Below are 108,252 nucleotides of genomic sequence, written 5' to 3' on the forward strand. Positions count from 1 at the left end.
AAGTAAAACCTTCCCTTAAACTTGAATCCTACTTTTTTTTATTTTTTTCATAAATATCATATTAAATTCTTGTTTGAATTTAAGTAGAAATATACAAATTAATTTTATTGAATATTGTGTCATCTATTTCCAACTCATCATATTATTGAGTTTTAATTTTACATTTTATAAAAGAAATTCTTTGGCTTTTATCTCTCAAAAACATGAAATTTTGTTCATGATCTCTGATATCATTAACAACATTTTATACTTAAAAAAATTCTAAAGATTGATAGTTGTAATTTTATATTTTAGAGGATTAAAATTAAAGAAAAAATATTTTACCAGAACTAGAATTATTATTAGTTTTAAAATTTTGAGAGACAAAGTATAAATGGAATGTTTTACACTAACTAAACCAAAACATTTTCATTTTATAAAGACTTGATATTCAAGTCACGGGTTAAGAATGATTTAATTTTAAATACGAACATGGTTTGCTTGGTTAAATTTCTGTTCGTATATTAATTTAAAGGGTCAAAAGCTAAGATTGATTAAATTGAAATTAAATTTTAGAATAGATTATTCAATTTAATTGCATTAGTTTTTTTTCCCATTTTATTATCCATTGAACTCGCTTTTCAATTCAACTTTTAAAATTGATTTGGTAATTTTTTTTTTTTTTCTAAAAGTGAAATTAAGTTCTTTTTATAACCTGATAAAAACGTTGAAATATGAGATTCTTATGATTAAAATCTAGTGCAGTTAGACATTTAAAATTGGGGAAGAATGTTTTTTGGGCACTTGTCTTTTCTAGCTTTTAAATAGAAACAAAGGGGTAACTCAAAATATATTCTAGAATACTTTCTAGATTTGAGTTTTCAAAACATTTTCTAGATTTTAGATATTTAAAAAATATATTTTTAGATTTTGTTTTTCATAATGTATTTTTTTATTCTAGAATTGCTTTGCCACAATAGAATTTTGGTTTTTCAATTGAATTTTCATTTTCCAAAACACAACAATCTATTTCAAATTTGCTTTTCTAAATTACATTTTTTAATTTAAGATTTTTAATTCTCAAATGAAGAGAAATTTTGGAATTTTAAAAATTGAGTGGAGGACCTCCTCCTTGTCAATACAATTTTAAAAGTAAAATTTACTGACAATTTATAATTTAAGAACCTTTTGGTTATTTTATTTATTCAAAAAACCAATTTAATCATTTTTTATATTTAATTGAATATATCTCAGTAATTGTTTTATAGTTATATTAATCTTAAAAACTAATTTCGTTCAACACTTTTAAGGACTATTTTAGTAGTTTTTCTTCTTCTTTCATTTCTCTATTTTTTTATTTACCCATATATATGTACTGTGTGTTGTTATATTTAATATTAATCAGACGCTAAATGTTGAACATAATTTTATTTTAGTTTATTAAATTTTACTGTATTTACAAATTTTGATTAAATATTTTATAATTATGAATATTCAAATATTATTTTTTTTATTAAAATTTATTTTCAATAATTTTGCATTGTGGTCTCTTTGACAATTTGTATTTTTTCGAATTGAGTTTTTGAACTCTAACCAGAATAATATTTTAATCACACACATTTCATGAAAAAAATAATAATTTATTTTTCAATTCATTTAATCATAGGACAAATATTGTAATTTTATAATCTTATAAATTAAATTCTTTTATTAATCACAATTATCATATCACATTTCATAAACTTTCTGCTTATTTTTCATTACTTTTTTTTCTTAATTCAAACAATTTCAATGTCTCTATTTCTCGTTAAATCTATCATTTCCTCAACTCAAAAATCACATACTCAAATTAAGCATAGTTGTTTATTTTCTTTTGAAATAAAATCTCGATCGTTGCACTTTGCATACCGATGGATGATGATCACACGCATAATCCACATCATATCACATCACATAACATCACCATCACATACATGATGATGATGGTGATGGCGGTGATGGTGCTGCGTTCATCCTCGTCACTCTTCCCACTTTCTTTGGTTTCTAAAATTCTCAACAAAACAAACATCCCAAAAACAACCATTAAACTCCCTACTACATTTCTTTTCCACTCCACTCTCTAAGCCCAATTTCGAATTAAAGTTTCTTTCTTCCACTGTTACAAACTCGCTGTTTGATCTTACTCCAACCACGAGATGCTTCAAACTTTCGCTTTTTAAGTCTGTCACTTTCGTTCAATTTCTGAAGGTATTTGAGGTCAGCGGTCAATTTCAACTTGTGGGCATTTCTGCAAATTTAATTATCATTTGTGGGTCGTCGACAAAAAACTTTTTTTTTTCTCCATCACTTGTGGAGTTTGTGGACTCTCGCGTTTTGTATTTGTGAGGATTCTGAGGTTTATGCTGTGTCTTGGGGTTTAAATGATTGTCAATTCAAATGGGTTCTTTCTAAATAAGGGGCTGAGGAAGTTTTGAGGGAGTTTGTTAAATGCTGCATGATTACTAGAAATGATGTTCATATTTGGGATTTTTGAGTTAATTGTGGTTTTGGAGAACTGAAGACTGGTCCAGACAGTGCCACTGTTTTGATTTCTTCGCGTTGTAGGTTAGTTTTATGTCGTGTCGTGTGTCTAATCCAACTCAATTGTGCAATGCAATCTAGCATATGTTTGTCCTGTAAATGAGTTTGGGTTGTTTGTTCCATTAACTCTTGATTAGGTCAATTGGTAATTTGGTGTATTTGTTTTGGCAGAAAGCAATCATTTTCAGTTAGTGTAGAGGGCTGTCATGCTGAATGTTGTTACCAATAAGTGGAGTAATAGGGATGAATTCTTCAATGGAGGATATGACTTTGATTCAGCAAAGCCAGCGACAACATCACTTGGTTGTGAGAGAGCTTGGTGAGGAGATTGATTTGGAAATTGGACCTGGGGAGGATGACCCTTCATTTGGTAATGCTGCTCTAATTAGTGCACCAATGCGGGAATCCTCTGCAGAAGAACATGGTGAGAGCAAGCAGATGGTCATGGTTTCTCAAATTCGTAATGATTCTCAAGATATGTCCAAGAACCAACAGGTGAAAAGGAAGAAAAAGGTTGTCAAAAGATGGAGAGAAGAATGGGCAGACACCTATAAATGGGCTTATGTTGATGTGAAGGAAGGGACACCTAGGATTTTCTGCTCTGTCTGCAGGGAGTATGGCCGGAAGCATAGAAGAAATCCTTATGGGAATGAGGGTAGCCGAAACATGCAGATGAGTGCCCTGGAAGAACACAATAATAGTTTGCTTCACAAAGAGGCTCTTCGTCTTCAAATGGCCTCCAAAGATAAAATTGTGGTTGACAAGCCTATTTATGTAAAAGGTTGGCCATCTCAGCATGCTGCAATAACTGTCATGTACAGATAATATATTTTTTTAAAATGTTAATGGTTGTATATTCTGTTTTGTAATAGTTGAGTTGAACCATCTGTTGTGCCCTGCCCCTGTTCATTTTATTTTCTGGTCATAGGTTTATAAAAAATATGTTTGTTGTGTTTAAAAATAGATGCATTTAATCAATTACATAGGATAATAAGAATATGCTTCACTTCTGCATTCAACGTTTCAAATGATCTTTAGTTTATGAAGTGCACGCATTGTGTTGTTTGTTAGATAGATCTGAATGTTCTTGTGAACTATACTGCTTCCTTTAGTGGTTAAACTACTGACTGATTTGAAAGTATCCTATGGCAGACAACCATTTTATTAATTTAATTTTGTTCCATCACTGGTTTAATGGTTGCTTTGCAAAACTTAGTTTCCCAGCACACTTTTACTTTCAAATGCTTGCTTTCTCCTTTTTTTTTTACTGAATAATATAATACTAATTTTACATTTTTGTTTACAACTGTATCTGTATGCTGACTGTATCCTGGAGTTGTATATTTTTAGCTTAAAAACATGGTATGTGTACACTCATTCTGTTAGCTAAGAGAATTAACCAGCAGATCAGTTTAACTGTTTAGTTTGTGGCTCAACTGTGCTGCTACAACTGAACTACTTCAGTTGCAACAGTATACCATACACAGTTTCCTTATATATTCTGAGCTGTACTCAGACAGCAGGGTTAATTCATTTTGTACTAGAAACCAAATAGACCATGAATAGACCATTTTCAGACTCGGTCTCAACTTTTCTCTCGGGTTCATTTCCTTTTCTCTTACTGTTTTCCTCCTTTCATATAGTGCTATATCAGAGGACCTGGTTCTTAATCCCTGACCTTAGTGTAAATAATACAGATAATTTTAGTTCTTTTTTTCTATCCTTACCTGATATCTAACAATCAAGATTTGTATTCTCATTATTATGGTAAATTTCTTCTCATTTATGTTCTTCTGAGTGATATAATTTTTATTTTACAGTTGACATAATCAATTTTTTGAAACGAGTATATGTAATTGATTAGAAGTAATCTTGATATCTGAGAATCAAGATGTGTATTATCTAATATCTAACAATCGATGTTTGTATTATCATTACTATGGTCAATTTCACTCATTTCTGTTGTTCTGAGTGATAGAATTTATATTTTACAGTTGACACAAGCTTGAAATGAGTATATATTGGTTATCTACGCACTGAATAATATGTGGAATTGACTACAAGTAATCTTGATATCTGACAATCAAGATTTGTATTATCATTACTTTGGTAAATTTCAGCTTATTTCTGTTGTGATGAGTGATAGAATTTTTATTTTACTGCTGACAATCAATTTCTTGAAATGAGTATATGTTCGTTATCCACACTGAATAATATGTGGAATTGATTAGAAGTAATCTTGATATCTGACAATCAAGATTTGTGTTATCACTACTACGGTAAATCTCAGCTCATTTCTGTTGTTCTGTGTTATAGAATTTCTATTTACAGTTGACATAATCAATTTCTTGAAAAATATTGGTTATCTACATGTGAAATAATATGTGGAATTGTCTAACAATTCTTATAAACATGCTTATGTTCTTGAGTATTGTCTAACAATTCTTATAAACATGCTTATGTTCTTGAGTCTTGTCTAACAATTCTTATAAACATGCTTATGTTCTTGAGTATTGTCTAACAATTCTATAATTGAAGTTGCCATGTCAAAAACGGCTGGATCAATTCTTGAAGCTACTCTGAAAAGGGACCCTCATGAGGTTGAATTTATTCAGGCAGTCCAGGAGGCAGTTCAAGCCCTTGAAAGAGTCATAGCAAAGAACTCTCGGTGTGTTTTATTCAAAATGGCTATAATTTTATATTTGTTTATACTCAAATAATAAAGCCAATGCTTTAATATTAGATTCATCTCACCAATATTCTCATGTTTCAGTTATGTTAACATCATGGAGCGCTTGTTGGAACCTGAACGAATGATTATTTTTAGGGTTTCGTGGGTGGATGATAGGGGTGTGACACATGTAAATCGGGGCTTTAGGGTACAATATAACCAGTCAATGGGTCCATGTAGGGGTGGTATTCGTTTTCACCCATCAATGAATTTAAGTGTTGCTAAGTTCCTTGGTTTTGAACAGGTATTGTGAGTAATTTGGTATTTATATAATACATTATTTCTCACAACTAATAACTTAACTTCTGTAGAATTTATTCTATTTTAATAAACCTTAAACCCTAAACCTGTATTCACTCAAAATACTAACTATACAATGTCTGAGTTTGGTTGAGCATGGATGTATATCTAGGCCTTTATTTGTTTATATTTGACAAATATACTTAGAGTCACATATCAGGAAAAGTTAAGAACCCAGATTCTGAGCTGGATTTCTGTGTTGGACCACTTTATAGTTTATATGACACATCCTTCTCTACAGACTTTAAAGAATGCCTTATCACCATACAAATTGGGAGGAGCAGCTGGTGGGAGTGATTTTGATCCAAAAGGAAAAAGTGATAATGAGGTGAATTTCCAACTTATTCAATTCAATCTCTACTTAATTAGTTTTCTAATTACTAATTGTTACTTTGCTAGATTATGCGATTTTGCCAAAGTTTCATGAGTGAGATGTATCGCTACCTGGGGCCTGACAAGGTAACTAAAAGCATACTTTTCTTCACTATCGATTTAACCTTTTCAGATTCAAGGCCTATTTAATGAATTATTCTTGAGATGGATGGATGTCTACTAGGACCTTCCATCCGAAGAAATGGGTGTTGGTACTCGAGAAATGGGGTATCTTTTTGGACAGTATAGACGTCTAGCTGGTCATTTTCAGGTAATTCATGCATTCTCAAATCCTAACAATTTGGTAGAAATACTAGTAATTTACCTTTTTTCTTATATATTACCCCCCTGTATGTTTATCCCTCACACTGAGTTCCTTGATGCACTTTATGTAAAAACATCATTATAATAAATCTTAATGACCTAGAAAAAATTGAATAGATAGAGCAAACTATGCATCTTACATTTGCAAACCTAGAGTAAGCATTATTTTCTGCATATTTTGTAATTCCATAATCTCTTTAGTTGTTAGCTTATTTCCTTTGAAGTACAATGACGTACAATACAAGTCCAAACAACAAAACATATCATTTACGAAAATAGAGAAATATTATAAGTAATCCTTGTAAATAACCTTCTCCCTTTGGATCCCAAAGTCAAGCTACTCACACAGATAATTCTCTTGTTCTCTCTAAGGCTTTGTTTGGTTGGGGGTGGGAGTGGAAAGGAAAGGAAAGGAGGAGAAAGAGAGGCTGTTTGGATGTAGGGAAAATGAGTGGATTTGAGTGGAAAGTGATATGGAGATTTTTAGTGGATTGGATTGATGTGACAAAAAAACAAATGTAAAACTTTAAATATAACGGAGATGACTAATATGTCCTTGAGATATTTTTTTATAATGTGTGTAAATCTTATTTGAATGGTGAATAATTTTTATATTTAAACTTTAGAATGAATTAAAAAAATATTGAGTAGGGAAAGAAATTTAATTTTTTTTAACAATTATAATATTCATTTGAAAATATGTTATGTATAAATATATTGACTTATATATATTAATGTTTTTAAATAGATTTGCTTTACATTTTATTTCCTTATTTCTATTGTTGTTTCTGACATTTTGGAGAATTGAGGCCCGTTCTACCCTTTTGTTCTGTTCTCTCTCCAACTTAGCTTTCTCTATTCTCCATCTATCAGATTGACATTGGCCTTTTATTTTTCTCTGTAACCTTTTTCTTCTGTCTTCTAAGTTCTAACTTGAGTCTTTACCTCTTTACATATTTCTTTTATTCTTCAACTTGTGTAGTTATTGTCTTGTGTAGACTATTTGTTTCGACTATTAATTATAATTCTTTAATTTTTGGTTTTTCCCTCTTTTTGATTTATTGTCTTGTGTCTGCTTAGCTTAAGACTATTTGTTTCGACTATTAATTAAAATTCTTTAATTTTTTGGTTTTTCCCTCTTTTTGATCATTTAATTATAAGTATTTAAATCTTTAAAATAGCATTTGTCCTGCTATGTGCATCCCATATTGTGATTTTGGGAATCGGTTCTCTTGCTGCTTCTATCCGAGATTGACAACTATGGACTTAATTGCCAAATCTAACAGTAAAAGAATTGGTTGTTTGTGGTTGTTTTTTGCCTTTATGGGCTTGGGATCATTGCTTTACTTTGCCGAAAAGAATGTTACATATCTTGAATGTTACTATCATGTAATATGTCTAATCAGTTTACAAACATGTTAGCATTTGTGGCAGAAAAGAAAACTATGCTTCTTTTTTCTGGGTATTTTTCATATGTATGCCTTACTTATGCAGGGAAGTTTTACAGGGCCAAGAATATTTTGGTCTGGTTCCAGTCTTCGACCTGAAGCTACTGGCTATGGGCTGGTAATTTCAATATTTAATTCTTACTCCGTGGATGTATGGTTAGATATGAAAATTTGAATGATTAAGTATGAAACGTGTTCCATGTAGCCTTTCATTTTCTGTCCCTTTATTTTTTGGTATTTCTGTATGAGATAACCTTTTATGGAGGTCCTGTCAATTTCTTGTGCATTTATTAAATAAAAAGAAGACCAATCTCTAACCATTATTGCCTAAAATCTCATATACACCAACTCATCACTTCAGAATAAAGGGCATGTATAACATACAATCCCATTCTTTCCTATAAGATTATCATAAAGGGTTCTACTGTTTCAAGTTATTACATTATTAACAAATTTGTCATATGCTTCTGCAGGTTTTCTTTGCCCAGCTCATGCTTGCTGACATGAATAAAGAACTCAAAGGATTAAGGTTTCTATTTTAATTCAGACCATATCCTAAACACTGTTGCTACTGACTTGTTCAATGTTGGAGCTTCTAACCTTCTGATCATCATTATGTTTTATAATTAAGTATCCGTAATCTTTTCTTTTCAAGTTGATATATTCTTGAATTCAAAATTCCAATATTATTAGAGACTTGGAAACTCCCATTTTCAGTAATTTCTTTTGCTAACTTGTTAGTTTTTTTTTAATACATTTATCTAGCGTGGAATTTGTTACTTTCTTTGATTTCACACATTCATGAGACTGGAATACTTTTATAAACTATAATTTTGTAATTTCCTGTAGATGTGTTGTGAGTGGTTCTGGAAAGATCGCAATGCATGTTTTAGAAAAGCTAATTGCTTATGGTGCTCTTCCTATTTCAGTATCAGGTAATATTGTTTTTTTATGAATATAGGGGGGTTACTGCATGTATTAAAATGCTGAAAAAATAAAAATTTGTGCTTGGTAAAATAAATCTAGGATTATAATTGCCTTATATTTTGAGTACCTTTGTGTATCCTGTCTCTTCAAGGAGTATTTATTTAAAAAAAAAAACATTTGTCAGATTCCAGAGGATATTTGGTTGATGAGGATGGATTTGACTACATGAAAATATCATTTTTGAGAGACATCAAAGCTCAGCAAAGAAGCTTGCGGTTTGTATTATTTCTGTTGTTTGTTTATGCTTTCTGCTTACTATTTTGTATAATTTTACTGTCCTTGTTCATAAATTGACAATATGTAGAGACTATTCAAAAACCTATGCTCGGTCCAAATATTATGATGAAGCAAAGCCGTGGAATGAAAGGTGTGATGTTGCATTTGCTTGTGCTTCACAGAATGAAATTAATCAATCTGATGCCATTAATTTGGTCAATTCAGGTTGTCGAATACTAGTTGAAGGTAGTTGTTCTCTTAAGATGCAAATGCAATGTTGCCCCCCTCCACTTCCTTCTTTCTCATTTCAACTGATAGAATTGACTTGTTGAATTTGAATCCTAGGTTCAAACATGCCTTGTACCCCTGAGGCAGTTCAGATTTTGAGGAAGGCTAGTATTCTCGTTGCTCCTGCAATGGCTGCTGGTGCTGGAGGGGTGGGTTTTTTACTTTAGTTTTCCTATGTATATTGCATACATATTCCCACTGTAATTACAGTGACATTAATGATTGTGGTAGTAATGGTGGTGGTTACAGCCACTACCATTCCTAATACTGCCATGAGTGAAATGCTATTACATCCACCTCAACTGAAAATGTAAATTTATATCCACCTTAACTGAAAATGTTGATGCAAAGTTACTTATGTATTATATTTTGTTTATTAGGCAACAGTTGGGTTGAAGATGAATAGAATCAGGAAAGGAGATGGAGTAATCTTCGAATGTTAGGTCTTTGTGTGATGAATTAACACCTTTTCCCTTCACTTTGATTGCTCCCCAAATTCAGGCATATTAATTGTTTAATAAATACTTGCCCCTATTAAACATTCATTAGATGCAAATATTTAGTGGTTACTTGTTAAATTGACGAGCACAACTAGGCTCAATGATAAGTTTATTGTCTTACGACCTATGGTCATTGGTTAGTCATGGAAACAGCCTCTCTCCATCCACCAGAGTTTGTGTTTATTTGACTTTCTTAAGACCCTACAATGGTGAGGTGCACTTCTGGTCTTGTTAAACTAATAATCATTAACCTGAAGGTTTCATTTGATTATGATTTAGCACCACAAAGCAGTAAATTGACGTGATCCCATCGTGGACTACTATTAGAATCTTTTGCTAAGCCATGTCTGAATAGGTTCATTTCAAGCGTTTATCATTTCACCATATAAAACATCAAATTAAAACCGTGATCATAAGTGTATCAGGATTGGTTAACATCATTTAATTGGTTTTATTTCCAATTGATGACAGATTCAATTTCAACATCAATATTAGGCATGACACTTGTTTGGGCCTTTCTTAAATCTTCTGTTCTCCATGCTAACTTGCTTGCAGGTTGTGGCTGGAGAACTTGAACTGAATCATGAATGCAGTTTGATGCACTGGTCACCAGAGGACTTTGAATCTAAATTGCAGGTAGTTTGGTGAAATAATTGCTCTTACAAATCATAGTTTTCTTAACATTTGTGTTTTGGGGCTAACTCACCCCAAAAAAATCAGCTTTTAAGGTAAGGGTTGCCTCTTATATATTATAATTTAATTATATATTTAGTCAATGTAGAATCTCCAATATATCCACTCGTGTTGAGAATTGACATCTCAAGCATGAGACTAGATATTTACATCTTTTATGAATTGTAAATGGTTGCTAGATTTGGTGTTGTTTAGTTGTATGTTGTTCTTATTGACCCTTCCTATTCAATTGAATTTAGCTCATTCTTAAGTTATTTGAAAAGAGTCATTCAATGTCCCTAAACTAAGCTATGTTTCTTTTGTGCAGAGGAATGCATTATAATGTGTTTTTTTAGTTACTCATGTTTAGTTAACAATTTTTCTTTCACCCTTTAGTAAGCATTTTTAGGAAAACCCACATCGTGTGCCTCAATTCTTAGAGTGTGACTTATGTATTTGTTGGACAACTTCACTTAATATAAATTAGTTTAAATTGAATTCTGACATGATACCAAAGCTTATAGCTTATCTTGGTATATCGCTTATTCTTATTCTAACTGGTTCTTCTTATGTTATGCTCTTATCATAAACATGTCTCAATTTTTTTGAGTGTGGCCTTTTATTATTAGGCAACTTCACTAAATGCTAATTGATTTTAAGTTGAAATCTTACATTCATAAACTGCATACAACTTTATATCAACTTCTGCATTCAAATTTGCTTGTTTCTTGGGGCAGGAAGCAATGAAGCAGACTTATCAGAGAGCTATCAAAGCTGCAACTGATTTTGGTTATCAAAAGGAAAGTCCTGAGTAAGTGCTTTCTTCCTTATCGTTACAACAATGATGAAGGCTACTACATAAACTTTAATTCCCAAAATTAACGCTCCTCGGTATAAGCAGAGTAGATATGTGAATTCTGAGATGCAATGTTTTTCTATTATAAAAAAGAGGAGTGATATATTGACAACTTGCACCAGTGTACAACCTCATTTGTCTGCCTAAGATTTCAATTTTTACATGAAATGATGAAAATACAATTTCTTCATATCATCAATCACAAGTTGTATACTGGAGCAAGCTGTCAATGTATCATTATTGTATAAAAAAATAAAACACCTATTAGCCATCCTTGTATTACACTTTTATCCAAAAAAGTAAAATGAAACTTTTAGGGGCAACTGTAGATTCTTGTGGGTGTAGTTTCCTTGCAATGGATTTGTTTGAATGAACAAACATCTTGAAATGTCTTCTAAATTTGCAGCCCCAATTTAATATTTGTATGCTTGTTATGTCAGGGCTCTGGTGCATGGAGCAGTCATATCTGCCTTTCTAACCATTGCTCAAGCCATGACTGATCAAGGCTCTGTATAGAAGTTCATATTGCAAAGTTTTGAATGCATCCAAATTCTGATCTTAACCAGTTAGCACCGTGGTTGGAAATCTGCATTCACTGAATAATCCAAATCATTGCTGATGTTAGTGTCAAATTGTCAATGATAGGATGACACTATTGCCAAAGAATATTTCCTTGAAAAATATATAAGAAAGATTAAACTTAGAAAAGAAAGATATTTAGAGGATAATTAACGACAGAAGAGACATCATTATTGTTGCCAAGAAAAAGGAGAAATTTTCCTTGTCTTATTGAGCTCATCTTGATGCTTGTCTCAAACATGAGATTATAAATAAAAGGGTTAGCATTGAAATTTAATATGCTTTCTTGTTCAGTAGTCTTCCTGCCAATGTGAGAAAATCAGTCAACTGAGATTGATCGAAATGAGAAGGATGAACATATATCTACTGTTTGTTTATACACATTATATAATGTAAGAGATATTTAATTTTTAACTAGTTCCTTACTAATTATAATTTTAAAGTTAAATTAACAATTTGGTCTTGAATTTGTTTGGTTAGATTCATTCAGAACACTTGGTCGTGGACATTGCAAGACAGTGGGAAGTTAAATTATCACTTTTTTTGTCCATTGTATTTTTCTTTCCGGTTCTGTTAACAACACTGCATGTTAAAGGTTAACACAATTTTAGTTTAAAGAAGTTATAGATACACAGATAGAGGGAGGGTACCAGAGATAAAAGAAATTAGAGGACTAAAATGAAAGAAAAAATCAAATAAACTAAAATAAGTGATATTTATTGAAAAAAATCGGAGTCCTAATGTATAAGTTTAATTAAAAATTCATATATAATAAAAAAATCATATTCTAAATAATCACGCATTTTTAAATATATTTTACTTTTTTATTCAACCTTAAAAATTCACTTATGTTAGAACAGGTAGGATGATCTGGTTTTGTGGTTGGTTAGGAGTGGACAAAGAATTAGGTTGATTTTCTATATTGTAGGCTTTTGGTAATAGAATAGGTATGTTGGAGAGTTAGGTATGTTGAAGATTTCAGAAAAATGACAATGTATGTCATCACTCAGAACTTGCTTAACATTTATTATATTTGTACATTTGGTTTCCTTTGGACAAGTTTATGATAGGAGCATAACATAACATAGGTTGAATTAGACTATAAGACAACTCCATCTAAATAGTTGGATATTGTGGCAAGCTTTCCAAATTTTGTGTATGGCTTTGCACCTGAAGCGAATGTCCCAATTATTTATTTATTTTTGTAAATTATGTTGTCTAGTTGATTGTCGAAAGGGTTTATCTTAGAAAGAAATGTGTTTTTTGGTATTAAGAATAGGGTGAAAGTTGCACCTACTTATATATTATGAAATGTCTTTATTTCTAGTCAATATGAGATCTTTAATACTTGGTGGAGGGGAATGAAAAGAAGTTAAAGCTTGACTAAGAAGATCATTTCTCATCATGTGAAACAAGGAAGGAGGGAGAAAGTGAAAGAGAAGAATACATCCTTGATCAACTATGGCAAACTCATTTTGACATGGACTTCCACACTGAAAAACTAGAATAACTCATTCTAGTAGAGGATGTCACAAATGAGGAAGAAGAATTAGATAGGACTTTGAAGTCGTTGGATGGAGGTAAAGATGAGACAAATTTTAACAGCGACCCTGTGGTTAATTTAAAATAGTTCGTGTTTGACAATTACATTTTTTTGAGCTATGTAGTACACAACAATCTAACTTGGCCAATAGTGTTCCTCATTTTGATAAAAAAATATGATTGGACATAACTTTTTTTTCCTATTATGACTTGTTGTATGTAACTTTAAAAAAGATTTTTTTTTAACCATGCTTATAATTGTCTCTTTAGAAATTTTGTCGCGATGTATGTTGTTTATAACTTAAATATGGGAGGGGTCATCTAGATCGATATTCTTTTGTAGTGAAGCATCATAGGTCAAGACGTAGTTGCTCTTGTTGAGATTTTAGATGATCTAACTCTTGTAGTCCATCTAGACAGTCCAACCCCTAGTGGTTCCTCTATGAGTTTTGATGATAACACACTAAACATGATTTACTTGTATAAATCTACATGAGTATTCCAATGTTTGTTATATGCTAGCCAAAGGATATCTAAATCATGAAGTGATATCATTGGACTATGCAAAAGACACTCTAATGATCTTCGATATTCATACTAAGTCTTAACAATAAATTATTTATACATGTAAAAACAACAATAAAAATAAATATATAGAATCATAAATATCTTTAATAATATTGTTTATTTTTTTTAAATGAAATATTAAAATAAAAATCAAATTAACCATATGGAAATAAAAGGATAATTAAAGTTCTTGAGATTATAAAATCAAATTGTCATGTCCCTCTAGTTTATGTTAGAGACTCAATTGAAAAAATATAAAGATTTTGAATACTTAATAAAAACAAAATTTTAATAGAAAGTCAATTAAAAAATATAAACATTTTGAACTTTCAATAAAACATAAATTTACTTAAAAATCAATTAAAATTATCAGATTGATCATGGAGTTAAAACTTAATTATGTTAATACACGAAAGGAAAATATAAGATAATAACAGTTAACAACAAAATCAAATAACAGATACTCAATTAATAAATATAAAATAAAACAATTTTCTTAATAACAGGTTAATTAAAAATATTCAAAGTTAACTAAAATATGATAAATAAAATCTACATTTCTTAAATTTAATTATCTTAAAGCAATATATCATCTCAAGATAAATTTTTAAACTTAATAAAAATCATAATTTATTTTATAGATGTCACACTTTATTTAATTAATGGTTTTCAATAAATTTTAATTAATGAAAGAGAGCAAAATAAAAATAACATGCTGGATATCATGTGCAACTAATTAATTAATTTTTTTTAAAACGGGATATTAAGAAACTTTCTATTTAATTATCATGTTTTGAGTCATTATGAGTCATAATAACTTGAAATCATTTTAGATAATTATTTCATTAAAATTAAAATAGGAATCTTGCATTTTTTGGAATACAATTATTAGTTCAAAGCTGTCTAGTTATTCTCACATTTTAAAACGCAAAAAATTATTTTTATAAAAATAATATTTTTAACTAAAAGAAATTAACCTACAATTGTTTTTAGAAACTACGCAATTTTGTTTTTCTTCATTACACTATAAAATACTCAGTTTGAGGAGAAAATATTTCTTATTTTGAAGATAAATTAATTTATTTTAAATAATAAATATTGACTATAGTAAATAAAAACATTGAAAATTTAATAATCTGAAAAAATATATGTGAAAATTATTTCTGTAAAAAAACCATTTCTGAAAAAATATTCATCCTCGTCACTCTTGAGTGCCCCCACTTTCTTCGATTTCTGAAATACCTAACAAAACAAACAGTTCCAGAAACAATCATTAAACTCCCCAACTATGTTTTTGTTCCACAAACCATCACACTCCACTCTTTAACCTCAATTTCGAATTAAAGTTTCCTCCTTTTACTGCTCCAATCTCCCCTCTCTGATCTTACTCCGACCACGAGATGCTCAAAACCTCGGTTTTTCTAGTTTATTACTTTGGTTCAATTTCTTAAGGTATTCGAGCTCAGCGGTCAAATTCAACTTCTGGGTATTTCTGCAAATTTAATTATCATTTGTTGGTTGTTGGAAAAAAAACATTTTTACTCCATCAAGTGTGGAGTTTGTGGACACTGGTGTTTTGTGCTTGTGAGGATTCTGAGGTTTATTCTGTGCCTTGGGGTCTAAATGATTGTTAGTTCAGATGGGTGCTAGCTAGAATTGGGTTGAGGGAGTTTATTCAATGTAAATGTTGTATGAGTACTAGAAATGATGTTCATGTTTGAGATTTTGGGAATTGTTGTTTTGAAGAACTCAAGACTGGCCTAGATAGTGCCACTGTTTTGATGTCTATTCGAGTGGTAGGTTAGTTTATGTATTCTGTGTCTAGTCCAACTTAATTGAGCCAACCAATTCAGACATGTGTTTATCTTGTAGAGTTTTGTTTGTTTGTTTGTTCCATTAATTCTAAAATAGGTAAGTTGGTGATTTGATGTATATGTTTTGCAGAAAGCAAATCATTTAAAATTCGGTTTGAGGGCTGTCATGCTGAATGTTGTTGCCAACCAGTGGAGTAGTAGGGATGAATTCTGTAATGGATGATATGACTTTGATTCAGCAGAGCCAGAGGCATAGTTTGGTTGTGAGAGAGCTTGGTGAGGAGATTGATTTAGAAATTGGACCTGGGGATGATGACCCTTCATTTGGTAACGCTACTCTAATTGGTGCACCAATGCGGGAATCTTCCGCTGAAGAACATGGTGAGAGCAAGCAAATGGGGATGGTTTCTCAGCTTTCTAATGATGCTCAAGATATGTCCAAAAACCAACAGGTGAAAAGGAAGAAAAAGGTTGTTAAAAGATGGAGAGAAGAATGGGCAGACACCTATAAATGGGCTTTTGTAGATATGAAGGATGGGACACCTAGGATTTTCTGCTCTGTCTGCAGGGAGTATGGACGGAAGCATAGAAGAAATCCTTATGGGAATGAGGGCAGTCGTAATATGCAAATGAGTGCTCTTGAAGAACACAATAATAGTTTGCTTCACAAAGAGGCTCTTCGTCTTCAAATGGCCTCCAAAGATAAAATTGTGGTTGACAAGCCTGTTTATGTAAAAGGTTGGCCATCTCAGCATCCTATATTATCTGGCATGAGCAGATAATTTTTTGAGCACTATCTATGAAAACGTTGATGGTTGTATACTGTGTTTTATAATAGTTGAATTATATCATTTGCTTTTCTTTTACCAATTCATCTTACGAAAGATGCAATTGATCAATTTTATAAGATGATAGGAATCTGCCTCACTGATCAATTTTGTAAGTTCCTCATTTATACTTAAACAGTGCTACATTCTCTGGATCTGGTCCTTATTCTCAGATCTGAATACGTAAATAATAAAGATTCTTCCGGTTCTTATTTGAGTTTTTTCTATACTTTCTTGATACTGAAGAGTCAAGCTTCAGATTGTCATTACTCTGGCAAATTTTAGTTCGTTTCTGTTGTTCTGTATGATAGAATTTCTATTTTACAATTGATATATTCAATTTATTGAAATTGATACATGTTGAGTTGATAAGAAGTTGTCTTCTTTCTTATAATGGTGCTTATGTTTTTGGATATGGCCTGACGATTCTATAATTGAACTTGCCATGTCAAAAACAGCAGGATCAATACTTGAAGCTACACTAAAAAGGGATCCTCATGAGGTAGAATTCATTCAGGCAGTCCAGGAGGCAGTTCAAGCCCTTGAAAGAGTCATAGCAAAAAATTCTCGGTGTGCTTTTATTCCAGGCCATAATTATGTATTTATCTATAAACAAATGACAAAGTCATTCCTTTAGTTTTTGATGCATCTCATGAATATTCTCATGTTTCAGTTATGTTAACATCATGGAGCGCTTGTTGGAACCTGAACGAATGATTGTTTTTCGAGTTTCGTGGGTGGATGATAGGGGTGAGACACATGTAAATCGGGGCTTTAGGGTACAATTTAACCAGTCAATGGGTCCATGTAGGGGTGGTATTCGTTTTCATCCATCAATGAATTTAAGTATTGCCAAGTTCCTTGGTTTTGAACAGGTATTATGAGTATTTTTGGTATTCATATATAACATTATTTCTTATAAGTATGACTTAAATCTTGCAGAATTAAGCCTTTTTTAATGCCGTCACATTTTTTTCCATGAATTGGAAGCTTATATACTTCTTTTTTAATCCTTTAAGCTATTTGTCAACAAGAATGCACATCGTGTGTAAAAGATTTTCTTCCATTTTTTTGGGTGGACAAGGTGGGGGGAATCTATGTAAGCCTTAATCTGCTACATTTGGGATGTATTTTAAATGCATACTTTTTACATTTCATCACCATGGTAGAACCCACATTTTTCTTTAGTTATTATTCTTTTAACATTATGTAGTGTCAATTTTAGGGTGTAGTACTAGTCTGTTTTTCTGATTTTAAGAGAAAAAACACATAAAAAATAGAGAATAAATAAGCAAATACGAGTGCTTTCATATGCACATGTCCATATAGAATTGAAGGGCATAAGAGAAAAACAATAAGAGAGAGAAAGAGAGAGCGACAGAGAGAATAAATGCAAGAATGATAGTAAAAAGAAGATAGTGAGAGTATACAAAAGAATACCGAGGGGGCAGGGTCAGTGTTGGAGTTCTTTTAGATCCTCTGTAAGGGTGGCTTTTGGGACGAGGATATCTTAGATGCCTAAGATTTGTTGGTACTTATTATACTAACATAGGATGCATGTGTTTGATTTATTTTATGTATGTGGTTTGATTTCTTCTACCAATGTGTTATGCTGTTTATGTGCAATTGATAAGCAAAACTTCCAATTTCATATCTGCCTAATATAATTGGAGGCAGTAAATTAAAAATGTGAAAATCAGTACTATAAGCCATACCTCTAAAATATTTCCTAATATAAAGGTTGGCAAGATCTTCGAAATATTTCTAACATGAATAGATCCTGTGTGGTCTATGTACTTTATGTAAGGAGATATAATGATTGAGACAGAAAACCTGCATTCATTCAAAATATTAATTTTTTCTCGTAATAAGGTGCAGAGTTTAGTTGAGTAATTATGTATATCTCTAAGCCTTTGTTTTTTAAATTTGACAAATATACTGTGATTCACACACATATCAGCCGAAGTTAAGTATCTAGATTCTGAGCTGCATTTTTTATTTGGTCCACTTTTAGTTTATACAATACAACCTTCTCTGCAGACTTTAAAAAATGCCTTATCGCCATACAAATTAGGAGGAGCAGCTGGTGGAAGTGATTTTGATCCAAAAGGAAAAAGTGATAATGAGGTGAATTTATCAAATAATTCAATTTGATTTCTAGTAGTTTTATAATTACTGAATGTCACTTTGATAAGTTAGCAGATTATGAGATTTTGCCAAAGTTTCATGAGTGAGATGTATCGCTACCTAGGGCCTGACAAGGTAACTGAAAGCATATTATTTTTCTACATCTTTTAATTGTTTCGTGTCCAAGGCCCATTTCATGTATATATTCTTGTGATGAATGTCTATTAGGACCTTCCATCAGAGGAAATGGGCGTTGGTACTCGAGAAATGGGGTATCTTTTTGGACAGTATAGACGTCTAGCTGGTCATTTTCAGGTAATGCATACAATCTCAAACCCTAACAAACTATTTGCTGTAAATATAAATATTTCCCCTTTTTTCTTATATATTTTCCCCTGCATGTTTATCCCTCACATCTGAATTGCGTGATGCATGTAAAATGTCAATCGAATAAATCCCATTGACCAAGGGAAAAGTGAATAGGTAGACAAACTCAAAGACATGCATTTTACATTTGCAAACCTAGAGTAAGTATTATTGTCTACATATTTTGTAATTCTGGTAGTCTTTTACTTTAGCTTATCTCTTTTGAAGTACAATGATGTAGATCTGCTTTATTTTATTTTTCCCTTAATTTTTCCCATCCTTTAGAGAATCTGTTGATGTCCTTATGGTTAGGGTTGGGCATGTGTGGAGAAGGTCTACAGAAGCCCTAGTTAGGAGAGTAAATATGATGGAGAATGGCCTAATCTCTAGTGGCAGAGGGAGATTATGAAACAATTATGGTCAAAAGCATCTAGAAGAATTATTTATACCCATGATTTATGATACAAAATTAGGACATTGTTTGATTCATGTAACTACCACACCGTAGTTGTTAATAGCTCCCTATGGTGGCACAATAGTCATGTAGAATGCTATCCAAACATATAGTGGAGCATTTTTATGTAGCAGCAGCCTAGCAGGAGTCACAGCTATGAATTGCGGTCTTCATCCTTGAAATTTGTGGCCACTGTGCCTGCTACTGTTGACATAAAGAAAATTCCCTCACTGCCCTTGTCTTTGTGGGACATTAGTTCTATTTTTGTTTTTCTTTTTTGGTATTTTAGAGTCTGAGAGATAGGGTTTGCTTTAATAAGAATGGCTATTTTTAACAGCATTGTGGGCAAAGAGCTCCTTGATTTTGGAAAATACGTTCATATGGAAACTCAGCCCTGATAGCAGTTCTGGTGCTGTTTCTGTCTTTCTGGTGAATTGACACCTTGTTCTACCTTTTTGTTATGTTTTTTTCTCTCCGATGTAGCTTTCTCTTTTCTCCATCCGTCACATGGACATGTGCCCTTCATTTTATTGTAGTATTTTTTTTTTCTTCTTGTAAGTTCTAACTTGAATCTTGACCGACCACATGGCTGTTTTTTTTATTTCTTAACTTTTGTTGTTATAAGCTTGTGTGCTTAGCTTAAGACTGTTACAAATATTGACATAGAAGAATTTTTTTTATTGGGTAATTTTCATATGTATCCTTCACTTGTGCAGGGAAGTTTTACAGGGCCCAGGATATTTTGGTCTGGCTCCAGTCTTCGACCTGAAGCTACTGGCTATGGACTGGTAATTCAATTTGTAATTCTTGATCTCTGTGGGCATATGGTGGGATATGAAATTTGGAGTGATTATGTATGAAATGAGCTCTATGGTAACCTTCCATTTTATCTCCCTTTTTTTGGTATCTCTTTATGAGATAAACTCTGCAGCAAGTCCTGTCATATTCTTATGCATATCCTTGTTCAATTAAAATAAGAGAACCTCTAATCTAACCACTATTGCTTCCAATCTCATATAAGGCAACTCCACATATCTGATCAAAGAGCATGTAACATGGAAGTCCATTCTAGCCTAAAAGATCATCATAAAAAAGTTCTGCATCTATAGTTTCAAATTATTAAATTTTTCACAAGTTTGTCATTCTTCTGCAGGTTTTCTTTGCCCAGCTCATGCTTGCTGACATGAATAAAGAACTTAAAGGATTAAGGTTTATATTTCAATTAAGACCATTTCATAAATGTTGTTGCTGTTTATGTTGGAGATTTCACATCGACTAAGAATATGGCCGAATTATAATATATAAGTGAGGTGCAATCCTCACCTTACAATTCAGTTTTGTGAGATTGAGTTAGGCATAAACTCACTTACTAAGATGTCATTGTTATCGAACTTCTATTAGATTATCCATAAATATCTAATCTCACGTTCAAGATATTCATTTCTCGACGTGAGAGTCTGTGTTGGAAATCTTACATCGACTAGAAATAAGACCTAATTATAATATATATGTGCGATGCAATCCTCACCTACGTTAGAAACTTGAAAACTCTCATTTTCTATAATTTAATTTTTTAACTTATTAGATTCTTTTTAAGACAATTATCTGTTGTGAAATTTGTTGCTTCCTGATTGGTTTCCACTCATTTGTGATCCTGTAATACTCTTCTAATTTATAATTTCCTGTAGATGTGTTGTGAGCGGCTCTGGAAAGATTGCAATGCATGTTTTGGAGAAGCTAATTGCTTATGGTGCTCTCCCCATTTCAGTATCAGGTAATTTTGTATTTTTGTGATTTTGAATATAATGGGGCTACTACATCTTCTAAGATGCTGTGTCTGTATTCTTTTATTCTGGCAAGAATGAAAATCTGTGCTTTGTTATTACATAAGTTTCATCTTTATATATAGATCATCATTAAGAATTGTAGTAATTGAATCTATAGTTCTCATACATTTTGGTTACCTTTGTGTATCATCCTGGTCAAGGAGTATGTTTTTTAACAAAGGCATTTGTCAGATTCCAGAGGATATTTGGTTGATGAGGATGGATTTGACTACATAAAAATATCATTTCTGAGAGACATCAAAGCTCAGCAAAGAAGTTTGCGGTTTGTATCATTTCTGTTGTCTGTTTATGCTTGCTACAATATATAATTTTACCTGTTCATAAATTGACAATATGTAGAGACTATTCAAAAACCTATGCTCGGTCCAAGTATTATGATGAAGCAAAACCGTGGAATGAAAGGTGTGATGTTGCATTTGCTTGTGCTTCACATAATGAAATTGATCAATCTGATGCCATTAATTTGGTCAATTCAGGTTGTCGTATACTAGTAGAAGGTAGTTGTTCTAAGTTCCGACATATATGGCTCCCCCCCAACACTCTCCCTCTTCTTTCTCGTATATATACTAATGGAAGCTACTTGTTCAATTTGAATCCCAGGTTCAAACATGCCTTGTACCCCCGAGGCAGTTCAGATTTTCAGAAAAGCTAGTGTTCTCATTGCTCCTGCAATGGCTGCTGGTGCTGGAGGGGTGAGATTAAAATTATTGCATACATATTCTCCCCTAAACCCTAAACAAAAGCAATTACATGAACAACTCAATCGAATTATTAAAATCTCTAGTTAAGCTGTTCCTGTATAGGCTTATTTTAACTATTAACATTAATCATTTAACCACCATATAAAATATCAAATTGGAACTGATAGAAAGCTTATGTTGGATTGGTTAACATCATTTAATTGGTCTTCTGTTCAACTTATTGAAGATTCAATTTCAACATCAACATTAGACAGGACATTTGGATGGACCTTTCTTTAATCATCTGTTTTCCTTGTCTTCAGGTTGTAGCTGGAGAACTTGAACTGAATCATGAATGCAGTTTGATGCACTGGTCACCAGAGGACTTTGAATCTAAATTGCAGGTAGTATTGTGAAATTGCTTTTACAAATTATATTGTTTTCCTTTTAAGAATAGTAAATGGTTGCTAGTTTGATATCATCTTTGTTGCATGCAATACTCATATTTACTCTTCCTATTCAAACTGAATTGAGCTCATTCTTCCACTCTTTTTGAAAAGATTTATACAATTTACATGAACTCGGTTACGTTTATTATGTGCAAAGGAATACATTATGATGTGTGTTGCATATATGTGTGGATGTATTTGTGGTTTTTTTTTTTTTTTGAGCTGGGAGTTTGACAATTATTGTGTACATGGGTGGGGCACATCAAGTATGTTATGACTGATGCCAGATTAAATTTGACATATAGCTTAAGTGGAAATTGAGTTATCAATGTTTAATATTTTTTCTTTCACACTTCAGCTTTAGCCACATGCTGTTTTCATACCAACTCGTCAAATTTCTTGTTTCTTTGGGCAGGAAGCAATGAAACAGACTTATCAGAGAGCTATCAAAGCTGCAACTGATTTTGGCTATCAAAAAGAAAGCCCTGAGTAAGTTTTTCTTTCAGTAAAATTACAACAATGATGAAATCTGCTACCTTTCTTCTACCCTCTTTCAATTTCCCATCTTCCTGTATTATAAAAAAAAATATTCGATTTTCCTATATGAAGCTCTGTCTTGTGTTCTTTGTATTGAGCAATATGAGCAATGGCAAAGAAAATCACACTTTTATATTCTTGCAAGACACGTTCTTGACCAAGTTTATTCTTCAATGAACAGGATAGCATGTGTGAGATTCAATGTTTTTCAATTATAAAAGAAAAGGGATAAAAAACATAACAGGACTATATTAACCATCCTTGTATTGACCTTTTATACAAAAAAAAAAAAAAGTAAAATGCATTTGTATATACCATAAAATTGTAATGGTAACTGTAGATTCTAGCAATGAATTTGTTTGAATGATCATTCATCTTGAAATGTCTTTCTTCCAAATATGGTGCTGCAGTTAATGTTTATTATATGCTTGTTGTTATGCCAGGGCTCTGGTGCATGGAGCAGTCATTTCTGCCTTTCTAACCATTGCCCAAGCCATGACTGATCAAGGTTCTATATAGGAGTTTATATTGCAAAATTTTGAATGCATCCAAATATTGATGTTTGAAATTGGCACCATGGTTGGAAATCTGCATTCACAGAATAGTCCAAAGAATAGTCCAAATCATTGCTGATGCTAGTGTAAGTTGTCAATGATAGGTGACACACTATTGCCAAAGCATGTTTCCTTGTAAAATATGTAATCAAATGTAAGAAAAATTAGACTTAGAAAAGAATTTAGAGGATAAACTTTAGTTTAACAACAGAAAATGCATCTTTATTATTGCCAAGGGAAAGGAGAAATTGTCCTTGGCTATTTAATTCCGGCTTGAGAAATATTTGGATATTGAGATTTGAAATAAAAGCTTAGCTTTGAAAATTGACATTGAAGTGAGAAAATCAGTCAAATGAGAAGGATGGTTACATCAGTTTTGTTTATAATATGTATTTCAAAGTTTTTTTCCAGACATTTTTCTATATTGAACTTTACCAATCAAATACCTTAGTATAGATTCAATATGGGTGGTTAGTTTTTAAGGTCATTTGTTGTATTCTTGTTATTAGCAATTGATTTTGGATGCTAACTTTTAAGTATTTCCTTTTCATTGAAAAAAGAACATTTCACCGTTTTCAATTAACTTTACGAACATTTTTGTTTATACTTTCATGTTCTATACTTTGTTAGCCCATTTAATATTCTTATAAAAAATAAAGAAAAATACTATCCATACACTATGTAACACTTTCTTGATTTTGTAGTTTAAATAAATTTTAACTGATGATATGCGTACTTAAAAGTGTTTTTTTTATTTTGTAGTTTTTAATAAATTTTAACCAATGATACAAATGTGTTTAAAAAATGTATTAGATAATTGGTTGCTACCAATTCTGTTAAGTATAAAAAAATGAAAGATTTTTTTGAAACAAATTAGTTAAAACAATAAGGAAGAATAAATGTCAAAATTATGGAACAATTGATCACTCATAGTAAAATAATTCATTGCGTTTAGTTTTATTACCATCAACAATTGAAGAAACTTCAAAGCACATAAAGTGTGCAAAAAAGGAGCTCTAAAACATAGGTAATGAATATTTACACATCTGAAACATAAAATATAAATGAACTACCAATTTATATAACAGTTTATTCCTTGATAAGACCTAATTTATAGAATAAAAAAAAGTATGAGTAGAGTGGAAAGTGAAGAATGCAAAATATTGAAGGTCGTCGATTTTGAAGTCTGATAATCGAAGCAACCCACGTAAAATTTCTAAGAAAAATTGTCTTTCTTCCTTTTCTGAATTCTGATCCAGTATCTCTCATACTGTGCAGTAATATTTATACTAAAAGGCAAATATTTCAAAATGCACTCAAACTAATCCTGGTTTTTGGTAAAGTTTGGTGTAATTTGGTTTTTTGCTTTTAAACTTTTTTATACTACACCTTTGCCAATAAAAAAAATCATAATCAGTAGAATAATATTTTTAACTTTCTGCTATTTGAAAAAAGATTTCTTTCTATTTGTTTTCGAGAACTTTATTTCTTGCTCTGTTCCATGTACATATGCTTCGGGGAAGGTACCAAGTTACAATTATGACAATAAGTTTAAGCCTAAAGTTCCTTTTATACAAAGTTACATAACTTTCATTTAAATCATGTTTTTGAGAAATATGATGAGAAAAATGATAAAACAAAATTCCACACATTCACGTTCAAACAAATTTATCTTATTTCTTCTACTTCAAACTGAGTTATAAAGATTTCATACAATTTAAGGATGATGATACAAACAAAAAGCATTTCTTTTATATGAAACGGTGCTCAAGAGAAATAGAACATCATACATCAAACACTTCTGCATTGTACCTGATAATATCATAAACCAAATCACCCACTCCTAGAAAGATGGCAGAAAGTCCCTCTCCCTCAGAATGAGAGCAACCTGTAAAACTCTGCCAGATATGCAAACTATAAAACTCTGCCGGGTATGCAACATATTCAATTTAACTAGCTCTGCTGGAAGAATCAGTTTTTTCAGCCAGATAATGCTCAAGCATATCCTCCTCTTCGTCATCTGCCGAGACAAACACAGAACACTTACAGAATTAGAGGATTTGTTTCAAAGAGACAGAAAGAACAAGAAGTGTACCTTCAAAATCATCTTCATCAAAGTCAATGTCTTCCTCATCCTCCACATCAGATTCCTCGTTGACAGCAGCAGCCACTCCTTTCTGTGAATGAACAAAAATAGCAGGTATATTTATGTGTTCATAAAATTTAAGAGAATTATAATACAAATTAGATTTTAAGAAACATGATCCATTAACCAAGTGCAATGGTTGATGGAATTTTAAGAGAATTATTTATGTTATCAATTACTCTTGGTCAAGATTCATTAATAAGGAACCTTGGATGATTATCTTCAACAACCAGGATGTATTAACCACTACTGTGGTTGAATTTTGAATGAAGTGAACTAGAGGTAACCAGGCCACCAGTGATCAATTTTACAACTTAAACTTTGTAATAATTATCTCAATTCTACCATTTTCTAACGAATTTTAGGAATATATATTTTATAGCCCATGGACCTTTTTTCAGACATTATCAATTCCAAGTTACGGTTTCTTTTTAATTAAATATAAAACAATCTCAGGTTAATGGTTTAGTTTAGTAGCAAGTACCAAATTCACTTGAGCTGTAGAAAGTTTAACACAAAAAATATTAATTTAGGACACCAAGGTAGGAATAAGAATAGTTAGGAAAAGAAGGTACCGCTCTTCCACTTTCAAACCATTGTCTACCACCAAGCTTCTTTTCCTTAGGAGCTGTTAGCACAGATTCGGGCATTAGCCTGAAATTGAAACAAATTGGCATTTCAAATTTATAATACACCCACCTCCATTATCTTTCCCTTGTCTTCTTCCGGCTATAAACATGATACATAAATTTAAAACCTCTACCCCCACAGATAATCATGAATTAGGTATCGTTACATGGACTTGTGAAGAAGATTGATTAGTCAACAGAAAACCTGTCTTTCAAAAAATTTGGATATTAAGAGATTTAAAAAACTAAAAGGAGCTTACTTGGCTCGTTCCAATGCTAGTTCTGCTTCAAACCTTTCTCTCCATGCCAAAAATGTTTCAACAGTAACTGGTTCTCCGTGAGGTATCACTATCTAAAATGTTGGATAGATAAAATTATCAGGGAGCTTTTAAAACACAATTTCATAGGCAAATGCATAAAATTATAAAAAAAATATATTGCAGAGGAAATGCGTCATCTTAAAATGAATCCAGAGCTACTGCAATAACTAATATGATAATTAAGAACTACAGGACAATCCTTTAGAAAACATTAATGGACAAGTAATTATAATAAAAAAAATGAATGTCTAGTCTATAATTCTACGTGATCATTTACTAAGGGCAAACTAGTGGGAAAACTTTTGTGACAATCCCAAAGGAGGAAATGAACACTAGTGGTTATTGAACCCAAATTATTATAGAGAAAATTATTATTTTCCTTCATAGTAAAAAACATACGAAGCTACTAGGCATCTAAGCTCAAATAATGGCTTTCACTGATCAAATCAATATGATTAAAAAATTAAACATCAAAACAGGTGCAGTAAGGTACAAGTATTATTGGAGATAGCATAACCTTCAGTAACAGTGATCTTGTTAGCATTACTCATTAATTAATGAACCATGAATTGTAAGTTTAATAACTGGGATAGAGCAAATTCTCAAGTATAGGATACAATGCATGAAGCATACATTAGCCTAAGTAATTAAAAATATAGTCAGCGTGTAACAATAATAATAATAATTTTAAAACGTTTTAGGGACAATAAGAATTATACCTCGATAACTTTCTTATTTTATTTTATTTCGTCTGTGGAAGTTCATTTTTATGTTTTTAAAATTTATCTTCAAATTGTAGGTTTGTAGCAATCTCATTTATAGTCTTTATTAATATTCAGTGTATATAGCTCTAATCTTGGGTTAAGATGCTATGCAGCGCCCATGCTCAGAGCCCAAGGACTTTCTGCAAGAGGATATGCCAGAGATGTAAAAAATAAAAAAATTCAAGAGCCTCCACCTAACCCAATAGCTTATGTTTTCAGGAGACATGGTATTCAAAGAAAGCATATTCCATGCAGCTGATCTTAGGTATTTAGGAACTATAATATTTACATACAACTAAAGCTTTTAGCAATTATATTTCCTGAAAGTACAAGTCAGCTCATGAGCCCATACATCTATCTTAAGGGGTTATATTCCCTTCCAATACTAAATGGGTAAATTCTGTATGTCGTGGGCGACAGAAGAATTAGGGTGGACCCCCAATATGTCTAAGAGAGGCCCATTCCCGAATGTCAGGTTGCTAGGAGGGAAAAGACTCTATCATGCATGGGAGTTGTGTGTCTCATAATTGACTGCCTGCATAAGTCCTATATGGTTGAAAAGAGAGTCCACCCACACTCGTGCGCAGAAAAACTGAGCTTTGATACCATACCAACTTAATGTAAAGGAAAACTCATTCCTTAAAGCCAGGCAATTAAGAGAGGCAGGGCAGACTCCACTTTAAAAGGGTGTTCAATGTCTCGGCTAGTCATTACAAGACTCAAGCTCCTTGCATCACCACACCAGCTAGTCATTCCCCTTTCATTTTTCACATTAAAGGATCCAAATCCATTTGAAGGATAGAATCCCCCTCTCCATCATTAGTGTTTAAAGGGATAAAATTACCATTCTCTCACATTGATATCCTGTCAAGAATCTTCACCACTCTACACGTATTAGCTTAAGTGTCATTCCATATAATGTTAACATACACCATCCAAATAAGTTTTGTTATTTAATGTTTTCCCATTTAACACCAACAATCGAATTGATGCAGAGCCAACTCATACAAATCACTTCCTAGTTCATACCAAATTTTTCGTAATTTTACTTTAAAAAAACAATCCAAATGAAATAGATTATCTTAAAACTACCTTTCACCCAACATATCCAACGATCCAAAACTAAAACTCATTTCCTAAAATTGATTATAATAATAATAGAATATATCTATAATTGATAATTGAAATAGTCTCTAAAAATAATTCAATTTAAGTACACTAACTAAAATTTTGAAAGAAATTTACAAAATAGACTACAGTCTTACATCATCTTTGGCTGCCTCTTCTGCTTCATTACTGTCATCAACAGAGTCTTGACAAAACCGGTCAGACAGCCATTCTTTTGCTGAGGTAACAAGTGTGTATATCATAGCCATACCAAGATTTTCAGAAGCCTGTGGAACACAAGTTTTGCATCAAAATATACATAACCTAGCCAGAATCCACCGAAAATCTAGAGTTTCATAACCATCAGTTCTTGTGCAACATGAAAATGCACAAATGACTGCAAACATATTAAATTTAGAGTGGCTATTAAGATGTCTTCCAATCTGAATAACAATCAATGCAAGAATAGCACACAGACCATATCTGACCAAACATTAAATAACAAAACTGCATTGCAAAAGACTACCTCTTGTAGAAGTTTTTCTTTCAAAATCCTTAGATCTTCAGTATGTATTCCTTGCAAACTGTTAGTATAGATGAAATAAAACCATGTCACAATGTTAGTGTTTAAAAAAATGAAACAAAAACATTATAATGCGCATGAAATTAACTGGACAGACAAACAAAAAATACAATAAATATTACACAATTATAATAGCAATACTAACCTTTTCAAATTTAAAAGGGGAGGTTCATCGGGATATCTTTCTGTGTGTGAAAAGATCAAAGCCAGTTGAGCTGAAACAAAAATATCAAATGCGTCCTTCATACATTATGCAGTAAATAATCTCCAAAACTAAAGCAATATCTTGGGAAGAAAAACAAGATATTCCAAAATCTAAAGTACGTGTTCAGTCAAACTGAACACCAACATGGAAAAGAAAAGATACTAAAGAGAAAGAAAAAGTAAACCTGGATTAGTTATTGGCCCATCAGTATCATCATCCTGTACAAAAGAATAATATTGAGATAAATATAAGGGTAATTTTTGCTAAGTTATTTGATTGGGAAGACGTCTCAGTTCCCTACGTACATTGCATCAGTCGGGGAGAAGTGGAAATAAACCCAACTTCTAAATCTCCTAAGGCTAAAACTACAGCAAACTTTGCACAACAAGCTACATTTAACCAAAAGAGGACATTCATATTATTCCAACTAATTTCAGTGAGTGTTATCAGTGTGCACATCTTCTCCTCTCTTCTCAACAACAAAAGAATTTCAAAAAAATAGAAAAAGAAAAGTAAACTACTATTCCAATTATATGGATTAGAGTAACATAAAACACCAAATGTCTCCATCATAAATAAGCTGCATAAGAGGAACTATCATGATTATCATGCCATAGATTTCAACAACATAGGCACTTTCCAATAGGGTAAGAATGAGGCCAGCTATATGGAGTATGAATCAAACAAAACCACAGTGTTCTGTTACAAACCAATCCTTCAGACTTACAAAAAGTACATAAAAAGGCAAACCATGATAAACCACACTAAAAGAAGGAGGAACATTACCTGCGCAACAACCTTTATTTGGAAGCACCGATTGGAAGTACTTAAGCCACTTTCACCAGAGTGTATTTCTACCATGGAATGTCAAACAAAAAATAAAGCCCTTTTTCTCAGTGGAAAAACCGAATGACAAGTAAATTGGCATATACAAAATGCCATTCATATAAAAACAAACCTTTGAATTCATCCATAAGTATGGCTTCTAATGCTTCAATCTCCATATCTTGTTCTTGTTTGAAGTCTGCGTAACAAAGCACAACAACATATAAGTCTTGATTAACGCTATTGGGAAATTACCCAGAGTCCAAACATAATAGAATAATCAATTTGCAACCAAACCCATATAATAAAGTTAAAAAATATCATGAAATTGCAAATGAAAAACTAGAAAGAGGGAAAAAAGTAGAAAGATTAAGATTCAAGAAATACCCGTCATGGTTGGAAATTGATGCGTGTGGAAGTGAAGAGGGATAATGGGAATAGCAAAGCGACTTCAGAGTAGCATTACAATTAGAAATTGCAGTGTGTGAAGGTTGCAGAAGACCTAACCACTGAAACACTGCTTCTCTTGAAACGTTCCGTTTTAATCTCTGCCTTTGTTCAGCTTCTTGTGTTCACGGAGACACTTTAATATTTTAACTTATAATAAGTGTTTTTAAAATAATTATTTATTTTAAAATATATAGGATGAATTTTTTTTGTTTTCATTTTTACTAAATAATTATTCATTCGATCAAAAGTAAAATTAAATTTTTTATGTATATATTTAATTTTTTTATTTTAAAAATAAGTAAGATGGATATAAAAAAAAGTATTTGCTTTTTTCATGTAAATATATAAAAAAAAAATTAGCAAGATGGATATCAAATTGAGACACATTGGTCCTATTAAAAACCCTAAAACCTAAATATTTGTGCTTGGTTAAAGTAGGTATTTTTTCCTCCTTACTTTTTATTGTTAGTATTCATTGTTTAAGTAGGTTTTTAATGATAAAGATTAAAAAAACTAAAGGTAGATTAATAATATTAAAAAAATTATATCGTTTATATATATAACTAAAATGTAGTGTATGTAAGTGATGTTCAAAATTATGATAAATGATTACAAACTTTATCTTATGTAATATTTTTTTTAAAAATTAAACGATACTTAAATCTACTTTTTAATAGTAAATTTTATCATAAAAAATTGTTCAAAGTATCGTATTAATTTATATTAAATAACCTATAAATATTTAATTTTGCTTTTTATTTTTTCTTGTTGATATTATATATTAAAACAAAAAAATAGATTATTTAGTATAACAAGTTGAGTTAAGTTGAGTTGAGTTGGTCCACCTTAAGCCGAGTTGAGTTATATGCATGTCAAGTTGAGTTGAGTTAGATCCGCATCAAGTCAAGTTGAGTCAGGTCCATGTTGGGCCCTTGTTTATTTGTGTCAAGTTGGGCCCACCTCAGGTTAAGTTATTTCAAATCCACCTCAGGTCGAATTGAGTAGGGGCCATCTTAGGAAAAGTTAAATCAAGCCCACCACATACAAGGTTGATTGAGTCATACACACCTCAAGTTAAGTCTAGTTGGGCCCATATTGAGTTGAGTTAATTTGGGTCCATCTCGAGTAAAGTTATGTTAGACCCACGTTAAACTAAGTTGAGTGGGGTCCACCTCGAGCAAAGTCGAGTCAGACCTAAATTAGGATGAGTCAAGTCAGATTGAGTTGAGTGAGATGTAACACCTCAACTATTGTATAAATAATTGTTATTTAATTAGAAAATTAGAGTAGGTTTTTTTCATGCAATAAGATTTTATTATAAATAACATTAATCATAACATAACCTCATATATATTTATATATGTGTGTGAATATTTTACATCTTTATAATTACTTTAGTATATTACAATAACATATTAAGTTTTGTAAAATGACGATAGTTCTACATCAAAATAAATGATTATTTACATATTTAATATCTTTTAAGGATATTAAAATTAAGTTTTTTCATGAGTCAATATTTTAAATAATATATCTAGATTTATTTTCAAACAACTCTTGTTGAGCATGTTTTGCTTATACTTGTACCATGATAAATATGAAATAAAAACACAAAATAATAGTGATGTCTTAATAAGTCTTAAATATCATTCATAATAAATTTAACATACAATTCAAACAATGTGGGCTTAGGATTTGACATATAACTATAACACTCAATCTCATTTATCAATCACATGGATCCATATTTCACTCATGATGATTCATTATGAACATCAAAAGTTATTTCAGAAATAATTAATTAGTTTAATATTTTTTGTTAAAAATATTAGTACAATCATAATTATTTTTCTCGAGAATACTGGTCACTTATCAGTCCACACTAGATATTTATACTCACAACCTAACCTTAATTTAGTTAAGCAAATATCAAATATGTTCAAAGTTTGGCTAATGAATAGTCCATAGACTATTTTAAACGATCTAGATATACACATACTTAGTAAATACATTCTTAGACCTCACCATTGTCCTTGTTTTTCATCTCGCATTGTACAAAATTGTGACGTCCTATACATATATACTAATACATTAGCTTGTTCTCAACTCATTGCAACAAAACCTATGACTATTTCTCTGTTGACATCAAGAATCACATAACGTGATGATTATTAAGATACATCATATTTATTTTGATCAATAATGTATATATATATATATCAATAATGTATATATATCATTCAAATATATAAAAAAACATATAAGTAATAATAAGATATGTAACTTTCTTTTATCCAAGTTGATTGAATAAAAAGTTTTATTTTTATTTTATTTTATTATTACTTTAGGTGTATTTATTTGAATTTTGAAAATGATGGAGTGTGAAATAAAACAAAACAAAATAAGAATCAACCGAATAACTTTAAATAAATAATTAGATATGAGTCACTAGGTTACATGCAAATAAATTAATGAAAACAAAAAACAATGTAAGGACCAGTGCATAAATGGACATTAAATAAAAAAATTATAAATTTAATAAATGTGTGTAACTATAGACAAATTAAATAACATAATTATAAATTTAGTAAATACAATCGTAATTAGAATAAATTAAATGACGTCAACATAAATTTAATAAAGATGATCAATGCAAAGTTGAAGATCGATTAAATGACATAATTATATATTAATAAACAAGACAAGTACATCATTAGAGATTAAATGACATAATTATAATTTAGTAAATAAGATCATTTTATAACTAAAAATAAATTAAATGAAATATTTATAAATTAATAATAAAAGAAATAGAGTGTAATGGAAGATGAATTAAATAATAAAAATTGACCCCATTCCCTCTTACCTTAAAATTAGAGCTAGAAGTATTTCTATAATGTTAAATTTTTGTAAATTCTCTTGTTTCAAATTCTCCCTCTCTCCCTTTCCCTCTCTTTCTCTCTATATATATATATGTTGTGTTCTACCTCTCCTTATTTTTTTTCATCTTTCATTTTATTTCATATATTTATAAGCCAAAATTTCCAAGTTATTATTACATGCATTAAATGTAATCTTATTTTTTCTCTTACACATTTAGGATCAAATTATAAGACTCATTTCAATAATTTTCCTTTTACTTAATCAATATATTTAAAGTGACGATGTTATTATTACAAAATGGACTTTAAGCCTAACTCAATCCCATAAAACCAGCTCATAAGGTTGAGGTTTGCACCCACTTATATACAATGAGCCGAGACTGCCAACTCGTGCATGAGACTATATATTATGGGTGGTCCGATAGCGGCCCGATAGCGGGTGGCACGATATGCCCAACAAATACTCGCTAGGATAGGCTCGAAATGGCTCTGATACCATATTACGAAAGTGGACTTTAAGCCTAACTCAACCCCATAAAACTGACTCATAAGGTTGAGGTTTGCACCCACTTATATACAATGAAAGGCTCTAATCTCTAGTCGATGTGGGATCTCCAACAGTTATATCACTTCCTTTTTTTAGAAATTTTGTCCCCAAAATTCACTTGGTTGTAAAGTGATATGGAGATACCCTTCTCTCATATTAAATTTTAATTCCCAATTTATATCGTTCTCTTCTTGATAACTTTATAATTCTTTTACTAGAGGTGTGTAATTTTCTTGAGGTTGTGTAGTCCTTCGATCTCCAATCTTCGTTAAAAAAAATATCCTAAGTAAGATTTTATTGTAGTTGTACTATATCAAGTTCTACCGCATGAAGATGATCATGATTATATTTATGAAGTTAGGACACACTAAAGAAATTAGGAAGCTTTGAAATGTTCAAAGTCAAAACAATTTGGTAGGTGATAAAACCAATATGTTTAAGGATATGATAATGACCAATGAATTTGGGTGAATTTTTTCTAGATTCGAGTCACCAACCCTTGTTACGAGTGTAATTTTCAAGAAAACATGATCCCCTTCTTCAAACTCAAGAGGTTTCATTTGTTTGTCATAAAAAAAAAATTATGTTTATCTTTAGAAGTTTTCATTTTTTTTCATGATCATTTTAATTTCATCAGTTGCTTGTTGAATTATCTTTGGACCTAAAATTAAGGATTTTCCATTATCATACCAACACAGCAATGTTCTACATATTTTTTCATATAGAGTCTCATATAAGATCATTTATATGCTTGAGAGGAAATTGTTGTTATAAATAAACTCTATTAGTGGTATAAATTGATCCCAACTTCTAAGTTGTTATAAGACACATGCTCTCAATAAGTTCTTTAAAGATTGGATAGTCATTTCATATTGTCCATTAGTTTGAGCATGATAAGCTGAACTAAGCCTAATTTTTGTTCTTAAGGATATTTGTAAATTATCCCAAAATCTATAGGTTAAACGAGAGTCTTTATATGAAATTATACTCTAAGGTACACATTTAACTTCATAATTTATTTTATATATAAATGTGTTAGTTTGTATAAGGAAAATCTAACCACTAGTGCAGATAAGTTAAACAAATGCGGCTATTTTAAATTTACAAATGCGGTCATAGAACCGCATTTGATCAACACGCATTTGTAAATCTGGAATTTACAAATGCGGTCCTATGACCGCATTCATAAATCACATTTACAAATGCGGTCATTTTAGGTAACCGCATTTGTATATTATTCTGAATTAGGGAGTGGGTTTGGGGTTTAGGATTTCTGAATGCGGTCTTGGTAAAAACCGCATTCATAAATCACTATTTACAAATGCGGTCATTTACTAAGACCGCATTTGTAAATGCGAATTCACTATTTACAAATGCGGTCTTGGTAAATGACCGCATTTGTAAATAGTGCTTTTTTTTTTTGTACATCCTGTTTTGTGCAGAAACCATATATTTAAATAACCTGCATAATGATTAAACCCAGCCAGACAAATACAAAAATGTAGTAACCAATTGAAATCATCAAAATGTACATTTACAAGTGATCAAATTACATATAATAAAACCACTAATATTGTTTACTTATGCTAGAGTTATAAAAATTAATGAAGTATGTGGACCAAGAATCTCTAACATATGAAATGCCTTCCTCACTCATTGGTGTTTCTTCTGTGAATAACTGCATTGCAAAGTTGACATAAATTAGTTTCTAGATATATATATGTTCAAGAATTATAAAAATGATTTAACATATACCTCCTTCCAACCAATTTTAACACCTAGTCTTATAATGGTAATCATCCATTGCATAATGTAATAGCCACACTCATAGCTTCCTGGTTGTTTATTACACTATATAATTCAATAAAAAGTAATATGTTAGTATATTGATAAACAATGATAATAGAGAAAGAAAAAAATTACAAACCTTTACTCTTATGTAGTTCAAATTATTTGAACTGGATCGACCTTTTAGGATGTTATATCCACGCCATGAACTGGTTAATACAAAAAACCTCGTTAGTAGATGGTTAATTACTAACATATATAAAGTTAAGTTTATACTATACTTACGTATCAATGATATCCTTAAATTTTGTGGGCATCTTCTTGTGTAGGGAACAGAACCACACAGCAGTCTTATCAACCATTGATAAGACAAGTAACTGCCAATGATGCCTATATGATCATTGAAAAGAGTTAGTAAATATTTAAAACATGAAATAATAATAATTGATGACATATAATTAAACTTACTCATTAATGTAAGGGCATAAATAAATTTGTTTTCCCTCTTTTTCCAGGATGTTAGTGATGTATGCTTGAGTCTCAGTTGAGTTTGGTCCAACGAGATTAGTATATGCAGGATCTACGAATCCATACATATTTTCCTTCCCCTCAGTGATACAGACTCTATGCAAAAACCTACAAGTTTTTAGTTAAAGCATAATCAATAATAATTTAACATAAAGTAAATTGAATAATAGGTAAAGATACTTACATCATAAAAAATTGAATTATACTTATATTGAGCTCCTGGCTCCCAGATATAAATTCTGATAAATCTGTGTTGTAAATCATCAGTGGCAGTTCAGTGTTGATTTGAAAAAATGTATTATCCCACGGAACTGGAAAAGGATCATTGCCAATCTGACTAGCAATGAGACGTAGGGAAGCCATAAGATCGTCAATTGGAACCTCACGCTTCTTTTTCGGACTTGGTGGCTGAAAAGGTTCCTACAAGATAAACAACATTTGTATTAAATTATATGTAATATATAAATATAAATAAAAAATAATATAATGAAACGAAATTATTACATGAGGTTCGGGCATAGATCGAATGAGCTCTCTGGGCCAGGCAACGAATGTCTGAAATGCATCGGCCATAGTGGTTACCTCATCTTAAGGTAGTGGAACACGAGCATCAGGAAATCGTACTTTTTCAACTGTTACCTTCGCCACATCAGGGGAGAGAGGAACGTTATGTAAGGTGGTGGCGTTTTTATAGACTTTTCCAAGTGCCACCACCCGAGGAAGTTTGTCGCCCACTACCAGTAGCTCACAATCCTCTGTCTGCCCATTGATATCATCCCCTGATGTTGGAGGAGCCGCACAACTCCCCTTTGTGCTCTTGGGAGTGGGACTAACAAGGGGTTCAATCGGCTCAGCACAAACTTGTTGCGATAGAAACTCTTGTCGCATTCGATCATTCTCCTTTTTCATCTCCAGCCACATCAAATCAGTCTCCTTTCTCATCTCCTCCATTATTTCTTCACGTAACTTAGTCTTCATTTGAGTTTCCTTCTTGGAGGAGGAGGAGGAGGATGGCTGTCGTTCTGAAACTCCAAAATAAAGTTTAATTCCGACCCCTTGTCCAGCGGCACGAACACGACCAGAGTGTTCAGGTCGTCCAATTGCTTCAACCAGGATATCGTGACGACCTTCAGCAACAAATGTACCGTCGGATTCCAAGGAATCCTGCAAGAGTACACAAAAATCATATTTTCAATCATTAATATAATTAATGCTTTAAAAAAATTGAAAATAACAAAAATAACTTACAATTTTTTCGATTATAACCCCGGATTGCTCGGAACTTGGTGCACCCGACTTTTTAATTCGGGCCCTCTTCCATTTTTCATGGCGAAAAGGTGGTGGAGGAGAAGTGACCCCTGTTTCCACATTCTTAGAATACGTCCCCTGTTGAGATTTCTCTGATGCCGTTGAATCCTTGAACACCTCATCTTTAAACCAAGGCATGAAAGTTCTATTATGTTCCATCAAGACCCATTTCTCTGTTTGTCTTGGGTTATTTGCCTTCACAATGGCTTTATGAGCTTCTATGTAAGGTACAACTTCATCTGTGTTATTCAATATGTACAAATGTGCTTGCAAGACTTCTGATCGAGATTTGCTTACAATATTCACACCACGTAAACATTTACTTGTAGAACGCCTGTGGTGCCATGAATTAGCTGGAACACCTATTGGATTTGCTTTTGTCATGTACTCTGAACAAAATTCAATACTTTCTTCAGCTATGTACCTTTCAATCATTGAAGCCTCTGGACGATAATGATTTTTCACATAACCTTTCAAAATTTTCATATACCGCTCAACAGGATACATCCATCTTAAGTACACTGGTCCACACAATCTAACCTCTCTTACCAGATGCACCACTAGATGAACCATGATGTCAAAAAAAGACGGAGGAAAAAACATTTCCAATTCACACAAGATAACAACAATTTCATTTTGAAGTTCATCTAGTTTTGAGGGATCAATGACTTTACAACAGATGGAAGAGAAGAATGAGCACAAACGGGTTATGGTGTGTCTAACATCTTTTGGTAAGATCCCACGGATAGCTACCGGCAACAACTGTTGTATCAAGATGTGACAATCATGAGACTTCAACCCAATTAACTTCAAATCTTGCATTGACACTAGACTCTTCACATTTGAGGAATGTCCTTGTGGCACTTTCACACCCTTTAAACATTGACAAAAACTAATTTTTTCATCTTTTGACATTGTGTAACAGGCTGGGGGCAAATATGTACGCTTACCCATTTGTATGGGTGCCAACTCGCCGCGTATGTTCATCTCAATCAAATCTAAACGAGCATTTAGACCATCCTTCGTCTTCCCGTTAATGTTAAGAAGTGTACCAATTAAGCTATCACACACATTCTTCTCAACATGCATTACATCTATACAATGTCTGACTTCTAACCTCGACCAGTACGGAAGATCAAAGAAGATTGATTTCTTCTTCCAAATATTTGTCACAGATGACTTTTTTTTTGGACTTGTCGAAGGTGTGGTCTATGTTATTTACCTTTTCGTAAACCTCAACACCGGTTAATGGAGTTGGTGGACCACTACCCTCTTGGTGTCCATTAAAGGCTTTTTTCAACCTTCGGTAAGGATGATGACTTCTAAGAAACCTCCGATGCCGAAGATATACTGTTTTCCTTCCATGTTTCAATTGTTGAGAAGCAGTGTCTTCTTCGCATATTGGACACGCTTTGTGACCCTTAACACTATAACCTGATAAGTTACCATATGCCGGAAAGTCATTGATGGTGCAAAATAACATGGCATGAAGCTTGAAAGTTTCATTAGCAAATCCGTCAAATACTTCAACACCCTGGTCCCACATTAACTTCAAATCTTCAATTAGGGGACTTAGATAAACATCAATATCATTCCCTGGTTGTTTCGGACCGGATATCATCATAGACAACATCATGTATTTTCGCTTCATGCACAATCCAGGAGGTAAGTTGTAAATAATTAGCAATACAGGCCATGAACTGTGATTTGTACTCATATTACCAAACAGATTCATTCCGTCTGTAGCTAAACCAAGTCGGATATTTCTTGATTCTTTACCAAATTCTGGAAAGTCATCATCAAATTTCTTCCATTGAATAGAATCAGCTGGATGTCGGTACATGCCATCGCATTTCCTCTCATCTGCATGCCATCTAAGATTCTTAGCATCGTCTGGGTTTGCAAACAAACGCTTCATCCTTGGAATGATGGGAAGATACCACATAACCTTCATTGGGGGTCCATGCTTTTCCATGTCATCAATAGAATCATCATCTTTTTGTTTCAACTTATAACGTGATAACCCACACCTCGGACAACTTTTCAACAATTCAAAATCTTTCCGGTATAATATACAATCATTAGGACATGCATGTATCTTTTTGTACTCCATACCCATTGGACAAAGAATCTTTTTTGCCTCGTAATTACGATTAGGTAGACTATTTCCCTCTGGAAGCATATCCTTCAACAGCTGGAGCAATTCCGTGAAGCTTTTATCAGTCCATCCGTTTATTGCCTTCAAATTCATCAATCTTAACACCGCCGACAACCGTGTGAAGTTAGTTGATCCAGGATACAAAGGAGTCTCTGCATCTTTTGACATACTTTCATATCCATGCGCTTTTGCAAAACACTCAGCTCCCACATCACGAATCATGTCCTCCAATCGATCATCATCTCCATCATCGTGTACTGCTTCATCCATGGTAGAACCCACATATTCTTCAGTTACGGAAACACGTGGTAAATTTAATAATTCACCATGCCATGTCCAAGTTGTATAAGATCGAAGAAACCCATCACATAGCAGGTGTTCCCTCATGATATTCACATCCAGTATCCTTCCATTCAAACAGTTAACGCACGGACACCTGATCTTTGCTCCATCATGACCACTAATAATCGCGTTACGCTGCGCAAATTGTATAAATTCCTCTACTCCCCTTTCGTACTCATCACTTATACGAACAGCATTAATCCAACTTCGATCCATTATATATTCTGGAATATAGTTAGGATTTTCTAATAATTAGTATTCTCTTCAATCTCACACATTTGCCGAGGGTCGAACACCCCCGGACTCAATCCAAACACGATATTTCTATTCTAAAAGTAACAATAACTAACATAACATAAAACTTTTATTAAAATGTAATTAACAACTAACTAAATATGTCACTTCTAAAATTAAAATTCTAGAACAAAGTTTAATACACTATAGAATTATAATTCCATAAAGATTAATATCATATTCATTTTTATTTAAGTAAAAGTAGTTTAAAGTGACAATTATAAAAAATAAATGATGCCAGGGAAAAAAAGAAAGATATGCAAAGAGAAAGTGCAAAAAATAAAAATAATTACAAAAATAGAATTTATATATAATATAAATTTAAGAAAATAGAAATTATATAATACAAAAAATTCAAAATACACACAAATATATAAATTATTAGTTATTAGTTATACATTGTTGTATTAGTTATTAATTAAATATATATTATAATACAGAAAAATAAAAATTCAAAATATTAAATATGAATTCAAAATTTTAAATATAAATTCAAAATATTAAATAAATACAACACCAACCTTTAGGTTGATGGTGATCGGAGACGAAGACGAAGGCGTAGGCGAAGGCGGTGGCGGAAGCAGTGGCGGTGGCGGAGCAGAAAAAACCAGCGAACCAATAGAACAGTAACCACCTATATGCAGAAAACGAGTAAGGAAACGAAATGACAATGCCAAGGAAGTGAATAATGACAATGACAAAAACGAAAACGAAAACAAACGTTGAAGCAGAGAGAGCTGAAACTTACAATGCAAAGCGGAGAGAGCTGAGAACGTTGAAACGAAGAGCGGAGAAGACGAAAGTGAAAGTGAAAACCAGTGGCGCGCTTCTATTTTTAGGGTAAAATTGATTTACAAATACGGTCTTACCCTAGAACCGCATTTGTAAATCAATTTAATTACAAAAATGCCACCGCGTTTTTTACAAATGCGTTTAAACGCAAAGCCGCACTAAATAAATGGTCGTTGTTTTCAAATTTTGTACTAGTGAACGTTAATAGGTAGAAAATGAACAAATTTTGTTAGTCTATTCACAAAATTACATCATGACCATACATAGTTTTTGGAAAACGTCACAAAATCAATATATATATATATATATATTCTTATTTCCATTTTTGGAACATTTAAGGATTGTAGTTTCCCATAAGGGTTTTTTTATGTTCTTCTTTTGCTTTCTAACACATTAAACAACATGCAACAAACTCCACCACTACCTTTTTATTCCAAATTACCATAACATTTTCTTTAAGTTTTGATACATCTTTATTGCATCAGGATGAATACTTAAGTTACTTTTATGAACTTCCTCCCTTATTAGTTTTCTCATAATGTATTCAAATTCTATCTCTAAATATGATGATTTCACTTGAAACCTTGGAGAATTCATATTCATTTCCTTTTATCTCTCGTTGTCAACTTTTCTTGCAAAAACTGATCACTTTCTTAAGTTCTTTTTGTTTCTTCCAAGAATCCACTTTAGATTTTTAACATTCCTAAGCATATACTATTGAATCTTAGTTTTACAACTAAGTTCAAGTCTTTGAATGATTCTATTAAATTCAAGTCATTCACCATCATCATATATGCATGTATAGATTTTCGACTCAGCATCTGACACAATGTTTGCTTTCTCAAGGTGACTGCAACTCAAATTCAGAATCCTAATTTTTTTTATACATCTACGATGTCTCGTGTTTAGTTATTTCTTATCATAAAGGTACTTCAAGTTTTTATGGTCATTGAAAGCTTCAAGCCTTGCCCCGTACAAGTAATGTTTTCATAATTTTGATGCAAACACAACTGCAACTAATTATAAATTGTGTGTAGGATAATTAACCACATGTTCTCTGTGTATGTAAATTATAACTTTCTTTTTGGGAATAATGTAGGAATATCTTTTGGGAAAACTCCATAATATTTACAAACAAGGGGGCCAATAAAAAAAAGACTTATTTTAGAAGTGAGTTGGGGTTGGTCCATGAACCATGGGTCAAATTGAAAGCTAGTAAAACCTCACTCAAATATGAAAGGCAATAAATGTGCAACTTTCATATTAACACACCATTATTCATATGGGTAAACATGGGATAAATTAATACACTTAAGAGTCTTTGTCCTTAAAGAGAGATATGTAGTGGAGATTGATTTTTAAAATAGGAGTTAGTTTTTGAAAGTTAATACTTTGAGAAAATGTGTCATTGAGTTGAGATGGACCATGGATCATATCTCAAGATTTTGTAATTTGATACTTATAGAAGTTTAATTACAATATATCTGAGCTTGTTTCATAACATAAACATTAGTGAAAGTGTTTGAAAGGACATACTTAAAATAACTTATAATGGTATCTCTCAAAATCTAACTCATATTTTTGAATGTTTTCGTTTTACTTGTCAACTTAGCTTGAAACTCGAGAACTCCATACAAATACTTTTTGGTGACATTTGAAAATCCTAATATAGTGGTTGTATGAATTTTCAAATTATTAAGCATTAAATCAAAGATGAGTCAAGTCACTAACTAACAACATGAATATTTCTTTTAATATATCACATAGTTTGAAACATTATGTGCTACCGTGTAAATAATATTTCTAATAGAAACATATAATTCTATCTCATTGAAGTTCTGTAATATGTTTGCAATTTTAGGAGCATTAGGGCCATGCACAAATAAAAAAAAAGATAATAAAAACAACAAATTTGTAAAGTTCATATATAAAATTTATCAATGATTTATCAATTTTACGTTTGTTTTCTTTAATCTAATTTATCAATGATTTGTTTCATTTGAAAACAAATATTTGTTTATAATTTTGTTTTGTTCAACTTGTCCATTATCTCCACCTAAGTGAGTTTTAAACTTATTAATTTCATCTTCATTATTATTTTTATCACAACAAAGACATAGAAAAGGATTTTTCTATTTTTCTTAAATAATATTTTTTATCATGATATTGGATGAATTCATTATGAGTTTATGTTTCTTGTGATAATGGTTGTTCTTGGCCGAAGTAGTAAATATCACATCTCAAAAAAACACACACAATTTAGAGTAAGTAAAAAATTACAGGCATGAAATATCCAAATGAAACATTTAAAATTTAAAACACAAAATCTTACACACAATTGTAATTAACATCTTTATAAAGCCAATGTATAACAACACAAAACATTACAAAAAAATACAAGAGCACAAATTTCAATTATTACACAACATTACTAATTAATAAATAATTTACTATCACTACTTATCTAACAACGACCATTCATCCTTATTGTATGATACAATGTTAAAGGAAATCACTCTTAAGATAATTTTTAAATTGTAATAATATGCTTATTTTTTTATTTGATTTTGTGAAAAGTATAGTTACTTTTATAAGATTTGGAAAAGGCTAAAGATGTACATTAAGAAAATATTAATTTATTATTATGTTAAGATTGTATAATACATTTTAGACACTTTATATATATATATATATATATATATATATATATATATATGATTTGAAAATTAGGTTGTGGGAGGAAGAAATGTTTTATTTATTAAAGTAAAATATTATATAATTTTATTTCCCTATTTATTTACTCCCTTATCATTTTACAAAGCAATTCCATTCTTTAAAAATAAAAATATAAGATCAACACAACTCACTGTGTATTTTTTTAATCTCAAGTCAACCAATTCAACTTAAGTTATCTCACATTAAACACAAATATGATATAACTACTTACTTATAGTTGGAACTTAACAAAATCAATTGATTAAATTAGTTTTTATTTTTAACATACTTAAAATGAAGAAAAACAATATTTAACTAACAATAATAAATTCCAACACATATAATACAATATAAGAAATATAATAAATTAAATAATTTGTATAAGATTTTACAATTTTTTTAACGATTAATTTAAAAAAAATCATTATTTAATTAGAAATTGTTATGGAATAAATTTACCAGTCAAGAGCTTGTCTTTTGGTAAGTGTAGAATTTGGAAGAATGATGAATGAACATAATTTGGAGAACTGAAAAAATAAAATAAAATGAAAATAGTTTTAAAAGTTCTTATCCAATTCTTTATCTCTTCTTTTTCTGTATTTTCAAATCTATTACTTTTAACTTTAATTTCTAATATGTTTTTTTAATTATTTTCGTCTATTATATTTTTCTCTTTTCAAGCAAGGATATGCTGTTTTTTTAGTTGTAACTTCACTGAACAAAGGTTTTTCACTTTCAGAAAAACAAGCAGAAGAAAGAAGAAGATGAATTGAGATTTAAATGTGGTGAACTGAAAAAACAAAACAGAGAAAGATTAGAAACCTAAGTATCTTAGAAATCACAGCACAGAAGTGTGAAAAATTGTGAAGAGGAAAACGATAATAAATACATGTACGCTGACAACATAGGTGAAACCTGACAAACCGTGTACTACGAAACACTTTTTTTTTTTTTCATTTTCTTAAGGAAAAAAAAACCCAAAACACCAAAAACGAACACATCGCCTCATTGCCTCCTTCCCTGTTTCTGTATTGTAATGTTTAATGGGCCATCGCGTAAAGATACCAAATGTCACGTTTTGATCCAAACAACACCTCCAACTCTCAACCCTCTTTCTCTCTCTTTCTATCGCAGACAGAAAGAAACCGCTTCTCTCTTTTCTTCTCTCTCTTCCTCACTCAGTGCCACTCACTCTATGGTGTCCGTACTCTCTGTGTTTGCCACGGATGACCACCACCACCATCTCATAACCCTTCACACAAAACCCGTTTTCACGCTAGATCCCTCCTCCAACTTTCCCCTTAACCTCTCATAGATCTTTCGCCCTTTTATCCCTGCATGCACCATTACCAATTCTAATGGGGTTTTAGCCTCTTACTCTTTGTGGGGTTCTTCTGTTTTGAGCAAAAGCGAGGCCTTTCGGCTCTTTCTCCACTTGGGTACCTCTGCAATGATGGCGTGTTGGGATTGATATCTTCTTTCTAAGAAAAGAAGAAAAAAGGGTTTAAGGGTTTTTTTCCTTTTCAAATGGGTAGCTCGGGGAAGTCGAACGTGAACGGAATCGATGCGTCGGTGGGTGGGTTGGTTTGGGTTCGACGAAGAAACGGGTCGTGGTGGCCGGGTCGGATATTGGGTCTTCACGAATTGTCGGAGAGTTGCTTGGTTTCTCCGAGATCGGGTACTCCCGTCAAGCTCTTAGGTCGTGAGGATGCAAGCGTGTCAGTCCCTTCTTCTTTATTTTTTTTTGTCTCAGTTTTTTTTTTTTTAATGTTTTGCTTATATTCATGTCTGAACTTTTTTCCCATCCATTTTCATCCTTAATTAGATGGTGTTGGAGTTGTAGCTGCATGATGTGAATCATACAATATTGGTTTGATCATTGAATTTTTTTATGGTTTTTTTTGGGTGGTGCGAGGGGGGACAGTTCTTGATTGAAGTGCCGTTTTCATTGCAGATAAGGGAATTGGGAATTCGAGATACATAGGACAAGGTTTTCTGTAACCTTAATGAGTTGTGGTTTTTTTCCAATGATGTGGACCATTGTTTTAAAGTGATTTTCTAGGTAGTTCTGGTTTGTATTATTATAGGATAAAATTGTTTTTCTTTCAGCTTCTTAATTATGTTACCTCATCTTCTTTATTGAGGGGGTGTTTTTTTCCCCGGGACTTAGTTGGGGAAATTTTCAGCCATTTGAGCTTTGGAGCTTTTTAAACCTTAAAATGAATATTATTGGTTTCTACTTAAAATTGTACAGGGCATTAAAGGCAGAAGAGGTATCAAAATTATGATGCCTACTTCCTATATACCCATATAAACTACAAACAGATTTTCAGAATAACTAGACCTGTTTAAGAACATTGTTGTTGTCACAACTATTTTGGATGTGGCTTTCCTTTCCAGCAGAACTGTAACCTGTTTGTTAGTAGGGAACTTAATCAATTTTCCATTGCAACTTCGAATTTGATTTGTTGTCATTATGAAAAAAAACTGTAGCTTGTGTAGTACAGTACAGTTGCCTTTCTCAAATTTGTTTGAGTTATTAAGGTGTATTTAAATTTTCATAAGGTCTGATTTGAAAAAAACGTCTGTGATATAGGGATTGGTATAATCTTGAAAAATCAAAGCGGGTAAAAGCTTTTCGCTGTGGAGAGTATGATGAATGCATTGAGAAGGCAAAGGCATCAGCTGCTAATTCAAACAAGAAGGCAGTGAAGTATGCTCGCAGGGAAGATGCCATTCTTCATGCTCTTGAGCTAGAGAGTGCTCACCTGGACAAAGAATCGTTAAGCTTATGCTCTGGATTAGATAAACCTGGTAGTGAACATGGAGGATCAGCTGGGGAATTACCACTCATGTCTAATTCTGAAGATGTGACTGGTGATCTGAGTGACTCTGATGACAATTCTAATTCAGCCCCAGAATTGTCACAATCTGTTATATCTTTTGAAGTGCCTAATCACAATGGTTCTTTAAAGTTGCATTCTGTGCAAGGAAGGAGGAGAAGAACACCTAATGATTCAGAAGATGATGGATCTGAAGGAGTCAAACGAATGAGAGGACTTGAGGACTTGGGCATTGGTGTAGTGTCAAAGAAAAAGGTCCAAGGTACTGGTGCAACTGAAATTGGTCTGCACATTAGTGCTTCACTCAACAATTCTACCACGGGGAACTGCCTGGCAAATGGAACATCTGTAAATGGTGGTAAAGGTTATTCTTCAACATTGAAAAGGAAGAGATCACAAGTGGCAAATGTTCATGAGTTATTGAAAAGGAAAAATCGACGCAGGCCCTTGACTAAAGTTTTGAAGAGTACAGCCATGGTGTCAGTTCCTGTCATTTGTGATCATCTTCCCATTTCAAACAGTTCTCCACTATGCGGGGTAACTGATGGAAGAAGTTCTGGACTAGATTCTAATGATTCAAAGAAAACTTTTCCAATGTCTACACATAATTCAGATAGTACTGAAGCTGGTTGTTGTGAGAATGGGACTTCATTAATTGTTCATGACCATGGTAGTGGAGATGATGGCTCACAAATCAATCATGGGGTCAAGGAGAATGAAGCTTCTGGCCAAGCAGGGCTAGTTGGCAAAGGTTCTCCTGATAAACTATTTGATGTGCCGTTTGTTGGGGTTCTTGGGGAGGTGAAACACACTCCTGGTATGCCACAGCATCTGAATTTCTATAGCATATTCTCTCCGTGCAATGTGTTTGCACCTATAATGTTTACAATTTTCATCCAAATGCCTTGCAGTTTGTGATCTCCCCACCCTTGCATGCTAATATTATTTTTCTTTCCTTTTTCTCCTGTACCTAATTTTTCCTTTTAGTTTCATGATAGGTTTAGGTCTTTACATGGGTATGTGGGTATGTTGCGTAAGCATCCCTAATAGTTTGCGTTGTGAGGCCCTACTCACAACATATAACTTAGAATTAGAAAAGAGATGGAAATGAATGTGGTTCCTGGAAGAGGCGCAGCGATCAAACATAATGATTAGAGCAGTTTAGGTTGAAGCATGGTTTTATTGTTGGCTTACTTGGAAGGAGAATATTGAGATTCATCAATCTTTTGAGCAAGTGGCACTTGTGTTACTCATTTTGCAGAAACTGTTTTATCTGATGTGTATAATTTCCCCCCTTCCCTACTGTCAGTTACTTTTCTTTACTTTTTCATGGTTGTTGATTATGTCCCAATATTATGTGTGCAAACTGATTGTTCAAAGTTGCATTGCTGAGCTGTAGTGAAAGTTAAATATGTTAGTTTTATATGTGACTGTGTTCCTTTCCCGAGGTTTCCATATCTATCCATTTTGCTCCTCTATTCCTATCAGTTTATATTTAATCAATAAAACCCTTGTCGAGACTTGAAAGCTATAAACTATTCAAGTTATATTTTGTCCCTATTGCTTTAATTTAGCCATACTGCAACTTCACCTTTTTTGTGTGTAGTGGTTTGAAAAGATGTGTGCTATAATTGACATTCACTGTTGTGTTTTCTTTTGCCAGATTTGTCACCCATTTTGGTTTCTTGTTCACCTGACAAACCTCAAGTTAGTGCATTGGGACAACAATCTTGTAATCTTAGTCCATGTGAAGCTGTGTCATTGAGAGATGAGATCAAGAACGAACCTGGTTGTACCAGTTCTGCTACTGGTCACAATATTGTGGGCCATAGACAAGACAAAGGTAGTTCAAAGTGGCAGTCAAAAGGAAAGAGGAATTCAAGACATACAAGTAAAAATATAAAACATGTCTCAAGAAAATATGTGGACACAGGCCACCAATCCAGTGCTTCTTTGCCAGTAATAGGAAGTTCAGATGGAACCTACCAGGGTGCTGGCTCGAAAGTTGATTGGAATGGCATGGGTGCACCGCACACTTCGTACAACTGTAATTCTCAAGTTAAAAGCAAACCTGTTGCGGAAGGCCAACTAGAAGGATTTCGGGACTTGAACAAGCATATCAAGGGCACAACAACGGAGGCAAAGGCATTACCTGATGGATCTCTCATACCTCAAAGATTACTTCCTTATCGCCATTCGCGCTTCACTGTCAACTCCAGATATCAAATGGCAGATTTCCCTGGAAGAAACTATTGTTCTGAGGCTTCATTATATGATGTTAAGCTAGAAGTTAAATCCAGCTACCGGCCGCAACACGTGCCTTTGGTTTCTCTTGTGAGTAAACTGAATGGCAAAGCTTTTATAGGGCACCCTTTGACAGTTGAGGTTTTGGAAGAGGGTCATTGTGATAAAATGTTGAGTGGCAGTGGATGTGACATGGAAGCTGGTGATGTCTTTTGCATGGCCAAGCCAAACTTGGTACCCAGAAGAATACATTCCAAAAGTTCAAAACGTTTGAAATCTTCCAAGATGAAAAAAACAGGGCTGATGAATAAAAAGATTCGGAAATTGTCTTCATTGACAGGTCACAGACAGTCAGAAGAGGAGAGAAAACCAGTGGTAGATAAGCTGAAGGGTCCTGTCATAGCTTGCATTCCCCTTAAAGTAGTGTTCAGTAGGATAAATGAAGCAGTGAGTGGTCAAGCTCGGTCAACACACCGGGCAGTACCAACATCATCCACCAATCCATGACTTGTGTTGTTGGGAAGGAGTTACAAGGAATGGTGGTGGTGATTGTTGCTTCTTTGTTGGTAATTTAAGAGATTTTGGTTTAGTTCTGCAGACCATAATATTATCCACTTCTTTTTAACTATATGCACAGTTTGCAGCCCCACAAATTCTGGCATGAAGCTTGAATCTTCTGTACAATTTGAAGAGCATTTTCATGTAGAACTGTAGGTGTTAAATCATCTGAGGCTTCTCTTTGGCTCTGTAAATAATGTAACATTGGATGAGGTGTAAAGAGGGATGGTCTAGTATTAGGTGTTTTACCTGATATTAGGTTCTTAAAAAGTAATGAATTAGGATGTTACGGAGGTTCAATAACTACATTTTATACTCATCTTGGATTTTGACTCCATTCTTTATATCCAAGTCACCTCTATGAATCCTACAAGGCTAAAAACAAAGAAAAAAAAATGCAATTATCAGAACATTTGGATCAATCCCCATTCCAATTTATTGTGTTTGTGTGCAAACTTGTTATGATTATGACATCAAACATATGGAGGTTCCCCACATGATATTATCATCTTTCTCTATGTTTGTTCTTTATTTTGTTTGTTTTTCATTGGGATAATTTTTTAAGTAAGTTATAATTACGCAACACGATTTTAGTGTATTGGAACTGAAATTATGTAACACGATTTTAGTGTATTTGAAGACTTCAATAATATAATTTTATCTAAAGTTATTTGAAGGAAAATAACTTATCTATTTTGATGATTTTTAAAAATGTTATTTATTTCTTTAATTAAGAAATAAAATTATATCAAGACTAATAAAAAATCATCTTTCATCAGCCTAAATATTTAACTACTTCTTAAGTAACATCTAAAAAGAAACAAGAGAATAAATATTCTACAATGATGTTTGAATTTCTTCACTCCTCATGTGAAAAGTAAAAATAAAAAATCATGTTTATTAAAAACCCTATAAGATTTTCCTCTCGTATTTAAAGTTCAAATAAAATAAATAGTTACTTAACATGTGTTTGAATTTGCTTAAATTTCAAGATGAAAAATTATCGACAATTTTTTAATACGAAATCAATTAATTAAAAATATGTTCAATGAGAACTATGGTTATTATTGTTTTCGTAACTAAAATAAATAAGGAAAATTAATGTTTTTTTAATCTGTCTTCGTAAAGTAAATTAATATTTTTTTAAAGTACATATTAATGGGCTATGTGATCCAACTAGTAATCGGGTCCAAACCCAACACTTCACGGATCTTGTTTACGGATTAATGGGTCGAACTTCCCGAACCCGGTTTATTTTGATAAACTTAGGGTTTCTTCACTTTCCTGTATAAATATAGAACCTAACGCAAAACCCTAGTGTGAGTTGCAGGTAGAAGAAGAAAATGGCGACAGTTCCAGGGCAGCTCGTGTGGGAGATTGTGAAGAAGAACAACTCCTTTTTAGTGAAACAGTTCGGAAGAGGCACTCAGAGTGTCGAATTCAGCAGAGAGTCCAACAATCTCTACAACCTCAATTCCTACAAATTCTCTGGTATGTTTCTCTTTCTCCAATTTTATTTTCTTTTATCTTTTTTTGATAAAAAAATGGATTTTTTTAATCGTTGAAACTGGGTGCGTGAAAAACTAATCCTTTGGGTGTCATAACATTTGGGATTTTAATTGAAATTCTTAAACTTGTGAAATGGTGTTTATGTCTATTGATCACTGAATTTGGCTTGTCTAAGAAACCTATTATGGATTGGATCACACTGTTTCAAATGTTTAGAGTTGAATTTGTTCTTTCGCTGGCATGTTAGGTTTGGCAAACAAGAAAACTGTTACTGTTCAGCCTGTTGGTAAGGATCTGTCTGTGTTGTTGGCTACGACAAAGACGAAGAAGCAGAACAAGCCTGCTGCGTTGCTCCACAAATCTGTGATGAAGAAGGAGTTCCGTAGGATGGCAAAGGCTGTTGAAAATCAGGTAAATGAAAACAATGTCCCTTAAAGGTTAGCTTTGTGATTTATGTGTTTTGTTTATGATCTTCTCGTTCTAACTCCTTAGTGTTTGATTATATTGCCATTTCAAGTAAACTGTTTTGCTTTTTTTTTTTTGTTTTATTCCTCGCCGATGACTTATCTTCCATAGAAATTGTTGTTTGCTTTAACTTAATGTGAAACATAGCTTGTTCTTGAATGTCATTACGTATTGTATTATTAGACTACACTATTATGTTAATTACTGTACAGTCCCAATGTAGGAACATTGATGTCATTTTTATAAATGGAAAGAATATTTATGTTATTGTTGCCCATGGATTTGTTAGAGTTAATGCTTATGCGTCTTTAATTTGGTGATTGTTGTGTCTTGGGGCATATTCTGCTAATCAAATGCCTTTTGGGTCTTTTGCCTCTAAGACACAGTGGTGGTGATGAGCCTCTAACATATAAGAGGAATCCTTTTTCAGGGTTTCTTCAATGAAATATGCATGTTACGCTTGGCTTCTGAGCTTCAATCATTCGTGAATTCATCCTTGAATTTATTCTTCTGAGAATTTGATTCTGTTGCCACTCCAAATATGTTTCTTCTTGTCTGCTTTATTTTCAATTAATTGTTATTCGTTAAGTACCAACCCTGGTGTCATTTTCATAAATGAAAACTTGAGTTATATTATTGTTGTTCGTTGATTTGTAGAAGATACCTTGTGCATGTGGTGATTGTTGTGTATTTGTTTGGGCATTTTGTTCCAAACAAATGCCTTTTGGGACTTTTGTCTCCAAGACACAGTGGTGGTGATGAGCCTCTAACATATAAGAAGAATCCTTTTTCAGGGTTTCTTCAATGAAATATACATGTTACGCTTGGCTTCTGAGCCTCAATCATTCATGTGTACCATGAGTTTATTCTTCTGATAATTTGATTCTGTTGTTACTTCAAATATATGTTTCTTCTTGTCTGCTTTATTTTCAATTAATTGTTATTCGTTAAGTTCCAACCCTGGTGTCATTTTCATAAATGAAAACTAGAGGTATGTTATTGTTCTTTGATTTGTAGAAGATACCTTGTGCATGTGGTGATTGTTGTGTATTGGTTTGGGCATACTGTGCTAAGCAAATGCCTTTTGGGTCTTTTGCCTCCAAGACACAGTGGTGGTGATGAGCCTCTAACATATAAGAAGAATCCTTTTTCAGGGTTTCTTCAATGAAATATGCATGTTACGCTTGGCTTCTGAACTTCAATCATTCAGGAATTCTTCCAAGAATTTATTCTTTTGAGAAATTTGATTCCATTGCTACTTCAAATATATGTTTCTTCTTTTTTGCTTTATTTTCAATTAATTGTTATTTGTTCTTTGATGTCCTTATATTAATAGATGCTTTCCCTATCCCAGTCGTAGCACTGTCACAAAGTGCCAATCCTGGTGTCCTTTTTGTAAATGAAAATTAGAGTTATGTTATTGTTCTTTGATTTGTAGCAGATACCTTGTGCATTTATTGGTGATTGTGTTGTATTGTTTGTGAAATATACTTTTCTGGACTCTTGCCAGCAAGACTCAGCAGCGGTGATGAGCCTCTAACATATAAGAAGAATCCTTATTTTGGGATTCTTTAATGAAATATACATGTTACGCTTGGCTTCTGAGCTTTTATCATTCGTTAATGAATTTATTAGATTACAGAGGAAATCTTAACCCTTTTTTGTACTGGCTATTCGTTCTATAATGTTAGCATCCAAGATTTCTTCAATATGTTTGGACTTCGTGTTTAGTGAACTGTTGCTGCCAATACTTTTTATGCTATATATGTAGTTACATTATCAGATTTATTTTTCCTAACAATGCAACGAATTTCAGGTTGCGAATAATTACTACAGACCTGACTTGAAGAAGGCTGCCCTTGCAAGGTTGAGTGTTGTTCACAGAAGCCTCAAAGTTGCCAAGTCTGGTGTCAAGAAGAGGAATAGACAGGCCTTGAAGATCTCTGGTAGGAAGTGAAAGGGAATTGAGACCGAGTTAACCTGCATTCAACCCTCGTTTTTGCCCCTTTTTTTGTGATTTTAGAACTCACTCTATATTTCCCGAGTTGTTTTGGAATATGCAATTATTTATGAAGTATTCAATATGAACTTGAACTAGTATTTCATAGCTTTCACCTTCTCTGATTTGTTTCTTGGTATAATCTCCTAATGGTTGTTGCTTGAAAGCAGCCGACAAAGTGGCTCACTTTTATTGCATCAAAGATCATTAGTGGCATTAGCATTGAAAGCCTTATTTGAAAAGTTAATTATACTTTTGCTTTTTATTTTTCACTATCTAGCATAATGAACGCAAATTTTGTACGGTGAAACATGATAAACAAAATAGCACTAATGGTTGTTCCTTATTGTGAATCATTTTGTTTTAATAATAAGTGGTTTATGTTTAGTTTAATGAATAAACAAATGATTTTCTAACATTACTCATTTGAAGTCGAAAAAGGGTCAAACAAGTAAATCTTTCGTAATAAAAAGGTCGCATTTTTATACGGTATTTGATTTGATTAATCATGGTCTGATTTTGGCTGTTGGTTTAAAAACAAATGTCTTCAATTTGTATTTTATTTGTGTCTAAAACTGCTGAGTCCACTGTTGTTCGTTGAGCCTGAATTAGTGAGTTGTTAACTATGTAGCAGAGACACTGCATCATTTTACTGAAACGTGTAATATTCATATTTCACATAATAACAAAAGTAATGTAGAAATTTTTGTATCAAGAAACTTGAAACCTGCTATCACTTTCGTTACATTTATTTATATGGCTAATGATTATATGTTGATGTCTGTAGTTCCTAACATTTCGTTGACTGGATTCTCCATGCGTGGCCATCACGCTAGTCTTAAACCTTATGCTTCTTTTTGTTAATTAAAAAAACATTTTTTATTACAAATTAATTATTTGCTTCCAACCTCTTTCCTGTTTTTAATGAAGTTTGGCATGTAAAAAAATGTTTGTTTTGAATTTTCTCAAATAAACTATGTTTCGTTCTTCTAATAATTCTTCTTAGTTTAGTGGACGCGGTTATGCTAAATCGCACAGAAATTTTGAAAGGTAAACACTTTTCTATTCCTGTGGATGCCAACCTTTATATATCATATTCAACACCACAATGTTCCTTTTATATACAAAATAAAAAGATTTGTTTTCGTTTAATAATTAAATAATTACTTTTATGATAAAAGGATAGAAAACTATGAAGGTTTAGACACGTTTTTTAAATGATGTGTCTATGTCGGACACCGACATTCGTATGACATTTATAAGACACATTTATAAGACACATATCAGCGAAGTGTTTAATTCAAACAATATTTGTTGAATTTTTGATAATTTTATATAATTCTAACACAATTTAAAAAAAAAATGCATTAGTTTTTAAAAAAATAAAATTTACTGTAAATTTTTTTTATTATGATTAAAAAATAAAGAACAATTATTTTTGAACCAGTTATAAGAAACATTTTTCTACAACAAAAAAAATATTAAAACATACTTGTGCACATAAATTTTTGTTGTTAATTTATATAATCTGTAATTATATAATATATAGATATGTGTTCTTATGTCCTATATTTTAAAGATTATACATATCTCCGTGTTTGTATCGTATCTGTGCTATAGTAAACGAAGAAAATTAGAAGATTTGTTTTTGAATATTACAAGGTACTAATTAATCTTGCTAAGGAATCCATGGAAAAAAGTGTTGACAAAGTCTAAAGTCAATGAAAGCATATGATTTACACGCATTGGAAAAGCATGTTACTTGTCCTAGTGTAATTGGTAGGCTTATAAATGATGTTAGATGCAAAACAAAGTTTCATAATTCGTTTGGTACTCACTCTATCATCACATCATCTTTCACACACTATTCTGGCTGCTCATCACACAGCAGCCATGTCTGTGAAGAAATCTGTGTCTCTGAATGGTGGCATTGCCATTGCCAACCTCAAGGGCCAGAAGTCTTCAAAACGTAGGCGTTTTGATCGCCTTTTTTCATCAGTTGAATTGTCTATGGAGCCAGGGAAGCAGCTGAAGGACATGGATTCCAACAAGTTGAAGGCTGATATCAAGAGGTGGGCTAAGGCTGTTGTTGCTTATGCACGCCAAATCAGTGGCCGTTTTGGAAAGTCTCGTGGCTAAGTCACAAATTCAACATGATGGAATGACACTGTTATACAAGGGCCAGATCACAGACATTGGTATCGGATTTTGTTAATGGAAGAATTGTTGGTAAAGTATGAAAATGAGCTTTACATTAAATGGTTGTAGCCTTGAAATTTGTGCATTTATGTTGAAGTGGTGAATGTAAATTGTTCCAGAAGCACATTGGATCAAATGCTTGTGTTTGGGAGGGTCTTGCATCCATTTGTGTTATAAACTATATTACCTTTCATACCACTGTAAATATAATCTGGAATCAAGCAGTTATTTTCTGTCCATTTTAGTACCAAGTGCCAAAAATTTCCTTTGTCAGGTTCGAACACGTCTCTTAAACGTCGAACACACATATCAGACACCAATACATACATGTAGGACACGTATCCGTGAAGTGTTCAATTCAAAAAATATTTGTGGAATTTCTGACAATTGTAGTATAGTTCTAATATAATTTTAAAAAGAAAAAGTATATTAATTTTTTAAAAACTCAAACTTATATTGTATAAATTTTTATTATGATTATAAAAATAAGAAACAAATTCTTTTGAACCAGTTAAGAAAAACATCTTTCTACTATAAAAAAAACTGAAACATACTTGTTTACATAAATCTTTATTGTCAATTTATATAATTCATAATTATATAATATATAGATTCGTGTCTCCATGTTCTACATTTTAAAAATTATACATATCTTTGTGTCTCCGTGTCTGTATCAATGTCGGTGTTGTATACAACTAATTTGTTCTTAATTTGAATGCCTCAAAAACACAATCTTTGTTTCACTCACATTTTGATAAAACTTGAAGTAATTTGTAATTTGAATATTTACAATTCAAAAAGGAAGACAAAACAGGTCAATGAAAGCAAAATCCCTTCTTAATATACAATTCAGCCATGGGAAAGAAACTAAGATAACAAAAATACAATCCAGCATAAGGATTTTCTGTCTCTGTGTAAGTGGTAATGAAGTAAATAATAATAAGCTGGAAAGGCATCACTTCAATTTCTTCTCTGCAAAATTCTTGTCTACTCCAGAAATAGTCCTTAAAAGCTTCTTAGAACACATATCCTGTGCCTGAGTAGTGCGTTTTGCACGGTTGGCTCTTACCCAAGCAGGTTCCTGCAAAGAAAACAGTACTATAATCTGTTATCTTTCATAAAGCAGCTTTGAAATGAAGGAATGACAGTGGATGGAAGTGAAGAAGCACCTCAGGAACGAATCTAGAGAAACCAAACTTAATCAACAAGAGAACATGCTCCATGATTAAAATTGCTGCAAGTCCAGGTTCTATTTTCCATTTCCCCTCCTCATCATATAGCCATGCTAAAAGAGCACAGTTTGTGCATATAGACATCAATATGAGAAACTGCAATGTTAAGAATTCCCTCAAATCAGTGTGACATGAAAATTGAGTACAAATCAGTGACAATGACTAGTGAAAAAGTAGAGTTTACAGATGAAGGACTCATTCATATTTAAGGACATGGCAATTGATAGTTCAGACTAAAATTCTTTTTCATGACCCTTCATGAAAAAAGGTTGCATGCTGAGAATATCAGTAAAAGGACCTTCCATATGGTGGGTTATTTGGTACACACGAATTCTAATTTATAATTCATATCAAGTGGATTGTTCAAAATAATTGACAAGTTCCTTCCAAATTCCAGTGTAAATAAACAAATACCTGAAATATGTTAAGCCAGGCTCCTACTGTTGCAGCAGCTCTAGGAACAGGGCGCCTCAAAATGGCTAGCAGTTTCAATGCATCTGTCCTGATTTCCATAATATTGTTCTGAACAGCAAGGTAATAAGTTGTCAACGATGTAGTATTCTATAGAAGCCAAAATGATTAAAGAGCATTTATAGAAATGGAGAAGGCAAGCAAAAGCAAGTGCAAAAAAGGGAGGTGGATCACAGAATTTATACCACGGCAGCAAAAACAAAGGCAGGAGGAAATGCACAAGCAAACATCAAAATCATGCCAAACTGCAATGCCAATTCTAAGAAATCTGCAAAGAGTACAGGTAAATGTCAATCTTGGATACTTCTCAAATATGATAAGAAATTAAGCTTTTTTAGTTTTGGCTTCTACATACACATTTATATCTAAATGAAATAGTTACATTCCATATGATAAAAAATTAATTAAAATAGCATATACAAATCAAGAGTGTAATGAGTTTACAAGTACCATCAAATAATCCATCTTCAAGCTCCTCACCAATGCTAGCAGAGTAACGGGGCTTAAGGTACTCTTTCTCTACTCTAGAAGTAAACTGGATTTTTTCTCCTGCTGCTCCTTTCTCACTCTTCTTATGTCTTGAGAAATAAAGATAGTTTAGCAATTGTATAGTGCCAACATTTTAAACAAAGTAAACCTAGCATAGTCCTTGTCCAGAAGAATGAAAAGGCTTACCGAACCCTGTACTTTTTATAGCTATACTTGAGATAAGGCAATGAATTTTCCAATAAGTTTTCCAACACCTGGAAGATGTTTCCTTTTACATCATTATGAGGAAAAACCCCAAACTAAGCAGAAGGAAAATAAAGGGAAATGGAAGAAGGAACAGACAAAGATAATGAATAAAATTTCTTAGCAACCTCTGACAGAAGAAGCCGCTGAATCAACACTCGACGAAGAGTAGAAAAATTGCGATGCAACAGGGCATGATAAAAGATTCCAATGTATGTCTGCATAAAGTACAGACCAAAGACCTGTAGGAGAATATAAACGACGTAAGTTCCATTTTCAGAACAAGGGGGTAAAACGCAGATTAATTACCTTGTAGACTAAGCTATCAGCCTGTTTTTCTGTGTTTTCATTGTTTTCTTTCATGATAAGTTTGACAGACACCCTGCCACCAATCTTGGTAATATACTGAATGGCGAAAAGGTAAACAGCAGTGAGCCCAAACCTGAAAAAACCCAGCATTTAAATAAGAGTCACATTAATGAAATGTTTACTCAACAATATTAGAATTAATATGACTAACAAAAGATACTTTTTAGCATCAGATTACAGATTATTTGGTGAGACAAGCTGGTCCCCTACTAATGGGATGCAAAGCCCCAACTTCAAAGTCATTTTAAAACCAACAAGAAAATGCATTCATGTTTTATTAAATAGATGACTGAGAAGTTTTAAATGAGGAACAAAACATAACTCAATTTTATGTCCTTATGGTAATGTACAACTACAACAACAAAAAAATCCACATTGGCATGAATGAATCATGCGATGGACTGCATCCTGAAAAAAACACACTCAACAGAAAGATGACCGCTATTCAAAGAAGAATGATATTCAAGAGCAAATTGGATCAGTCAGTTAATGATTCTTGTGGCATTATGCATTACTTTACTACATGGACATGAACTTTTAAGTTTGACAGAAGCAACAGGGCTAAAGGTGATTATTATAAGTAAAGAGTCAAGGAGGACAAATGAAGTTAGAAACAGTCCCATCAATGCTCAAAGGAATTGACATATAAAATAAAATATCCTTCTGCAAGGTTGAGGACACCATCTCAGTTACGTGGGAAAATAGATGTTGCAGGAACTAATAATTATATGAACACAACAGAAGATACTTTAATTGAGACTCAAACAAAATAGAATTATTGGAATAAGAGAGAACTACGCAGAAAGAAATTCCTAAACAGAAATAGCATAATATTCAATTAACGACAAAGTTGAAGTACAGAAAAAAAAATTATATGTATTCTTACTTAATTATATCAGAACCAATAATTTCATAAAGATGGGCATATGCCAACTCAAATGGTAACTGGAGGCATATGATGCTGAAGATAATGATAGCATCATTTCTGAACCGCATGAAACGCCCAAGCCACTCAGATTTTTGGAATGCTTCCTTCTCTTTAATTCTATCATACTCAAGTACTTTCATGAGTTCCATCGGGGGCTGCCAGGAGCTTGCCTTTCCGTCAGTAATCTTGGGTCCTTCGTCAGTTGCATCTACATAACTAATAGGCCATCTGCAACACAACACCAAAACACGAGAGAGAAAAGGTGTGAAGGCAGAAGTAAGAATCAAAGAAAGCAAATTAGTAAAGTGATGGCATTGATCTCAAATGAAGTAAAAAGTAAAACATTACCTAGCTAAAAGTGCAGAGTTTTTACGCTTCCAGAACTGAGAAAACATTATAGCCCAAAGTATCACCATGACAAAGAAAACAGGGAGCATCACCAATTTCAATGACCTAAAATGGATAAGAATTCCTAAAACTGCTTAACCAGATGAAAAACTAAAGAAGAAGTGGTAGTATAAACAGAAACTAACAGACAGATTGGCCCACCCAAAATCTATCAATTGCAAAGTAAGCCCAAATGCAGCAGGAAAGAGCAGCCACCGTGTGTACATTCCAAGAAAAGCAAAATAGATTGCAATCTGCAGATTATTCATTCCTTCATTGGATAAGGAGAATGGACAACCACAATTTCATATAATACTATATATAAAGCTCATGGAGTCAAGGTCACATTTACCTTTGCCCCATAATATGAATAAATCTCATCTATTGGCTGATTTGTGAAGTGCCACCAATGAAGTGCCCAACTCTTGAGAAGCTTCTTTCTCTTTTTTTCATCTATCAACCAAAAGAAATATTAGTTCAGGCTTCAAGTGATCCTAATCTAGAGAAAAAGTGATGGCACATGTGAGTAAAAACACCATGCAAAGGAAAGACTTGCTTAACAATGTTCTCTGATTCCAATTTCAAAATCAGATTCTCCCCAATTTCCCATTTGATTTCTTTTCCATCAAATTTAAGGTCTTTGGCGGACTTGCTGTTGTTTACCTGCAAGTTCAATTTACAAGATAACCAAAATGTTACGAGATGTCAATATGAGAGTCCATACAAGACTGCATGGTCTTAATCTGAGAATGCATTTTGCTCATATTTTCTTGAATTAGAAAAAGCTAAGGCTCCTATAATCTGAGAATCAGATGAAACAACAAGCTGTATGAGTGGAGCTGGCTAAAAAACATAATAGAAAAAAAGGAATTTTGACTTTTAGAGACAATGGATAGCTACGGAAAAAACTCACCATTCCATATATTAAGTGGCAGTAGCACTGGAAACGCTCACACCAACTGAAAACAGAACCATCAGGTTGTTTCACAAAAGCTTCGACCTCCTCCACCTCAAATTGCAAATCCATACCTGCCATTTATCACAAGACACATTAACACCAACATAGGAATTGCACAACCAGTCACATGCTAGTTAGCACCATTTGACATAGTGAACTTAAATAGTAATAGGCATAACAGATGCCCCCCTTTGGGGATTTGCAATATACCAATATGAGTCCGTTTCTTGATTTGCAGTTCAGCTGCAGCCCTCCCCAATGTTTCCAGAGGTGCAGCCAACTAAACAAATGACAAATAAGTTTTAGCCACTCACCAAAAAACTTAAATTAGACACAGAGAACTGATTAAACTACAACAATGATGAAAAAAACAAACAAAAGGGATTCCCTTAGGCATGCCAAATAGGAAAAAACCAACACACGAACTGTAAAGTATAGCATTGAATGAAAGTGACTGGCATGAATGAAACATAGAGTGGAATTGAGAAAACCTAACCTTGATGAACTCATCTGCAATGCCAATAACTCTCTCAACTTCAAACCCCACCTTCTCAAACTCCTTTACAAGGACGTGTGCACAGTCACATGATTCGTCTTCCTCCTGAATCACTCTCTTAGGAATCACCACCCCCATCTCAAAAACACGTTCTTCATTTCCATGCTCGTTCATCTTTAGCCTCACTGACCCAATGCAAGTGAGAAGAGCCAAATAGAAACAAATCAACCACCCCTTACCTCCTTCACAAATTCCGGACTTTGTTTCAAAAACAAAACAAAGCTTCAAATGGGCACGAGAAAGATTGAGTCTTGGCCAAAAAGATTTGAAAAAAATGGCATAAAATGAAGAATTCGGAGGAGAAACGGGTAAATAGCGTTGGAAAAAGGTGTCACCGTCCAGGGCATGGAAAATTAAGACAATGTGTTGTATGTGTGGAATTGCGAGAATCCCAAAGGAAAGGATTGAATTGAATACTATAAACACAAAGTAAAAAGTTGAGGAAAATGACAGAAAGAAGAAAAATAGGATGATGGAGGATTTGAACAAATTTGAGGAAGATGTCTCAAAAACCTCTCATGTCATGAGGGAAAGAGAAACACACAAACAAGCCTGTTTTCCACGTACATACTTGCTACTTTTGTGCTTTTTTTATTTTCTTTTACTTTTAAAAACCTTTCCCAAGTTATTACATACTCTCTCTTTCTTCCCATACAATTTTAATTATTTTTAATCTTCTTACAATTTTTTTTTAGTTCTTGAATTATGTATTAGTTTAATTATGTCCTTGAAATTTGAAATATCTTTTTTTGGGTATCTCAAATTTAAGAAAAAAATTATTTTAGTCCCTCAAATTTAATATAATATAACTGTAGTTTCTCACCACTAAATTTAAAAATCTTGAAACCCAGATTTTAAATCTTAAATCTTAAATCCTACATTTTAACCAATTCATTTTAATTTCTGAAAAAAATTAGTTTTGAAGTTCTAATTAAAACTTATTTAAAATTGGGATTCAAGCTATATTTACTCTAATTTGTAAGGATTAAAAAGCATAATTAAAGGCTAATTATAAGTGATTCTATGTATAAGTGCCCAAATTGCATTGCATCAAATCTCATGTCAGAAGAAGTTGAGTGCACTAAAACGAAAACATTCAATTCAACATTTAGGTTTTTCTTCATGCACCCCATAATTTTTTTTTCCTAATTATCCCAAATCCTATCAATGGAGTGAAATGACCAAAATGTTTTATTTAATTCGTGGAAAGCTTTTTCTAAAATATATTCTAGAAAACTTATTAAAAAACATATTTTATATATATATATATAAAATACGTTCCAAAAAGTTTATTATGAAGATTCTGTTCCAGAAAACGTTTTTCGAAAATATATTTTATGAATTCATATTCTAAAAAATATTTCAAAAAAATAATGCAGAAGTTATTTAAAAAAATTAAGCACCCTCAACATTTTGACAGGGTACTTGATGTTGTATCACCTTACGTGCACCTTATTTAGCACTAATATAGACCTGATTCAATACAATTTCAACATAAAGATACGTATAAATTTTAAATACGAATCTATTAATATTATATAATTAATAATTATATATATTAACAATAAATATTTATGTGCATAAATATGTTTTAGTTTTTCATTTTAGCAAAAAGATATTTTTCATGACTGATTCAAAATAATTTATTTTTTATTTTTATAATTATAATAAATTTATCCAATAAGTTTGATTTTTTATAAAAAAAAATAGTGTATTTCTTTTTTTTAAAAATTGTGTTAACACCATGTTAGAATTTTCAAAAATTTAACAAATATTTTTTTTAAAATTAGACACAGATATGTGTCGTACAAGTGTCGGTGTTCGATACGTGTGTTATACACGGACACACCATTTAAGATACGTGTCTGAACCTCACCCAACAAATTTCTCCTGCATCCATCATTTTTTGAAAAAGACTGTTTTAACAAATGATTTCCAGATTACTCTTTCTATAATATTTTCGGAACATACTTTTCATAACACATTTTATAAATTCTTGATTTACTATTTCAGAAATAAAAACAATGTGTTTCAAAAAAGGATATTTTAGAATAATTTTTGTCTTTTGAAATTGTTATTCAGAAAATATCTTTTACTTACGAAATCTCTATTCCAAAATTATCCAAAACTATTAAAAATAATTTTGATATTTTGAATACAAAGAAAAATGTAGAAGTACAAGCAGAAACATCCTGTGTCGTGTCCTTTTTTCTGTTGGCACCTTTAGGAACCATGTAATTTCAAATAAATCTAAAAATAATAGAATAATCAGACATTTTCTTGTTGGGTGTTTTTTGTTTAGGCAAAAGAAAAAAAAAATAAAGAAACAAAATGAGAGTAAAAAGTGTTTTTTTTAAGATGGTTTGATAAAGAGAGGAAGGAAAACTTTCTATAAAATGATATAAATAAATAAATAAAATAATAAACTAGAAATCCTAAATGTTTTTGATGCATGTAAAAAGGGTTCACATGTGATTGTAGATTATTTATTGGTCTTGATGGTTTTTTTTAGGTGGATTGTGATATTTTGATACTCTAATAACTTTATATAAATAGTTTACTTGATACTTATAATTTTTTTTCTTTTTTATAATATAATACTTTATATTTTAATTATCATAATATTTTAAAAAGAGTTTATCATGTGATTGTATAGTTATTTTTTAGGTTCAAAGTTTAAATGTCTTTAAATTAGTTTCTTTGGTTATAATATTTTAGTGGTATGTTATTTTTTTGAACTTTAATTAATATTATTTAATATTTGAAATTCTATCTTCTTGATTTTAAGTTTCACGAATATATTTTTACTTATTTTTTATAAAATTTTAGGTAGTTTATCGAATCTATTTGTTAATGATTAATAGGTTTATGATAACTTTAAATAAGTTACATTTTCTTTAATAGAATATCATATTAACTTTCAGTATACATCTCCCCAATCTCAAGTTGAGCAGGGGAAGAGACTTATCTAGCAAAAAATTAAAAAATTAATTAAAACCTAAGTTGTGTCTAATTGATTTATGGTCGTGTATGAAGACATTAGATCATCCAATATGATATAAGTTACTTAAATAATGGTCGTGTTTGCTGTCAACATTTTATCGATTGTCAATATTTAAATTACCATATAGACTAAGACTCAACAATTGTCTAAGTTAAGAAAAAACGAATTTACTTGTGTCACATATGGGTAGACTTTAAATAAATGTCATTGAGCTAGGTTGATACTGCTTGAAAAGGTTAAATCTTTGTAGATATCACCTGATAAGGTCAATTTTTGTAGATATTGTACGATAACATTGGTTTTTGGTAGATACCGCTTAGTAATGACGATTTTTGTAGATGTCGTCGGATAAAGTTAACTTTTATAAATACTGTATGATTATATCAATATTTCTAGATATCGTCTGATAAGAACAATTTTTTTAATGTTTCGATCTAGTTGTGGTTGAGGAAGTTAAGTTGAATATAGTCAATGATCTAATCAATCCAGTTGGGTTGAAAATCGAGCTAAGCATAGTCAATGATTTTATCAATCCAACCGAGTTGGAAGTTGAGTTGAACATAGTTACTATTATCAATCCATTGAGTTGGAAATCGAGCTAAGCATAATCAACAATTTTATCAATCTAACTAAGCTAGAACATAGTCAACATAATCAAACCCAACTCCACACTTTAATTGTTATTTTGATAAAAAAGAAACATATAAACTCAAACTACAAATCATTTAAAAATTTAGTCTAATTCAACATTCATGCATGTAATATATATATATATCAATTTCAATCTATTCTTAACATGACCAAATTTAAAAAATAAACAAAAACGTCTCTTACTTATAAAGCATTGAAATTTCAAGAATTTCAATATCCTAGATATTTAAAACTATATAATCAATTGGAACTAAATTTCAAGGATAAACCAGTTACAAATGTCATTTTTTTCCAAATTGTCTAAACCAAAATTAATATCAAAATAAAAAAAAAGAAGAATTAAAATATTTTCAGAATAGAGAGACATTTACTCTGATTTAATTTCTGTTTGATTAAAAAGATCATAAGTTCATTATCTATTAAAGGTTGAAGTCTAATTAAAAAAGATAAGAAAAAAATTAGAATTTTAGAATGAGAAATGAAAAAAAGAGAGAATGATGAAGAGTTGAACAATTTGAATTAAAATAAGATGAAAAATTAAATAATCAAAATTACATCAAACAAATATTAATCGATTATGGATAATCAAAAGTTTATAAACTAAAATTATAAACAATTATATACCAAACATTTATACTTAATAACATTGAAACAAGAAACATTTCCTTTTTTATTTGCATGGGTTTCAACAAACAAGTCCAATAATGTAGCTTTCCAAAAATATTCTATAGATTGAGGTACATTTAATTTTTCCCCATGAAAGGGACTTATGAGCTAACAAATGTAGGGAACCCTAATTAAACCTAATTTAATTTGTCACACAAATTTTGGTATGTGTTTATTCATTGGATTCCTAGGAAAGTTGAACCACAAATTTTGATGAGTTCCTTCACTTTCATACTCAATTTGTGTACTCTTATGGTGAAATTGTCTGTTTCATAATTTTATATCTAAAATATGAATTTTGTATTATGAATTTTACCATAAAGAATATAGTTTATATTATGAACTATAAAATTTGAAAAGTATTTTCAAAATAAGTAAATATTTTTTTGAATTTTATGATTTAAGATATAATTTATATTTTGAATTATATAATTAAGATATTACTAAATTTAGAAAATATTTTTTCGAATTCTAAAAAATATATGAAAGTGTAATTAGAATATATGAAGTACCTACGTTTATAGAATGCATCAGTTCATATATTTAGTTTAACAAATTGTCTTTATTTAGTTTATGAAGGAAAAAAAAAAAAACAAATAGAAATTAAGATTATTGTTTGATTATTTAGAAAGAGAGAAGGAGGGAAAAGGAAAAAGAATAAGAAAAATAAATAAGTAGATGTATTAAAATAACATAAATATTCCCAAATAAAAACATACTACATGCAATAAAACATATTTTAAAAAATAAAATTATTTTTATTTACTTATACTGAGAGTGTACTTTATATAATAAAATAAAGGAAAATAAGTTGTTAACGGAAAAATTATTAAAAGAATAAAATCTCAAGATAATTGATAAATAATACTAAATTTTAAATTGTTTGTTTTATTATATTTATATTAATTTTATCAACTTTAAATCCTTGTTTTCTTCTTAAATTGGAGAAAGTAACATGAGATTCCCAATGGTTTTTCTTTCTCCTATTTTTTATTTATGAAAAGAGATAAAATTTCTTTCAAATATTTTTATTTTGCCTCTGTTTCCATTTTTTTCCTTTTCTATTTCCTTTAAATTAAAGGGAAAAAGAGAAAATAACAAAGAAATGTAAGTATAATAATAAGTATTGTTCAACATTTATTAAATTTCAATATATTTACACTATGTGATCTACAATATCCAATAATTTGTATAGTTAGTGTAGTAATCCTTGATATAAGCACCTTATACTTTATTAATGAATACAATTTAAAGACACTGAGTTTTTACATTGGTTATTTCTTAATTTTTTTTATATTACTGTGTTTAGTTTAATTATTATAACAATTTTATTGTTTATCAGTATAATATTTATGAGGCTGAGACACGTCTTTTAAATGCTTTTAAATGGTATATTTGTGTCAGACATACATATCAAATATCGATACACGGATACTCGTAAGACACGTATCAGTCAATTGTCCAATTCAAAAAATATTTGTTAAATTTTTTACAATTTTATCATGATTCTAACACAATTAAAAAAAAATACATTATTTTTCTAAAGATTATAGAAGATAAATTTTTACTGTCAATTTATATCATTTATAATTATATAATATATAAATTTATATTTCATGTATTATAAATTTTTAAGATTATACATATCTCCGTGTCGCTCCGTGTCTCTCTACATTAATGACAATTATAATTAAAAATATAATTGAAATAATTTTTTTATAAACTAAAAATTAGAAGAATTTGAAATGAATTAAACTAAAATTACAAAACGAAAGAATAGTGGTCGTTTTATCTCATAAATATCTGTGTCCAAAAAGTTCCAAACTTTAATAAAAACGTTTTGATCATACTGTTTTTGTCACCTACTCTGGTTCATTGTTGTTATTGCTCACCCACTTCCCATGAATTTCTTCAACTGGGTTCGTTTGTTCATCGTTTTTCATGCCTTTGCTGCAGCACCCAGCTTCTTCTTGTTAACAGATTCGTCCACAGAACTCCCCACCAACTTTCTAGATGCTGCCAAGAAGCCTGAGGTATTTGACTGGATGGTCAGAATCAGAAGGAAGATTCACCAGAATCCAGAATTGGGTTATGAGGAATTTGAGACCAGTAAAGTCATTAGAGAGAAATTGGATCAACTGGGTATACCCTATAAACACCCTGTTGCAATCACTGGTGTAATTGGCTTCATTGGGACTGGAAGATCGCCTTTTGTTGCTATAAGAGCTGATATGGATGCTCTTCCCATGCAGGTCACATTACTTCTGCATTTTCTTTCTATGTATGCTTACACAGTGTGGTGACTGTTCTTTTTCATGTAGTGAGAAATTGACGGAAATCCTTGTCTTTTCTTAAAAACTTGCATATGAATGTTTTGTCAAGCTTTCTTTTATTAGATGATCCAAATAACTTCTGTTCTGAGTAAGTTGTGATTATATTTTTGTGTGTGATGTAAACACCACTTTCTCTGTACAGTATGTGTGTCTGTACATGGTCAATACAAACCACTTCTTTCTGTAATCTTCTTCTCCTATTTGTGTTATTCCTTTCCCAACAAATTTGTGTATGAATTGCCCACTAAAGTGTGAGAGTTCTGCTGCGTGATAAAAGTGTGGTTTATCCCTGCCTTGGACATTTGTCTGCTGTAAAAAATTGCAGAGTTCAAGTGGTGAATCCTAGTGGGTTCAAGTGGTGTTGTTTCAGGAGTCTTACCGTTGTTTGGCAAGAAGAACTTTGAAGACTGCTGTCTGAAGATGAATTCTATCTTTGGCTTGTGAAGATTGAATTTCAAGAATTAGGAAAAAATGCTATAGAGTAGCATATGGCAGCACATAAAGAATTCAAAAAGCTTGACTGTAAACCTCGCTTTCTAATTCATTAGTGTGTCGATGCTGCAATCTTTCAGAAAATCTCCAAAGCTACAACAGTGAAACAAGCTTGGGATATTCTAAGAAAAGCGTATGGAGAGGTTGACAAAAGAAAAAAGGTGAAGCTCCAAACTCTTTGAAGGCAATGTGAATTACTTTCTATGTCTGATCACGAGTCTATTGTTGATTACTTCAAGCAAATTCAAATATTGATTAATGGGATGGAGGCCCGCAACGAAGAGTTAGCAGATCAGCAAATTGTTGGCAAGGTGTATTAAAAGTTTAGTAGAAAAACAGAGTGGCAGGTATGTAAAAGTGTTGAGAACCCGTGTAGGTGGTGGTATCTGTCAGACGAGTTACAAAAATTTGGGAGACAGAAGATATTGTGCCTGAAGTAACTTCACCTTACACTTCACAACATAATGCTACTTCTGAGAGGAAGAACATGGCGAGGAACATGCTCAAGAGTAAGAAAGTTCCTACTTATTTGTGGAGCGAAACAGCCTCCCCTGCTGCTCACGTTCTAAACAGAAGTCCAACTAAAAGATTGAGTGATAAGACGCCAAAAGAGACATGAACTGGTATCAAACTGGATGCGACTCACTTTAGAGTTTTCGGCTCTATATGTCTCAGACATGAGCCTGGTCAATTGAGATGAAAGCTAGATGATAAGGGAGGGCGGATGTCTCTTGTAGGATATTGTTCTACTGGTGGTTACAAACTGTATAACCCAAGAAATGAGCAAGTTTTAATCAATAGAGATTTTGTGATTGTGGAATTTACGCTGGGATTGGAACACGGAAGCTGAGAAGGATCATAGGATGCTAATAGATCTTAACAGTGCTGTTGAACATCAAACTGACACAGCTACTGGATTGAGGAGATTGAGCAGGTCCAGCAGCCCTACATGACTATGAAATGATGCAAGATTCTGCAGTTGATTCAGAAGGAGAATTGGTGCACTAAGCTGCATTTTTTTGAATCTGATTCAATCAGTTTTGAGAAAGTAATGCTAGAGCCTAAATGGGTGAATACAATGGAAGTATAATTGAGTTCTATTGAAAAAAAATGAAAGATGGGAATTTGTCAGTTTGCATATTAAAATTAGTTTCTATTTAATGATTTTCTTGTAGTGTATGAAGTGATTATACTTTTTTGTATGTTTTATATAAACCCACTTGTTTCTTTGTGCAGTTTGTGTGTATAGGTGTTCATATGTGTTTGTACATAATCAATACAAACACTTCTTTCTGTAATATTCCTCTTCTCTCTGTGTGTGATTCCTTTACGAACACTTTTGAATTATGATGGTTTTACTTCTATGGGTTGGTTATGGGATAAGACAACAAAAAGAGTTTTGCTTGCCTTTCCTCAAAATTTTGTGATGTTTTGTAGATTTTTTATTGATTTATTACTGTACCTAACTTTAGGAAATGGTGGAGTGGGAGCACAAGAGTAAAGTACCTGGAAAGATGCATGCTTGTGGTCATGATGCTCATGTGGCTATGCTTCTTGGTGCTGCGAAGATTCTTAAACAGCATGAAAAAGAGATACAAGTTTGAATTTTTATATTGGCTTCTTTATTTCCGATTCCTGAATCTTCTGCTTTATGGTTTAGCTTACTTTTACAGATACTGAACTTCTTATCTCCGTTTAAAACATGTGATCACCACTCATTGGTGTCCAGTTTGTCAAACTCAAGAAATTTGGCCCTCTTAATGATTTTATACATTTCTTTTATGTAAACTTTTTGGTTATGATTCCAATCATGTTAGTATCAAGCATATAATCCGTTTATAAGGTATTTGTGTCTGAAAAGTGAAAGAGAGTTGCCCACCATATCATACTACTTGACCAAGACAGTCTCCTATATCTGTTACTTTATTATGAAATATCAGTTGTCACGTTCTCTTGTTTCCACCCTGTCATGGATCTATGATAATTTCATTATTTTGATGTCTGAATAGGGAACTGTAGTTCTTGTTTTCCAACCAGCAGAGGAAGGAGGTGGGGGAGCCAAGAAAATTTTAGATGCTGGAGCCTTAGAAAAGGTTTCAGCTATTTTTGGGTTGCATGTGTCACGCGACTTTCCATTAGGTGAAGTGGGCTCTAGGTCTGGTCCAATGTTAGCAGGAAATGGTTTTTTTGAAGCTATAATAAAGGGAAAAGGAGGCCATGCAGCTATTCCTCAACAATCTATAGACCCTATATTGGCAACTTCTAATGTTATAATTAGCTTACAGAATCTTGTTTCTCGTGAGGCTGATCCTCTGGATTCCCAGGCAAGTTCGCTTTAACTTTATTTCTTCCTTTTCCCTTGCCACCAACTACTCATTTATGCTTTCTGTTTTGGTACAATTGGGATTTAAAAGGCAAAGCACCGACTTAACTAGTGGGCGACAACCAGGCCAACTGATGTTCTTATTTGATTGCTAAATAAAAGTATTTATAACATTTTCTGAACCCAAGGCTATGCAAAACTTGTGATTGGGCTAGAAACTTATTTCTTACACTTCAATTAAACTTTCTTATCATTTAGTAAACTTTTCCTTGTGTTATCCACATAAACTTTGGAAGTACCAAATCCATCACTTTTTTGAGACCTTAGATACGTATTAAGTACTAGAAGAGTTACTCATGACATTGATGCAGGTGCAAAAGAAGAGAAAATTTATCCTGGTAGTTTTTTCTCTTTTCAAATCTTAAAATTGAATTGCAGCTGATTTTAAACCTGGCTCTGGATTGTAGCGAGTAAGGGCTGTGCTGTAGAAAGTAACTTTTGATGAGAGCGGGTTTAGGGGTTTGTAAAACACAAACATATGGGTAACTTTAACGTATCATGCATATACACTATTCCACTCCTTTGATCTTCTTGTGTCTAGAAGTATGTTGTCAAGAATAGAGATTGTAATTCTGTACAAAAGAATTGATTAGTTACATTTAGTTTACATACCTTCGGTGAACTTTGGCCACAAAAAGGTTTCTAGTGAAAAGGATGAGATGTCAAGTGTGATTATTACTTATTAAATGTGACGAAATACTGTTTGAAGAAGGAATTTGAATCCTCTGTGAACTAGAAAGCATCTCCACACAGGTTGTGACTGTAGGAAAATTCCAAGGAGGCAGTGCATTCAATATCATTCCAGATTCTGTCACGATCGGTGGCACCTTCCGAGCTTTTTCAAAAGAAAGTTTCCAGCAATTAAAACAGCGCATTGAGGAGGTATGTGATGGAGAAGAATAACTTTTTTTGTGTATGCATAAACTAAAACAACGAAAATGGCCAGAACTTGTTTTTATTTGTAGTCTTGTTTGTACTCTCAGAAGGTAATTATAGGATCAGAAAATAAAATGAATTAAGTTTCTCCTTTTAAATTTAAATCAACTTATGCACTTGAATGTTTACAAAAACTCTCATTCATCTTCTCCAAAAACTGAGGTGCATCAGTTGATTTTATTTTACAAAAAATGTTTGATTTATTTTTGTCTTTTATTTTCATCTTTTCTAAGCCTACTCAGAAAACATGTTCTATATCATCAAACACTAATCTGATGTTGTCCCACCTGTTCATTGAGTCTATAAACCCAACCTTTACTTTAGTTTAAAAGCATGACACAAAATGAAATGAAGATATATTGTTGTAATTATCAATAAAAACATGTTACAATAAAACTAAGCAGCACCCTTACATGATAATTTCAACTAAAAAATGGATTCACTCATATTATACACAGTTTTCATTACACGTGATTCTGGCAGGGGCTAAGGCTGACTGGTTTATGCAGGTTGTGATTGCACAAGCTTCTGTGCAGAGGTGCAATGCAACAGTCAACTTCCTTCAGGATCAGAATCCTTTCTTTCCCGTAACCATAAACAATGGTGACTTGCATGAACATTTTCAGAGTGTTGCTGGGAATTTGCTTGGCGTGAATAAAGTAAATGAGATGCAACCTTTGATGGGAGCTGAAGACTTTTCATTCTATCAAGAGGTTATACCTGGCTACTTTTTCATGGTTGGAATGCAGAATGCCTCACATGAAAAACTTGAGCAAGTGCACTCACCCCATTTCAAGATCAATGAAGATGTACTTCCTTATGGGGCTGCACTTCATGCCTCATTAGCTGTTAGTTATCTTCTGAAACATCCACAGGACATAGCCTCTGCAGAGGGGAAATATCACGATGAATTGTAACAGAACTTTATTTTTTGTTGGAAAATCACTAAAATAATAGCCAATTTATATTGTTTCTTGTAGCAATGACATGATGAACTCGTTTGTATTTAAATTTTAACTAAAACTAGTGTTGAGCTTATGCATGAGCAAAGCAAAAATAAAGCTGTTTTACATTTTGAATAAACTACCATTTTTTTTCTTATGAACTTTTACCCTTCTTCTTGATTCCATTATTGGAAAATTATATCTGTTTAAAGTTGTCACATTTTTCATCTGGGTCTCAACCATTAGAGGATCTTTTAAAGACACTGTAGACCTGGTTAAATGATCAATTAGGGCCTGAACTTCTGAGTGTTAATTTAGTTCTTCAAAATATGAAAATTTTAATTAAGTCCTTGAATGTGTGCAAAGTGGAGTAATTGTGTCTTGATAATAAGTTTTGCAAAACTATTTTACTGTTAATATTTCTAGATGAAAGGTGGAAGGGGATGAACTTTTTGGGAAAAAATGAATAGATGTCGCTATAAAATACTTTACAATAAATAAAGAATAAAAAATAATTAACACATTTTAAAGTGAGTTTATATTTTTAATAATTAGGAAAAAGAAAATGTTACTATTTGTTTCATATACTTTACTTTAAAACATGATTAATCATGAAAAAAAATCAGGTTAATATCCAATAAATGAATAATAAAAGATAATTAAGGCATTTTAAAGGGGTTTGTATTTTTTATAATTAGGAAAAAGAAAATGTTACTACTCATATAAAATAATTTCATTTGTATAATATACTCCCTTTTAATCTTAGATTTTTCTAAAGTTAACTAATAGGTATACATTACCTAAATATTGATTTTCTTATATTTTTTATATATAGATTTTGGTTCTAATCTTCTAAATTTTGTTTGTATTTTTTTAATAATAATTTTATTTTTATGTGGTCACACATTATTGTTGATACTTGATTGTCAGATATCAATTTTGATAGTGATATCAACTTTTAATAAAGAAAAAGTTATTATTTGTTTCATATTTCATATAAAAAAAATTGAGGCAATAATTTATAACATAGATATTTTTTAATTTGTGTATTGTATCAAATAAACATTTATTTAATATAATTTAATGACACTTTTCCTAGAATGTCTAAATTTTAATTAGTGTCTTTTGGTTCTACATTTTAATTATACCTTTTTAATATCTTTGCTTGTATATGGAATTGGTATTTCCCTATTTTTACTTGTTTAATTTAAAGTTTTATATGTTTTAAGAAAATAATATATCAATAATAATAGTTAAATGAAAAATAATTATATTAATATGTGAGTTATTAATAATATATTTAACAATTTAGTTATTTTTAACATTTAGATAGTTTAATTTTATTTTTTAATTAGTAATTATGAATATAAAACAAATATATTAAATGGAAAAAGTCGTTTTATATATTATATATTACATTACAAAGTATAATATAACGTTCAAATGGTTGATTTAATTATGAAATTATTATTTTTCATTTTACTGCTCCAAAAGCGTCCAATAAATGATGACCGGTCTTTGTTATCTGTTCTGTATTTTTTTTAAATTATCTTTTTTGACAATTAACTTTTAATAAATAATAACAACTTCATTTCAATAAAAAAAAAACACTATATTTAAGTTAATTAACAAATAAATTGATAAAAAAATATTTAGAATTTAAATGGTTTTGTTTGTTTCGGTTTGCTTTCACTGGATATATAAAACAAAATCGTAAAGACACTCTTCTTTTTATAATAGTAAAAAAATCCATCTCACAACTCTTTATAATAATCAAATAATATTTTAAATTAAAAAATAAACTAAATATAATTAAATTATTATTTTATTAAAATATTAAATGGATGGATGTTTTTACTGTCAATGTATCTAAAATTGAAAAAGATATGCTTTGGTACTCTTAAACAATCACTCATTTTAATAATACAATAATATATATATTATTTTAAATAAAAAATTAAAATATGAATATATTAATGGCAGAGTAATTATTTTTCTATTGGTGGGTCTTAAATTTTGTTGAACATTTATTGCGGCAGAAGTACTTTTGTGAACTTTTAACATATCACTTGAAAGTTTTTTATTGAATGAGAAGTACTAATTATTTCTTATTTTTAAAATATGAAAGTCAAAATGTTTTTTTATATTAAAACAAACTTATTTTATGAAAGCTGATTTTATTATAAACACAATTTTGTTCTTCTACATTTCCTTCATTTGATTCATTCTGTATCATAATAAACATTTTGAAAGGTTGGTGCATCAAAGATTCTCAAACACATTCTTTCTGTATAATCTTCTCTTCTGCATTATTTTTTCCATTAAACACTGTTCTTCTGATACAAATTGAAAACATGCACATGCTCACTAGTCATCTATATTTTAGAACTCTCATCCTATTCAAGAATTCAAAACAATGTCAACTTTGGTTTATTGAACTTTGTGAATTTCAACCATTTCACCTCTCTACACATTACTTCTTAATATATTTGAATTATTATATTTTCTATTAAAAAAATACACTTTAAGCTTAATTTAACATCATAAAATTAGTTTATAAGAAGAGGTTTGCATTCATTTATTTATGTCATAATCTTTAGTTGACGTGGAATCTCCAACACACATCCCCTCACATGGAGACTACTCATTCGTGCGTAAGATTATATATTATGGATGGTCTAATAAAGGTCCTATAGCGGTGACCTGATAAGTCCAACCAATAATTGCTAGGATATACTCAAAATAGCTCTGATACTATATTAAGAAGTGAATTTTAATCTAACTCAATATCATAAAACCGACTTATAAGATGAGGTTTGCACCGATTTATATATGTCGTAATTTCTAGTCTTGCATATATTTAGCATTTTTTTATATTTTTATTAGTGCATAAAACATGGGATTTGGTTTAATTTGATAAAGCTTGAGCCAAATGTTACAATAAAGATGAGTGCCTAATTAATTGGAGTGGGTCCTCAAATCCTACAAAACTATGTGTGGTGATTGTTTTTCGTTTCACTCTCAACTCAACTACCAAAGAAACCATGGTTGTCAAAATGTGGTTCCATTTGTTCATCCTTTTCCATGTCTTCTCTGCAGCTCCAATCTCCTCATTAACAGATTCCTCGAACATAATCTCTACTAACTTTCTTGACGATGCCAAGAAGCCTGAAGTTTTTGATTGGATGGTGAAACTCAGAAGGAAGATTCATGAGAACCCAGAATTGCTTTATGAGGAATTTGAGACCAGTAAACTGATCAGAGAGGAATTGGATAAACTGGGTATCCCATATAAACACCCAGTTGCTGTCACTGGTGTAATTGGTTTCATTGGAACAGGAAGCTCACCTTTTGTTGCATTAAGAGCTGACATGGATGCACTTCCCATCCAGGTTTCGTGAATTCTATATCTTGAACCATAATTTTGACTTTTTTTTATGATACTTTTGTGTGTTGATTCTATTTGGTTTGGGGGTTAGGATAAGACATTGCCTTTCCTCAAGTTTCATACACACTGTGTTTATTTTATCCATATTTCGTTGATCTAAGGGTACATCTTAACCTCAGGAAATGGTGGAGTGGGAGCACAAGAGTAAAGTACCAGGAAAGATGCATGCTTGCGGTCATGATGCTCATGTCAGTATACTTCTTGGAGCAGCAAAGATTCTCAAACAGCATGAAAAAGAGATACAGGTTTTACTTTTTTCATTTTTTTAATGTACGATGTTGTGTTCTGCTTTGTTTTTTCCTCAACCAATGCTCTTCTGATGTAAATTGAAAACGTGGGGTCAATAGTTACTCCCACAACAACTTGCCATCTGTTAAGAAATCTGATCTTTTGATGATTTATATAACTTCTATTATTAAAAAATGTATTTTAAGCTTAACTTAAAAAAGACTATATCTTTAGGGTGGTCAGCAGGTGACTTAATAAGTTAAACAAATTCTCATTAGAATAGATTATAAATGATTCTGATATCATATATTAAGAATGGAACTTTGACTAATTCAACCTTATAAAAATCAACTTATAAGATGAGATTTGTACTTGCTTTTATACTATGAAAAAGTCTTTATCTCTAGTCGAGTTCATTATTTTGTTGTCTAAATAGGGAACTGTAGTTCTTGTTTTCCAACCAGCAGAGGAGGGAGGTGCAGGGGCAAAGAAAATTGTAGATGCTGGAGTCTTGGAAAATGTTACTGCTATCTTTGGACTACATGTGATACCCAGTACTTCAGTAGGGGAAGTGGTCACAGGGTCTGGTCCAATGATGGCTGGAAGTGGTGTTTTTGAAGCAATTATTAGTGGAAAGGGTGGTCATGCAGCTATTCCCCAACATTCTAGAGACCCTGTATTGGCTGCTTCTAATGTGGTTATCAGCTTACAGCACCTTGTTTCTCGCGAGGCTGATCCTCTGGAACCCCAGGTAAATTTGGTTAACTCTTCTACTCAGCCTCTCATTTATCCTTATTTTACTGATCATGTGAAGAAGTTTTTATGATGTTTGAATCTTTGACTACAGCATTGCTAAGAACTTTGTATGTTTACTTAAATTGCATGTGGAAATGGAAAGGAAGAAAATAAAGTAAAGGAAAAACTCTGGCCTGCTTTATCTGCTTCAAATGTAGAAGTTGTTAGAACTTTTCAATAGTGGAGAGAATTGGACATAACTATAGTTCCAAGGATCATTATCAATAGTATTCAAAGTTAGAACACTACTATATTTTATGCAACAAACTGAGTGAATGGCTTGGCTGGAAAATTGAGCTTGGATGAGCACTATATAGAATTGTAAACCACAAGATAAAGTGTCTTGATTACAAGGGATGGGCAAAATTTAATGACTTGAATACCAAGTAATCAAATACATGTCAATGAATTACAGGAACACAACTGCACCACAGTCCACAACTTTTTTTTATCAACGATAAACAATAAATTAATGAACCACTTCAGGAGTGATCTAACTCTTATACAGAGAACCTGACAAACCAACTCTACAGTGCACAACCTTGAATGACTGCTGCTTACTTAAATAGGTGAAAAGTTTGATTCCTTGAGGACTTTACTTGCTTATGGTAACAATCCTGTGTCTTTCTTATCTTCCCACTCAGGTGTTGACAGTTACAATGTTCCAAGGAGGTGGTGCATTCAATGTTATTCCAGATAAAGTCACAATTGGTGGCACTTTCCGAGCTTTTTCTAAAGAAAGATTGGAGCAACTTGCACAGCGCATTGAGCAGGTTTGTTATGGAGAAGTTTTATTACATAACTTTTCTAAATAAGCTTTTGAGTTTGTGTTGCAACAAAATAAGTTTGCACTTGTATAGTATTTGTCACTTCATTTGGGTTATTGGCTAAGGCTGATTCATTTATACAGGTTGCCATTGGTCAAGCTGCTGTGCAGAGGTGTAACGCAACTGTGAGGTTCGGTGATGAAACGAGAGGTTTCTACCCTCCAGTTGTAAATAATGGTGACTTGCACAAGCTTTTTGTTGATGTTGCTGGGAATCTGCTTGGCATCAATAAAGTTAATACTGATGCCAGACCAATCATGGCCTCTGAAGACTTTGCTTTTTATCAAGAGGTCATACCTGGCTACTTCACTGGGCTTGGAGTGAAGAGTGCATCACCTGAACCGCTTCAGGAATTACACTCACCCTATGCCACAATCAATGAAGATGCACTTCCTTATGGGGCTGCACTTCAGGCATCACTAGCTACTACTTATCTTATAAATATCAGCAGAATGTAGCCAACGTAGTTGGGAATATCATGAGGAATTATAATTGCTAATAAAATTACTAGAAAGTAATAACCTCATATGTGGCATTATAATTTTTATCTGTCGCCTGGTGTAGATTCTTAAGTACTTTACCTTTAAAATCACTAGATGTGCATTTAGCTGTTGGGCAAATGAGACTAACAAGCACAGTTCTGGGCAAAAAAGATGAAAAAGGAATGGAAAAGGAAACAAAAAGTACACTTTTCTTATAAATTATAACTTTATACTTCACTTTCTGAAAAAAGTTAAATGAGATATTTTAATTTATAGAAAAGTAACCATTTGTTTACTTTTTATTTTATTTTTCTACAACTAGTTATTAAGAAGTTTATCCAACGTTAAGCCTTTTCTTTTTTCATGCAATAGCTAGCCACCCTAAAAATATTGCAAGGCAATTTTTTTAATGTAAAATGCATACACAACTTATATTCTCCTTTAACACAACTTAGTTTACTATTAAAACATGTCTTCTGTTTCTGCCATGTTTGGCCTGCACTGGCGGTAGTATGGTACCACACAACTATTCAATAAAATAAGGTGAATGGAGGGGCTCTTATATTGCCAATTTGAAACAAAACTATAATTCTGACATCTGGGTACGTTTCATAGCATCTTAGTTACAAACTTACAAGATAAACCAAGTAGCAGAGATGGAAACTGCCAATTGAAAGAACCACAAAGATGCCTCAAAACAGTATACTATTATAGGTGCTAATGCATTTTTTAATGCCCAGAAAAATAAGTAGTGTTTACACCTTAATGGCAAGACATATTCCAAAAAGATAACTGCAATATTTATTCATCTAATGAGTAATCCAATAAAAGTATTAGTCAATATTTTGGCTAATACTTGTACAAAAATGTGGTTTTTAGATTCAATGTTCTACACAACTACATGCAGGAGGAGCAGCTCAAAATTCCTGCGATGCAGGGATAATGAATCAGGTGACTGTAATGGAGTAGCAGATGGCTAACTAACATGCTCCACTCAGCGCTCCTTCGAAGATGCAGCTTATCAGCCATGCACTTTTCAAATTCCTAGAGTTTTGGTTGCTATGTCTAAAAGAGGGCCTAAAGCATTAGGTGAAAATTTTCTAGCAAATAAGAAGCAAAGCGAAGATGGCTGGTTATTATAAAGACATGTCTGATCTTGCAAAATTTTCTTGAAGAATTCCTCTTTGATGTCATCCTTCCCAAAAGTAGCTGGATGAGCACCACCCCTTGACCAGTCCACAAAAGTTAGGCTTCTATTGGCCAAAAGATGAGGAGCATTAATCGTTAACATTGTCTGGAAATAGTGCTCATCAACATAGCATTTGTGTGGTAAGCAGAAATCTTTGAGTTTTGGATAGTAAGTACTGTCTCCAACTATTTTAACGGCCAGTTCCCGGTTAATTTCAAACCACTGAGACCCCTTACGCCAGTCACTCATGTTGATCTCAGGTGCCATGTTTTCATCATAGCGTCCTCTCCCATAAGGGCCAGGTTCATCAACTGCACCCATAAAGCTATACCTCGAGCGTGATATGTAACGGTACACAATGCTGAAGTTCTGGAGAGGAATGCAGGATTCAGATACGAGGATAAACCATTCATTTGAGATATCAAGCAATGCATTGGCCAGAAGTCTTCTTTCAGCATCACACATACTCATCATTCCCCACTCGGCAACCTGTGAAGGAGAATGCTGATTAGAAATTTCTTAAAATCACAAAATATTCCTCCTTAACCTATTCTTCGTCTAACAGTCACATTATGAAAATTTAAAAGCTTTTCACAATTTGATGAACATCTCAAGGAGTGTGATTTAAGATTTTGTAGTTAACCATTGAAAATATTTCTAAAACTTTTTAATGATTTTGCACAAATGTATGATTGGTAACAGTTAAAAAATGGCAGAACATGGAAGGACTAATTCAGTTTTGTAGTTAACAGTGGTTATTAAGGGCAACATATTTAATAAAAAATACTTAAATTTACTTTTTATCCCTATAGTTTCATGAATATGCAATTTTAGTCCTATAAAATTTTAATCGTATATAGATTTGGTCCTCCAATTTACCAAAATTAAGTAATTTTAATCCACTATTAATGTTTCATCTAATTGCTTACAAAAAATGCTACATGTATGTAAGTGAAGACAGTGTCAATTACTCATTTACGTGGTATATTTATAATAAATTTGACAATCAACTTTAATACATGCTATTACAATGGATCTGATTGAATGATATGTAGTATACTACAGCCGGAATGCAGTATTTTTTAAGAAAAATCTATTAAACAGACCAAAGCAAAGAAATTTCCCTTTACCTGGATATAATTCACATACGAAGAACCAGGAATGTGAATTTTTCTTTTCCTATTACGATCTTATTCCAAGAAAATATGTCAGAGATCCATATGTTGGATAATTCCAGACTTAAAATGCAGAGAGAAGAACAAAATCTGAGTGAGACAAACTTGTTTGGAATAGTCTCCCAGTTCTATTATACAAGGGGTGTACTATACAAGGGGTTTACTATAATTAGGGAGAGATTGTTACTACACTAGATCTATTAGACCAAATACATGGGTTTAGTCAAGACCAAATTTTAAAATCAATCAATTTGCCCATCTGGATCCACTTAACAGTGTAAAGCGAGGGAGGACACTAGTCTGGTGCGTTAGATTTAAGGAATACTTAGATCCAAAGTAATCAATGTCAATTGGTTAGGGTAAGCTCAGGTTTTTCAATTAAATTTTAGACAACTCAAATCAAACCAATCCAATCACTTTGAAGTTGGTTTAAGTTAAGTCATTGCATCTTACTAATAAAACAGAAAAACAAATAGAAGGAAAATAAAATCATAATTAAATGAAACAAAGTTGATGGAAATATTCAATAGTCCGAACTGTAGAATTGCCCGGACCCATGTCCACCCCATGTGTAAACCCAGGGGCATCATTGATAGATATCCTTAGAGGTAAAGGTACAAGGGTTCAAATGGCTTGGAATCTAAAGTTATCATCTCATCAATCACAACTTGTTTCCAGCTTGCTTAAAAAAAGTGTTTCCTATACAGACTTGGGAATAGAGACAAAGGACATGACAAAAAGATAAAAGCATAATGTAAGGGTGATAAGCGATTTTAACTACATAAAATACTAATGGAATGAAGCTTGTGACTAAAACAGATGTATTTACGGAGAGAAATGGGTTGATTATCAAGAAACTGACAGTTTTGTTCTAGAGAAAAAGACGGGGGCAGGGGATGAGTTACCTGTACTCTCCACAAGGTGTTCTTTTAATTGGCATAGGAGGATGACATTGATAAGTGATGAGAGAATGAGGATTGAAAGGCTTTAGATTGGAGAAACAAAAGCAAGAAAGGAACATGTACGTAATACTTGGGAAATAGAATCCTATTCAACAGAAGATGCAAAGAAGGGACTATCCTTGAAAAGGATAATATCAACATTCATATAAAAGATATATATGCATGGAAGGAGGATGGCAGAAACGAAATTTTATCAAGATAATGAACAAAACATAAGCAAAAAACCCAAGTAGGAACATGAAATAAAGGGTCATCATGATACAACATGGAGTGAGGTACCCTGCTGTCAATAGTAGATGACATTCGATTAATTAAGAGAGTGCGGGCAAGCCCACTGCAAAGTTATAAGGTTTCAGCTTCTGTAAGGGCCAGCCCACTGCAAAGTCATCAAGTGAAAGAATCGCTAGCTACTACGGTTTAATTCAGAGGCCATCGATCATCCTTATGTTCAAGAGTCACCACTAGAGGTTCTTTCACGTGACTCTTTCTGCTGCGAGTTTGTTGATAAGTGGAGCAGTTGTGCCACCTTATAGGGGCTTGTTTGTGATGGCTCTATTTGACTGCCTGTGCAACCGTTTTTAAGTTGTTAGTTTCATTTGTTGGAAATATTTTGGTCTTTTAGTTGTGTTTGTGGTTGCATCGGTGGTTTGTCCTATTCATTTGAGACCCAAGCTCTCTTTTTTTGGCCAAGGGCTTCAACACATACAAGTGTTGGCCACCTTGCATAATTGCTTCGGTTGACAAGTGGGTCTTGCAATGTAAGATCTCAAAAAAAGTATATTTGTGACAAGCTTAAAATAAGCTTCAGTTTGATGGAGATCATCAGAATATAGAAAAAATATCTATAACTTCTTATAGAATGTATAAAATTACCTCTTAGCATTAGTTTGTTATCTTATAGTATCTCATCAAATCGGATCCTCATCGGCATCTTGCCTTTAGAGCAAGCAGAAAGAAAGAGAGGAGGGAAGAGAGAATAGAGAAGTGTGGGGTTAAAGTTGGAAAGAAAGATAGGAAGGAGGAGACAGAGTATGGAGGGGGCTAGAAGAAGTGGCAGCAAGATAGGATCCAGATACATATCTTATGCTTTAGAATTGTTTCTTATCCTAGGATTTGTTTCCATATTTCTAAGTAATTATCATGATTTGTTTTCCATATTTTAGTAGAATTAGCAGTCTATTAGCTAGTAAATATAAGGGTTAGAGTGCTAGTCTTTTGAATAAGATATTGTATTAAACCGTATTCATAATGTTTATAGTCCTTTTAACAAACTTATACGAACGAAACATAGGAATGGGATTTGACCATCATTTAATACGACCATAAATTAGCAGCACCCATCACAAACCTCCATAATAAATGTGGATGGGTTGAAACACCAACAAATAAATGGCATTGCATTGCTGTGGCCTACGGCTAATAATATAGAATTTGGATGAAAAACATGCTGATGAACAATTGTAAACATGGAAAACCATAAGGAGAATGACTTCCCTAATGAATACATATAGCACCTAACACAATGAGACATTGAAAGCCAAATTCACATCGAATAATGCTAGATTATACCTGGCTTGGGATCTGTCTTCTATGGAAAACTGATGATGGTGGAAAATCCGCACTATACGATGGCAACGAATGAACATAGATTGAATAAAGCCTCTCATTCCCTTTAAAGAACTTCTCCCAGAGTGGTGCCATTGGCAACGGTCCCTTGGTCAAGAACATGAAGGCAATCTTGGGAGTTCTTTCAAAGGGATAATTCTTGACCCTCGGAACAAAAGTAGCTCGCCAGAAGAGTTCAGTGTCATTCATGCTATGCAGCAAACCAGATGAAGGCCTAATCCAATTTTCTATGGTCACCGGCAGCTCAAAGCAAGGTTTAATAGTAGACTGTACCAAAGCCACATTATGAATACCAAAATGCCTAATCATGTACATGCTAAGAAACGAAGCACCCAGGCCAATAACCAAAAATACCAAGAAGAACTGCAGAAGCCTCAAAGGGAAGGGCCTAGAGGGAGTAGCTCTCAAAGCAGGGTCCTTCCCTTCTTCCATTCTAGACTGCATGGTTTTTTCTCAGCTCTCTACCAATCAAACCTAGGATCACAGTACTCGTGTTCCTTCACACATAATCAATCTCACAAACACCTCATACGCATCAAAAGCCTCACTTTTCAAAGCAAAACCAAATCAAAACAAACGTGCCACACCATTCAAAATTCTACCACATGGGGCATCCCTACTTCTTTATTGGGAGAACCAATCACAAGCCATATCAAATAACAGATCAAAACCCAACCCAAGCACGAGATCACATCAAACAACGAAACAAAATCAACTTCCCACAAAACCAACGATGCTCACACCTTTCGAAAACCAGAAAGTCCTGACTTACGAACAAATCAAAAGCTTCGTGTCCCGTTTTCTCGGAAAGGGTGGAAACGGCTTGAAGGGTGGGTGGATTGGTGAGAGAAGAAAAACAAGGAAAAATAGGCTGAGAAGTGCATTACCATGATGCCATGTTGAAAAGCCAGTTATATACAGAGTTCAATCAATGAAAAATAAAAACTTTTGGTGGATCCCTTCACAATTTTCTCCCTCAGACTTGAATAACGCCAGATTTCAATGGAAGTGGGAATTGTGCTATCTCAGCATTTTCATTCATGACTGTGCAGAAAAACGTGCTAAGTGGTGTTTCTAATTTTCACTTTCCGTTTTAGGCTTTGAATGGAACCTGATGAGTTAAAGGTTGAAACGAAACGGGTACTCATAGATAGGAGAGAGAGAGAGAAAAAAAAAAAAAAAACAGCAGCATAAATCATGATTAGAATAAAACCTATTATTACTAACCTAAGATGAGTTCCATAGATTTTTGTCTGTTACTTTTTGAGCTTAAGTTGTTGCTGTCGTTTTGGGTTTGGTTGGATTCGGCCCACACCATTGATGTTGGTTTCTAGTTTTTTAACATTCATATAAACAATTAATTATTCATTCAATTCATATACAACTCTACATCATACTATGTCCATAGTCTAGATGATATAATAAGTCCAACAGACTCTCGTTAAGATAAATATTTAATTTATGTATCAAATTATATAAGCTATATATATATTCATAGTTCTGATAAGTTCAACAAATTCTGGTTAAGATAAATTTTAGATGACTCTGATATCATATTAAAAAATAAAATTTAAGTCTAATTTAACTTTATCGACCTGATTTATAAGACGGGATTTACACTTACTTATATATTATTAAATGTCTTAATTTTTAATCGAGATTTCAGACATACATGTCTATGAACAACAACTTTAAGATTATATAAGTATAAAAATTAAACAATTAATTAGATATCAACATAAATATTTATTTGATACATTCCTTTTTTTTCTTTTCTTTTTTATATCTTTTTACCAATATTAGAAATTAAGATCAAATCTTTTAATGAATTTTTGAGTTAGAATCTTGTAAAAAAATTAATTTAATTATTTAATGCAAGTTAATCATTAATAACATAATAAAAATATTTGGCCAGCACAATTAATTTTTCTTGTAGTTTTTATTACCATCTATGATTATAGGTCTTGGACATTAAGTCCATGTTGTTGGTTGAAAATTGCCCATTATGTCCAATTTGTAATTTTTTTTTTATTATCAGCAATACCCATTTGTACTTGTAATGTGATTTTTTTTATTTCATTAAAAAAATTACTTTTAACAACTGTAAATTAAAATACACTAATTTATAACTATAAATTCTAATTTAATCAATATAATTTTAAAATTATTTTATTTTAAAAAAAATATTTTATTTTTATAATGTAATCTGGTACATGATTGTCAAAATATCGTCTGGAGCAGTTTCTAGAGAAAGTAAATTGTTGAAGGGTGAGTGTAGGGTTTTCCTTTTATTCTTGTTGATTTTGTTTCTTTCTAAGCATTTTCCCCAATCATAGTGAGTCATGGTAGAATAATTGGTGGACCACCAAACTTTTTCAGTCCTTTAAGAATTCATTCACTGGATTTTCTTTTTCCTTTCCTTCAAAGTTTTGATGGTGATGATGCCAACGTTTAACTTAAGATTCTTGGTAAAAATGGCCACCAAATTATTACTTTGCTTCTTGGTTAATTAATGCTTCAAATATGCTCTTTCTTCAAGTATGTGCAAGAATCTTTAGAATTTTTGGAAAATGAAATTATAGTATGTTTCACTTTTTTAAAACAATTGATAATTTTTTTTAAAAATTAAATTTGTTCACTCCTATAAAATATATAATTCGATTGTAATCTCTATAAAACAAATTCTTTATATTGTATCCTTCACAATTTAAAACTAATGACTTTTACCTTTTATAGATGAATAAATTTTAATTTTGGTTTACATAAAAAAAATTCCTTTATGCTTAGTTCTTTAAAAAAATCTCCCTAAAATAAAAAAAAAAATACTACTTTAAGTCTTAAAGTTCATTTTAAGGTATTAATTTCAGAAAATTAAAAATCTTTTTAAATATATAAAATGTTGACATTATTGGGCACTAGTAAATGTTATATGAAATAAATTCTTGCTTTTTCACAAACCATATAAGTTAACGAACATCACTAATAAGAAAAAAAAGGTTTTTTAGGGATAAAAATTAAATAACTCTTTTTATAAGAACTAAAATCAAAGTTTATAGTGATTGTAAACATATTTATTTAATTTAAAATATTAAATATTCTTAATTTAACTACCCTTTCCCTTTATTGATATATTTAATTTAATTTAAGAAATGTTGAAAGAAAAAAAGTAGTTTACTTGTTCTTTTTATATAAAAAATGATAAAAATTAAAATAAAGAAATTGTTAAAACAGATCATCTCAAAATAAAGAAAAGGCTAAACATATAAACATTTTGAAATCGGACGCATAAATTTGAATCAACTTCGTAAGATTTATATATATTGATAGTTCATTTATAAATTCAATAAAATAATAATTATCATTTTAAATTTTGGAATTTTGCTAGTTTTTGGACTCAAACTATTTAAGAATTTCATACTATATTTGTTAGATGTAGATGTTTTATACCGATCTAAGTTTAAGAATTAACATTTGTCTTTACATTTCCTAAATGAATGTTCGAAAGATATGTGATTAAAATAGCATAATTTGAAAAAGAAAAATTTAAAAATAAAGCATGTAATAAATAATTGGTAAAATGTTATATCTTACTAAATGGTGAAAATGACATTAAATAAAAGGAGGATGTGAATAAAAAAATTGTGTTTCGAATTTTCTTTTTTAATATGTATTTTTTGTGTTTCGAATTTTCTTTTTTAGAATGAGATTTTAATTTTTGAATTTTATTTTTTGAATTTCAAATCCAAAATAGATAATAATTTTGGAAAATTTGAAAAATGATAGAGTGCAAAGGTACCAGAAGAATTTGCCTCGTACCATGTCAGTAGTTTACTATTACGTTGATGTTTTTGTTAAAAAATAAATGTTAAGTTAATAAATAAATCAAAATTGCCATTTAAAATTGCGTGAGAATCAAATTTCAAAAAGAAAACATGGATAACCAAATTTATACAATGAGATATTATTAATAATTTGAATAACTTGTTTGTACAAGGCCGAAAGAGCTGCTGAAATCTCTTCATTTCTTCAAGTGATTGGTACAAATATTTTTGTTTGGTCTCATGAATTTACAATGTTGCTTAGGTTCCACCCATGCAATATTATTATAAGACAAAAATGGTTATAGGTACATACAGAGTTAGAGTGTGAAACTAGAAATATCAGGAATTAACAGACATGTGATGTGATGAGACAGAGCATGTTACTAGTTACAAATGTTTCCTTTCTTCTTGTATTGATCAGAATATCCTTGCAGCTGATTCACTAGCTGATTTTGGATTGTGGGGCATGGCTTTGATTACTCTTGGCTGCAGTTCAACCTGAGTGTTCCTATCTTCTGTTTGCCAAAATGTCGGAGCCAAAGGAAACAAAGGAAGCACTTCTGCAGCACTCATCCTCTTGGAAGGACTGCTAGCTGTGCTTCTCTGTGGTTCTTTATCTTTGGGTGAGTGGTGAGTTGAAATGTTTCTTGACATCACTTGGCTTGTGGGGCTGGATATGTTAGATGAGCTTTGGTATATTATGGCAGAATTGACTTCTCCACATGAGTTGTGGTTTTCAGGACCATTGGACTGCCCCATTTGCTCAACAGCTGAAGCTGATATAGAAGATGGATTATGGATGAAGGGTGGTGGTAAGAACTGGGGCAAAGATGAACCAGAAAGGATTCCAAACTTTTGGTGGGAACTTGGAGCAAGAGCTGCTTCTGAAGAAACATCTTTGCTTAAAGGATTGAAGCCAACTGAGCCACAAGTGCCGTATATGGGTGCCATGAAGCCTGCATTTGGAGGGCATGGCCCTAAGACTGGTTTGTAAACTAGGCCTTCGGATGGTGACATGACAGGAACTAGCCACTGGTTTCCTGGTGGGGGGTAGACATAGCTTGGGGACTGTTTGGAATTTGTATCTGAGGAGGCTATTGGAAGGTTTGCTAAATGATGGCCAAAGTTTGGCGGCTGATTAGAATGGCCTTTGGTTATGTTGTTGAAACAAGGAATGGGAATCTTCTCTACTGCACTGTTTGTAGCATGCTCAGCAGTAGGGGCCTTCACGGATTTACTGTCAAGTTTAACAACTGAGGATGGTTTTTCGCCAACAAAATCAGATTGAAATTTCTTGGTGGTGGATGTTTTTGGTGGTGGCTTGTTAAGTAAAAGGTTATCGATAAGCAATATATGGGGTGAGCCTGCAATTAATCTTTGCACCTGCTTCCAAGAAATGTTTAGTTACTTCTCATATTCTGATGAGTGAAAACAGTTAAGAGTATCTAGTTTGGCAATTACCTTTATCAGTCTATGCAATTCAAACACTTGCATGACAAAGATTTTCTGTTGGCTGAACATAGTAATGTCAGTATCAGGTCAAAGTAGGGAACATAATGTAAAGACCATGTTTAATTAAATAAACGGATAAAGGTAAACCAAAAATGTATTTGACCACATTGAAAGCCAATGCACTAAAAAACTTACAGATATTTCTTGCAAACAATAACAAACTCAGCATAGTTCAGAAGTATTTTAACAAAAAGAGAGAAAGGTGAAATCATAAACACATGTTACTAGACAGGTAAACTTACTTGACGATAGTTCTTCTGGCTTTCCAAAATTGCTGTTCACCTATAGCTCCTACAACATTGTCAGGGGAAATATGCATAACCGATGTCTCCTCATCTTCGTTCCCAGCTCCCTTGTCAAGGAAGAACCTTCTACCAATTTCTAACTCACCAGAACATTTGTGCACATCACCAGCAGCTGGCTTCTCCATGTGATGGTCCCTTGAGTTGAATTTGTCCCCAAAAGTTGCATGTTCTTCATGTGTATGGACACTGCTACCTTGCAATGTTTTCAAGCTATCTACTGAAATACTTCTAATTTCATCCTTCAAAGATCTATGTTCTTTATTCATTGATTTAGAATCCCTACCTTGCACCAATGACATTAATGATGTATCTGTCATGTCACCAAAACCATCTAACGGGAGCACTTCCTCTGGCTTCTGACCATTTTGACTCACTTTTGTAAGCTCCTCCATCTGGATCTTCCCATATTGTGCTGACTTCGGGTCTACAACACCTGGTGAATTCACCTTCTTTCTAAATGAGTTCAGATTTTTAAGAGAACAGCTCAAATTACAACCGCCTTCGTCTTTATTATTTTGGAAGCATGAGCTTTTTCCATGTGCAGAACCAGAAGTTATAAAAACATCTTCACCATCAAGTGCTTTCAGAGAATTCTTACTATTGATGAAATTCTCTTGCTGAAATGAATTGTTTTTACTAGTAAATGACAATGAGCATAAAAAGTTTAAATTGGTAACTTGTAGGCTTCTTCGTTTCTCTCGCTCACGACTCACCGTGCGTTTGGTTAAGTTACTCCTTCTAAAATTGTAAGCTTGACTCTTCTCAGCCATAATAGAAGGTGCATTGTAGGTGAATTGGATGCTTTGGTTGCTACTGATCTGCAGCACAGCATAAACATAACAATTAAAAATGGTTGCAAACGATAGACAGAAAAACTTTTGGTATAAATATCTAACTATATCACGTTTGTGTTACGCATGCTTCTAAGCTGATAAGGACTTGGGTAGTATGGAGTGTTTAAGTCTCACGTCAAATAATATGGAATGCTCAGTGAAACATTTAAGTGTCTGTTCCACAAGTGCTAGTCCTCAAGTGACATATTGTTTCAGCACGAAGAGTTTCTGCATAAAGTTTTATATTATTTCCTTGTTCGATTGTTTTTCTTCTATCCTTAAACAAAAACCAACAAGTGGTATCCGAGCTTTCTTCTTGAGGGACGGATGTTGAATCAAATTTCTCACAATTTACACCTCGGGTGTTTGATGGAGCAAACTATGATCTTTAGGCTGTAAAAAAGGAGGCTTATCTAGAGATTTTGAATCTTTGGGAAGTTGTTAAAGAGGATTATGAAGTACTTCCACTGCCAAACAATCCCACCATGGCCTAGATAAAATATCATAAGAGGAAAAAACCGGAAAGCAGAAGCAAAATCATGTCTCTCTGTTGGTGTTTCAACAACAATCTTCACCAGGATCGTGATTTGGAAATAAAAAGAAAAGAAATTTGGGGTGATCTGAAGGAAGAGTATGCAAGAGATGAAAGGATTTGAGGCATGCAAATCTTGAAATTGATGAGGGAATTGAAGCTCCAATGGATGAATGAATTTGAAAAAATTAAAAAGTACTCAAAGATATTGTTGGACATGGCTAACAAGGTAAGATTACTTGGCACTGAGCTTTCTGATTCAAGAATTATCTAAAAAATTCCTGTAACAGTGTCAGAAAGATATGAGACATTTACAACTACTTTGGAGAACACAAAGGATTTGTACAAGATCACTTTAGCAAAAGTGTTACATGCCTTGCAAGGCCCAAGAAGAATGAAGGCTTATGAGATAGAGTAATGCAAATAATTACAATAAAGGGAAGGATGAAAAGAAAAGTTATCAACCTTATCAGTCAGCACTGTGGCAAGTGTATGAAAGGAAAATAAACAATAACAATCTCAGCCCACTCAATACAAAGTTCATTGTTTGTGTTATATGTTTATGAAATTGATAAAATTTGTTGAGTGTTGGACAATTAATTCAAAAGGGTTATAAAATGTTGTTGGAAAATAAATCATGCACAATTAAATATGTCCATGGCAAAGATATTTTCCTAGTTAAAAAGAGGGGAGAATGTTTTGCATTAAATCCATTGGAGGAGGAGCAAAATTATTTTTAAATAGAAGAGGATATAACTGAATTTTGGTAAAAGAAAGTAGAAACTGGAGAGGAAAAAGAAGAAAAACAAGAAGTTGGTCTTGTTATAGTAGCCCCCAGTCTAGAAGTGGTGCTGCTGAATCAAGGTTGACAGCAGCAAAGGAACAAGCTCAGTGTGTTCAAAAGGAGTGGAAAAGGAAGTATGATATCGTCACCAGAGAGACAAATTTTGATTTAGAGAAAGTTGAAAGGTTGAGCATGGTGAGAAGTGTCTAAAAACTTTGAATTTAGAGTTAATGCTATTGAAACAAATATAAGAAGTTCTGATGCAAACAAAATTAACTAAGGATAGGCATCAAGAGTTGACTAAGAAGTTAAATGTTGAACATGTTACGGCCTAAATATATCAGAGGGAGACGATAATACATAATACTGCAGTTGGAGAATATTAAACTAGAACAGAAGATCATCATATTGTTGATGTCTTTACCAAGTCATTCTAAATCAGCAAGTTAATTTTTTTAGGAAGAAGCCAAGAGTTTACAACCTCCAAGATAAGAGTGTTGGAAATGTGCCTAGAATGATCTCAAAATAATTTTGATTTTTGAATAATTCAATTATTAAATTCATAAGAATATATTATCTTGATTTTAGCTGTTAGTGGATTATTTAGTTCCAGATTTTGTTATTCAGTCACCAACAACTCCTAAAATCATGGAGCAAACTTTATATTTAGCTATTTACAAGTTAGACTCAAATGCTTCTTTAATTCAAAATATTTTATATTATTTCCTTTCTCAAAAATCAACAGTACTCCATGTAAGATTGTGATGATCGATTCTAAATCATGTACAACAGACCATGTGCTGAAGAGTTTAGTCAGACTGTAAGACCGTCTAATGTGAAGGAAAAGAAGATCATCTAGTAGTGTTAAGACTAGTATGTATTTATTATAACTGTTCTATAACAGTTATTTGTTTTAAATGGTTTTCTGTTAGTATAGGGTCTACATATTGAGGCTTTGTGGGCTTAGACCACATACTGTATTGTGGTATTCTCTGTATAGACCGTTTGGTTCTAATAAAAGTGTTTTCTTCAATGTTTTTGTGTTTCTTGTTTTGATATTGTTGACGAACCCAACATAGATAAAATGCAGAACCACTTGAGAGTTAAAAAGATGGTACAGCCACTTCCCTTGCTTCCATAAGAAAAGAGAGAGATATTCATAATTCAAAGATCCTAGACAAAAATTAAGGGGGCAGAAACAGATAGAGGTATTTGAGAATAACAGAAAGAAATTGCTAAAAGAAAAGAGATACTGCATTGTTGATACAGTTGCATGCTTCATTTTTGAATACCATTTAAGAATACTTCTGTGTTTTGTTCATCACTATTACTTAAATTACGTTTAAAATTTCCAAGTTTACCTTCATTCAAGCTGAATACGTCTATCAAAAGGGTAGAAATAAGAAAAAAGAGTTCGGTTCCAACAAACTGTGAAATAAGAGAAAGATACGATGGTAGAGGAAATTATCAAAGGCAAGAATTTGAAGAACTTCACTCGACTCACGTGGCTTGATGATGTAGGACCTGTGTAGTTTCTGAGCGGGAGTGGAAACAAGGATGCTGATCCTGGTGCAAAACTCTGAGAAGGGATGCTGAATTGTTCATAGAGTGCCATCTTATTCCTTGGAGGTGCTTTTGGTCCTCCTTTCTCTGCATCCTTAACATGCAATCTTGGAAACATTGGGCTAATCTCCTTGCTCTCTTCGATTCCCCCTCTCATCCTATTCATCCTTCTACACACTATCCACACGCAACAACTTTATATCTCTGCCAATTTCACAAAACACACTTTTCAATCCTCCCATACAAAATCAGCACCCGAGAACGTGTTTCTCAGTAGCATAACCCACTTCAGGAGTATCACAAACTCAAATCCACACAACAGAAACAAGTTCCGTTGCCGAATTCAACCAGAAAAAACAAATCCAACCATGTCAGAATAAATCAATCCACATAAAACAAAAGGAAAAAAAAAGTTAATCAGCTCCAAAACAACAGTTTTTCTGATCCCACATTCTTGACAAGGAAGAGGAAAACACCAGAAAATCCCAGAAAATAGAGCAGAGTTTAAAAAACACAAACCCACATGTACCCAGCTGTCAAAAACTAAACTTTTCAGCTCAAAACCAAACATCAAACACTTAGAAAAGCACAAGAACCCTAATGAAGGCTAGCAAGACGTAAACAAAAGGAGATCAAAGGCAAAACTGTTGCAAGCACACAAGAGATAGATAGATAGATTTTTCTTCAACAAAGAAAAAAGGAATATCTGAAATAGATATATAGATAGATAGAGAGATAGAGTTGGAAAACAAGGCCAGCATGGAACCACGAGGGCTTGAGCAATAAAAGAATGTAAAGAAGTGAAGAATATGGGGTAGTGAGGGGTGTAATGTGAAATAATATACCAATATTGTTGGAAGAGAAAGAAAGCAGTGTTCCCGTGTGAGTATGAAAGAGCATGGTGATGCAAGAGCGTTGTGTTGTGAGTGACCCTAGCATTAGCATGTTGTTGAATTGATGAGGAAGAGGAGGCAAAGAGTATAAGAGGGAGAGTAACATGGCATAATGAATGTGGATGATTGGAGACAGAGGCAGTGACCGGGTCTTTGCACGCACTTACTTTCTTTTGCCTTTGGCGAACTGCAAGGCAAGACCAAAGGGTAAGACACTGCATGGTTACCACACGTTCTTTTTTCCCATTTTTTATAATCTTTCTAACAAAAACCACTGCCACTCCTCCTCCTACATGCGTGCATGTCACCCTCCAATCAACTTTCCTTCAACACAACACAACACAACACAACACAAACATTGTCTTCTCTTCTCTTCTCTTCTGCTACCTTTTTTTTCACTAACACGTGATTACTTTGTTTAAGATAACATCATCCACTTTCAACATACCAAAACGGATATTTATTATTTGGTCCTAGACACGTCACCATTTTCGATCTTACTTAGGTTACGTGGCACACAATCATTATGAACTAATAGTAATATTAGATTTCCAAGATCTTCTTCATACATCAAACAAATATAATTACATTGAAGAAAAATACTTATCAATTAATATTTTATACATTTTGTTACCAAAAAAAATGATTTTTTTTTTTATGAAATAAGCATTTTTTTTTATCTTCGTACTTTTTCTGTTCATCTTGGTAATTGAGAGTGATGATTTGTTTCAAACTTCATTCAAATTATTTTGTAATGATGGAACGTTTGTGTGTTTCATTAAAAAAGGAAAATAAATGGTTGGGGAGAAAGTGGAAAAATATATAGTGCCCAAATTAGCCAATAAACAACTTGTCTGAAAGGCTCAAAGATATTTTTGTCTTTTATTTGAATATCCTTTAATTTTCATTTTTCAATTTTTAAGCCCCACTTTCTCTCATTCTCCATCCTAATTTTACACATGTGCAATTAATATTATATTTTCATAGCTTTATAATGATAAAGAAAGTAAATACAATTATTTATCTAGGGAAATTTTTTCTTTTTAAAAAAAAAATATTTTCAACCAAATAAATGAACAACCAATTTCTCCTTCTCATCTATTCTATTTCTCTTGCAAAAAAAAATTAAATCAAATTCTTATCATAAATTTTATCCCTGCACCCTTAAAAACAAAATTATTAAAATATACTCTTTCGTTGTCATCAATATCACAAATTTCTTCTCCATTGTTGTTCCACTCTTTGAAAGGAAGAAGAAAAAGAGTAAAACAATGGATTTAGTGGGAAGCTTGTTCCATAAGGTATACTATATAAGTTCCATAAATTTGAAAATCTTATTCCATAATTTTGTTCTGAAAATGCTATTCTAAAAATCATGTTCTGGAAATTTTGGAAAGCTTGTTCCTAAAGATTTTTAAAACAAGTAATGTGAAGCTTTATGAAGCATAAAATAGTCATTTTAAAATTCTAGGTATGCAGTTAGGAATTATGAGGTGCAGGAAAAAACTTTTTTATTAATACGAGCCCAATTATAACCTGTTGGTGCAATCGAGCCATACATTGGGCTTTTAAATCAAGTAAGGAACAGGCAATTACTTCCTGCACCATACCAATGCACCCAATTTCAGCTAAAAAGACGGAAATAACCTTAAATAAATAGAATTATACATTACGGATATTTTGTTTGGAATGTTTCCGGATTTTTTTTTCTGAAACGAATTTTATGTATTACAGATTTTTTTATCCAAATGAGATTTTGAATTTTGAATTCTGAATATACTTTTAATGTATTATTTTCAATTTTAAATTTTTATTTCTAGAATGAAGAGCATTTTTGGAATAAAAAAATTATATTGGGTGCAGATTAATAGTTATTGGATGTAGGAAGAACTTAGTTTAAGAAAAAAAAAATTATCTTCGTAAATGTGTAAGAAGATATTGTTTAAAGTATAGTATGTTTATGTTAATTTTGTGACATATAGTTTAAAGTGTACTATTTGTGTATTATTCTTGTAGCATACAAATTAAATCAGGCAATTTATTTATCCGTGTGTCACCTTTTATTATATCTGAAAAATTTATTCACCTACGGGATTTAATCCTAACCCACATGAATCACAAGTTAAAAAGCTTATATGAGAAAAAACTATAGGATAACATTCTCCTTTTTTTTTCGATTTCAAGAATTTTGAAATGTCATGACTAAGATTAATCACGTCAGTTGAGATATTGTACGTTTTAGAGTTTTAAACTCATTTTATTTTTAAAAGACGTCTCAATAGATTAAGGGAAAAATGTTTCTTTATAAACCATGTCAATGTTTTGATCTCAAGTTCGTGAGATAACATTAATAGGTAAATTAACATAAATAAGATATTATTTATTTTGAAACTTAAGACTTTGTCACAGTTTTATTTTTAAAAAACACTTCAATAGATTAAGAAGAAAACTCGTAAACAGATATTCAATTATTAACATTAATAATATTAATGATATAACGTAAGTTAATTACAAAATTCAAAATTACAATTAAACACACAAAAATATATATATATTAAAGTTTTATTAAAAAAATATAAAAACGTACATATAATAATAATCATATAACCTTATACATATGAAACATAAATCTATAACTAAGTTTGAGGAAAAAAAACATTAAATTTTTTATATTTTAATACACATGCAGAACCAGTAAATTTTTTAAAAAAAATTATAAATAAATAAATTATATTTTGGAAATGAAATTTTAAAAGTAGTAACTTTTACTGAAATCTTATTTTTGGAATAAAACTTACTTTGAGATTAATCCTATATCACTTTACATGAGATTTTAAGGATTAAAACTTTTTCAACTCGTTCATTAGAAAGATTTGGAAAAAACATATTATCTTAGAAGTAAATTAAGATTGATATGTAGATCACGAGTTAATATTTATAATTTAATCTATCCCATTAACTTATTCAAACTTAAAACTAAAATTAGGGGATTCAAATTTTAAGACTTTGAGTTGTGTTTGGATTATTATCTTAATCTTTTTAAAATTTATATTATTTTAAAACTCTATATTATATTTATATTAACATTATTTATTTTTAAAATTTATATATAATAAAATACACCTTGGTTTTAATTTTATATTCTTAATCACATCATTTAACGTGAGCCCTCAAAGTATCTTGACTTTATTAGTTATTATTTAATAATGATTAATGTGTATGTCATGATTGAATTATCTTAACATGCATTTTGTGTGTTGGCACGTGGTTTATGTATTGTAGAAAAAAAATATGAATTAAATAGTAATAATAATAATTAACTATTAAGATCTTAAATGGAGTTTATCAAACACTATAAAAATGTGTTTAAGTGTGAGTTTATCGATCACACACCGAATAAAAATGTGTATGAAAATTAATATTTATAAAAAGTTTATATTTAAAAAAGAATATTCATGTATCCATAGTCTATTTAAACTGTTTTTTATATAAAATATTGATTATCAAATTACTATGAATTTCCAATAGAAAAAAATTCAGCATTAACAAAAATATTTCCAAAAGTAATAAGAAATTAAAGAAAAAATAGATATGATTGTGTAGGCCTGTGTTTGTGCACGTGGGACTCAAATCATATTATTATCACCAGCTTAGGAAATTCAAGGATAAAACCATATAATATTTATAGAAAGGGTAAGAGAAAAATGGTGATTTTATTTTGTTTTTTTATCGGTTTACCATTAATATAATCTCACGTTTATTAGAAGTCGATGTCATTTTACGTTGTTCGAAAGTCGAGAAGTCAATATAATTTGTTTAGAAGTCGAAGTCATTTTAAATTGTTCAGAAGTCGAGGTCATCCCACATTGTTCAAAAATCAATGTTAAGAGTATTTTATATATTCTTTCTTTCTCCAATTCATAAAGACATATTTTAAAGACAAAACTGTGACAAAACACCTATTTCGGACAATATCTCAAATGCGATGATTGATCTCACGATGATATCTTTCATACGAATATATTTTGAAAAAGTGAAAATGGAATCCCAATGTTATTTTTTTTTATTTGGATGTTGTTGACCCAAGCCATTTAATGTTGTACATGGAAGAAATTGAAGGAGAAAATGGCATGGAAAAGAAAAGAAGGGAGTTGTTTGATTAATGGTTGTATTTTGTCAACAATGGTGGTCACATCTCTTTCCCTATCTCATCTTCATTCACATTTGTTCATAAGAACTTAGAGAGTGAGTTCAAAGAGTTATGGAGCCTTTCTTAATGGGCACCACCACATTCTCCATTTTTAGGGTTTTAGGGTAATTCTCAAGCTTTTGGCTTTTCATGGATATAGCTCAAAAAATGTCCAAAATCTCAATGGTCCATAGAGTATGCACCTCCTTTATCTTCTTCCCTTCTCATTATCCCTTTTATTCTCTCATTTTTTTCCTTTACCATCACAAACTTTTATTAATATCTCCTTAAAATTTAAAATAAAATATTTCCAAATTATTTATGTTTTTTTAAAAAACTCTCATGTTAGTATTAATGTGAAACTTAACATCTCAGTTGAGCTGACACCTCACCTCAAGTAACAATAATCATCTGTCATCACATGAAAAAAAAATATTATTAAAAAAATAACAAAAATATTTATGTTTAAACATAACTATTTATAATAAAATAATATACGATAAAGTTGTTAAATATTACACATTAATTAGAGATAAAAATATGTATAAAAAAAATTCAAACCTCACTTTAGACTTAAAAATTTATAAAGTTGAATCTAAAGTTTAATAAATTAGATTAAAATGAAAACCTATAAGCCAAAAAAATAATAAAGTATATATAATTATCATGTAGTACTTGTGTAATTTATTTCTACTATATTAATAAATGTTTTTTAAACTTTTAACAAATGATATATTAATCTGATGGATGAAAGCTTTACTTAATAAAAGAGAAAAATAAAAATGATTCTTTTATAAACTAAAATTAACTTGTATGCAGCTTATACACAATTTGTAGAAAATCTTTCCTGTTTTCTTTTTAGTTTTTTTTTTTTAAATTATACAGAAATAAAATTTATTTCATAAATATTTATATACATACCAAATTTTCTGCTCAGTTAAGACTTCCAACAATTGGTTGGTTCTTGATTGGGTTTATCACTTTATCCTGCATATTTCACCATCAAAAACTTTATCATATATATATATATAATATTTATATATTTATTTATTTTTTCTTTTTACATTGAATTTCAGCCACTCAATTATTGAACTTTCTTTTGAACAGATGCTAAAAGCCAAAAAATTTGCAGTAATTGTTGAAAAAAAAAGTTCACACATGAAAGAATAGTTTGACTTATTTGTTTCCTCCAACAACCTCTCTTATATATGTTTATTTTTATTTTAGGGTGCTTTTGAGAAATATATACTTTTCAAACTGTGAAAATATTGTAAAATATTTTTTTAATATTTTTTAATTAAAAGAAAAATATATATTTAAATTGTCGAATTCAACTCCTAAACTATGTAGAATATATATAAACGTGACAAAACATTTATATTTACTATATTTTGTTTAGTTTATTAATTGTGAAGTAAAAATGATTTTAAAAAATATGTATGAAAAAATTAATAAGCAATCCAATAAAGTCAAATGACAAAGAGATAGCCTTCTAAATTAATATTACTTTTAATCTGAACAAAATTAAATTACATATATTTTTTTGGTTTCAGATTTTTTTTTTCTTTCTGTCTAGAAAGTTGAACTAAATTGAATTTAGAACATCATCATTATTTTCCTTCTAGAAAAAGGACTAGTTATTACTCTGGTCTAACTCCTATCCTTGAATATAATCAAGGAAATTAATGATTTTGATTGTGAAACATTAAGTTTTTGTGATTTTTTTCCACATAGTTTTTTTAGGATGTTATCTAAAAAACAAATTATAATTAGTTGTTTGAAAATGAGATGAGATTAATCTTGGAAAAATGAATTACTATGACATGTATAATTACTTTTACGTATATATTTTAACTTATAGTTTTCTTATTACTAATATTTTTTATTTAGATATTGTTTATTTATATATTTTTTCTATTTTATGTCAAAATATTCATATAAAGCACGATATATTTGACTATTTTTTGTAGTTATTTGTGTTGAAATAGACATCTAAAGAATAAAATATTATTTTGGGTGCACATAGAATAATTCCAAATAAAGATAAACTTCAAATACTTTAGATGATGTTAAAATAATAGAAAATTTAAGATATGCCAACGAGAAGCAGGAAAATAAATTTCGTAGTTAAGAAGGAAAAAAACAAGTCGTGATTTGGATTGTGTATTTTATTTTAATTTAAAACAAAATAACTACTGTATTAAAAATAAACAAAATTGATATTTTACATCACAATTTTATGCTTTGATACATCAAACTTTATATTTTTTTATAAATAAAGTAAGGTTACAATTTTTTTTTAACTAATTTCTATCTGCAAGTCAATGCTTCTCACTTTATTTGAAAGCCAATTGTACATATTTGACTCATTTTTCTTTCTAAAAATATAATATCAAATTATTCAAATTTATAAAAAAAAAATATTGACTATTGACAATTTATTTTAACTATATTTGAAAGTCGTTGAGTAGGCTAAATAATAGACAATATAAAGATACTTATTTTGTAAAAATGTAAAATATCTCTTAATGAAATGAACTGCACATGATAACATAAGAATAAAGAGATTTTATAAATTAGTTTGAAACATTAATATTTAAGCAATATTTATGATATGTTGATGTTTTTGTTCGACTATACTTGTTGTATTGATATGTTTCAATACAAGTAGTTTGATTTGCAAAATAAAAACTTGTTATTAAAAGATCTGGTTCATTATTACTTTAGATTGCCTTAAGTTTTGCATTAAATTGTATTTCTATATAACCAATAAGATTCTTCAGCTAATAACTCTTTTCACTTATATGTTTCATTAAATTAATTAAACTAAATCGAGAAAATCATCAATGATGATTAAAAAATATCTATAACTTGTAATAGAGGTAGTGGAGCATGATCCACAAGTATCATGTAAAAGATAAAAAAATTTGTATTGATTTAGTCATACTAGAAACAAAAGGAAGGTTACTATGAAAAGTTATATACGTAAACATTAATCTAACACCACCAAATTATAATGTCAAATTCCATGATTAGAGGTTGTGTTACATGAATAAAGAGAATGGGTTAAATCATTGACTCTGGAATGAATTACCTGATAAATTAGCATATACAATCCATGTAAATATTTAGTTATAGCAATCGTTTTCTAGTTTAAGGTATCTTTGATATCGCAAAAGTAAGAATTAAAATCAATATAGAAATTTAGCAAATAATTTTGTAGTCGGTATCAAATTGACCTTGAATTCAGGTGTGTTTTGAAGAGAATGACGAACTTCACGACTATTATCCATGCATAATAATTTCTTCTATTTAAGGTGATGAGAGTAATTCTTTTGAGGATGACTAATTGACACAAAAATACAAAGAAATAATAAAATAATTACTATAAATAAAACTTTAACTATGATTTAAAAAGAAAAAAAAATATTCATGATGACCAAAACTCCTAAATCACATCTCAAAATAAATATTTCATATTTCTTCTCTTTTTCACACCTCAACATAATAAAAAATATCACCATTTATACCATTGATTCCAAATGATAATTATTATTTGGTAATATGAAACACAATAGATTAGTAAAATGAATAGATAGAAGAAGAATACTCTAGTATTTGGAAATATTTCACAAGCCACTAAGGCCAAAGTGGCTAACTTGGATGCAAATCCTTGTTTTAATCTTGCATGCCACGTGGGTGCAGGCTATCACATCAGAGCTTGAACCAATGGATGATCGACACGTGTGAGAGAAGCCTTCAGTTCACGTGCGAGGTGTTTTGTGATTGAGCCGAGCCGAGCCGATAAGACGGCTGAATGGTAAGCCGACAGGTCACGTCCTGTGTTGGCATTGATTGAGATTTTGACATCCTCATCAAAGACAAACCACTAGGCCCAATCATGGGCCCACCCAAATGCCCCAATAACTATGCTATGGAACTTTCCCGATTCATACATTCCCCTTTTTCTTTACTTCAATTTTCATAAATAAATAAATATATATATATAAATAAAGTGGGTTTTAATACTCAAAAGATTTAAATAACCCAAATGAAGCATAACTCCAATTTTATAAATAATTCAAGAGACCTTTATAAATAATTCAAGCTACACCTATGTACCTTTTTCGTACTTTTCTATCGGTCATGACATTCTCATTTTTCTTGAGCCGCAACTTTTAAAAAAGTAATTTCATCATTTGAGCGTGTGTGACAGAGTTTATAAGAATATTCATTGTATTTCTTTTTTTTAATCTTGTGTTGGAGATCCCACATCGACTAGAGATGAGAGTCTTTCATTATATATAAGTGAGTGCAAACCTCACCTTATTGAGCTGGTTTTATGGGATTGACTTAGACTTAAAGTCCACTTTATAACATCTTGTATTCCATTTTTATACCTAGTTTCTTTTTTCTGGGTTTTGTGATTTTAAAAAATATATATATAAGCGAATAAAAATACAATTATCTCAATCATCAACTTCACCACTAATTGGTAAATGTCACTAAAATTTGTCATATTTCTACATTATACATAATAAATATAATTTTTGTAAAAAAAAAAGCTTTCTTTGCAAATTTATTTACTCCCATCATACACCAAATAGTGTTTAATCTTTTTTCTTCTTTTTCATATATTATTCGACAGTGCAAGTTTCTCTATTCCCAAAAGATTATTCATCCTGTTATATATATATAGTAACATTTTAAAGCATGAACTATGGATAATTCATACACATCTTTATAATTAACAACATAAAGTTGACGTCATAAATAATTATAAATTAGTTATTCTTTAGATATTATAATCTGGTAATTAATACAATAAGAGAATAAGATGAGTTTTGGTGCACTATGTTCCTCTCTCAAACGTGTTCTTTGACATGTATTCATAAACATCACTGTATCTGGTGCAGGTGAAAAAACATCAGACATGGGAACCCATTCACTCACCTGGAAAATGCAAAGATGGGGTGCATGTGCATGTCAAGGGTAAGGGTAATGTGAGTAGCCTTCATATGCTTTCTCTCTCTGCTAATCTGACTGCTACCAACTTGTTTCTGCCACTGTGACTCTCTCCACTATCAGATAAACAACTCTATCAAACTATATTCAAACCAGATTTTTTCAGATTGTGTATATGATGCTTTATTCTAATGAGTTTTCAGGTGTCACTCTTATAAACATAACACGCTTACTCTATACATTATTAAATTTTCAAACCAAATTTTAGGAGTTACTATATACATATATTCTATTTCAGTATATATCCTTAGTATAATTCTGTACAACTAGTAAATTTTTACCTTTTATGCCAACTATCTTTTGCCACATATCTGCTAAACTCTATTATGTAGTTTACCATTTCCTATGTTAATCTGAGTTTCTTACCTTATTTTTTTGGGTATGTTATATGTATGAAGATAAAGAATATGGTGGTAGAAAGTGAAAACATTTGCAGGGCTATGATTAAGACCATGATTAACACAGAAAGCTTTTATAAAGAGGGTATTATTGGTGTTAAAAAGATGCTTCACTTACAGTGCAGTTTTTACTAAGTAACCAAAAAAAGGGGTCAGAGCTTTCTGCACTTAAAAAGAATACAAGAAACGGTTCTATAAGATAAAAAATGAGGATTTGGCATTCAAAAATACCACTCTGAAGTCTCATGCTCACTGTCTGCAGAAACAGTTTTATTTATAGACCCACCTAACTGATAAAAAAGCATTATCCTTTAGAAAACAACTATATTGCTCTAAACTGTTAAAACCATGTTATTATAACATAATAGTTAATAATAGCTTCTTTTTTTGTTTGTTCTTTTGTGTAATTTTATATTCATGTTGAAGGAGTTATTTATTATACAGTTTCCTGACGTAATTGCTCAAGTACCAATGCTTGTTTTATTATAAAAGCATGTACCTTTTGTTCTTCCTATCTATACAAGGTTCTCCAAAACAAACAGGTGCATCAGTTCTGCACTTCTTCAATGGCAGCTCAAGGTACAACCTTAACCTTATTGTCTCACTTTCTATTCTCTTCTCTTCTCTTTCCAGTTTGTTAAACGTATCTGAACTATTTATCTTTTATAAGAGACAGACAATTCTCTTTCTTCTCAAACTTGTACTTTCAGAATAGAGTACTGCATAAAATTCAGTTTCTCAATCTGACCTAACCCATTTGGTCCTTTTTTTTCACCTCCTCACAGTTATCTCCACATTGAATTTTAAGAGGGAAGTTAATGCCACAACCAGAGTGTGCAAAATCTTGATATAAAAGCTGGGTTTTTTCCTCTGTTTCATCGCTGACATTGAAGACTCTTGAACAATTATTAAGGATTCTAATCTTGCTCTGGCAGAAGTTGATCTACAAGTGGGAACTGGTAAGGCCCTTCAGGTTAATTTTGTAATTTTTCTGCTGAGATAAGTATTTGGATTTTGTTTATTCCATCTAATATATTATTGTCTTCAACATGATAGGTAACAAGGATAATTTTCTCCTCCAAGTTTCAACTAAATTTTCTACATAAAAAATTACAATCATCTATGGATGGTTTGAGTTGGGATACCTCTCAACTTGAAGCAAACACACAAATCCTGTGGAATACTATTCAGTCACCACCAGACTTTGAAGGAGGCTACTCCATGTCCAATGTTCTCAATCAAATACATGAATTGGAGAAAGCTCATGCACACTCATATTCTGAAAGAGTGATTTATCAGTCAGCAGATGCTACCACCACTTCTTCAGAGATAATGGATGAGATGCAAAGGCAAAACACAAATCTTTTACAGCATGCACCAACCATGATGCCAGTGAAATCAGGAACTGGAGCCAGTTGGGGAGAAACTTTCACATCTCAATCATACCCGTCTCTATCGGTCAATGGAGCTCAAAGTATGAACCTGATTAGCAACTACATGCCAGGTTTCAGCATGGCCCACCAACAACAGCAGCAACAACAACTTGTCAAAGGGTCACAAAATGGGAAGGGTACTTGCTCTCTTGAATCTTTTGACTGCTTGATTTCAGCTACCAATAGCAACCCAGACACATCTGTTGAAGATGATGGGATCTCAATGATTTTATCTGACTGTAGAAACTTGTGGAACTTCAGCTGTGGCAGTGCAGCTTCCACTGGTGAATCTGAGAGTAATGCTTCCAATGGTAGAAAGAAAGACATGAAGTGTCCAGTCAATGAAGTTGATGAAACAGTTTCTCAAAGCTCCTTGGATCAAGGAAAAACAGTACAATCAAAGGCTAATTTTTCAAAGAGGAGCCCTGAGGAAACTGAAATGATCAAAGTTGGTGCCACTGGCAGTGGTTCCTGCTTCAGTATTGTTCAGAATTCTTCTTCGATTGAAGAAGGTGGATTCAGACTTATCTCAGATGATCCAGCAAAAAGGAAGAAACCTAGATGGGACACGAGTTCCTTTTCAAATAATATCAATTTCCAGCAACCAAATTCATCCAGGTCTTCATCCATTGAGGAGCCTGATCCAGAGGCCATTGCACAAATGAAGGAAATGATATATAGGGCTGCAGCTTTTAGGCCTGTGAACTTTGGCTTGGATGGGGCTGAAAAGCCAAAGAGGAAGAATGTGAGAATATCATCTGATCCACAAACTGTGGCTGCTAGGCATAGAAGGGAGAGAATAAGTGAAAGGATTAGGGTTTTGCAGAAGCTTGTGCCTGGGGGAAGCAAGATGGACACAGCATCAATGCTTGATGAGGCTGCAAACTACCTCAAGTTTCTCAGGTCACAGGTTAAGGCTCTGGAATGTCTTGGAAACAAAGTTGATGCAATGAATTGTCCTCCTACAAGCATTGCCTTCTCTTTCAACCCTTCATTTCCTGTGCAAACATCTCTCAGTCACATCCATCATTCCCAGGGTTGATGTTGTTACTATCATGCTCTAATCATTTCATTACCAATCACAATGATTAACATATCTGATCTTCATTTTCTAGCCAAGAAAACTCTAATTAATGACTTGTATCATTGTATTGTAATTGTCTTTAGTATAATCATCAGTGACTTGTTTAGAATTATCTCAATGATGATATTCTCTGGTTTCTATCATAATTAATCAACTGCACCAGCCCACCATGCATGAGCAAATACGGTTTTCACTTTTTTTGGTTACAGTGTTGCTTAAAATGCTACCACTGTCACTGCAATTTTCTAGATTGAAGTGTGGTGGTGAATTGATTTAGATTAGCCCGAAGTAGTGAAAATAATGAAAACCAGTTACCTTGCCTTAACTTTTAGCATGCAAAAAGGCCTAGCAATTATAGCACCCTATTATTGAGATAAAGGGCTAGAGAAAGTGATTGTCACTTTTAAGTGTTTTATATTATAGTTTAAGGTGCATTTTTCTTGGAGAGAGCTTTAACAGGATATTTTAATTGATGTGCTTTGTTAGCTAACCAATGCACGAGACATTCTCTTACGATTAGTGAGCATAGTCAGTGGTCCTGTCTCCTTGATTCGACCCAACGCGTGCTCTTGAAACTCACTCCAAACGCATTGCTCAGCACGTGCTTATCATATTCTTCTTTTTTAACAGAAGTGTTTGTCACAAGTAATACTATATAAAAGCTCTCTCTGTCTTATTTAAACCTGCCATTTTTCTCTTATATGAATCCAACTAATGATATTGTTAATCATGATTATTATGACAACGACGGCTACAACAAAACGTGATGTGCTTCTTGTGCCACTGTCATCAAACAGGGTTTATTTTAATGTGCTCAAATATCTTCACTAAGCACGTCTTGGAGCTATTGTTACTGTATATGCATGTGGTGTTTTCAAACTCATGTTCTTTCCCTCCCCTTTATCTCCCTTTTCTATAAGAAACATTTCCACTTTTTGGTCACTTTCTGATCACAGCACAAAACCCAATTCTCCCACTACTTCATTTTTTTTTTGTCTCAACTCCTCTGCCATTTTGTTTGTCACTACATTTCTTGCCTTGTACAAGTATGTTTTAAGGCTTTTACAGAGATGTAATGTACATTTTCTTCACAGTCTTTTCATTAGTTTGCTTTTTTTTAGTGCTTTTTCGATTCTTTAACTAATACTAACTGTTTGGTTAAGCTTGAGAGAATATCACATAAGTTATTGATTTCACATGATTCAAGAAAATTTAAGAAAAGATTGGGTAAAAAAATGTAATTTTTTTATTTTATTTTTAGTCAATAATTAGCCCATTAACACTTTAGGTGCTTTCATATACTCCCTAATAGTATCAATGTGTAATTACTATGAGGGATACTTGAATTGCTTCTAAGTTGGATCTCAAGTTTGAACTTGTAGGTGAAAAAAAGTGATTGGAAGAGGAGAATCTAGTTATTAACCAGATTCTGATAAAGAAATTAGTCTACCTTGGTTGCATAAAGAGAGGTTTTTTTGTGGTACAAATGCATAATCACCAAAGCACCAAGTTGAAGCCAATCATGAACTTGATCAATGAAATCAATGGGGTTTTCAAAGTGGGTCCTGCTCTTGCATGTAGCCAGTGATTGATTGATTGATTGGTTCTTGAAAGTGGAATTGGAATTGAAGGTTTGAGTGATATGGGGTGAAAGGTTACCATTGGATCAAAAGGGGTTATAGCAGTTGAGTTCCTTGCCAAATTAGGAAATTCTGTTGTGACATGGAATAGTAGATCTTTTGCTTGGTTTGTGTCACTTGATTTTGTAATCAATTAATAAAGCATTTGTCAATAAACACCCATATTTCTGTCTTGAAAATGTCAATAGATAACCAATTCTTTTGTAGGCTTTTCACAAGTGGGAGAGAGAGAGAGAGACATGACAAAGACTTGACTATGTTTAACAAACAGTTGTGTTGCAGCTGTTGTTGATTCTCCCCTTGCCTCAATATATCTGCAACAACTCATTTTTCTTAGTTGTCAAAGATTCAATATTTATACAACTCTCATAGTTTCATTTTTTATGAGTAAACTAAACAAAAGATAACAAAGGAAAAGGAAAATTTATCATTTGACAGGTAAACATGATCAGCAGCAGAACCATGTTTATTTATCTAACATGTGCATATGCTTTCTAGAATTAAGTCCCTTCAAAATCTAATCTTGTTACTGGATTAAATCACTAAATTGTTAATCAACAAGGGAAGAATTAAAATTGTTACCTAAAAAAAACGAGTTAGGGAAGAAGTCAATGATGTTATCTTGATTATATAAAAAAATTTAGCTAAAAAGAAAATTCCATATTTGAGT

General features: G+C 31.9%; 11 protein-coding genes, 4 non-coding genes and 1 pseudogene across 31 annotated transcripts; 12 read left to right on the top strand and 4 right to left on the bottom strand.

Moving 5' to 3' along the window:
• Positions 1-1,823: 1,823 nt before the first annotated feature.
• Positions 1,824-12,109, top strand: LOC137818496 (uncharacterized). Of its 3 annotated transcripts, none has more exons than XM_068621954.2 (16): positions 1,824-2,226; positions 2,731-3,340; positions 5,098-5,227; positions 5,333-5,534; positions 5,832-5,918; positions 5,990-6,049; positions 6,147-6,233; positions 7,781-7,852; positions 8,208-8,263; positions 8,584-8,669; positions 8,846-8,936; positions 9,026-9,183; positions 9,283-9,374; positions 10,281-10,361; positions 11,135-11,208; positions 11,694-12,109. In XM_068621954.2, the coding sequence occupies exons 2-16, from the start codon at positions 2,773-2,775 to the stop codon at positions 11,767-11,769; spliced, it is 1,920 nt and encodes a 639-aa protein (XP_068478055.2). In that variant the 5' UTR covers positions 1,824-2,226; positions 2,731-2,772; the 3' UTR covers positions 11,770-12,109. The 3 variants fall into 3 exon arrangements, with proteins under 3 accessions (XP_068478055.2, XP_068478054.2, XP_068478053.2); XM_068621953.2 differs by having other exon boundaries at positions 1,868-2,235; XM_068621952.2 differs by having other exon boundaries at positions 1,889-2,583.
• Positions 12,110-15,117: 3,008 nt separating this feature from the next.
• LOC137818266 (uncharacterized) lies at positions 15,118-23,920 on the top strand. Of its 4 annotated transcripts, none has more exons than XM_068621573.2 (16): positions 15,118-15,427; positions 15,886-16,493; positions 17,044-17,152; positions 17,256-17,457; positions 18,623-18,709; positions 18,785-18,844; positions 18,938-19,024; positions 20,246-20,317; positions 20,683-20,738; positions 21,218-21,303; positions 21,548-21,638; positions 21,716-21,873; positions 21,977-22,068; positions 22,380-22,460; positions 22,921-22,994; positions 23,486-23,920. In XM_068621573.2, exons 2-16 carry the CDS (start codon positions 15,929-15,931, stop codon positions 23,559-23,561), a joined length of 1,896 nt encoding a protein of 631 aa, XP_068477674.1. In that variant the 5' UTR covers positions 15,118-15,427; positions 15,886-15,928; the 3' UTR covers positions 23,562-23,920. The 4 variants fall into 4 exon arrangements, with proteins under 4 accessions (XP_068477674.1, XP_068477671.1, XP_068477672.1 ...); XM_068621570.2 differs by having other exon boundaries at positions 15,118-15,393; positions 17,041-17,152; XM_068621571.2 differs by having other exon boundaries at positions 15,118-15,393.
• Positions 23,921-25,247: 1,327 nt separating this feature from the next.
• On the bottom strand, positions 25,248-30,762 carry LOC137818893 (Ubiquitin-conjugating enzyme family protein). The gene is made up of 11 exons (XM_068622539.2): positions 30,563-30,762; positions 30,309-30,374; positions 30,137-30,204; positions 29,535-29,568; positions 29,291-29,360; positions 29,089-29,146; positions 28,721-28,849; positions 26,632-26,723; positions 26,318-26,396; positions 25,692-25,773; positions 25,248-25,616 (listed from the first exon to the last, which is right to left on the bottom strand). The coding sequence occupies exons 1-11, from the start codon at positions 30,567-30,569 to the stop codon at positions 25,546-25,548; spliced, it is 756 nt and encodes a 251-aa protein (XP_068478640.2). The 5' UTR covers positions 30,570-30,762; the 3' UTR covers positions 25,248-25,545.
• Positions 30,763-44,889: 14,127 nt separating this feature from the next.
• LOC137818425 (uncharacterized protein At1g51745) lies at positions 44,890-49,927 on the top strand. 3 transcript variants are annotated; one of them, XM_068621855.2, is made up of 3 exons: positions 44,890-45,697; positions 46,576-47,639; positions 48,486-49,927. In XM_068621855.2, exons 1-3 carry the CDS (start codon positions 45,507-45,509, stop codon positions 49,571-49,573), a joined length of 2,343 nt encoding a protein of 780 aa, XP_068477956.2. In that variant the 5' UTR covers positions 44,890-45,506; the 3' UTR covers positions 49,574-49,927. The 3 variants fall into 3 exon arrangements, with proteins under 3 accessions (XP_068477956.2, XP_068477959.2, XP_068477960.2); XM_068621858.2 differs by having other exon boundaries at positions 44,895-45,678; XM_068621859.2 differs by having other exon boundaries at positions 45,053-45,657.
• Positions 49,928-50,809: 882 nt separating this feature from the next.
• LOC137818344 (large ribosomal subunit protein eL28y) lies at positions 50,810-53,705 on the top strand. Its single transcript, XM_068621701.2, has 3 exons — positions 50,810-51,115; positions 51,381-51,544; positions 53,415-53,705. Exons 1-3 carry the CDS (start codon positions 50,968-50,970, stop codon positions 53,553-53,555), a joined length of 453 nt encoding a protein of 150 aa, XP_068477802.1. The 5' UTR covers positions 50,810-50,967; the 3' UTR covers positions 53,556-53,705.
• LOC137819928 (small nucleolar RNA R24) lies at positions 51,984-52,074 on the top strand. Its single transcript, XR_011082488.1, has one exon. It is a non-coding gene; the product is annotated as a small nucleolar RNA R24 (small nucleolar RNA).
• LOC137819926 (small nucleolar RNA R24) lies at positions 52,348-52,438 on the top strand. Its single transcript, XR_011082486.1, has one exon. It is a non-coding gene; the product is annotated as a small nucleolar RNA R24 (small nucleolar RNA).
• Positions 52,708-52,798, top strand: LOC137819927 (small nucleolar RNA R24). Its single transcript, XR_011082487.1, has one exon. It is a non-coding gene; the product is annotated as a small nucleolar RNA R24 (small nucleolar RNA).
• On the top strand, positions 53,118-53,208 carry LOC137819925 (small nucleolar RNA R24). Its single transcript, XR_011082485.1, has one exon. It is a non-coding gene; the product is annotated as a small nucleolar RNA R24 (small nucleolar RNA).
• A 1,699-nt stretch (positions 53,706-55,404) lies between the features above and the next one.
• On the top strand, positions 55,405-56,001 carry LOC150024841 (uncharacterized). The gene has a single exon (XM_090296711.1). It carries the CDS (start codon positions 55,491-55,493, stop codon positions 55,734-55,736), a length of 246 nt encoding a protein of 81 aa, XP_090152837.1. The 5' UTR covers positions 55,405-55,490; the 3' UTR covers positions 55,737-56,001.
• Positions 56,002-56,519: 518 nt separating this feature from the next.
• Positions 56,520-62,011, bottom strand: LOC137819118 (anoctamin-like protein). 2 transcript variants are annotated; one of them, XM_068622870.2, is made up of 16 exons: positions 61,370-62,011; positions 61,084-61,153; positions 60,829-60,944; positions 60,452-60,578; positions 60,268-60,368; positions 60,078-60,169; positions 59,877-59,981; positions 59,487-59,756; positions 58,541-58,673; positions 58,360-58,473; positions 58,175-58,242; positions 57,950-58,077; positions 57,685-57,767; positions 57,443-57,550; positions 56,966-57,124; positions 56,520-56,877 (listed from the first exon to the last, which is right to left on the bottom strand). In XM_068622870.2, the coding sequence occupies exons 1-16, from the start codon at positions 61,541-61,543 to the stop codon at positions 56,752-56,754; spliced, it is 1,974 nt and encodes a 657-aa protein (XP_068478971.1). In that variant the 5' UTR covers positions 61,544-62,011; the 3' UTR covers positions 56,520-56,751. The 2 variants fall into 2 exon arrangements, with proteins under 2 accessions (XP_068478971.1, XP_068478972.1); XM_068622871.2 differs by lacking the exon at positions 61,084-61,153 and having other exon boundaries at positions 61,370-61,505.
• A 5,489-nt stretch (positions 62,012-67,500) lies between these two features.
• On the top strand, positions 67,501-72,977 carry LOC137818345 (IAA-amino acid hydrolase ILR1-like 4). The gene is made up of 5 exons (XM_068621702.2): positions 67,501-68,002; positions 70,048-70,173; positions 70,585-70,899; positions 71,712-71,840; positions 72,404-72,977. The coding sequence occupies exons 1-5, from the start codon at positions 67,652-67,654 to the stop codon at positions 72,809-72,811; spliced, it is 1,329 nt and encodes a 442-aa protein (XP_068477803.2). The 5' UTR covers positions 67,501-67,651; the 3' UTR covers positions 72,812-72,977.
• Positions 72,978-75,812: 2,835 nt separating this feature from the next.
• Positions 75,813-78,685, top strand: LOC137818155 (IAA-amino acid hydrolase ILR1-like 4; annotated as a pseudogene). The gene is made up of 5 exons (XR_016516269.1): positions 75,813-76,230; positions 76,406-76,531; positions 76,951-77,265; positions 77,954-78,082; positions 78,220-78,685. The product of XR_016516269.1 is annotated as an IAA-amino acid hydrolase ILR1-like 4 (transcript).
• A 711-nt stretch (positions 78,686-79,396) lies between these two features.
• LOC137818156 (glycosyltransferase BC10) lies at positions 79,397-84,869 on the bottom strand. The gene is made up of 2 exons (XM_068621408.2): positions 83,514-84,869; positions 79,397-80,296 (listed from the first exon to the last, which is right to left on the bottom strand). The coding sequence occupies exons 1-2, from the start codon at positions 84,012-84,014 to the stop codon at positions 79,655-79,657; spliced, it is 1,143 nt and encodes a 380-aa protein (XP_068477509.2). The 5' UTR covers positions 84,015-84,869; the 3' UTR covers positions 79,397-79,654.
• A 2,704-nt stretch (positions 84,870-87,573) lies between these two features.
• LOC137818569 (EARLY FLOWERING protein) lies at positions 87,574-94,089 on the bottom strand. 7 transcript variants are annotated; one of them, XM_068622073.2, is made up of 7 exons: positions 93,766-94,089; positions 92,862-93,124; positions 89,922-90,026; positions 89,492-89,825; positions 89,146-89,401; positions 88,853-88,904; positions 87,574-88,774 (listed from the first exon to the last, which is right to left on the bottom strand). In XM_068622073.2, the coding sequence occupies exons 2-7, from the start codon at positions 93,084-93,086 to the stop codon at positions 87,809-87,811; spliced, it is 1,938 nt and encodes a 645-aa protein (XP_068478174.2). In that variant the 5' UTR covers positions 93,087-93,124; positions 93,766-94,089; the 3' UTR covers positions 87,574-87,808. The 7 variants fall into 7 exon arrangements, with proteins under 7 accessions (XP_068478174.2, XP_068478173.2, XP_068478172.2 ...); XM_068622072.2 differs by having other exon boundaries at positions 89,146-89,422; XM_068622071.2 differs by having other exon boundaries at positions 89,146-89,825.
• Positions 94,090-103,657: 9,568 nt separating this feature from the next.
• On the top strand, positions 103,658-106,060 carry LOC137819318 (basic helix-loop-helix (bHLH) DNA-binding superfamily protein). Of its 2 annotated transcripts, XM_090296802.1 has the most exons (4): positions 103,864-104,004; positions 104,211-104,384; positions 104,482-104,995; positions 105,102-106,060. In XM_090296802.1, exon 4 carries the CDS (start codon positions 105,184-105,186, stop codon positions 105,898-105,900), a length of 717 nt encoding a protein of 238 aa, XP_090152928.1. In that variant the 5' UTR covers positions 103,864-104,004; positions 104,211-104,384; positions 104,482-104,995; positions 105,102-105,183; the 3' UTR covers positions 105,901-106,060. The 2 variants fall into 2 exon arrangements, with proteins under 2 accessions (XP_068479220.2, XP_090152928.1); XM_068623119.2 differs by having other exon boundaries at positions 103,658-104,004; positions 104,482-106,060.
• Positions 106,061-108,252: the final 2,192 nt, after the last annotated feature.

The sequence above is a fragment of the Phaseolus vulgaris genome, chromosome 10 (assembly GCF_051622355.1).
Source record: "Phaseolus vulgaris cultivar YP4 chromosome 10, ASM5162235v1, whole genome shotgun sequence".
Lineage (NCBI taxonomy): Eukaryota > Viridiplantae > Streptophyta > Magnoliopsida > Fabales > Fabaceae > Phaseolus > Phaseolus vulgaris.

Bases quoted from the DNA above. Each gene is read 5' to 3' on its own strand.
- LOC137818496 (XM_068621954.2), top strand. From the start codon at position 2,773: ATGTTGTTACCAATAAGTGGAGTAATAGGGATGAATTCTTCAATGGAG. The intron at 7,853-8,207 runs GTAATTTCAATA...ATGCTTCTGCAG, and splicing joins AAGCTACTGGCTATGGGCTG to GTTTTCTTTGCCCAGCTCAT. The intron at 9,375-10,280 runs GTGGGTTTTTTA...ACTTGCTTGCAG, and splicing joins TGGCTGCTGGTGCTGGAGGG to GTTGTGGCTGGAGAACTTGA.
- LOC137818266 (XM_068621570.2), top strand. From the start codon at position 15,929: ATGTTGTTGCCAACCAGTGGAGTAGTAGGGATGAATTCTGTAATGGAT. The intron at 18,710-18,784 runs GTGAATTTATCA...ATAAGTTAGCAG, and splicing joins AAGGAAAAAGTGATAATGAG to ATTATGAGATTTTGCCAAAG. The intron at 21,304-21,547 runs GTAATTTTGTAT...GGCATTTGTCAG, and splicing joins TCTCCCCATTTCAGTATCAG to ATTCCAGAGGATATTTGGTT.
- LOC137818893 (XM_068622539.2), bottom strand. The intron at 29,569-30,136 runs GTAATGTTCCTC...TCTTTTGTACAG, and splicing joins AAATAAAGGTTGTTGCGCAG to GATGATGATACTGATGGGCC. The intron at 29,361-29,534 runs GTTTACTTTTTC...TTTTTGTTTCAG, and splicing joins TGGGCCAATAACTAATCCAG to CTCAACTGGCTTTGATCTTT.
- LOC137818425 (XM_068621855.2), top strand. From the start codon at position 45,507: ATGGGTAGCTCGGGGAAGTCGAACGTGAACGGAATCGATGCGTCGGTG. The intron at 45,698-46,575 runs GTCAGTCCCTTC...TCTGTGATATAG, and splicing joins GGTCGTGAGGATGCAAGCGT to GGATTGGTATAATCTTGAAA. The intron at 47,640-48,485 runs GTATGCCACAGC...TTCTTTTGCCAG, and splicing joins GGAGGTGAAACACACTCCTG to ATTTGTCACCCATTTTGGTT.
- LOC137818344 (XM_068621701.2), top strand. From the start codon at position 50,968: ATGGCGACAGTTCCAGGGCAGCTCGTGTGGGAGATTGTGAAGAAGAAC. The intron at 51,116-51,380 runs GTATGTTTCTCT...CTGGCATGTTAG, and splicing joins CAATTCCTACAAATTCTCTG to GTTTGGCAAACAAGAAAACT. The intron at 51,545-53,414 runs GTAAATGAAAAC...AACGAATTTCAG, and splicing joins CAAAGGCTGTTGAAAATCAG to GTTGCGAATAATTACTACAG.
- LOC150024841 (XM_090296711.1), top strand. From the start codon at position 55,491: ATGTCTGTGAAGAAATCTGTGTCTCTGAATGGTGGCATTGCCATTGCC.
- LOC137819118 (XM_068622870.2), bottom strand. From the start codon at position 61,543: ATGAACGAGCATGGAAATGAAGAACGTGTTTTTGAGATGGGGGTGGTG. The intron at 57,551-57,684 runs GTATAAATTCTG...CTTGCTGTTCAG, and splicing joins CCTTTGTTTTTGCTGCCGTG to AACAATATTATGGAAATCAG. The intron at 57,125-57,442 runs GTATTTGTTTAT...TTAACATTGCAG, and splicing joins CCTGGCTTAACATATTTCAG to TTTCTCATATTGATGTCTAT.
- LOC137818345 (XM_068621702.2), top strand. From the start codon at position 67,652: ATGAATTTCTTCAACTGGGTTCGTTTGTTCATCGTTTTTCATGCCTTT. The intron at 68,003-70,047 runs GTCACATTACTT...ACCTAACTTTAG, and splicing joins TGGATGCTCTTCCCATGCAG to GAAATGGTGGAGTGGGAGCA. The intron at 71,841-72,403 runs GTATGTGATGGA...TGGTTTATGCAG, and splicing joins TAAAACAGCGCATTGAGGAG to GTTGTGATTGCACAAGCTTC.
- LOC137818156 (XM_068621408.2), bottom strand. From the start codon at position 84,014: ATGCAGTCTAGAATGGAAGAAGGGAAGGACCCTGCTTTGAGAGCTACT. The intron at 80,297-83,513 runs GTATAATCTAGC...TCTCCTTCACAG, and splicing joins GAAGACAGATCCCAAGCCAG to GTTGCCGAGTGGGGAATGAT.
- LOC137818569 (XM_068622067.2), bottom strand. From the start codon at position 93,086: ATGAATAGGATGAGAGGGGGAATCGAAGAGAGCAAGGAGATTAGCCCA. The intron at 90,027-92,861 runs GTGAGTCGAGTG...GCTGTGCTGCAG, and splicing joins GTCCTACATCATCAAGCCAC to ATCAGTAGCAACCAAAGCAT. The intron at 88,775-88,852 runs GTAATTGCCAAA...TCTTGGAAGCAG, and splicing joins AATTGCATAGACTGATAAAG to GTGCAAAGATTAATTGCAGG.
- LOC137819318 (XM_068623119.2), top strand. From the start codon at position 104,548: ATGGATGGTTTGAGTTGGGATACCTCTCAACTTGAAGCAAACACACAA.